General features: G+C 37.2%; 7 protein-coding genes, 1 long non-coding RNA gene and 1 other non-coding gene across 10 annotated transcripts; 6 read left to right on the top strand and 3 right to left on the bottom strand.

The window, feature by feature from the left end:
- Positions 1-13,623: 13,623 nt before the first annotated feature.
- LOC113296387 (cyclin-dependent kinase 9-like) lies at positions 13,624-21,497 on the bottom strand. The gene is made up of 9 exons (XM_026544698.1): positions 21,453-21,497; positions 20,453-20,524; positions 19,444-19,554; positions 19,256-19,345; positions 19,126-19,173; positions 14,982-15,056; positions 14,186-14,443; positions 13,859-14,013; positions 13,624-13,678 (listed from the first exon to the last, which is right to left on the bottom strand). The coding sequence occupies exons 1-9, from the start codon at positions 21,495-21,497 to the stop codon at positions 13,624-13,626; spliced, it is 909 nt and encodes a 302-aa protein (XP_026400483.1).
- Positions 21,498-47,399: 25,902 nt separating this feature from the next.
- LOC113300154 lies at positions 47,400-54,305 on the top strand. 2 transcript variants are annotated; one of them, XR_003335476.1, is made up of 17 exons: positions 47,400-47,580; positions 47,679-47,868; positions 47,959-48,105; positions 48,490-48,606; positions 48,716-48,800; positions 48,955-49,063; positions 49,173-49,240; positions 49,355-49,480; positions 49,563-50,698; positions 51,324-51,524; positions 51,633-51,693; positions 52,380-52,493; positions 52,707-52,820; positions 52,917-53,006; positions 53,309-53,382; positions 53,519-53,583; positions 53,905-54,305. XR_003335476.1 is itself a non-coding variant. In XM_026549348.1 (16 exons), exons 2-15 carry the CDS (start codon positions 47,741-47,743, stop codon positions 53,333-53,335), a joined length of 2,523 nt encoding a protein of 840 aa, XP_026405133.1. In that variant the 5' UTR covers positions 47,400-47,580; positions 47,679-47,740; the 3' UTR covers positions 53,336-53,382; positions 53,905-54,305. The 2 variants fall into 2 exon arrangements, 1 of the variants encoding a protein (XP_026405133.1); XM_026549348.1 differs by lacking the exon at positions 53,519-53,583.
- A 378-nt stretch (positions 54,306-54,683) lies between these two features.
- LOC113300153 (putative disease resistance protein RGA3) lies at positions 54,684-57,935 on the top strand. The gene is made up of 2 exons (XM_026549347.1): positions 54,684-57,466; positions 57,628-57,935. Exon 1 carries the CDS (start codon positions 54,740-54,742, stop codon positions 55,892-55,894), a length of 1,155 nt encoding a protein of 384 aa, XP_026405132.1. The 5' UTR covers positions 54,684-54,739; the 3' UTR covers positions 55,895-57,466; positions 57,628-57,935.
- Positions 56,500-57,408, top strand: LOC113296386 (erbin-like). The gene is made up of 2 exons (XM_026544697.1): positions 56,500-56,981; positions 57,201-57,408. Exons 1-2 carry the CDS (start codon positions 56,500-56,502, stop codon positions 57,406-57,408), a joined length of 690 nt encoding a protein of 229 aa, XP_026400482.1.
- Positions 57,936-57,958: 23 nt separating the features above from the next.
- On the bottom strand, positions 57,959-61,057 carry LOC113296385 (receptor-like protein 37). The gene has a single exon (XM_026544695.1). The coding sequence runs from the start codon at positions 61,055-61,057 to the stop codon at positions 57,959-57,961; it is 3,099 nt and encodes a 1,032-aa protein (XP_026400480.1).
- Positions 61,058-85,822: 24,765 nt separating this feature from the next.
- LOC113296384 (BTB/POZ and MATH domain-containing protein 3-like) lies at positions 85,823-88,766 on the top strand. Its single transcript, XM_026544694.1, has 4 exons — positions 85,823-85,848; positions 85,972-86,344; positions 86,470-86,746; positions 88,666-88,766. Exons 1-4 carry the CDS (start codon positions 85,823-85,825, stop codon positions 88,764-88,766), a joined length of 777 nt encoding a protein of 258 aa, XP_026400479.1.
- Positions 88,767-94,129: 5,363 nt separating this feature from the next.
- LOC113300152 lies at positions 94,130-95,576 on the top strand. The gene is made up of 3 exons (XR_003335475.1): positions 94,130-94,440; positions 94,527-94,646; positions 95,107-95,576. It is a non-coding gene; the product is annotated as an uncharacterized LOC113300152 (long non-coding RNA).
- A 5,766-nt stretch (positions 95,577-101,342) lies between these two features.
- Positions 101,343-101,451, bottom strand: LOC113300886. Its single transcript, XR_003335992.1, has one exon. It is a non-coding gene; the product is annotated as a small nucleolar RNA snoR100 (small nucleolar RNA).
- Positions 101,452-106,153: 4,702 nt separating this feature from the next.
- Positions 106,154-109,232, top strand: LOC113296383 (BTB/POZ and MATH domain-containing protein 3-like). Its single transcript, XM_026544693.1, has 7 exons — positions 106,154-106,295; positions 106,735-106,810; positions 106,995-107,092; positions 107,134-107,270; positions 107,402-107,678; positions 107,778-107,896; positions 109,101-109,232. Exons 1-7 carry the CDS (start codon positions 106,154-106,156, stop codon positions 109,230-109,232), a joined length of 981 nt encoding a protein of 326 aa, XP_026400478.1.
- The last annotated feature ends 34,947 nt before the right edge of the window (positions 109,233-144,179 follow it).

The raw sequence follows: 144,179 nt of genomic DNA, 5'->3' as shown, positions 1-144,179 counted from the left end.
AATACCTAGGAGTGACCTTCAAGAACGGACGAACCTCATCACATATTCATAGAGAACTACTAGATCGACTTCAAAGGAAAGCACATGGCTGGATCACAGAATGCGTTAATCAAGCTGGAAGAATGGTTCTGATCAACACCTCTCTAAACCCAACGGCAAATCATATCATGCAAACACAAATGTTGCCAGACTACGTGCACAAGAAGATAGACAGAATAACAAGGAACTTCTTCTGGGGCCACGACCAACAACAAAGGAAAATGCACCCAATTGGCTGGGATAAACTGTCAAGAACTGGAAAAGAAGGTGGTATTTGCATAAGAAAGAGCAAGGAACACAACCAGGCTTTACTACTCAAGAGAGTGTGGCATATGCATACAAACCAACATTCAATATGGAAGAAAATGTGTGATGACAAATATCTGCACAATGAACCCATATTAGAGTCAACTCAACAGGAGCGCACTTCATCAAACATCAGCCCTTACTGGAGAAGTTTATCTAACATGGTTTCTTTTTTGCAGTATAAGTGCTTTAAAATCATTGGCAATAGAAAAACCACCAAAATCAACAGCAACTGAATACCCAATCTCTCAATACCCATACACACAACTTTACCACCTGATACAACAGTTAGTGCCCTCATAAATGAGGATACAAACACCTGGAACCATCAACTCATCTACCTTTCATTCGATTTACTCACGACCCAAAAAATCATTAACATTCATCTACCAAACATCCCAACGGAAGATAGATACATTTGGCCGCATACAAAATCAGGAGGCTACACAGCAAAAACTGGATATGTTTCACTCATCAAGAACCATACCACGCCACCAACAACAACACACCCACCGAACATCAACATCACGACCAACCCCACCACCACAACCACCAACCCTGTGGATTTTCGGCTCATTTGGGAGCTGAATTGTCCACCGAAAATCAGGCTTTTCATCTGGAAAGTTGCACTAGAAGGATTACCAACCTTCGATAAACTCCACCATATCCATCTCACACCCACCAACATATGCCCAGTTTGCGCACTACATAAAGAAACCGAACAACATCTCCTCTTCGAATGTAATCAGGCAGTTGACCTATGCAACCTAATTATCACCCACCTACCAAGAAGCCCAAATCCACAAACAAATACAATACCCAACAAACCAAATAACATTGTCGAACTCCTAGCACAATTCATTCCGGCGTCAACAAAAACAATCTTCGGATTTACGATGCGGCATTTATGGCTCGCAAGGAACTCACTAGTCTACCAAAAGAAGAAACAAACGACAGTACAAATCAACACTATCGTTCAAACAATGGTCAAAGAATATCAATGGGCCAAAACACACCTGATTCCGATCTACCCAGGACAACAACCTCAAGAATCTAACAGTAAAAGATACAGGGAAGTAATAATCCAGGTAACATGGAAACCTCCACAACAACAATGGATAAAAATAAATACTGACGGAACAGCACGAGGAAATCCGGGACCGGCGGGAGCAGGTTGTATTGCAAGAACTCATACGGGACAAGTGATTATAGCAATGGCAACACCACTCGGCATCACAACAGCATTGGCAGCAGAAACATGGGGACTCCTACTAGCAGCAAAACAAGCAATAAGGCACCAATGGAAAAATATATGGTTTGAGGCAGATTCACAGGCTTTAGTACAAATAATAACAAACAGCAACACCATCTTCCCTTGGTACCTTACAGGAATTATTTAGGAAATTAAGCAACTAATAACGACCATCCCACATGTACAAATTACTCAGGCTTATCGTGAAGCAAACATGGCTGCGGACAAACTGGCGAACGATGCGGTCGACCAACAACAACAAAACTCAACTACATCAACAACAAGAATTTGGGACAACAACTGCCCATCTTTTATTTCAAATATTGTAATAGATGATAGGAATGGGGTAACACATAACCGCACTACACGTATCGCAATTTAATCCATTAATAAAAACCGCCGTTCAAAAAAAAAAGTGTACCGCGTGTGGTGGGGGTCTAGACACTGACACTTGAAAGCAAAATTAATGTTTAAGAGGTACCGGGAACGGGCGAGTGGCGATTATTGTCGGGGTCGTATTACATTTTCGGGGTGTTCTAGGCGAACTTGAATTTTGAGGCCTTTTTATGTGAAATGAAATCAACAATGAAGGCAAAGTTTTAGTTTGGGAGATAATTTTATACCATTAAAGCAGTAATTTTCATTTAGCTTGGCGGCCGAAGACCATCCATTTTTTTTCCTAGCCTTTTTAGGTTAGATTCCCGGTTGCAAACTTTCAATTTGGCCTAAATACTCACAAATCCACAACCAATACATAATTAGTGATACTTATATCTGTAACAAAATAATTTGTAATAACTATAATTGCCACAAGCGTATGTTACATTAATAAATGTGAAAAAATCATTTAGTAACACTTAAGACTGTTACATTTGACTTATAAACAAAACTTTTTCTTTTTGGGCCCTAGGCGGCCGCCTAGCTCGCCTGATTATTGTTGTACATAAAAACACGTTTTCCAGTTGTAATGGCCGAGCTTTAGCGGAGAAAAGGTCATTGATAGTGAGAAATGAGTCCCGGTCTTTATCTTCTCACAAGTTCGTGTTTTTATAACTTTTCACTCCAAATTTTTGTCTGAGGGAGAGCAAAAAATGATTCGAGGAGAGTGAAAACCGTATTCTACTCGTTAACTAGGGAGACTCATACATTGAGTGTTGACTCAGACAATAATACCCTTATCGACACACGTTCCCCTCACATGCTCATGAGTCATGAACGAAACATAACCGATATTACAAATTTTAGAAATCAGAACTCCTCCTTCCTTCAAACCCAAACCCTAATTTACGTTTGTGTCAGCCAAATCTATATATCGTACAAACCTAAACGTGAATTGGAAACAAGGTAAACAAGAAGTTTTTGATGCTTCCCTTCACAGAAATAGAGGTGAGCACAATTGCTCATTGTGTTTCAAATGATCACGAAGAGGAATTCCTTCACGTTTATACAAAAATAATGAAATGTTGATTTCACCGTGTTGTATTTGACGTGACTTAAAAACTAACGTCCCAAGGCATAATCACGTATGGCTATATTGGTGGTACACTGGTAATAAATGATCAAACAGTTATGTTGGTGGTGGTAAATGATCATAAAGTTAGTGTTAACTGTTAATCATATTATCTTCAAAACCTTCAAAATATGGATATTCATTACCTACTACCAATTTGGAGGAATTCAAATTTCAAGGGAGAAATGTTGAAATCTTGGTGATGTTGCAATAGAAGAGTTATAAACCACAGTTATTGTTTAATGGTGATTTTATTGTTTAATGGTGATTTTATTGCGATCATAAACATGTATAACTTTGATTTTATTTGCTTGGTTTTCCTTCTGATCAGACCTTGGCAATCAGATAGGTTGGCTTACTGGGTGCGTTTAGATGGAGGGATATTTTGGTCCTAACAAAAACAATATTTGACTCACTATACGAATCAGCCTGGTTAACGAGTCGACCACTATTTTTGTTCTCCTCGAATTCATTTTTGCTTTGCCTATAACAAAAATCTTTACTGAATTATCCGAAAATATTTTGCAGTGGTACATCGTTTTTAGACTAGCAGATTCGTCACAGCTGTGATGTCATCTAACCCACATATTAAACATAATAGTTAACTTAACAATGTGAAGCTTTGTTTTCTTTCAAGTTCCAATTTTTATTTGTTTGATTCATGGATGATCTTTTATCGATATCTAGTTGAAATTAAAGAAAAAAAAAAACAGTAATCGTTCAAGCTAGGGCTGGCAGCGGATAAATATCCGCCGGATATTGGCAGTACCGATAAGGTTAAGGATTATCGGATATCCGGCGGAAGCCAAAAATTCCATATCGATAAGGTTAAGGATAAGCTATCGGATATCGGAATTTTATCCGATAAAATCTTAGTTTCTGGGAACAGAAGTAAATGTTGAAATTTAACAGAGTTTTTGTTTCAAAATGTTCGGTAACTTCACTGTAACTGAAAGACAAACCACACAAACACTATTCCCATGCTCTCAGTCACATCACACATGAAAAACAAACTACAAACACCCAAACAGTCTGCAAACTAAAGTACAAAAAAATAAAAAACAATGTCTTCTTGTAACAGACTTAACAACAATGTCAACAGGCTAGTATGATCTTCCTTGGCTACCTGGTTGCATGTTGCACCATTGCATCAACTTTAGTTCATATCTGTATTCACAAACAATCACTTAGAAAGAAAAACATATAAACATGGTGATGCAGACTGATAACATTGCTTATATTCTAAAGTCCCTGTAACAAATGCTTTGAATTAGCTACTTTCAGAACTTGGTTAAATATATGGTTGAGTTCCTTTGTAACTTGCAGTGAAGGGTGCAAAGTACTTACACCAAGCATTCATTTGTAGAATCAGTGATATCTTATACTCCAAACCAAATAAGTGGAATTGCGGCATAGAAACCAAATTGCAGCATTAACAAAACCAAAATTGCAGCAAAAGAAAAATATAGACAAAGGAAAAAATATCATAGAGGGGAATGACTCAGGGATTCAAGCAGCATTAACAAAACCAGACGAAAGACGTAATGATATGAATGTAATCAATTGAGTCAGATGAGAAAGTGTTTTCATCAGACATTACATTAGCAAAATTAGAATGTTAGACTTGTGTGTCTTAATGTGAGCAAAATTATCTTCTAAATTTATTTCCTTGCAAGTTATCGGTGTTAAATGCAGTCATGCTTGGTTGTACTTTCTAGATTTAATCAAAGAAAAGCAAAGGAAAAGAAGTAAGGAAAAGAAAAGAAGATTTACCTGCATCAAAGAAGTATGGAAGCCAATCACTTAAGCATAACAATGCTTGGACTAAATCTGGAGCTAATGAAGTTCTGTGTTTTGTTAGAACCCTTCCACCATCGCTGAACATGGACTCTGATGCCACACTGGTCACTGGAACAAACAACACATCTGTTGTTATCTTTGCCAGAGTTGAGTACTTAGGGCCACTTAGATTCCACCAAACCAATATATCAAAGTTCAATTCATCCTGGGCTGACATGGTTGGAAGAATTGGTTCTTATAAGTACTTCTCTAACTCAGACTTTTGAACATCACATTCATCATTTTCCAACATAAAATCAGTATAATTTGGGTTAGTTGTGCCTGAGCTTCTTACATCCATGCGAGAGACAGAGTTGCTAAAGAAAGCAGGAGGTGAAGTGTTGTTTTAAGATTCATATGCATTGAAAATTCGGGTGAAGTCTATTTTTAATTTCTCATATTTATCTGCATAGTTATCTTCTCCATAAATCCTCTTATATGTGTACCTTGCCCATTTTGCCTTATACCCTGGATTTAAAACCACTTCAATGCTCATAATTAAATTATTACTTTCACTCCAATATGCATAAAACTTTTCTCTTTTTTTCAAACCCATTTCTTTGATATAGTCAAACTCACTATCTTCCCAATTTTTGATGCATTTGTTAATTTCATAAACCCCAATGTAATACAGATTTGCAGTTGGATACTTAATCCCTACAAACTGAGTTGAACATCATTAAAAACTTCTAAACATTTAAAAATTTATATTCCTTGTTCCCACTGCTGTCTAGATGGAAGAATATCGAAATCAGAATCAAACTCATTAAGTCTTTTCAAAACCCTCTTGAAGTGCAATGACATTCTTAAGCATCAGAAAAGTGGAATTCCATCTTGTGTCTACGTCTAAACTAACTGATTTTCCAGACAATCTACATTGTGCCAATGCTGTTTCAAATTTCTCTTTCCTAGCTTGTGAAGATTTTACATATTTAACACAATCTCTAATACCCTCTATAAACCCAGCATCTGCTTTCATGACATACAATATAATCAAATGCAGTATGTGGTTGCTACACCTCATGTGAAATATTTTTCCTCCAAGCAACAAACAATTCTTACCATCTATCCAACTAATAAGATTTATCATCATAACACCATTAGCTGGAGCATAATCAACAGTCAAAGCGAAAATTTTCCTATCTATGTTTCATTCCAAAGTGCAAGTTTTGATAAAATCTGAGAGAGCATCTCTTGTATGTGGTGATGGAACTATAATGTAAGCTAAGGTTTTGGCAGTCAAATTCCACTCATCATCTATAAAATGACATGTAACACAATAATAACCATCTTTAGTGTGTTTGGCAGTCCACATATCAGTTGTAAGACTACATTTGGAAGTCAAATTCTCTAATTGTAATTGCAATCATCTTTCATTTCAGCATAACACCTCAATACATCTGCTCTACATGGAATTTTAGCAGCAGGGTTCAAAGACTTAACAAACTCTATAAAGTAGAAATGCTCAACCATGTTAAGAGGGTAATCATGCTTAGCAATCATTTTATCAAGGCAATTCCTAATAACCATGGGATCATACTTCCAATTAAGTAATTTAACTTGGTTATTACCTCCTTTTTGAAGTGCAGTGGTAATCTTAATCCGTCCTGGCTTGTTTTCAGGCTTCTCGTGGCAGGTTTTTAGATGTTGAGACAAGCGGGTAGTTCCTTGTTCACTACAAGCAGGTATCAACCTTTTACAATGATGACATTCACCCATAAGGACAGCCTCTTCCTTATCTGGCTTCCCTTTTACAGGCATTACAGTAATTTTCCTAGTGAATTCATCCCATGTCGGTGACCTTGTTGTACGCAAGAAGGTGTTGTTGAAGAAATTGTTGAACATTCAACACTTTGATCTTCTTGTTCTGGTTATTCAGAATTTGGTTGACTGCTTGAAGTTCCAACTCTATTGGATGCTCTTGACTTTGAGACATTCTGAGAACAACATGAACCAAGTATTAGATGACCAAACAATCATACATACAAACTTAGCTTTCAAATTTGGATATAAAAAGACAGAACATATATGGAACATGAAAAGCAGAAAAGGAAAAACGTGCAAGTTTCAACACATGGCTCCACCTAATAGCACCCTTAAGAATGTGTTCAAAGCATCAACCTCATATTATGGTTCCATTTTGTAACATCAACTGCGAAAGTATCATCTTCTAATTCAATTTAATATGTGAAAATATGATTTTTCATCAGCGCACACAAATTTGTCAAAACACCACTACTTTAAGAAAACTATAAACTGAGATGATGAGAACATAAACTATAAAACATAATTGTTCAAAGCATGCTTTGTTTCTGTTTCTCTATATCTCAAACATTTCACCATGCTTTGTTTCAAGCAGCATACCCTACCAACTGACTAATCTAAAAATTCCAGGCTACAATCACTTAACTCAACAAATTGTCTACATACATCCTTCTAAACAGATATTCAAGCAACTATTACAAATTAACAGTAACACCCTAATTTCATTGTACAAAGAAATCAAGTACTCAAATTGATAAACCCATTTATCAAATTGTTAAATCTAACATGACCAACTTTCCCTTGCTTGCATCAAACATAAAACACAAATCTACATAATAGATTAATAATCATGTCAATTTCATGCTTCACAACAACAATCAAACACTAGGCAAGCTGCAATAGATTTGTGTAAAAAATGAAAACCTAATTTCGAAATTCTTAATTTCAGATTCTCAAACCCTAATTTTATAAACATCAACGATGAGTTGATTTTAACAAAAATAAACAAAGGGTTTAGTCATTTAGATTACATACTTGTTTTCTGAATGAAAAACTAATCTTCTCTGAGAATCTCTGACCAAAATCAAAACATCACCATCTATAGATCTAACTCACGAGTCATGATTCAATATTTCTCTTAGTCTTTGGATTCCAGTCAAACCCTCCTTTTGAATATATCGATCTCTATATACCTATCTCTTGATCAAACCCTCTCTATGACTCCATCATTTTCTTGATCTATCAATCTCTTTCTGTTAAGAATGAGAAAAAAAAATACAAAGAGACCAAAGACTCGAAGAGTAATTCTCGACATCTAATACTTGGGGGTTGGAAATTAAAATTACACCCCTAGGCTATAGGATGTCGGATATTAACCTAATGGAATGACCCTCATTCGATTCTTTCAGGGTTAAGAGGAAAAATCTGATAATATGACGGTTCTGAAATCCGATATCCGATATATCAGATTAAATCCTATAGGAAGTCGAATTTTCGGAAACGGATGTCGGATTTCGGAAGTATATTTCCAGCCCTAGTTCAAGCTAACCCATGACCCTTAAAATTCAAAAACAGGAAAATAAGACCCCCAAAGGAAGAAATATGACTAAAAAAATATCGCATGTGTCCCTGACTCCCTGAAATGATGACGTACACGATTGTATGATTAATGCAGTAAGAACAAATTTTGAAATGAACTAATAGTACGTTTGGATTGGTGACCAATCAACTGGACTCATGTTTACTGCTCAACAGCTTTTTGCTCGGGAAGCTTCCACTTTGAATATAAGGTATCTTACTTCTGAATGCGCATTAAAACACCCTCGAGTGATTCAGATAACTCACAATGTTGTTGCATTCAATATATCTACTTTAAGCCTCTGAAATAGTTTTATGTTTTATTGGTTATTGGTATGGCCAAAATCTTGTTATTTTTTGTGATCTTTTACATCTTGCTTTTAGACTTGTAAGTTCTAAGCAGGATATTTTTGTTAGACTGAAATCCGTGTAAGAGATTTGGCCTTTTGTTTTTCTATAATAAAATAACAAAAAATAACGATTTGGAGAACTCTGTGTTACAAAATTGGCTTGTGATCATCTCAGGGATCGTTGATGATTGATCATTGCTCTTGTTATGGCGGGGTATGGGTATTACTATAATGTAATTAGGAAGAGAATGACGATAAATGAAATTACCATCACATGGTTTGTGACTGTTTCATCATCGCCTAAAGTATATTCGTCTTCATCTTCATATACGAGTACTGGACTTCGGATTAAGAGATTCGGATTTACTTAACTTTTCAAGTGCTTTAAAACCTAGTTTGATTTATTATATCTAAGTACATATATCTATTAACATACTGTATATGACGGTCACACATCTGTTAGATCAAAAATGCTATAGAAGAATTTTTTTCCTTCAATACATATTAGAACTGATAAAGTATAACCAGAAGAAATATCGGTGTTACTAGTCCATTTGAATAATAAAGACTTGAGACAAAATTTTTGTAAAGCCTATTATTCTCAGATTCTATATAAGTTCCATTCCAACCCCACACCACTTGTATCATATTTAAAAGAAGCATCAATTTGGAAATGCACTATTGGCGATTGATGACATAAATGAACATTTTTTTTCTTGAACTTCTACCCATACGGTACTAGTTCACATCTAATTGGTAACTAATATCCCATTGGAGAAGTTGTTTCCTAAACTCATTTGCTAAGTCTATCATACTAGGTTAATCTTATCAAACAACATCCTATTATATTTCCGGATAAACCAAGTAAGGCAGGCATAAATTTGATTTTATATATTCGAAGGCTGAGAAAGCCAACGTTTGCCCCATCAAAAGAAGTTATTGGTACATGAAGGGCAAGAACCCCTAGATTGAACCAAATGTCTCGCGTAGTATGACATTCAATAAAACGTGGGTACTAGTTTCCGGCATTCCAGAATTAAAAAGAGAATAATGCACAACATACTTAGAAGGGAAAGCAACTATTTTAGCATTCAAAGGCAAAACATCAACAAATAGTTCCTAAACAATCAATTTTACTCTAGGAATGACTTACAATTTACTCTAATTTCTTGCAATTTACAGAATAGACTCCGGCTTGTGATGGTTTCCAGAAATGAGAGAATATGTGGACTTAGCGGTAAACAAACCAGACATAGTACCAATCAAGTGCAATGTGTTATCGCCATTTTTTTAGATGAACATAGATTGAATGTTGCGTATGGTTGATACCTGAAAAAGAACGATTTTTTGGGACCATGGTTCTTTTGGGGGACCATGGTTTTATTTTAGGTAAAGACATTAGAAGTAAATCTAGGTTACCCCTTATCTGGATATCTATATTAATACCTAAAGTACCCTCTTGATTAATTTTGGGTGATGATTAGTTAGTGTTAATAATAGTTAGTGTAATGATTAGTGAGATGATTTAGTTAAAGATAATTAGTGAGATAAAAAAATCAGATGGTTTTTTTTTTAAAAGAAGTAGAATTATTGAGAGAGTAAAGTTAGAGAAGATGAAGAAGGAAAACATGAAAAACGATGGATTTTACCAACCACAACCGGAGGAAGGGTATTTGGGTACCCAGGTGTGCTTCAAACTTAGATAATGTTGGTTGAATTGCTCCAAACTTTTACAAAAAATTAAACTTTTTATGTAGATTTGGGACAGTTCGGTTACCATATGTCAAGAACATGTAACCGAACACACCTGAAAGTGTAGTTCGGTTACGTTTTCCAAACACGCAGGTTACCGAACTCGCTCGTTAATGGAGGTTTTGGTCGTACAGTGTAATGTTCGGTTACCTAGGATAAAATGGTAGGTAACCGAACTTTGAACTTAACAATTTATTTGGGTACATCTTGTGTGTTCGGTTAGTTCGCAAACTTCAATGCAACCAAGTTCCCAACCGAACTGCAGGTTAAAAGTAACCTAGTGTTAGAAGTTTGGTTGGTTCGCAAACTTCAACATATTTTGCGAATCAACCGAACTGGGCTTATATATGCATATATGCAATTAGGCAAACATTCGGTTAGTACAAAATTTATTTCTTGGCGAATTAGGTAGAGTTTGGTTACGAAGTTTCAAAGGTAGAGTTCGGTTACAAAGAAAACTTAACATTTTTGCGAACCAACCGAACTTGTGGACTTCTCATTATTTTCGTAAACTAAAGTTGGGTGATATCTTTATTTTGCGAAGGAACCGATTTTATGGACTTCTGTTGTTCTAATACAAGGAGTTCGGTTAAAAGTATTTTTTGCGAATCAACCGAACTCTATTGGCTAAGTTCGGTTACTTTGTAGTTTTAAATTTTTTTGCGAAAAAACCGAACTCTATTGGTTAAATTCGGTTATTTTGGAACTCAAGATAGTGGCCACAACAACACAGTTCGGTTAGACTGGATTTATTTTTTTTTCGGTTCTAAGGGTGGAGTTCGGTTACTTTGTAGTTTTAAAAATTTTTGCTAAACAACCGAACAGAGAGTTCGGTGACTTAGTTTTAAATCCAATAGAACCGAGCTGTTTTTCGTTTTCTTCATTTTCAAGAAGTTCGGTTAGTAAACTAGGGTTTTTTGGAAAATCGGCCTAACCGAACATGGCTCTGTAACTCCTACTAAAACCCTATTTTGATGATTTATATTCGATTGAAGCAATAAAAATCAAATTAAAGTGAAAGGTTTGTTGGAAAATACCTCCGGAGTGGTCCCATGGCAAAATCAGGTTGCGGCTGGCGTCTTTTATACTCGATAAAACATGTAACAGAACTTAATTGTGATTGCATTGATGTTGTTACATTTCTTAAATAGGCGGTGGTGGTGGTAATCAGTGGTTGGTGGTGGTGATAATCGGAGGTGGTGGTGGTGGTAATCGGCGGTGGTGGACGGTGGTGGTGGGAGGAGGTGGTGGTTATATATATATAGGTGGTTATTAGGTTGGTTTTAAATTAAATTAGGTTAAGGATAGGTTAGTCATTTCAACGTTTTAGGACACCCCTTATCACTATAGGGAAGGTGGCCTAATAAAACCATGGTCCCCTCAAAAAAACCACGGTCTCTAAAAAATCATTCATGAAAAATAACTACCTATTATTAGATAGAGGGTATCCTAAAAGGGGGCCCAAGTCCATGAAGCCACGTATGAACTTGGGGACTAAGCCCAAATTCCAATGGAATTATCCATGGGAACCAAGGATGTTGAACGAATAAAGGAAACTAGTAAGGTTAATTAAAATACATGCGTGATAAGAGTCCAATTTTGTGCACACTCCTTTAAAGAGTGTGCACAAAACAAACTATTCTTATTGGTTGTCCTAACTATTTGTTAAATTGTTTTTGTATTTTAATTTCGGTCCGCGGGTTATAACCCCTCATCACAAAAACCCCATCTAAACAAAAGTGATACAAAAACCCCAAATATCATAAACTGCCTAAACTACCTTTCTAGTATTTAAATCACCCCAACAAAAACAAAAATCAACCCCACTTTTAAATATACTATCACCACCAACAACAACAAACCACCAGCAACAGCGCCACCGCCGACCACCACCGCCATCAACCACCACCGTCGTCACCCACCACCGCGGCCGCTGTCGTCAACCGTCGCCGCCGCCACCACTGCCGCCAACTACCATTGCGCCACCTTCGCCAACCACCACCGCCGACCACCGCCGCCAACCACCACCACCGACAACCGCCGCCGACCAGCACCGCCGACCATCGCCGCCAACCACACGACCCCGCCGACCACCACCGCGACCACCTCCGCCACCACCACCGCGACCACCTCCTCCGTCGCCCCCACCACCACCACGTCCCGCGACACCCCCCTTCCTCCGTCCACCCCTCTGACCACCACCCCCCCACCGTCTCCCCTCCTACCCCCCGCCTCCCTCCGACTACCCCCCACCACCACGCCACCGATACTGACATTTCATCACCACCGCTACCAGTCACACCACCGCCAACATCCGCCGAACCGCCACCAGCACCACGACCGCCCACCACCACCCAAAAAATTAGATGAAACCGATTTTGGTTTTATCATAAATACGATGAAACCGATTTTGGTTTCATCTTGGTTTCGTGAGAATTCACCTGCAAGAAGAATTATAAGAGGTATTATACATGTTCATGGATAGAAATACATCGTTGAAATACGATGAAACCGATTTTGGTTTCATCATAAATAAGATGAAACCATAATTGGTTTCATCACACTAACAGGTGCCATTTCAGTTCCTGCAACTTCATTTTCTCTCGGCAATAGCGGCATCTCCCTTCAGTTCAGGTGCAAATGTGCACTATTGCTCCATATCCTCTTCAATCCATTGCCACCAAAAAACCAACTTCTCTGTCTTCTAGGTGCAACATTCGCAACCGCAATCTTTCATTCTCTTCAGCACGAACTCATCAGCACAATCAGTTCTTACCTGCAACACCTTCATTACATTGCAGAGTCTTGCTGCGTTACAGCAGCTCGGTAACAACAATACTGCTTCCTTGATGCTCAGACACCAGCAAAAATTCCACCAGCATCATATTAGCTTCCCTGCCTTGCTCTTTTTTTTACAATTCCACCATCACACGACCTTGTTTTCTTATTTCATGGCTCAGTCTTGTACTCAAAATCTCAATTGTAAGCAACCCCAACACATCAACATCTTTATCTAGTTATCATGACCACAACCACATGTAACACGACTAGCTCAGTCACCACCAATGCTGCAACTGCACAATCCTGCACTAGAGCTAACACCACCTGTACCAGTCACTGCACATGCATCTACTCCCTTGTTGATCCTTCCGTTAATCAGCTGAACCCAAATCAAATCATCCATCTTGCATCTCATCTCAGAGAGCTCTTAACTCTTCCCATGTCCAGCTATTTCACTGAATTTCACTAATCTGTAGCTGAAACCCTCGTTTCTCCTTATACTCTGGCCTGAACAGTATGCGACAAAACCCCAATCACAGACCAATTCTGTAACTGCCATTATCACTGCTTATAACATAAGATTCTCTGCAAATTCAGCTCGACTTCTTGCACATTCTCTACAACAACAGCATATCACCAGCTTCATTCCTTCTCTACATTGCAGCAAAGCCAACTCATTCAGCTGACCTGCAATCACTGCCATCACCTGAACCTCTTTCCCTGCATTGCACTTCTGTTGCAACAACAACAACACTTCCTCTTATACTTTCCTGTAACTTCTGCTGCACTTCTTTACTGCCTTCTCCAGCAAATTCTGTCCTTCCTCGGCTTCCGAGATCAGCCTAAAACCACTTCCTGCAACCCTTTCATTTAAGCAACAACAACTGCTCCTATCATACTCCATTTCCTTCCATCTGCGAGTTGGTATTCAACACCACAGACCCAATCAACCACATCAGTAACCTGAACCCTTTGAGTCAAACACATAGCATATCAACAGAATAAACAACCAACACTCCATAGATCAACAGATTGCCCATAACTGGTGGATCCAAGCAAAAGTTCAGGAGGCCGATACCATAAACTAACAACTCGACTAGTTAATGGTTGAATGTGCCCGACACTAACAAAATTTTCCAGGCCAAAATAAGCTATCTTCAGAGCTTCATCATCACTAACAAGAAGGTTGGATCCCTTGATATCTATGTGCATTATACCTCTTGAGTGACAGTGTTCAAGGACAGATAGTAGTTTATGCATATAGCATTTAACCTACACAACATAAACAAATCAAACCCTTTAACATTGGTAATTCCCGAATACTAGAACACACATCCATAGTTCCATATATACGAACCTGTCATTCGCTGAACTTGATGTCAGGACAAGATGATAAACCAGCAATATCATGTTCCGTGTACTCAAAAACAAGATATACACTAGTTGACAGTCTAGAAGTAATTAGTCCCTCCAGTTTGCGGAGAATCATTACTTCCCGCGACATAAATCTCACACTTTCTGTCTCAAAGTTATCGAACCGAACTTTCTTTAAGGCAAGCATCCTCGCAGTTGCAAGCTCTCGTTCTCAGAAAACACTGTTGTATGTACCTTGTCCAATCTAAAGATACAGTCAGAAAATTGCAGTATTCAAATAATTGCAGCACATGAACAAATACAAAAATACCTTGTCGACGTACTAATCCACTTCAACATTCCGATGTATAACGACACAAATTAGACCAGAAATGAGCAATTCAAGAACAATAAAAAATCGTAGCAAAATAACAAATGAAAAAGAAAAAACCCTTACCTTTTTCAATTTCTCGAAACTTTCAGCACGAAGAGGAATCCAACCATGAATAGCTTCACGAGAAACAACACTAAGCTAAGAAGGCCAACCAGCAACAACTTGTTCACCAAACCCAACAAGTCTTCTGAGATTAACATCACCAATTTCTTGTTTGATTCTGCTCTTATCGACAGACCCAATTCCCTTCCTGTTCTTCGTTTTGAGATTCAAATCGAAACCCTGATTTCATTAATTTCTTCTACATCTCTGAGATTAACAGCAACAGGTCTTCTTAAACAGCACCAAACCCAACTCTCCATCTGTCTTTATCTGTATTCTTTAATCAAATGCAGCCATAGCTCAGCATCAGAACATAAACCCTAATTTCTTCATTGTTTCTCGATCTCAATAAATTCTAGCAACAGTTTTTTGCTGATTCTTCCTCTCTACGCTCTATGAACATCATCTCAAATCTTATTTCCTTCTCAATTTCTCAATCAGCGTCTCAATCCGGTCTCTCGGATTTAACAGCAGCGGCTGCTGCTTTCTCTTTCTTTTCTCAGTTTTTGGGAAATGAATGAACTAATGATTGAGAGAAAAGGTCTCTCGAATTCTTCATCTCTTGAATCAGCGCCGTTCTTCTCGTGGAGATCCACTATTGCTGTTGGTGATGAAGGTGGTGGGAGAAGGAGACGGAAGAAAGAAGAAATCAGAGAAGAAGAAGACGAAAAGATAAAAGGGTATATTTGGGTTTTTTTAAAATAAAAAAAGTTAAATTTGTTCATTATCATTTGACTTGGGGTTTTTGTCCCAGTTTTATTTGAAACGGTTTTTATTTGGTAGAAATAATATGATCGGTTTTTTCTTATCACTAGTTTATTCACTTAGGGGTTTGTCATTAATAAAATGAAATTCAAGAAAGGTAAATTAGATATATTTATCCTAAAATACAACGATTTTAAAACAAGTAACAAATAATCAGGGTACGTAGTTTGAATGATATCTTCTGCTCCCTTGATCCAATTATGGTCTTTTTGTTGATTCATGTACAGTTTAATATTGAAATCATTGAATCAATCCATGTTTCGGTCTAACACTGGAATCTCGCAAAAAAGATAATTAAATCAGTATAATTCATCTTCGGTCATCATGGTAGGTAGTTTGAATGAGATTTGTTTTCTCTAATCCGTTAAAACTTTTCTGCCTACTACTGAAATCTCAAATTTTTTCGTCTTAAATAATTTAATCAATCCGTCTCCAATTTTGTATTTTTGTATATCAACAACCCATCAATAAAGTTCTATATATTGAGAACCCATAATTAGATATAATATGATTTGATTCCAAAAATAACCTTTTAACTAATTAAAGAAATTAATTAATTTAAAAAAAGACAGTCAAATCTGATCCCTAAAAAAGCTCTTGTTAAATAACCCACTATTTTGAAAAAGGTTAAATAACCCACTATTTTGAAAAAGGTTAAATCTAATCCCTAAAAAACCTGGCTTGATTGGGGTATACCCAAACTAATTGGGATATATTCATTTTGTTCCCATTCAAAGTAGTGTGCTAAGGGGTGTCAAAAAGATGCTAAAATACCAAATCACCCTTACTATCTATACCTTGCCGACTGTGACCCAATTTTTTTTCAAAACTCAATCAAAACTCAATCGAAATGTGATGAATCAAAAATCCATCAAAAATCAAAAATCAAACGAAACCAAAAAAAAAAAAATTGTCTACGGGATTTGAGATTGGGTATGACCCAATCTCAAATCGCTTATACATTTATACGCGGTTTGAGATTGGGTATGAAATCATACCCAATCTCAAACCCTATATGATTCAAAAGACGGCAGGGTATTTGCTTGTCGAACTTGCCGACTAGTTTCAGTCGGCAGGGTGTTTTTTTGCGAACTTGCCGACTTTTCATCTCTGAAATTAGTATTTTACAGGGTCGACTTGGTATTCATCCTTGTACCTTGCAGACTATATTTCAGTCGGCAGGTTATGAAGTTAATACCTTGCCGACTTATCATGCATTTGCAACACCTTTCTCTGTATGTCAACAATCCTATAGTCGGCAAGGTATTTTTTGACGACCTTGCCGACAACAAGGTAGCCAGCATGGTAAAAAATCAATAAGATGCCGACTAGTGAAACATTTCGACAGCCTCCTGTGTGACAAAAATAATAGAGTCGGCATGTTCTTCATCCGTAGACCTTGTCGACCATAAGTTGTCGGCATGTTCTTCATCCGTAGACCTTGCCGGCCATAAGTTTCCGGCATGTTCTTCATCGTCGACCCTGCCGACTTTTCATAGTTTCAGAACTGAAATCGTTGATTTCTTCTTTAATTTTGAGTATGATTTCACACATCATCTTTGCAATCCCATTTTTAGAAGTGTTCGGGTAGTATGTTTTCATTTTCGTTGAAAAAATTCTCAAAAAAATTCTTTTCATCAAAAATCTTCCCACATGAATTCAATCAAAAATAAAATTTCATAACTTAAATTCATAAGTTTTAATCTACTCAATTAATCAGTCTAAACTCAATTAATTAAGCTAATAAGAATTTTTAGTGTTAATTAAACAAGGACATATTAGCCAATTAGAAAATACAAGGTTAAGGGGTGGCTTGGTTTTACTTCAAAATGACCATCTTTTGTCTTATTGGGTATACCCCAATTAATTTGGGTATACCCCAATCTCGCCGGGCTAAAAAAGCTCTACCTAAATAACTTAACTTACCTGAAATCACTCGCTTAAAAACCTTTCCCAAATTATTCTCTCGTCGAATTATTTTTCGGAAAAAAAATCACTTACCTAAAATAACTCCAATTAAGACTTTAATTATCACCCGAGAAAAAAGTCCGATTATCACTATATGAAACCGGTGAGAATTATATATTTCACAAATTAGTAAAAAAGTATAACTCAAGTTATCACCAAAATTGGTGAAAAATCTGATGAAAACTCAAGTTTTCACATGCGAGATTCATGATATTATAATTTTCATAGATTAGTAAAAGTTTCAATGGAAAAACCCCACTTATCACCGTAGGTCATATTTATAAAAATCATAATTATCACCGATTTATATTCAAGGTAGAACATAAAAAAAAAAAGAGAGATTTTAGATACCACGAAAATAGAAAACAGCTCCATGAATATGAATAACGAATTAAAAAGGTGTAATCTGAACAAATATTGTCATCTACTTCATAATTAGGAGTATCCGTAATCTAGTGTGGAAAAAAAAATCGGTGAGAATTGCAGGTTGTTCTAACTAGAGAAACGGACTCGTGAGAGAAAAAGAGAAACACGCATGAGAGAAGAAAAGTGATATCATGGAACTTTAAATTTCCATAATATGTTTAACTAATTAATTAACCGAAAGTTAATGGAGTAACTATAATTGGCGAGAAGTATGGTAGTAACTTCGTTGACTGGATTTTTTTCTTTTTTGTTTTTGAATGGGAAAAAAACGGCTTAGTCCAAAAACATGTCAAAAAGTACGAATTAGTCCATCTCGAATTAACTAGGTACAATTTAGTCCAAAAATTATTTAAAGTAAGGAAAATACATATATAACCTTTTTAATTTACAATTTAGTCCAAATATTTACAATTTAGTCCAAATGACTCATGATGATGTCAACAATTTTAAATAATATAAAAAAAAATAAAAAACAATTTATCTTTTGGACCGTTTATCCAAAATTCGTAAACTTTATATATTCGAAAAACTCTTTCCGAGAGCTACAAAAATAGTACTCATATGGCTATATAATTCTCATTTTTCACAAATCTTAGTTCACATTGGTGTACAAACTTGTACACATTCCGTACCATCCAAGAAATCCATCAACAAATCGACCGAAGTTGTTACAAAACACCATCGAATGTGGATCACTCGAGTTAACTATGAACTTCGCTTGCAAACTGTTTTTGGTGGTCACTATAATAACAACTTATAGAAGCTAGGTCTACGCAACTCCAAGCTAAACATTATTAACAACCTACAGAGATTTGCTCAACTGAAAAATATGTATCTACGCTACAAATTATTAGCACCGGCCGTTCCAAACTTATTATGCAGTAAAGAGAGTCGTATCCATTTTAACTTATCAGGCACAATTAATAAAGGAATAATGCACAAATACCTCAAGTCCTTCACTGTTCAGGTTTGGTTGCAGTTGATCCCTTGACATCTGAAAACCAATTGAAATAAAACTCTCATTTTAGTAGGCACATTGAAAACTAGACATGCTATAAAGGTGAACTGTTACTTACCATCAGATTCATCAATGTAGAAAATTGTGTCTCCAGTTCCAAAATTCTGTTCGTAGCCATTTCAAAATCTTCTTTGGTAGCTGCCAAAGCCTGTCTAAGGCATTTTCACTTTATAACTTCGCAACCTTACTGGGTGATGCGTCATCACCACAGAACTCTTTTGTCTTCACAGTAACAAGACAACAAACCCGACCCCGTTTTTCAGGTCCCAACACAGCAAAAACTGCATCTTTACGCCCAGATAAAACGACTCCTGATCCAGGTTGGCTTGCCTGCTTCTGGATATCCACCATTCGAGCCTACAGGTAGATCAGGGTCAAAATTAATACAAGTATGAATTGCAAATGAAATTTTTGTCATGATTCAATTGGAAAAAAAGAACGAATGATCAATCATCATAACAATATACGTATTGCTCAACTGCCACGGGATCCATCACTGCTTCCGATGGGTATGATGTTTTGCTTCTCTTTGAACGTGTCCCCTCAAATATGTCAAGTCATTCCGGAATTTTCCTAGTGTTACTTCCAACTGTAAAGAAAATATATATTGTATAAAAATCCAACATTTACACCACAAAACATGCACATATAGTGAGATAGCACAATATTGTGCAACTTTTGTACACACCTATAGAAAATACAACACATGTACAATCAGTTCTTTCCCTAATTTTTTGGTTTGTATACATGTATACATAAAATATAATCCTACTAGTTTACAACTATTTACACCTAAATAATCAACATTTGAACAACTATCCACACCTAAATAACATAATATGAGTGTACAACTATGTACATATTAGTGCTTTCCCTAATTTCTTAAACTTCAAACTGAATAACATGTGTACAACTACGTACGTACACCTAAATAATCAACATGTTTAAATGAAAATGAAAATGAAACCACCAAACAGGGAGAACTTAATTAGTTGAATCGGAACAACTAGACTGCTAAGGATAAAAGACAATTCTTCGGTATACAAAAACAACAAATGATGGGCATATGGTATGTGTATTTAAGACCAACAAGCTTTTAGCAATTCTTCAAGTATTTTTATGCAAACAAAATTAATGATGGGAATAAAGTATGTGTAATTAAGAATTACACGTTTCTTGTAAACCTTCATGTAGCTTCTGACATGAGCCAAGTTCTCTGGAACATACTCCAGCTCTTAAAATGTTCAAGAGAAACCTCTTTGTGGTAAAACTTCGGTGCCAAACTCAAATTAACGGCTGGAACTTTCTCTCCATTGATAAAAGGATCCTGAAACAAAGAGAACACAATTACAAATTATCAACAATACAGCTACAATCGAACAAAAATTAAGTACATGTAAAACAGAACAAGCACATATAGACAGAGAAAAACATATACAATAGGTGTACAATTATGTACACATTAAGAACCAATTAGTGTACAATTATGTACACCTTAGTTATTCACATGTGCACTAGTTTGTACACCCTAATTTAATGGGTTCCTATACTTAGCAACAACTAACAAAGACAATATCCATAGTCAGAAGGACAAATTTAACAAGTCCACAAATAGTGACCTATATAAAATCTCGTCTGCTGCCCTAGGTGCTAAATGAACGGTAATATGATTTAACCGAAATTTGCGACTACATGAAGGCATTGTAAAAATGGAAAGTTCACAGACACCACAACCATGGAAACTTCATTGAGAGCTAGTTAAATCCACATTTCGAAGCTTCTATTTTTTCTAGTTTCATCCAAGTTTTCTCCTTTCTTTTGTTTGCACAACTTATGACGAATCATCAATAGAAATATGCAGAAAGGCAAGATAGGCTTAATAAAATCTTAGATGGGAGATTGATAATACGTAAATTAAGTTAACTATTATACATGCGCACAAGGATGAGTCATGTGTAATAGCCTAGCAATCTGGACAAGTGTGCACAGTTGGAGATAATTAATATATTGTCTTTAAATAGTCTGATAAAGGTACACTATATAGTAGCATGATTTGTTTATCCAAGTGAAGAAACTCTTGAATTTGTGCATGAGAAAGATAGGCCTACAGGGAAAAACATATGTCGTTCCTTAACTTGCATGGCCTATTCAAACAAGAATACTACAGTTTCGCCAATAACTAGGTAATTTACATGAACACCAATTGTATAGCTCCAAACAGATACAGTAAGATGAAAAACAGGATATATATATACCTCGGTTCTTTTGACACGCATTATATTAGTGGAAGCAACATCCATTGTATTTTCTAGCTCAGCTCCGCTACCATGCCTCTGTCATAGTAACGACGATCATAGAGTCTGCATCTCCAGCGATTGGAAACTATATATACATTAAACTCAACAGGTGTACATTAAAATCAAGAAGGGGATCGAGTAGTATCTTTCAAACCTAGAAGTTTCAAAAATTCAGCACGTGCTTTAACTATATACACATCAAAATCAACACGTGTACATTTCTGTAGACGTTAAACAGCAGGTGTACATTTATGTACACGTTAACAATAGCAGGTGTACATTGGTGACCTCCAAAATTCTATTACCTAAAGATCATTTCTTTCAAATAAAAAAAAAATCCCCAGAAAGTTTTATAATTCATTCTGCTGTCTTAGCAGTTCTAAACTTTAGTCCTCCTTTAGTTTTCATATATTGCACCAGTTTGTACTCCTAGGCATGTATGCAGTATAAACTTATCAAGTCAATTTATTTCTCATGTGCACCAATTTGTACACCCTAGTTACTTATGAAAAAATAAGCTTATGGAGTCACTTTTTCACATGTGCGCCAGATTGTATCATTTCATCACTGCTAATCTTTTTCATTATCTCCTAATTATTGTTTGCATGCAAGTAGAAGTTTTAATATGTTTCAGATTTTCAATCCACATCTCCTAGTGTCTATACATATATGAGTATCAAATAGATAATTTCAATTTCACCGAATCTTCATAATCAACAATCATTTATTTTTGAGTAACATGAGAGACTTTAGACCAGAGAGTATACAGTATTTCAACCTAAAGCAACTGTTGATATGTAATATATGGACAGAAATGCATAAGCATCATAAAACATTGACATTGGACATTTGTTTATATATCAAACGAGGCATTGGACAGATAATCAAATGAGAATACTCGGACATTTCACACACTTCCTAATTAATTCATTGCTAAAGACAAGGAGCTTTAGACAGAATCCTAGATGATCAACACCCAAGCAATATGATATAAGATTTAAGTAGAGCAAGAAGCAAATGTTTCAAAAGAAAAAGAATTTTTTGGGTTTCACAAATTTAAATCTCTAAATGTGCCACAAAAAAAAGACAAGGGACTTTTCCTTAAGCTCCGGCTGAAGATGATACATCAATCACCAATGTTGTCATTATACTTGAAATCCTAAAATTTCAAGCCCTAGAATAGACCAAAGAACCCTACTTAGGGGGTTTAAAATCTAATCATCTATTTTTAATTGGTAGGTGTATTACATCAACAATCACTCAATTAGAATAATTAACACTGGTTATTTCAAATTTCCAATGAACAACATTTCTGTCAAGCAATGCTACTAATTTTCAAGAACCCTAAAAACTTCAAAGATTTATTTTTGAAACAATAGATTTAATTGTTATGATCGAAAATAAAAGATTGAAAAGCGATTTAACTTATCTTTTTAATATTTTTATTGATGAATCGTAAGATTCAATTGTTGTTAGTGATTTTATCGATCTCCCGCATCAATTTCAAGCCAATTCTTCAACAACAGATGTCGATGATGTATGGAATCAAGCTTGTGAGCCGAATCTTGAAGATGGAAATTGAATGAAGTTAGCTTCTCTATAAACTCGAATTTACGATTTTTTGAATTAAGCTCCGCTTGTTCATATTCATTCTCGGAATCAAATTTGCAGTAAGAGAAGAAGAATTGTGAAATGAAAGAACAAATTACGGCTTCAGTGTTTTATAGTAGGGTCATTTTTGAAAACTAAAAAAATTGATTTGGACTAAATTGTTAAGAAAAGGATTAACCCGTTGCAGATTTGGTAAATTAGGATCTACCCGTATAAGGCCTTAGGTGACAGGACTAAATAGTCTAAAGCCCAACAAAAATGGGACTAAACGTCAATTTCTACTTTTGAATATTTATGTTAACAATTCCTAACTAATTAAGGTTAAATCAGTCAATACTCAAACATTAAAAACTAAATCTAATCTAAACTATTGTTCTTAGCCATTGATCTTACATATTGGGCTACATATATATTCCATCTTAATGATGGGCTGATGGAAGAGAGATGAACCAAATCTGGGTTACTCAGAAATTTCCACTTTCAGGTAATGTTAAATATCTTGTTACTGTTTTTAAGATTTAAATAAAATTAAAAAAGAAAAAAATCGATTTATATTAATTAATTAACGGCTGGTTCAGAGGAGGCAATTGATAGGTGCCAAATATTGCATTATTTTCCTACCATTTTATTGGAACTTATCCCTTTTTGCATACCATAAATTCCCTTTTTGCAATGAATTTTGTATTTTACTCTCCTCAAGGATAAATATCTTTTATTAATTAATTTTGCATTTTTAGATACCAAATAAAGACTTGGATGAGTTGCGGAGCGAAAAGAGCAAAGACACGGGAGAAAGCCAACGGAAACTCTAGCGGAAAATAAGTGGAGATTGTGGTATGGAAGACTCAAGGATAAAAATGGGCTTAACAAGGAAGAATTTGTTCTTAAAGAAAAAGTGGGCTCATAATTGTCCAAGCCCAAACCCATTTCCCAAACTCAAACCCATTTCCATATCCTAAAACCCAAGCCCAAACCCGCTTCTCTCTTTAGCCGTCAGATTGGATCCATTCCATCATCCAACGGTCTCTTCATCAGAGTACATAGAACTCTGAAGTCCTTGTCTAACATCATAGCACCTAACCCCGATCTTCGCCGTCAATTTTGATTATCTCATCATCCAACGGTCGCTCCACATCCATTCCATCGCGTCGTTGGATCACTCCATCACCTTTTCATCCTACGCTTTTCATCGTCGATCATCAAATTTTGATACACCCGCTCAACACCCTAGCACCAAATATCTTCTCCCAAAACCATCGACTTCTTCTCTCCTTCTTCTCCTATTCTTCCCAAATTTCTCCTTCTTCCCCGACCAACAGACCTGCAACACCATTCTTCCCCTTCTTCTCGATCTTCACCATCACTACCTTCACCCGACAACACAGCAGACTAACCCTAAACCCTAGACTCTCTCTAGCTTAGTTTTAGCTTCTCGCAAAGACGCTACAACCAAGAAAGAGAGAACTAGGGTTTGTAGCAGAGGCGATGTAAGAGACAATTGGAGCAGGAGGAGTAGCAGAGAAGGAAGACAAGACATGGATCGAGGGGGAGACAACAAAAGCAGAGACGGGTGAGCTTTAATTTTAATTTTCAATGTAAACCCTAATTTGGGAATTTTGGGGGAAACTGTTATGAACCCTAATTTTGGGTATAAATAGAACATGGTATTGTGTGTGTGTGGGTATGCCTAGGTTAGACATAGCTCAACCCTAGAGGCCTGGAATAGCCAGTGCCCTCCACTGATAACTTTTGTTCAATCTTAAGTTCATTGAAAATTTCATTGCAATTGTTAACTATGTTTAGCATGTTTAAATTTGCTTGCTAAGGTTTCAATGAAACTCTAATCTGCTACTGTGCATTGCACTCTGATAGTATTGCTCTTGATTGTTAAAAATGCCCATGAAAGAATTAACCTAGTACATTAGCATTTTACTCTTACAATGTATGCCATGTATGCATTGTAGTTAGGCTCATACTATGTTGATAAAGCTACAACTCATGCTAAACTAGATTATCATTGATCCTTAGACTAGTTGTGCTTTACCTAGACAGTTAGTACTTTGGAGAAATGTTTTAGTTGTGATTAATCTTTCTAGTGGGGAAACACCTTAGATGTAGGGCAGACTAGAATCTCAACCCTTATCTGTTATAAGGACAAGAGTAGTGTAATCAGTTCAACGCAAAGTGTAGGTTAGAGGTGGATTTGATAACCTTAGTTCCCTCATTCTCACTGTTTACACCCTTAGTTCATTCATGCTCTTGTTTATTAAACATTGCACATTTCTTCCATTGTCTTATCTTTGTTCCTTTACACACTGCTTTGCACTGCTGTGCTTTTTGCTTTCAATCACTGCCCAAAATTCTCTGAAATCAGTTAAGAAAAAGCCTAGATTCAACTACACACACCAAGTCCCTGTGGACTTCCCCTTATTTTCACACTTGCTGATTTATATATTTTATACTTGCAGGTAGGTTAATTCATTGTAGTTTTAGGTTCAATCCTTTTGCTACCAAGTTTTTGGCGCCGCTGCCGGGGACTTGGCTGCTGTGTGGTTGAAGCTTTGTGTATCTTGCTTTGCTGTTTTCTGTTTTCCTTGCTGTTCATCTTAGTTTTTCTTTACTTACATCTTAGTTAACTTACTGTGCATTTAGTGTAAGCATATTTGCTGTTTTTCCTGTAAGTGCATTTTAGTTTCTCATCTGTAGCTGCACCTGCATCTCATATTCTTAGCTGCATAGTCTTGTAGTTTTGCATCACTTGCTGATAAAAATCCTTGAGTCTTCCTACAAGGAGAAGATGGTGCTCTGACAATCCTTGTTTTTCACTTACAGGTACCATTGGTGCTCTGTTGTGAGATGATTGAAGACTTTGAAGCTGCTGGGCTGGGCTTGTCACCAAGCTGTTGTTGCTGGTGAAGCTAGGACTGTTGGTGCTGCCCCTCTGCTGCTGGGTTTCTACTTCTCTTCTGTTAGGCTGTGCAATGTGAAACAAAAGAACTACCAAGCCTAACTGGGCTGCACAAGTTGGAGTGAAGATTGAACCAAGCCCAACTGGGCTTCAACAAAAGCTTAGGAAGATCCAAAGCCCAACTGGGCTTTTGCAACAAACACAAAGGGACCAAAGCCCAACTGGGCTTCCCTCCAAAAAAATAGGTAAGCCTAAACCCATTAAGAGAACCCAACTTGTGGGCTTCCATTTTCTGTTGGGTTTGTAATTTAATTTCTTGAGGGCTTGTAATCTCTATTACTTGTGGGCTTGTTTGTTTTTAAACATTTCTGTTTAGGCTTATAACTTTGACAATCTTTAAAATTTTCAAATTTTCAAAACCCAACAGCTGGGCTTCATAAATCAAACTGTTGGGCTTGGCTCAAGCTTCAAAAGTTAAAAAAATTTCAAACCAACTTCCAACCCAACAGTTGGGCCTGTTCAAAACTTCCTTTTGGGCAGCATAATTCTCCCACCAATGTGGGGTTGCTCCTAACAACAAAACCAAATTTTTCTCCCAACTCAAAACCAAATTCTTGTTCCACCAATGTGGGCTTGCTCCCAATTTTAAAACCAAAGTTTTTCTCCCAATATTAAAAACCAAATTTTTCTTTTTATCTCCCAATTAAAACCAAAAGTTTTCTCCCATTCAAAAACCAAAATTTTTCTCCCTCTTTTTAACCAAAAATCCCAAATAGGTTTTACCTTTAAAGCCTAAAAACCAAATTTTTGAAACCCATAACTGAAAAGTGTGGGCCTTATTTCTCTTTTTGAATTGTGTGATTGTTTGATAAACATAACATGTCTGGATTTTGGTCTGCCACTGGGAATAAATCTATTAGAGAAGCTTACGGGCAAGATTCACCTTATGAGCCTCCCACAGACCATGATGTCAATAATTATAGGGATTATTATTATGGACCTTCTGTAGGTCATGAACCTCAATATGCAAACCCTAATGACTATTCACACATGTATCATCCACCATTGAGTGAAAATGAACATCTAGACAATATCCAACTCACACATTCGTCACTTGTGAATCAGTTAGAGGCTCGGATCACTGCTTTAGAAATGCAAACACATGAGAAATCTGTAGCATCTAGTTCACATAGACGACCTGAAATCTATGCATGTACCTTATGTGGTGGTTTAGACCACCCTGATAAATATTGCTATATTTTGCATGATTATAGGCAATTTAGAGAATCCCATGAAAATCCAAATTATGAAATGCCCACAAATTGTGAGGCTGGTAGTCATTGGGACCATAATCAATCCTTTGAGGGTTGCGATCAATCTTTTATAAACCCTAATGACCATGCACACATGTACCGTTCACCACAATTTGAACATGAAGAATTTTGTACTCCCATGAATTTAGACTCCACCACAGAAGCTTTCAGACTCAGTGAGCAAAACTTTGCTAGATCTACATCACGAATTCAGGCATATTTAGATCAGATTTTGCTTCACCTACAAAAGGAGGAAAGTCATGAGGAAATGTATGTTGTCCCTAATGAAGTGTCTAGTCTCATTCATGTAAATGATGTTGAATATGAACCTAATTTAGAGGAACATGAATCGACTAATGACACCACCACTGTTAATGAGGACCAATATGCATGTTACCATGATGAAGATTATAAAGATTATGATGATAATGATGTTATGTTAGAAGAACATGAAAATATTTTGGAACCTTTTGGTTCAATAACATATGGCTTCTCGCCCTCGACCTTCATGAATGTTGTTTCTTCTAATACTCATAGCAAATCATATGATTTTGATATTGATATGGTACTTGTACAATTGTTCTTAGAAGATGAGCATGACATAGGAATAGTTGAATCTTCTGTAGACACTAATGTTAATATGCATGAAAACAAATTTGATGTGTCTGATTCCTTGCCCAAGTCACAAAATGTTATTTCTTCCGATGTTGATTTGAGTACTACGGACAATCATGATACCGATTTAGGTCTTGATGTTTTGTTCGATGAATGTGAGCATGATTTACCAATTTATGATTTAGGGGAAGTATGTGTTGGTACTATTGATCTTATCCATGAAAATAACTTAGAAGTACCAACTTTCTTACCTAAATCGCATATTGAGATTATTCCACCCAACCTAGATTTGGTTTGTAACAAAACTTTTAAACCAACTTTTCTGAAATATCCCAACCTAGGATTGGAACTGTGTGCCTCCCAAGTCCTTTTGGACTATTTTGCATCAAAATACAATTCTTTTAAGGAGCCACAATTGGAATACATTTCTTTGCCCATCTCGCAAAAAGTCCATTTTGAGTTAGACCTGGTGAATCCCGAACCCCCAAAATTGCTAGATTTTGTGCTTAAAAATAAATCTGTTGAAAAATTCAGGTTTAGGGGTGACTCATTCGGTTTTTCACTTTCACTCCCATTTAAGTCCAATTTTAGTGTTTTGAAACTGTATATATTTCAACATTTTGTCTTTTGGGTTGATCCTCAACTCTTTAGACTTTATGTATATAGTGAATTTTTTGTATATAATCCGGTAGGTAGTTTTTAGTGAAATTTTATGTTTCTTTATATTTTGCTACTCCATGGTGATCGCAGCTGAAATACGTTGGATTCTAACCATGAATAATGGAGTTCGTTTCTTTCTTTCGTCAAATCGGGTATTCTCTTTCCTTTCTCTCAAAACTCAACATGTTCTTCTGATATGTCCAAGTTATAAATATGTTTATCTTTAGAAACATTGAGGATAATGTTTAGTTTAGGTTTAGGGGTGAAAAGTAGATACCGTGATATCATGCTATAATTGAAAACAAAACTCCTCTCTCTTTTTGAAAAATAAAAAATCAAAATAAAAAATTAAAAAATTGAAAAAACATAAAAAGGGAGCTCATTTACCTTGAAATGTTGACTCTTGTGCATGTATGTAAACATAAGGATTCTTAGTCTAGATATTTAGGCACCCTGATTCTAGCACAATTCACATAGTGATAAGAAACTTGCACGCGCACGATCTATCAATACATGTATAGCCTCATCCTTGAGGTGTTCTATCGGAAGTCACGATTGCCAATCACTTTAGAATATTGAAAGAAACTTGACTAGCTTGTTCTTTGGTTGGTTGGGATAGAAGGTGGAGGATACATTAAGAAAGACAACCATCGAATTTAAATGGGTGCATCAAAAAGGGCTACCTCTTGCTAAGAGTCATGTAATTTTTTGTTTATGTATCAAAAGAGTTACCATGTTGTAAAAAAAAAAATCCAATTTTTCCAAAAAGAAAATAAAAAAAATAAATAAAAAAAAGAAAAAAAATGATGTATATATTCTGAAAAATCAAAAAAATCAAGTATTTATCAATTCCATTTTCTATTGTCCAAAAATAAAAGAGAGTAGTCAATGTAAATAAGAGTCATCTTTTATTGTTTTAGTGTAATAAGCAAGGAAGGGTGTATGCCATTGATGTACAACGCGAGTAATTGTGAAATACCTCCAACTCATTCACAATTCTCGTAAAGTCCGGACAGCTAGCTAGATTTCGACCTCGGTTCTTAGCCTGAGAAACTATCTCTTGGTGATTAGTAGTCATAACATCTGATCTTTCTTTACACATGTGTAGATACACTTTACACTCTTATCACATGTCTTTATTTGTTATCAGTGCTAGGATTGTGACTTTGATAGCTAAATTGACGTCTCCATTTTGCTGTGAGCTTAAACTGTCTTGCACATGTCACATTTGATGGAATCTGAGCTCATATTTTGGCCTAGAACTTTGTGGGTATGTTCTAAGCAAACCCTCGCGAGACTTCACTTGTCCACTAGGGACACTTAGTGGATCAAAAGGCTTATTGCATTCGCTAAATGCAATCGAGAAACCATCGACAGTGGTATAGGTAGGATTTCCTTAGTTTCTGTTTTACTTGAGGACAAGTAAAATTCAGGTTTAGGGGTATTTGATAGGTGCCAAATATTGCATTATTTTGCTACCATTTTATTGGAACTTATCCCTTTTTGCATACCATAAATTCCCTTTTTGCAATGAATTTGTATTTTACTCTCCTCAAGGATAAATATCTTTTATTAATTAATTTTGCATTTTTAGGTACCAAATAAAGACTTGGATGAGTTGCGGAGCGAAAAGAGCAAAGACACGGGAGAAAGCCGACGGAAACTCTAGCGGAAAATAAGTGGAGATTGTGGTATGGAAGACTCAAGGATAAAAATGGGCTTAACAAGGAAGAATTTGTTCTTAAAGAAGAAGTGGGCTCAGAATTGTCCAAGCCCAACCCATTTCCCAAACTCAAACCCATTTCCTTATCCTAAAATCCAAGCCCAAACCCGCTTCTCTCTTTAGCCGTCAGATTGGATCCATTCCATCATCCAACGGTCGCTTCATCAGAGTACATAGAACTCTGAAGTCCTTGTCTAACATCATAGCACCTAACCCCGATCTTCGCCGTCAATTTTGATTATCTCATCATCCAACGGTCGCTCCACATCCATTCCATCGCGTCGTTGGATCACTCCATCACCTTTTCATCCTACGCTTTTCATCGTCGATCATCAAATTTTGATACACCCGCTCAACACCCTAGCACCAAATATCTTCTCCCAAAACCATCGACTTCTTCTCTCCTTCTTCTCCTCTTCTTCCAAAATTTCTCCTTCTTCCCCGACCAACAGACCTGCAACACCATTCTTCCCCTTCTTCTCGAGCTTCACCATCACTACCTTCACCCGACAACACAGCAGACTAACCCTAAACCCTAGACTCTCTCTAGCTTAGTTTTAGCTTCTCGCAAAGACGCTACAACCAAGAAAGAGAGAACTAGGGTTTGTAGCAGAGGCGATGTAAGAGACAATTGGAGCAGGAGGAGTAGCAGAGAAGGAAGACAAGACATGGATCGAGGGGGAGACAACAAAAGCAGAGACGGGTGAGCTTTAATTTTAATTTTCAATGTAAACCCTAATTTGGGAATTTTGGGGGAAACTGTTAAGAACCCTAATTTTGGGTATAAATAGAACATGGTATTGTGTGTGTGTGGGTATGCCTGGGTTAGCCAGAGCTCAACCCTAGAGGCCTGGAGTAGCCAGTGCCCTCCACTGATAACTTTTGTTCAATCTTAAGTTCATTGTACATTTCCATTGCAATTGTTAACTATGTTTAGCATGTTTAAATTTGCTTGCTAAGGTTTCAATGAAACTCTAATCTGCTACTGTGCATTGCACTCTGATAGTATTGCTCTTGATTGTTAAAAATGCTCATGAAAAAATTAACCTAGTACATCAGCATTTTACTCTCACATTGTATGCCATGTATGCATTGTAGTTAGGCTCATACTATGTTGATAAAGCTACAACTCATGCTAAACTAGATTATCATTGATCCTTAGACTAGTTGTGCTTTACCTAGACAGTTAGTACTTTGGAGAAATGCTTTAGTTGTGATTAATCTTTCTAGTGGGGAAACACCTTAGATGTAGGGCAGACTAGAATCTCAACCCTTATCTGTTATAAGGACAAGAGTAGTGTAATCAGTTCAATGCAAAGTGTAGGTTAGAGGTGGATTTGATAACCTTGGTTCCCTCATTCTCACTGTTTACACCCTTAGTTCATTCATGCTCTTGTTTATTAAACATTGCACATTGCTTCCATTGTCTTATCTTTGCTCCTTTACACACTGCTTTGCACTGCTGTGCTTTTTGCTTTCAATCACTGCCCAAAATTCTCTGAAATCAGTTAAGCAAAAGCCTAAATTCAACTACACACACCAAGTCCCTGTGGACTTCCCCTTATTTGCACACTTGCTGCTTTAGATCCTGTATACTTGCAGGTAGGTTAATTCATTGTAGTTTTAGGTTCAATCCTTTTGCTACCAGCAATAAAATTGATTTGTTTTGTGGACACTCCTTGAGTGCGCACAAAATTGGACTCTGTGCAGTGGCGGAGCCAGATATTCAATATGAGGGAGATTAAAACAAAAATTTATAAAATGTGTGCACTAGGTGGTCTAAATTCTAAAAATAGGTGGACTAAATGTAAAATTTACAATGAAATTAAGGTTTTTTTTATAGTTTTGCAGATTTTAGGGGGCAAGAGCCAGGGTTAGTCAACCCTTGGCTCCGCTCCTGACTTTGTGTGATAATGTCATAGAAAGGAGGGATTTAGCGAAAGTCTACATAAAGTAGGAAATAATACCATGGAAAGGATCTCCTCTCACTTGGTTCTTTAAGAAAGGGTGTTGTACTTGTTGTGGCTAGTACAAGTAAGCCTAATATCAAATTACCCCTAAATCAGTTGGCGACCACAACGGGAGGAAGGAAGGAGGTTGTTCAAGACAAAGCCAAGCAACAGAATGTTGATAGTGCACCTCTGGCTAGACCGACCCTATAAGACATATAGAATGAGCCAGATGGCCATGTTCGACAACTACAGAAATTGAAAAGGCTCACGAAGGAGATGACAAAAGCAGAAAAAGGTACTATCAAGGAAGGGATGTCAGAAATGATTAGAGCGCGGATTTGGGAATGTCTCAACAGACGATCACGAGGTAGTCGAAACCACCTGAAATTAAAATTCTAGATACTTGAAATTACCTAGAAATTTAATCTCAGTGGTGTGAAATGCAGCCCAAGTCGTCTTAAGAAATTGAAATTCCATGCTCTTCTGCATAATAGTTTTCTTTTTCCTTGAGCGCTTGTAAAGAAGTGGAAAACTCTAACAAGATGGTTGGTCAAATATCCAAGTATCTTTCGGAAACAAAGTCCTATCACCACTGTTAAGCTGGATGATAGAGTTGCTATATTGATTAATTAGTATTTTGGTTCAAATGAATCAAATTACTATTTATATCCTTTAAGAATGACATCGACATCACTGTGATATAGTGGTAAAGTTATTATGTGATGATACCAGTGGCCAAAATTTGAACCCGTCCTTTTATCTATGAAAAAAATAAATTTGCTAACAAAAAGAAGGTTATTATTGGGGCGTCACATTCCAATAGAGGGGCTTCACTTGGATTCATAATGTCCAAAAAAGTAGTTATGGGATATCCTAACACATATACAAAATGTCTAGCTTACCCTTTAACTAAATTAAATTAAAAACCGTAGAAGTGATTTTACGTCCAGGTTAGGATTAATTCCAACCGTAAAATTTTATTTGCATGTAGTTTTACGTCTAGGTTTGGATTAGTTTCCAACCGTAAAAGCTCATTTTACGTCCAGATTTCTTTTAATTCCAACCGTAAAATCCGATTTTACGTCCAGTTTTCTTTTAATTCCAACCATAGAAGTGATTTCACGTCCAGGTTTAGTTGAATTCCAACCGTAATTTTCAATTTTACGTCTAGGTTTAGTTGAATTCCAACCGTAATTTTCAATTTTACGTCTAGGTTTAGTTTATTAAATTTTCCTTTCGTCAACCTAACCGTAAATTTCAATTTTACGTCCAGGTTCCTTTTAATTCTAACCGTAGAAATTGATTTTACGTTCAGGTTTTGATTGATTCCAACCGTAGAAATTGGTTTTACGTCCAGGTTTGGATTGATTCCAACCGTAGAAATTAATTATTATCTAATTAAATTAAATAAAATTAAAATTAACTAAAGGGTTATTCGGTCATTACAAAATTATTTGAGATAAGGGGTTTTTGATATTACTTCTGGATGACCCGTTTTTGTCCTATTAGGTGACGCCCCTCTAATAAAATGTGACGCCCCAATAATAGCTTTCAACAAAAAAAAGGAACTCCTGGACAATGATGCACCCTGTTGCATTCATAATTTTATCCGGTTGTAATGTGCCATATGTACTTGGCACAACAGGGTACTTTACATTCGAAGTGTCGACTGTAGCCCATATGTTTACCATAGTATTTACTGTTCACAGTAAAATTATCTTGATGTCAGTCTCGATTAACCGAAAATCGAAATATCCCCATTTGAATGGGTATATGCGGATATCCGAATAAACTAAAATTCAAAGATGCTTGATGATGCGGCGAACCTAAGTTTCACACGTTGCATTAGAATATAAATGAGACTAAAAGCCGTTTCTTCAGTCACCACTGTCCGTTGAACTGAAAAACTAGTAACAGTAATAATCAAATGATTTAGGAGAATTAGAGAAGATGTAGAGACAAGATGGAGAATATCTTATCAGAGAGAATAGCTATTCTGATACATAGGTTTCTTTATGTACAAATAAAGTGGAAATAAGATGGACCGCATATCCATGGGCCATAGGCCCTGTAACATCCCCTTGTGCGGTTCAATAACAAATTTTATACACAGTGCTTTGAACGTAGTTCTTCAAACGTCGTTCTCTCCTTGATGACTTGTGACGAAATCAATTGCCTTACAAAAACTTTGACAAGGAAAAACCCAGTGGGATAAAACCTTGGTACAACTCTTCACATGTAGTACTTCACATGTTGTCTCGTACTTTACATGTAGTTCATCACATGCAATACGATCTTCAAGGACCGACTAGTCTAAGTTAATTGTCTCGTTAAAACTTCGTCAGGAAAAGTCGAGAGGGACAAAACCTGAACTAAAGAAAAAGAGTATATTAAGCAATCTTAGAATATAGTTGGACTCGGATATGTTGCCTCATTAAAACCTTGACAAGGAAAACCCAGTGGGATAAAACCTTGACGAAGGGAAAAGAGTACAACATGACAGATGCAAGTAAAGGTGATCCGTTGCAGATGATCACTTTGCTCCGTTGAAGTTGACTAGTTGTTTCACAACTCTTAAGGATGAAAATCCTCGTGGGAAAGACAATAGCCTTAGCTGGGAAATTACATTCCCGGTGTTTGTTGTTGTCTCATTAAAAACCTTGCCGAGTAACAAAACCCTGTGGGAAAAAGTAACCTCGGCGAAGGAAAATAGTTTAACACACCATTAGATGCTCCCCCCGATGTCAGACAATTTTCATTAGTCTAATGCAGTCAAAAGAAGTTTATCACACTTTACTTTGGTGACTTGAATGTTTATAAGACCATGATGTTGATTCTGGAAGTTACGTTGCTTAACAGACTATCGTGTTTCATTTCTTTGATTCAGATATTTTCAATAATATCAACGCAATCTTTATGTCTTCAACGTTCAACATACTTGATGCTTTTTTTTAGTGATGTCTCGCTAAAAACCTTGTCGCGTAACAAAACCCTTTGGGAAAAAATATTCTCGATCGAAGGGAAAAAGAGTACAACACAGCTTCAATTTCGAAGTAAAATATGTCGACATCATATCCTTGGATCCTCCCCCTGATGTCGGCATCTCTCCCTGATTACTTTCATAGTTGTTCCAGACAGTTCCGTTAGTCATGTATTTTTCTAAACTGAATATTGGTAATGACTTAGAAAATAGTCTACCATATCTCCCCCTGATTACTTTTGTTGGAGAAGAGATTATTGTTCCTTCATAATCAACAACTTTTGGATTGCACTTTCATTAGCATTCTTTTTTATGTCTTTGTTGGGATAAAACATATTTATGTCAATGGTTATTTTTAAGTACATGATTACATTCACTATACCTTTCCAATGCCGTTGCGTTGGCGCGGAGCTATATCTAGCTAATAAGTTCCCTGAGGATGTAAAATTTAATCGAGTACATTATTATACTAAGTACAACAATGCGTCTATTGTACTTAGATATGGGAATTTCATCTCCTAACACATCTTCGTCATATTCCTTTGGACAAAATGGTTACTTACTTACATTTGAACCTCGACTAATCATGGGAGTGCTATCAGGATGCATGTCTTTGTTAAATTGCCTGACAACTTTAGACATATGCAAACTGGTGGAATAATATACCACAAGCTCAGTATTCAATCGAGCTTTCCCTAGATTTTTCATCTCAAACTCAGATTTTAAATATCTTTTAAGGTCTCTTATTACATCAAGAGTACACATCATGTCTGTACCATCAACATAAATAGCTACAATTCCAAATCAGGAAATTTCTTATGAATACGCAAGGAAAAATAACTAACTTGTCTATCCCTTCCAAATCAAATAGCCACTTAGACGGGTATACCACATCCGGCTGATTACTTGAATCTATAAGTGAGCGTACAATCTAACTGTAAATGCACTCTGTGGTTTAGAGTCATTTGATTTGGGATACAAAAGTCTATCAAGTACTTTTGTAAATATCTTTTGTCTCTTGATTCTTTCGATATACGTAACAACCACATACATATGTTGCATTTCAAGTCCTTTTGAAATTACCAAGCCAACTAAGTAGCGGAACTCTATAACGTTCATTACAAGAGAACAATTCCAGGGCTTTGTGAGAAACCTCGCGCCACAAGGCGAGTCTTTGTACTTTAAGACTACTTTCTTCTCATTATGCTTTATGACAAATTAATTATATATGTCCAATATGCTTTACACTTGGTTGGTTAGCACTACCACACTAAATACCCGTATATTTTCCAAAGAACTAAGTTCTACCTGGATTGTGTAGGCCAAATATGCTATTTATTTGAAATTAATCAAAATAAAGCATGGTTCGATCTCATTGTGCTCTACTTCTGGGGCAACTATTTATGGATTATATCATCACTGTGCACGCATGATCCTTCAATTGAGTCATGTGCATTCTCATAATCCGTCGGGATTTCATTGTTCTCTAGAATCATTTAAAACTTCGGAGCGTCCTCCAGTATTAATGAGATGATTTCATTAATGATACAAATTAGGTTGTGCCTTACTCATCTACTTCCTTTCTAGGTGAGCATTGATCGAACTTGGTGGTCTCTCCATCTTCCTTTATGGAGCCACGGCCTCAACTGCACTTCCACCATTGTTGTTGCAACACCTTAGTCTATGGTGTACCCCATACTGAGGATTTATAACTTTGCAGGAATATTTGCAGCTGGTATGTGTGATCTTGTCACTTTAGGGACATCAGTGTACATTCTGAAAATTGATTATTCTTTGTCACTTCACATTTACATTTGTGGAGTACAATAATCAATATGAGACACAGTGGGAACACACCACGAAAATTCATGTCGTTCCCTTAGAAAATACTTTTTTTTTATCTCCCCCTAACGACGGGAAGACTGTCTCATTAAAGTGATAACCTGCAAATCTAGCAGTAAGAGATCTCCTGCCAAAGGTTTTAAAATGTGAATAATTGTTGAGAGTAAATATCCAACACAATTACTTAATCATTTTCATGACCCATCATAGTACGTTGTGGACTCGTAATGTCACATATATAGTGCAACCAAAAATGCATAAGAACACAAATGTCAGGCTTAAATTCAGTTACCAACTGGTAAGCAGAAAAGGTTGACTAATATTGGGTTCTAAAACGAATTAAGTAAAGATGCGCGTAATATTGCATATCCCCAAAGCAATAAAAGGTAGGTTGGTACGCATAAACTATTCCTTAGACACCATTTGTAACCTTTGATGGTAGCCTCTGCGAGACCATTGGGTATAAGATGCTCTATATTGATCCTATTAAACATGCAATATTCATCAAGTCCATTTGATGTAAATTCTCTAGCATTAACAAGGGTGGTTAGCCTTTGCACTTTGCATTTTATAATATGTGCTAGGAGTTTTCAAACGCAAATGTCTTGGGAACTATAACTAGTCCAAAAATGTCAAAACATTCACCAGATCCATCATTCACTTTAATGGTCCGCATTATGCATGAATATTTTTCTAAATTTCACCTTGCTTTCTTTGTAATATGGAATTTTTACCATTTGCATCTTAGGATGTTCTCGATCCTGTTTTACTGAAGACTTTGTAAAAATTAGTGGTATGCTTTCTTACCTAAAAGCGTAATGGGAAGGGGGGTTGTGCATCTAGTAGTTTAGAGAACACTTATTGAGAGATATACCGTTACTTTGCATTCTGCCAATGTTTTTCCCATTGTCTTGTCCACTCAAACACAGTGATGTACGTATGATTCCTTTCAAAATGAAACATCATGTCACAACCAAAGTGCCTTTATGGTTATGTCAAAGCCGGTACGAGTCAGTTCCCAATATTTCATCGTCGGAATCAATATGGATTCAATAATCCAAATACTATAGTGATTTACATTTCACTAAATTGACTCATTAGTTTCTCTAAGATATATTTTCTTCCAAATATATTAGGGACTATAAAAAATGCAATCAATTACATTCTCATCATTGTGAGTTTCCATATGATATCCACTTGCATGGGTCTCTTTGGAATTTAACAAAGTGATTATCTCTCGGTACATGTAGAGATTTTGTGACGTCTTTGTTCTATCTTGAAAACAAATTTTGAGCAATGTTGCGATCGATGATCCAATCCTCGTAGTCACATTATAAGAAAATAGTTCAACAACTAGTTTAAATTCCTTAAGCTAGTGGAAGAAAAAAGAACTATGAGTTAGACACTTGGGTCTTGAGAGTTTTAACAAGTGGTGTGGCCTTATTACGTAATAAAAGTGGGATTCAACTCAAGTACCTTAGAGTGAACATATATTACGTGTCACCAAATATATCTCAAGTGATGTAGAGAACTTATGTCTCGTGTTTTCATTCCATAAGTGCAGACATTGGATCTCGTTCAACTCAATAAGATAGTCGATTGGCCCGACAAAGTTCTTGTTGGCATTAAAGTTGATGTGAAAATTGGTTGCTACTATGACCAGGTGCATTTCCAACTCTTTCATTTATGATAGAAGTTAGAATTACATTTTAGCTTCATCCCATGATATATATGTCCCTTTTCTCATGCTTTATATGAGTCATTACGTCTAACCCTTATTACTTCGTTTTTTTTTTTCATTTTCAATTTTGCTACATTTAGCGAGAAATTTCTTTATCTCAATAGGCCAAGAGAATCTCACTACACATGTCAACCAATTACTTTAGGTCGAGTAGAAAAGGTAGTTCTCTTGTTGTCATACTTATACATAAACAGTTTCGTTAATATCATTGATGAAGTAGAGAAATGGAAATTTTCTGACTCATATCACCTTTTGTGAGTTCTTCCACAAATGGAATACATGTGATTTTATTTGCAATGTATCTTTTATAAAAAAATACCGACACTTAATAGTCGAGCCAGTGGATTGCATCCCACGGAACATTTCAAATTTGGGAAGAGAATATCGAGTACATAACAATGGTGCTCAAGTACTTTTAAATCCCAAATAAATACATTGGAATTGAGTTGGTACAACCAATTAAACAAAAGACACCATTCAACTATAGCCAATATCATATTCTAGAGAATAAAAGAACACTAAAACCAAAGCTCTTAATGTTCAAGATAAACAGTCATAGTTTAAGTTGACCGTTTATATGATATGGACTTATCTTAAAAAAAAAAAAAAGTAAAAGTAGACATATTCTAAAAAAATAAAATAAGCCTGGCTAGTATTATTCAATGTAAAATCCCGCATTAGTTACATACCTCGGGTTCAGACTTTGGTTCCCCTGCACATTGACAAGACCGAAACAGCATTAACCACGCACGCCCCAAAACCAGCATGGAACAGGACCCAGCTGGAACAGGACCGAGTTGGAACGGCTGGAACAGGTTCGAGTTGGAACGGTTCCTCTTCCCCAGGTCGGAACATACGGGAACTTTTGCGATGGAACTTTCCCATCTCTTTTCCCAGATGATTCTAACCCACGCCCTATTATCACCCAAACATAACATGATCAAGTTATGTTTACTGTCGTATGTACAGAATAGTAATATTATTATAACATTCATTCAAATCAACTGTATAGGATGCATACGCATAAGTTAATTTTTGCCACAGATTTGACCAATTGATTATAGGAGCAAGTATCTAATTAATTTAGAACAGATCGGATTTAACCAATTGATTATAGGAGAAAATATCAAATTAATTTAGAACAGATCTTCAACAGACGTATCAAATTAACAGTAGAGATCGATGTATATGGAGATTTAATCGTAATCAGTAGGGGATTGGTGTATATGGAGATTCATGATTATTTTTGATATGCCAAAATCAAAATCAAAATAATAAAAAAAAATCAAAATACTTATCTGATTGATTTGATTCCGACGAAAATTTCTTAGCGGATTGATTTGATTCCAGCGAGAAAAATAAATAATATCAATCGATCCAATCTAGCTCTCTGGAATAGCATCATGCATGATAACGTGATTTAGGAGAATTAGAGAAGATGCAAAGACAAGATGGAGAATATCTTATTAGAGAGAATAGTTATTCTGATACATAGGTTTCTTTACGTACAAGTAAAGAGGAAACAAGATGGATCGCACATCCATGGGCCATAGGCCCTATAACATCAAATTAATTTTATTGGTTACTGAAATTTTATCAAGATGATGTTCGTTTATCTTAGGTGGAAAGTTGATATCACGGATTTAATGACCAAGGGACTCAAATGGTGATAGGCAATTCTCAAAGTAAATGTTGACGGCAATAAAAATACCAGTAAGGGTATCATCGTTTTTCATAATGTTTTTTAATTAACGAAAGAGTATTTTAGTATTTTCATCCAAGAAATAACCCTTAGCAGACACTATTGGATGAGGATAGTAATTCGTATTCCCCAATGATAAAAGTATCCTCCAATTGCGCGTTCTTTAATTTGACCATTGAACGCGCACTATTTTGGGTTGATGCTAAATTGCATTTGTTTATAATTTCTTATGCTTCTATATAAAATACGATAAATTCAAATAAAACTTGGATAGTATATATGTATTTTTCTATTATGATAAAACTGGAAAATTCAAATAAATTATTATTTAGTAGGACCTTTATCAATAAAAAACCTTTTATTTATTTATGGTGAAGTATTTATAATATTTTAGATATTATACTAGGGAAAAGATCCAATGACATGATTAGAATGACAATATCTTAACAATATCATGCTATTTTTCTTATAAAACCCAAATATAAATGAATTTGAAACAACTTTCTTTTTGCAACATGTTCATAATACAAAGCTCCACATTCTGGCTGAAAATGATCGAATTTCATGACGTATTAAACCACTATTTATCCTTTTGAAAACCAACTGTTACAATTAAATTTTTTAGATTGAAATAAAAGTAATATCAGAATAACCAAAAAATAGGAGAGTAATATAGTAAGGTGGAGACAAAATCTCTACTGTTACAGCGCGGTCAAGACTTTACTGCTCGGTAAAGACCCTGTGTCTCTGTCTCATGCTACAATTGCCACTTTGTCATACCCATAATAGCAAGCCACGTACTTATAAACCAGCCGTCTCTAGGTGTTTTATTAGGCTTTGTTTGAAACCATCTTTCTGTGTGTTATTAGGCTGTGTTTGATAGCAGGGAAAGGAAATGTGGTAATTGTTTCGGAAAATGGGTCATCTGTCCAAATATTTTTTAAACATGGTTCTAATGCACGAGTAAAAATTAGTATGGGTGAAATGGACACACAAAAAATAGCAAGAATGAAACTGGATTCATCCTTTCTTAAACTTAAAAAAGAGCGAGGATGAAACTGGATGCATCCTGATGTAAATTAAAATAAAAAAAAGTATTTGGAAATGGGTAGGATGAAACTGTTTATATTCTAACTATTTTTGCATTCTCGTCCATTTGAACAGTATCAAATTCTACATGTCTTTTTCACCCAGGAATTGTCGTTATTGGGTTAATCAACCAATTTTGTGTAATTGTTATCCATGAAATTAATATTCTTGGAAAGGCAAAGGAAAGACTTTCCATGAAATCAAGCTTAAAACATATTTTAGACTACATTTGTTTTGTAAACTAGGTCTCAACCCGTGCCGTAACGGCACAGACAAGGATATGTGTTTCAAATGTATCCATCAATTCATACATGTCGTAATTGTTTTAGAAGAATCGAACCGTCGATCCAGGTCTAGATGTTTTGAGGAGTTGGTTAATAAACATGTTCTTATCCTCGAATCTTTTAATATTGTGTATGTAAGTCATACAATCATTTGGGACAAATATAGTTAATCATTAGAGCAAATCCTATGGGCAGTAGAACATTATTACATTCACTACTTCAAAAAAATATCATCAAAGGTCATTTACCGAACTCGTAATAAAACTAAAAACACCTAAAATTACTTTGAAATCAATTAGATTAATCTTGCAAAATCTGTTAGCATTGGAATTTAATTTTTCTTTTTGATATAAATTGTTGGGTTCCCAATTTACATAGATTTGTGTTTATTCATTTTCCTAAAATTTATAATAATATTTAATTCTTGATCCATTTCTTTTCTTATCTCTTTACCTATTATCATGAACTATTTCTCAAGCATGCATAATTACACGAAGTTGGGGAGAAATGACAAAAACAGAAATCATGACAAAAAAAGGGGAATAAAGAGAGATGTGACAAACTGAATCGATTACAATTAATTCACGCGTAGCCTTGCATAATCCCATGAAGTAGGGAAAAAATAATGACAGAAACAGAAACCATGACAAAAAAAGGAAATAAAGAGAGATGTGAGAAACTAAACCGATTACAATTAATTCGCGTGTAGCCTTGTGTTTTGTAATTTTTTTTATAGGTTTCATTTTTCTTCCTGCCCCCTACCCGATAAATCTTAAAATCACAACATCTTTTTTTTTTTTGGAAAAATCTGGCCTTTGAAAATTATTTTAATTTTTAAAAATAATAAAAAAAGTAATTTGAAAACTAAAATCAAATTAAAACAAAACAAAGGAAAATTAACCAAGAGTGACTAAATAATTTACCTATCTTAGGACACATTTTCTCACCCTACTTCTTCCACCACCACATTATCGTCACCACTCCACCAGTCTCACCAATACCCACTACCATTATCCCCACCGCCGATCCACCACCACCACCCACCATCACAACCACCATTAGTGCTTAATTTACCCATCTTAGGACCCCTTTTCTCACCCTACTACCACTACTTCTTCTACCACCACATTATCGTCACCACTCCACCAGTCTCACCAATACCCACCACCGTTATCCCCACCACTTCCCACCATCACAATCGAATTTTATTTTAATACTAAAAACCGTGATTTATTCGATCGGATACTATAAATAACTGGGATCCCATCTGGGTGATCCAACTCTCATGATCATATTGTACTATATGATTTAGTATCCTCCTCAAAATATTTGTGTTTTGTCCTTACCAGTTGTGCTAAAAACAACCAACTACATCCATCAAAATAGAATGTTGCCGTTTTGTAAAGACACAAAACTATCATTGTCCACTACTATTCACTAATATCCACCACGCCCACTATTTTTTCCACCACCAGTAATGTTACCACCTCCACCATTCATAAATACCCGCCACTATTTCCACAACCCACTACTTCTTTCACTACCACCATTAAAAATTATTAATATAATTTTTAACTAGGGTCACTGTAGTACAGTGGTAAAGTCATTGCCTGATGATAACAGTTACCTGAGTTCGAAACTCGCCAGTACCAAATTCTTTGCCTATCAATATATATATATATATATATATATAGTTTTTAATAAACTTATTTATTAATAAAAATATGTATTTATTGGATTCATTAAATGAATATTTGTCATGAAAAATTAATTAATAATTCATCATGAGTAATTAAAGGCCAGTTTGGTATTGTTGTGAATTTTAGAAAAGCGCTTTTTTGTTGTGCTGTGATGTGTGTTGCTGTGCTGTGCTGTGGAAATAAATTGGCATGACGTTTGGTAAACTATAATTTAAAAAGTACTGTGTAATTAACTGGTAAACTGGCATTTGAAAGTGCTGGTGACGTAGTTAATGACGAAAATAGACATATTTCAAAAATTAGTTTTAAATAGAATTTTATTATAATAAGTTATATTTCTATATTTAATATATTTAATAAAAATATAAGTAATATTTATCTTATTATTTTATTTAATTATTTTTATTATTTAATAAAAAAAAGTTATGATTATGGTTTGCTTAGAAAATATTATTTATTTTAATATTGATTAAATATTTTATTATTTTAAATAATAATTTTTAATTATGATTATATTTATTATTTTATAAAAAAAATTAAAAAAATAGTAAAATAAAATAAAAGTTAGAAATATAATGTTAAATGTACAATGTTTGAGGGTAAAACTTGTCTTTATAATAAATTAACAAGGTTACAATAGAGAATCAATTAAATCGAATTATGTGGGTCCACAACTTCTGCTTTTCCAGCTTTTAAAAGCTACTCAAAGCAGGCCTAAAATGAAAGTGCTTCTCTCCAAAAGCACTTTGAAAAAAAATTACCAAACACAATTTTTGGCAAAAGTTTGTTATAAGTTTGTTACAAAGTGCTTTTGGTTGAAAAAAGCAATCCCAAACGGGACTTAATTAGACATTAATTAATAAAGTATTTATAATGGCTAATTGAAAAAACCACGGCCGTAGACTTATCCCTTCTAGACAAATCTCGACCGCTCTTTATCTAGCCCAACTTAGCCAAGCTTTGCTTTGTATTCTAGATGGGCTTATAATTCCACATAAACAACTTACGTTTTTTCGTAAATGGATTAATTCCATGGAAGTAGATTTATTATCAAAGATTGCAAATCATGTTATTTCCATCCATGGAATGAAATCATATTAGAAAATCCATGATTTGTTCATTTTGCTCCCATTATGGACTCGACAAACATAAAAAACGGATTGACAAACCAACAAATTTGCTGGTTTGTTGACTGCGGCCGGAAAGTACCCGCGCGTTTAATCTACCACCGCGCTGACGAGAATAATCCGTTGGCGGATGAAGTTTGACTGCTCCTATGTTTTCTCTCTCCGAAAACTCGGTTATTATTTTAGGTTTTATATTTTATTATTTGTTTTACTAGTTAGATAATCAGTGAGACCCAATCATTATTAGTTTATTAAGACGACCGACAAGAGGGCGCAATGGGTCCGAAGGGATGGAGTCAATTTTATGTCCACTTTTTTGTAAAATGAAACCTAACAAAAATGTGCAAACTGATAAAAAGATTGGATTTGGTGACCATGGTTAGTCTTTTTCACTAAACAAAATTATCCACCCTTTTAACCCAATTACTATAACTCTTTATGTATCCTATTTTTTAGGGGTATAATTGGCGAACAAACTAGAATATAACATATCTAAAAATCCTTGCCTTCAAATTTTACAAATTTTATTTCGTTGGAAATATTTTAAAGATTCTACGCAATACAAACAACAATATCAAATTTATAGTTTTTACAAAAAGTTCGAAGGTGTTTATCCTTTTAGGCACAATTTTCGAAAATTGAATGCATAGTCATTATGCAAACCACCACAAAGGATACATAACATGTTATGCAGTCATATTTTGGTTTATGCATCACCTAATTTTCCATTGCAACTAATAAAACGGTGTGCTCCCTCCGTTTTAGGAAAAGTGATACTTTTACTTTAGGGATAATTTTCGAAAATTGAACGTACCACCACCAAGGATGCATATTACTTTATGCACCCTTATATGGGATTATGCATCAACTAATTTTTCGTTTCAAGAAAAGTTATACTTTCAGTCCTCTTCAGAAAAAAGATGTACTTTCACCTTTTCAATTTCTTTCCGTTTCAGGAAAAGTGATACTTTCACTTTTTCAATTTGGCCTATTTTTAGGCAAAAATGAAACTGTGAAAATATTATTTCTCTTGAAACGGAGGTAGTATACGCCTACCGGCAGAAATTGTTATTTGTTTCGTTTTTCTTCGGTCGGCCCTCCCCACTGTGGAAGCGGTGTTCTAATATTAATAAAATCACTAATGGGACCCTAAAAAATAAGATTTGTTTTTCTTTTTTTCTGATTTCCCATAGTGCAAAAATGCGTTTATTCATCCACGTGGCTCAACAATTTTTTTTTTTTTTTTGTCGATTATCAAAGGAATTGCCCTAAGGAAATAGTACTATGGAAAGGGATTTAGGGAAGGTCTATATAACTAAGAAATGGTACTATGGAATGGATCTCCTCTCACTTAATTTTTTAAGAAAGGGTGTTGTACTTACTGTGACTAGGACAAGTAATTAAGCCTAATATCTCACTTAACATTTGTTGGAACTTCGAGAAGAGTATACCTTGAAACATAGCTTGCTAACTAATATCTAGGATGTTAACAGTTTCATCCTACCCATTTTCAAATATTTTTTCTTATTTTTAATTTATATCAGGATGCATCAACTAATTTTCCTTTGCAACTAATAAAACGATGTACTCCCTCCGTTTCAACTATAGAGCGAAAATATTTTTAATACTTTATGTAGCCATATTTTGGTTTATGCATCAACTAATTTTTCTTTGCAACTAATAAAACGATGTACTCCTTCTGTTTCAAGAAAAGCAATATTTTTATTTTAGGCACAATTCTTGAAAATTGAATGCATAGCTATTATGCAAACCACCACAAAGGACGCATAACACATCATGCAACCATATTTTGGTTTATGGATCGACCAATTTTTTGTTTTAGAAAAAGTCATACTTTCACATTCCGTTTCAGAAAAAATGATACGTTCACTCCGTTTCAGGAAAAGTGATATTTTCACTCCGTTTCGGCAAAAGTGATATTCTCGCTCTGTTTAGGAAAAAAATGATACTTTCGTTCTGTTTCGCGAAAAGTGATACTTTCGCTCCGTTCCAGAAAATGGGATACTCTGACTCCGTTCCAAAAAAAAAGGAAATATGATAATTGTTTTCCATGAAATCAATATTCTTGGAAAGGTAAGGAAATTTTTTCCATGAAATCACGTGTTTTTTTTTTAATGGGCTTATAATTCCACATAAACAAATTACATTTTTTTTTTTTTTGTAAGTGCATTAGTTTCATGGATATAAATTTATTATCATAGATCCGAAATCAAGTTATTTCCATGGAAAGATGATTAATTCCATGGAATGAATTCATATTAAATACGGCCTCTGTGACGAAAGAAATATTCGCAGTTTGTTTGAGTCAAAATCCTATTGGTTTCGAAGTTAGGCACACCTTTAACGAACCCAACTAGATGCACCATTTCCAAAACCAAATTGGGCAAGGACCAGACAAAACAAAAACCTGGCACAGTAGAACAGCAACATAACCCTAGAAAGTTTAGGGACTCCAAAACAAACACAGATTCATTTCACACCGTAGATCATAACCCCAATTAAGCTAAACCTGATTAATCAAATCTAAATTAAACTAAACTAACGTTCTGTTTAGCGGTAATCACAAAAATCCAACGGTCATGATGTAATAACAATATAATTTAGTGGAAAACAAAAGAAATTTCGCCTCAAAAAACTAAAAAAGAGAGAGAAGAAGAAAGATGAAGAAGAGAAAAGCAGGAGCCACAGAGTTTTGAAAAAAAATTAGGGCACACCAAGGAGAAATTAGGGTTCCTGATGAAGATGATGATGAGGAATTTGTGATGGATTGAATTTCATGATTCTTTATTTCAGATCTTTCTCTATGAATATCCAAAAGGTATTTTTTTGTGGATTTTTTTGTGAATTATTTTTTGGTGCTGATTTAGTGAATTATTGATTGAATTATGAGTTTGTATATGATTCTATGAATTTCAGGGTGGTTGATTTGTGATTTGGATTCATAAGTGTTTTTTTTTTGAGGAAAGAGGTGTAAAATTATGGAATTTTTTGGAAGGAACGAAATGATGAGATCTTCTTCAATTGATGATGAAAATGTTCCTTCAACCTCTTCAAAACAACCTGTTGAAATTCCTGCACAGATTCCTCGTTCGTCGTCGAGGCGAAGGTTTGTGATTTCTCTATCTCTTTGATTGGATTTATGTGTTTTGGATCCTTGGAAGGGAGCTTATTTGGTGATGTTTGTTTGTTTGGTTAGTGGTAAGAATGTGTTTGAATTGTTAGCGAGAAGGGAGATTTGTCCTCGATCGAAGCATACGTCGAAGAGGCTGTGGGGGGATACTCATGGGGATCGAAATGGGTTGAATTGGGAAGTGATGGATGCTAAACTTGGTTTAGTTTCATGGTAAATGATTTTTACAACATCCCTTTATCAAATTCGATGGTATCCTGTTGTTATAAACAGGAATTATGTTCTGAATTTGGATTTTATTGCGAACCTGTAGACTGAATTGCTTTTAACCGACCATCCGGGGAATGTTTATTGTTAAATTCTTTTGAAGTAGAACAAATTTGTTAAAGAATTTGGCTTTGTTTTACAGTTACAGAAATGAATTCGTGTAAGGACAGTTAGGATGATAATATGATATTAGTCTCAAATGAGTTGTCAGTCTGCCAGTCATGTAATTCTGCTTTCTAGGAAATTATAACGATGCCACTGATCTGTCGAAGGTAGCTATTATTCATTAGATAATTCAAACTTGAAAAGAGTACGGAATTGTTGTTCCAGGGTAGAAGCAGAATCTTTGAAACATATATCTGCCAAATATTGTCCTCTGGTACCTCCTCCAAGGTCGACCATAGCAGCAGCCTTTAGTCCTGATGGAAGAACACTTGCGTCTACACAGTAAGTCAATGATTTTATATTCTACTTTATGTAATCAGCTGATGGTATATTTTTACGACTCTATTGTCTTCTTCATGGGCTAAACATTCTGCTATTACTGTTGTAACAGTGGTGACCACACCGTCAAGATAATTGATTGTCAGACTGGGAACTGTTTGAAGGTGTTGTGTGGTCATCGAAGAACGCCATGGGTGGTAAGCATCATTCTCAGCAAGTTATATAAGACCAAAATTGGATACTTTTACCTGTCTAAAATTACCTTATGCTGAATAACATTGGGCAACATGCCCATGGTCTAACTTTTGAATCCATTGTTTTCTTAGCTCATGCTATAATGTATGTTTTCAGGTTAGGTTCCATCCAGTGTACCCAGAGATACTTGCAAGTGGAAGCTTGGACCATGAGGTCCGCCTATGGGACGCAAATACTGCAGAATGTTTAGGATCACGTGATTTTTGTAATTTTCGTCAATTCCTCTCTCTGTAAATAATGTAAATTATATCGTGGAATATCGTATGTCAAAATTCTTAGAGTGTGTGATTTATCTAACTTTTAACCCCATGCAGTGCGTCCTATTGCTTCTATAGCTTTCCACGCTCAAGGGGAGCTTCTGGCTGTAGCTTCAGGTCACAAGGTAAGATGTTTATATGGATTGGTTATTTTCTGCACCTCATTTTATAGTATATTCAATTCAACTTATACATTGCTGTGTCTTTCTGTACATTTGACATTTGAATTTCTGTTAAAGCTGTACATATGGCACTACAATAAAAGAGGGGAGGGATCGCAACCAATTGTTGTATTGAAGACCAGGCGGTCGCTTCGGGCTGTGCATTTTCACCCGCATGCTGCTCCATTTCTTTTAACTGCCGAGGTAACACAACTTGAATTGGGGTTTCATTAACTAGTTACCATTCCTATCTGTGTTTTAATGCAAGTTATTGGACAATTGGCAGGTCAATGATCTCGACTCTCCAGATTCTCCAATGACACTGGCAACATCTCCGGGTTACTTGCACTATCCTCCTCCTGCTGTATTTGTTGCAAACGTTCATTCTGGGGCCCGTGCACACACCGAAACTAATACGTCTTCTTTACCTTTTCCATTCATGTTCTGGCCCACAATTGCTACAGAGGAAGGAAGAACATCTTTGCAGCATGGGAATAGATCCGTTGGTTCTATTAATTTGCAGCAAATGTTTGACTCTTCTGCTTCTTTGCAGCCTCAACTAGATGTAAATATCGAGTCTCAGGATGACTATTTGGTATCTCCAATGGATGTATCTCCGATGATACCTTCAAGCTCATATAATGCACCAGAAGATTCGTCAAGCAATAATTTATCAAGCGAGATGGAAAATGCAGTGCTTGACTCTGCGATGGACGTTATGGAGACTACTGAAGGGCAGCCTATTGGTGGCACTCATCAAAATAATTCTCCCGTCATAGGTTCATCACATGGTATACAATCTAGGGAAAACATCGAAGTCACACCTGGAATCTATCTTTCAAACCTATCTGGTAATGCTGGCCTACAGATGCTTTTACGGAATGGTGAAATTGGGCAAATGCATCAGTTTTTTCCTTTTGGTGACCCCATGTTTTGGGAGTTACCTTTCCTACAAGGGTGGTTATTGGGCCAAAGCCAAGTTGGTTTACATCCAATGCTTTCTTTAAATGGTGCCCTCCATGAAAACTCAGCTGGATTTCTTCGTACTATTGCGTCTGACAACTTGGCACCTAATCTGGCTACACGTAACGTGGATCCATCAGTATTCACTGGTGTGAGTCATCCTCGAATAGGTGGACGATCGGGTCTACGTCATCGTTCGTCGCGTTCTCGTGCTGCGGCATTATCTGCGTCCGGAGAAGGTACCAGTTTTATTAATATTAGAAGCAACGGAAGTGATCCTCAACCAGTGGTTGGTAGGACTGAGTCTGAACTTGCGACATCACTGGCTGCCGCCGCCGCTGCTGCCGAGTTACCGTGCACTGTAAAACTTAGAATTTGGCCACATGACATCAAAGATCCTTGTGCATTGCTTGACGCAGGGAAATGTCGCTTAGTTATCCCACATGCTGTCCTTTGTAGGTATGTTTATTCTTTACTGTTTTTTTCTTAACCGTGATTGTGTTAACCTGTCATTTTATTTCCATGGGACTGCTGATTATTGAAGTATCCTTTGTTTCAAATCAACTTAAGTTTCTGGCATAGATAAACCTATTGTGAATTATCAAAATGTTAGGGAGAGAGATATTGCTAGGTCCCCTTCCATAACTAGGAATGCAGGCGCCGAACTTGTTAGAATTAAGAAGTCCATGCCCTGTTTCTAAGCACGCAGAGCAGTTGCTGGTTATGTTAAGTTCCAAAGCTAGTTAGTCCAGTTGGGAGAGTTGCTGGTTAAGTTAATAGATCTGTGCGAGCATCTTGACCAGGGAGGTAAAACAGGACAGTTAGGACTGAGCTCCTAATGAAGCAATTAAATGAGTCCCGAATTTCGTAATTAGGCTGTTTACTTTTCTTTTCTAGTTCTCTGTTTTCTTCTATGGAAGGAAAAAAAACGTAGTTTTTATTTTATTTGCTGATTGCTTGCTTATGAATCTGAAGGCCTCTACCTTCTTTTTTTTTTTTGTTGCTATTTCCTTTTTGTTATGATGAGGTAGGATCTCAGTCTATATTTAGCTGCATGTTGACATCTTTGTATCTACGGTGACAGTGAAATGGGTGCCCACTTTTCACCTTGTGGGAGGTTTTTAGCAGCATGTGTTGCATGTACGCTTCCTCACATGGAAGCTGACCCTGGATTGCAGTCGCACGTGAACCATGAAACCGGCGCCTCAACGTCCCCTACACGTCATCCAATTTCAGCTCATCAAGTTATGTACGAGCTTCGCATATATTCGCTCGAGGAAGCAACGTAATCTTCTTCTATGCTCTCTTATGATTGATCTTCACAGTTTGTTGTCAAATGTAGAAACCACTCCTTGTCTCCCTAACCATATGCTGTTGTTTTTTCGGTGTACAGCTTCGGTCTGGTGCTTGCATCACGGGCAATAAGAGCTGCTCATTGTTTGACTTCTATACAGGTTTTGTTCTTTCCAAAGACCTACTCAAGCAATTATATAGAGTATTCATAGTTATCAGCTACTAAATGTGCATAATCATTAATTAATTTTATTAACAAAGTATCCACCAAGAGACTATATATACCTACTACAGTCTTTGTGCCAAGATTTGGTAGAAAGTAATATATTGGCCAGTCTTGTATGGGTCCACAGAAATATGAAGTTTCCAAACAAAAAAAATGGTGTTTTTATGTTAAAATTTTATACATATTGCTGATTGGGAATATTTTGTTCGAAAAAACCCAACCAGAAAGAATGAAGTGGCGAACCATCCTTGTTCAGCTGATGAATACTATCAGGCAGTTACCACCGCAACTCCAGTGGAGATCGAAAACGAGGGCTCTGCCTGACAAACTATACCTCACAAGCCTAACAAATTTTTTTTTCATGGAAATTCCGAAATATATACCTGTTGTTCGATTGATTTTGCTGAACATATTAGAAGTATAATCTTGTCCATCGCTCAACTTTAGAAATTCTCATAGTACTTCGATTGATTAAATTGATATGTTTAGTATGCTCCTATAGTACTTTGATTGATAAAATTGACATTATGTTTAAGTATCTTATTCAAAGTCGTGAATTGAGACTCTTCCATACATCACACTACTTCATACTTATTACTTACGCAGTATTTATGGTTGCAGTTCTCCCCAACATCAGAACACATATTACTGGCATATGGTAGAAGGCATAGTTCACTTCTTAGAAGTCTTGTCATTGATGCAGATACAACGATGCCTATTTATACAATTTTAGAGGTGAACATTCTTATTCTCTTGTTTTATTTATTTTACATGTTTTGCTGACTAAAAGACTTTTGTAATTCTTGGGAAAAATTGCTTTTAAAGTTCTGCAGGCAACGGTAGATAACTTCTGAAAGCCATTTAGTTTTCTCAACTGTGAAATTACATTCATTGGTCGCTTTTTTCAGAGAATATTAGGCTTACTCACTATTATCTTTCATTAAATAGGTATATAGAGTATTGGACATGGAGCTTGTAAGAGTGCTTCCAAGTGCAGAAGATGAGGTTAATGTAGCATGCTTTCATCCTTTGGTTGGAGGAGGGCTTGTTTACGGAACAAAGGTGAAGATTTTTGGAAATCCAAGGCCTCAATTATTTTTGTTATTACTTTAATAAACTAACGTCTTGAATTGGCGAAATGGTGGTTGTACAATGTAGGAGGGGAAACTTAGGATCCTTCAATATGATGGTTCTTCGGGTACAAATTCTACAAGACCGAATTTTCTCCTTGAAGAGAACATGCTTGAGGTAGAGTGGAAGTTGTTTGTTATGTTCTGGTATTGTTTTAGTATTTGAAAAGTAGATTTTAGTACTATCTAAATCTAGATCTAAAAGTTAGTAGTTTCTAGGAACCTCACAAATTCACCCTTGAAAATGCGGAAATTTGGCCTATACTTGAATAATTTCTTCCTTTCATTTTTGACCTCCCAAATAAATAGAATTCTGTGCCTCACTATATTGACTGAAAAAATTTAGAAGGGTGAGAAATTAATTTATACTTCAGTAAGTACTGGAGATTAGTAAATTTATCTGTTTTTGCTGTTTTGTAGGTCCCGACGTACGCTTTAGAAGGCTAGACATTGGTGCCAACTTCTTTTTGGGAGGTCAATGCTCTTCTTGAAGGGTAGGCAACCATTTTATTCTCTGTAATGCTTATTGAAACTCTGCGATTATGTGATAATCATGTTTATGGCTATCACTCCATTGGCTATTTGAATACTCTGCTTAAGAAATTACAGCACTGCCATTGCCATTTACAGATTGCTGCAAAGCCATAATTTGAAATCCTGGCAACTAGAAAGCTTACCATTACAGCGTTGACAAGGCATGGATTTTAAATTTGCTCTGCTTCATTCTTTTGGCCAAAAGTTACAAAAAAAAAAAAGTTAATTTTGAAGGAGATGTATGCAGTATATCAAAATGTTTGTGTAATGTTTTGCCTAGCAAGTTTTGTCACTTAAAGCCAAATTTTCTCTTACGACATTTTGGTCCTATTTAAGAAGTGTTATCTGCTTTCTGCCATAGAAGCTTACTCTGTAATTTGTCGTCCAACGTTTGAGTTGCTTTTAATTTTAGTGTCGCATCGTATTTAACATATGGGTGAAATTACTGATCTTTAATGTTTTTCATCTTTGTCTTAATTCAGGAACACAGGGAATGCAGAATGAACAATTACCACTTGGCATACCCTAGAGTTAGGCGGGAATTCAAGAACAAGTACGCCATCACCCCTGCTCGTGTTGTTTCATTATTTACACTTTGTAAACTGTAACACAAAACATAATTAGTCGGTGTCAAATTTCCTCCGAAAGCAATGTACAATGTTCATTTCATCATTTTCGTTTTTATTTTATAATTTTAATTTGTTGTTGGTGTCAAAAGTGGGTCAGTGTTGTGGGGGTTAAAAATGTAGTCAAATATAGCAGCTTGAAAATTCAATTAGATCTGGGTTTGTTCCCATTTACATGTATCAAATGTAAAACATCGAATGAGAGCTGTGTTGTGTTCCAAGTTTGGTCAGTAAATATATATCCTCGGCTTTTACTATCCCTTTCTATTCGAATCAAAAGGATGAAGCCCCACATTTTGTCAAGGTAAAATGGAAAAAAGGGTTCAACCTACTATCATAATATGAACCATGAATGATTATAATCCCTGCAAGCAGTGAAGCAAGAATCTGTCTGATATTCTTCTACCCATCAAATTCAAAACATGCCCATTATAAGCCTTTCTTTTACAGATGTGTCCTTGTTCCTCAGAATGCCCAAGTCGGGGTAGGTGGTTGTCTATTATTGACTTTGAACAGAACCTTTGAATACCAACCAAGCTGACTCGTTATCTTCTTATCATTCAAGGATTTGATGGATAAGTCAATATTGAAATACTGTATTGAACATTTCTTGGTTACTCAGTTTCTTGCTAAGCTGTTCATCTAAGTTTGTTTGACTTTTCTGAGGTGCTACCTTCAGTTAGGAGTTCTCATGGCGGCCGAGATGATTCTTGTTACTGGTGCAACTGAAATCTTGAACAAGTTGGGTTATGTTATTGCTCAAGAGATTGGTTTGGCTTGGGGTGTCGAGGATGACCTTAAAAAGCTTCAAAGCACCTTGCAGATGATTGCAGAGGTAACAGATGACGCTGAGAAGAAGCAATTAAGCGATAGCTCAGTGAGACTTTGGCTGGAACGGCTTAAAGATGCAGCTTATGATGCTGATGATGTGTTGGATGAGTTCTCATATGAAGTTATGCGGCGGCGGGAAATAGGCAGATTGAAATTCAAGGTATGCGATCTTGTTTCATCTTCCAACCCACTTGCATTTCGCTTAAAGATGGCTCGTAAAGTCGCACATATCAATAAAATATTTGATGAAATTTGTAAAGAGAAGGATAGATTTCAGCTGCAGATGGTTAGTAGTAGTACTTCTTCTGGTCGCAGTAGTGGGCATAAAAACCGAGAAACTGTAGCCTTTGGGGAGGATTCAGAAATTGTTGGACGGAAAAATGATAAGTCAAAGATAGTGGAGTTGCTGATCGGCTCAATGGCATTAGGCGATACGAATCAAAAGGAAAAAATTTCTGTGGTACCCATAGTGGGTATGGGGGGAATTGGGAAGACTTCATTGGCTCAGTTGGTTTACAAAGATGCTTCAATAGTGAAACACTTCGAAACAAGAATCTGGGTCTGCATGTCGAATCATTTTGATTTCAATGAGATATTAGGAGGCATAATGGAATCAATGACTAGAACCAAGTGTGATTCAACCATTAGTTTGGATACGCTGGTAAACCTTGTTCAAGAAAGACTAACCGGAAGAAAATATTTGCTAGTACTTGATGATTTATGGAGTCAGAACATCGAGGAATGGATTACACTGAAGAGATGGTTGGCGGTTGGTGCTATGGGAAGTAAAGTTTTAGTCACAACTCGTATAAACCAAGTTGCATCGATTGTTCAAGGGATGATTCCTCCATACATATTACAGCAGATATCCACAGATGAATGCTGGTCTATTATCAAAGAAGAAGCATTAGCCCCTGGTGGGGCTTTAGAGACTCCTGGAATGACAGAAATAGGAAAAGAGATAGCTAGAAAGTGTTGCGGTTTGTCACGTGCGGCAAGATCTATTGGAGTCTGATGCACCCAAAAAGATGAAAAAGATTGGTTAGCTATCAGTAGAGATGAGGTTTGAGATATGCCAGAAAGTAAAAGCAAAATTTTGCAGATACTTAAATTGAGTTATGATCATTTACCTGCTCATCTGAAGCAGTGTTTCTCTTACTGCTCAATATTTCCGAAGGACTGGAAGATTGAAAAAGAAACTTTGATTAGATTATGGATGGCTGAAGGGTTCCTGCAGTCACCTTATGAACGAACAGATAAATCAATCGAAGATATTGGGAATGAGTATTTCAGCATTCTGTTGTCAAATTCTTTTTTCCAAGACATAGAGAAGGATGATTTTAATAGAGTTCAAACATGCAAAATGCATGGTCTTATACATGACCTTGCGCAAATTGTTGCTGGGAAATATGAATGCTCAACAGTGAAGGCCAATGAGACGATAAATGTTCTGAAAGTTCGTAGGTAATCATATGCTTCTGATGTAAGTACATTGATAATATTTTCAAAGACCTTGATTGGAGGAAAGAAATTGCGAACAGTTGTTACGATTTATGAGCCAGGTAAGATCTGGATATTGGTGGTTTCTTTACTGCTAGTAAAAACTTGCGTGTATTAGACATGAATGCTTTCAGAAACATGAAGTTAACAGCTTCTTCGATAAGCAAGTTGAGACATATAAGATACCTAAACCTCTCACATTGCGAACTCGGTAATGTCATAAATGATCTCAGTAGTCTATACAATTTACAGACGCTAGTATTATGTGGTAGTAAGTTTCAAGAGCTTCCTAGAAATATTGGGTCTTTGAAAAATATGAGGCATCTTAATATATCTTGTACGATGATAACAGCATTACCTGATTCTATCATTAGCCTCTGTAACTTAAAGACTCTGGACCTCTCTCAGTGCACTGAATTTCAAGCGTTCCCTAGAGGTATTGAAGCGTGGGAATATATTAGGTGCATTGACGTCTCAGGTACGAAGGTCAAAGAGTTACCTGACTGTATTTCATGTTACAAATATTTATCAAAGCTGAAGTTCACTTTGTCCAAGAACTTAGAAGCATTACCTAGAGATATTGGGAAATCGGAACTTGTCAGGTGCCTCGACATTGAAGGCACAAGTATCAAGGTATAACCTGAGTCTTTCCTTAACAGCTTCCGGCGGCACTTGGGCAGTTCCCGTTTCTTAAGATTTTGAAAACATGTAGTCACCAATTCTATTAAGAGACTGGATAACGAGTTTTAAAGAGTGGGTTGCTCCACCGCGAGACTTTTGCCTTGTCAGATGATCATGTAGCACTTGCTATAACTTGGCAGTACTAAGGAGTTGTCGAGCTTATCTTTGTTCTACAAGGTTTACTTCAAAATGGTAATCCTCTTGAAGCTTGAAGAATTGAAAGCTGCACAAATTTTCAAGGTTTTATGCAAGCTCAACTCTATAGAAGCAAAGGAGTTTGTTGCTTTCCCAGGTCCAGCTCCGACATTTCTGTCAGATTTTCTGTCAGCTCCGACAAGTTCAACGTGATGAAGATCAGACATGATGTGAACAGGTCTGTTGGAGTCACCAGCACGTACGGTATAAGGTCTCTCTTTTCACTTAAAGCTGTCTCTGTTTTCCCTCGAATATATTTTGTTTCTTTATAAATGTTTTACCACTTGAATCTCTCCATCTCTTCCCAACTCTGTTTGGATGATTCTCATTAATTTGGTAGATTACATTATCTTTGACATGTTTCTAATTCAGGAAAACAAGACGTGTGCAACTGGATACCATCTGCTGTTACCCTGGAGCTGAATCAGAATGAGAATCCTCAGTACCTGCTCAAAGTTCTCTCATGTACACTTCGAAACTAAAAGAACCTATTCGCTTGTTTCATTTTGAGTAGCAATATGCTGTTATCTTAGTTATAGAATTTGGTTTAGAATTGTGAAGTTGCATATGGTTCATGTTTGCTGTGCAATATGTTCTTTTATAGTTGTAGACTTATGTACTTGTTAGCCTTTCATAATGCATAAATGACATTTCCTACTCAGAAAAGTGTAAATGATCATACGACATTCAATTATCTCCTTGTTCAGGTACATCTTGTTAATTTATCAACAACATTATCGACAATTCTCCAGTATACAAACCACCATTTTTCTTTTCTACAAAGTAAAACCAAGAATAGACCCCAAAACCCTACTGCAACACCCAAAATGACAGAACCAAACAACAACAGTTTGTCCCTTGTAGCATCTTCATCTTCTACATTCAGATTAGTATTATCACCTGTAGGACCAATAGGGTCACCGTCGCAGTGCTTCTTCGTCGGGACACCACACAAATAATCGTTTCCAATGAAAGTTGAACCATCCGCTCCCAAGGTTTGGAAGTGAGCATCTGTGGGTATTCTGCCACTCAAATTATTGTAAGATAGGTTTAAATACCCAAGATAGCTCAAGGATACCAATTCCTTCGGGATCTCTCCAGACAGCTTATTGAAACTGAGATCCAATGACTCTAAACCGGTCATGTTTCCAACCTTCGCTGGTATCTTCCCTTGGAAATTATTATTTGACAAGTTAAGCATTGAAAGCCCTTGAAGTAGACCTATCTGTTCTGGGATATTTCCTTCGAGAATGTTGCTTGATAGATCGATTCCTGAACTGTAACCATGTAAGCGTTGAATGTACCGTGAGACCCCTTTGATCCCTATTAGCAGTTGAAGATCTGTAACAGACCAACCGCCACTAAAAAGTGCGTTTGTGTCATTAGGTCTACTTGTTAGCTTTGTCAGATTTCCAAGCTTGCCTTCAAGTGAACCAGATATATTGTTAAATGATAAATCTAAGATCTGTAGTTGATCCAAATTGCTAATACCTTTAGGAATAGATCCATTGAATGAGTTTCCCCTTAAAGAGAGAATCTGAAGATCTTGAAATGAGCCAATGAAAGTTGGTATATTGCCTTCAAATTTGTTGTCTCCTAAAGTAAGATATGTCAGTCTCTCAAGTTTTTGAATGAAGTTTGGGAAAGTACCTTTGAGAAGGTTATGGTGCAAAAGAAGATGCATTATATTTGTCTGTTCAAGCTCATTTGGAACGTATCCAGTGAGATTGTTTATGCCAAGGTGTAGAAAAGAGAGAGAGCTGCAATTTCCCAAACTGGAAGGTATACTTCCACTCAAGGTGTTATTGGAGAGATCAAGAGTTCGAATGCTAATTTCCATTTCCAAGGCTTTGTTCGAACAGAATGAGTGAGGAATCGGACCTGATAGTTGATTACTAGATAATGAAGCATAGCGAGCTTTAGAAAGCCTTTCTCCGACTTCAAATGGGATTTCACCAGTGAACTGATTTTGTGACAGATCGAAAACCATATTCATTTGAGAGGGAACAGGAAGTGCACCTTCTAGAAAGTTGCGCGCCAAATTAATGGACATGAATTGAGTATCATCAAAATGAAAAGCATGTGGTAAGGTTCCTTGGAGCTTGTTTCTTGAGAGATCTAAATTGCGAAGATATTTGTGTTTAAAGAGACAAGCTGGGATAGCTCCTATAAGATTGTTACCAGACAATTCCAGTGTATCAAGATTAGTAAATTTGCAGAAGAAAGCCGGGATCTCTCCTGTAATGTTGCATGACTGCAGCTTTAAACTCTCCATATGGTATTGAGATGGGAATGGTTGCTGAGCAATTTCTACAGTGATGCTATTATTGTTAAGGTTTAGTTCAGTCAGATTTAACTTACTGATCCACGAGTTCAATGAAACGATGCCCTCAACCGCGTTATCACTAATATCAAACACTCTGAGACTTTGAAGCTTGGTGATGCAACTTGGTATTGGTCCAGTTAATTTGTTACGGTCTAACTTGAATTGTTGAAGAGAACTAAGCTCGCAAATTGATTCGGGCATCAGTCCTTGCAGATTGTTTACTGACAATGACAGGTATTGTAACCTTTTCATATTGGATCCAAAAGAAGGAACATAACCAGTTACGTCGTTGTCAGAGAGGTCAAGATACTCCAATTTTGAAAGCGCAGAAATTGTTGTAGGTATCGATCCATCGATTGAACAATCTGATGCAAACAGACTAACCAACACCGGAGCATTCGATATGGAACTTGGAATCGATCCGTTTACACTAGTCAAAGAAATCAAAAGTGCTTGGAGTTTTGGCCATTGACGTTCAAACATCTCTGAAAGATTTACCTGGAGATATTCATTTCCTCTTACATCCAGCTGTTTAATCTGAGGAAGGTAAGGAATCGAGCCTTGCAAATTAAAGCAACCAGCTAGTTCAAGAACTGAAAGGGAAGTAAGACTAGCAATCTGAAGTGGTATTGAAGAATTGAGGTTTTCATTGAAATTCATTTTCAGAGTTGATAGACGAGAAAGATTATGGAACTCCTGGATTGGGAAAAGCGGACTAGAAATACTACAAGCAGATAAATGAAGTTCTTTGAGATCAGCAAGAAAAGATATTGGTTTAGCCCAATTCTTCGTCAGAGATGCCTCGGACAGATCAACACCACTTAATCTCAGTACCCTTAGATTGACTAACTCTCGAACCCAGTCTATGGATGGAGATTCTAGGGAAGCAAGGGGGGAAGAGCTATAACCTAAAGAGGTAGGATCATTATCTTGCACATGACTAGACACGTCGAGGTATCGTAGAGAAGATAGATTGGCAAATTGAGTAGTAATAGAGCCGGAAAACAGTGAGTAGGAGACATCAAGATGAAGGAGATTTTTGAATTTTGATAGCTGATATTGGATTTTTGAGTAGTCGAGATCATTGAATCCAAGATCAAGATACTCAAGGTGAGTTAGATACAAGAGTGAGGCGGAGATTGTACCTGAAAGTGAAGTATTTGGAGTCAGAGGATCAGCATTTTGGAGGTTAATTTCGAGCTCCACATTTCGTAGATCAACCGAAATGATATTTAATGAGTCCGTAGAACATTGAATTCCATACCAGTTGCAGCAGTTCCGATGACGGCCTACTTGCCATGTTGACAGACGATCCGAAAGGTCAGTTACAGAAGATTTGAAGTTCAACAAAGCAATTCTTTCACTGTCGATGCATCCATGACAGATTAGTAGGATTTGAGTACAGATAAAGAACAAAAACATAGAAGTACAAGAATACTGAATTGGTAATTGACTTCTCTTATTGAATGAATTCATGGCAGTAACTGAATGTTTCAACTGAGATCACAAAATTATGCCTTTTCTGATATCGTTTGGGTTTGGATTGCAGTGTATAAGACTAATGACTTGCATTCACGTTGGCTTCTATTGTATTGCTAGATATATAAGCATTATCCTTAAAATGTGACTTATATGTATTTTTCGATTGCCTATTTTTTGAAGAGCTGACTTTATGTTGGCAGTTACTAGGCGAAAACTACGAATGTTGTATGAGTGCAACCTTTGTCTGGTTACGGGTTTATACTCATTATCAGGGATTCAGGATGGTCAAAAACTGTCTCTGTTACCATTTTGAAGCCTGATAAGATACATTTCATGTACTCTACTGAATATATTGAATGATTAGTTAGAATAGAGATATGGTAATAGCAGGCAGCAGCCATATCTAAATAATATCTACGTTCTGGTGTTTGACAATGAATTGCTGGCTCCATATATTAGGTGAATGATAGCTACATGTCTTCCAATCGAATTTATTGCTGCATTATTATTCAACTACTTTTTTTGTCTATTTTTTCAACATTTTCAAGCTAATTGATAACATATATATATTTTTTAATATTATTTTTCTTCAACATTTTCAAGCTAATTTATAATATAATATATTTTCTTTTTCTTAAATAGATTCAGCAATGAATTTAAACATCTTTGACATGAGGATAATATATTTTTGTTGCAGGTTTCAGCGGAACTCATATCACTAAGAAGGATGCCGTGTTCTCCTAGAAGTTTCAACACCATGGATTTTCCCTCACGTCGACCTTCTTTTTCTTTGGTTTTGATCCCCACCTCCATGGTGTCAATAGATGGATCCGATGCATTTGAAGTTACATCGACCTTTTGTTCTCCTCCAACCCACCGGGAAGCCCCCAAATATTCTAAACATGATTGTATAATTTGTATGCATGTTCGAGTAATTCAAGAATCTGCAAATCAAAATGTTAGGGGAAGTAGAAGAATTTGCATTCACCTTGGTGCTGAGCAGAAAACTTTAGGCCAAAAAAAGAACATGCATGGTTGATAAATTAATAGGATGCTGAGACAGTCAGTAACTTGCACTTTCCTCTAGTAAAATTCAGACAAACATATTATATTTTGATTAAAGAGGCATGGAGCTAGTTACACAATATACTGGATTGACGCATAGACTAAACACAAATTTCGTCATACTTCGTATTCACATCAAATTTCTGGTAACGCTCCTATTGTATTTCGTCGTTCTTTTATTTGGAAAAACTCAATCCCTAAGGAGTAAACTTATTTTATCCAAAAACATATAACAAGGAAAGCTGCTCATGGTACGAACTATACGTTGTTTTCCAATTCCTATATATGGTTCTTGAATTATGTTCAATCTTACAGCAGTTTTTTATGGGTAATTCAGAAACTAGAATAGGAGACTAGTAAATTCGCTTTATTTAGGTATTTAAATTGCATTAATACAAAGTGGAAATTAAACCTTGTTAACCCTAACTGTACACAAGTACGTTGCTCCGATGTCACCGCAATTGAAGAAAGAAACCAATTTCAATGCATACTGAGATAAAGATAGAACTAGACATTAAAGTTAGTTGTTCGGCTTGGCAAATTTAACATCTTCTTATGAAGCATTTACTGCTCATTTTAGGGAGTACATACCCTGCTCACTAAAGTTTCTTCCAAAGTTGGGTTACTGTGGACTGCCTAGTGCTTAACTGACGTTTCTATATGGATTAATTTCAGGGGACGTGGGCGATATATGAAGAGCTCGGAGTTGGAGACGTCAAGTTACCTCAAGGATGATTGTCTTAGCATTCACTATACAATTGAAATAGTGCAAGCTCATTCTGTTATTCCTGCACCTCCATCAGATATGATTCAGAATCTCAAGGGTTTGATGGAATCCGAACTTGGTTTAGATGTTACGTTTCAGGTTGGAAATGAATATTTCAGAGACCATAAGTTGATTCTTGTTGTTCGATCTCCCGTATTTAGAGCTATGTTTTTTGAATTAGTGGGTAATCTAGACATGGATACAGTAGCCATTGAAGAGTTTGAGCCCTTTGCCTTCAAGGTAAGGCTTTTGACAATTCAGAATTTTGTTGTCATGCTCTAGTGTGAAAGGACAAATAGTCCCACATTGCTATAATCCGCTTAATTAACTTAAGTATAATATGGAAGGGTCGCTCCACTCATTGCCAATTGGTTTTGAGTTGAATGCCCGCAGACTTTAACATGGTGTCAGAGCTAAGCCCCAGGCCCAAACTTACGTACGCCGGGTGTAGGCCGAGTTACTGGCCGAAGTGTTTAACCGATTTTTTCACTTGTATACCCGGGGTGTAGACCAATGCCGATATTGGCCGAGGTGTTACCCCCTGATTTAGTCACTCACCTGTGTACACCTGTTACCGATGGACTGGTAACTCGTACGTAGGTCCACGTCTGAGGTCCAGTGACGGCCTTACACAGGAGGCGTGTGAAAATACAAATAGTCCCACATTGCTATAATCCGCTTAATTAACTTAAATATAATATGGAAGGGATTAGCTTAAATATAATATGCAAGGACCGCTCCACTCATTGCCATTTGGTTTTGAGTTGGATGCCCGTAGACTTTAATATATAGATTCAATTCTACAGTAACATCTATGTTTTACCTCTATGTATAAATTTACTAGTGCCGTGCCTTATAAATTTCAGCATTCTGTTGTCAAATTTCAGCATCCTGTTTTACCTCTGTGTATAAATTTCAGCATTCTGTTGTCAAATTCTTTTTTCCAATACATAGAGAAGGATGATTTTAATGGAGTTCAAACATGCAAAATGCATGGTCTTATACATTACGTGTTACAGGCCATGTTGTTATTTTTATACTCGGATGAACTTCCTGGAGCACGTGAACTTTCTAATTCAGATTCTCTTTGCACTTCAACTGCAATCATGCAACATCTATTAACTGCAGCAAGATCATTTTGATCTTGCTCGGTTGAGATCTATGTGTGAGGCAAAATTATGTGCAGAAATAACTGCAAATACAATCGCAACAACGCTGGCCCTAGCAGAACAACAGTAATGCCTGCAACTGAAAAGTGTATGTCTAAACATTGCAGCGAAACTCGAAAACTTTGGAGGTAAGTGTATTTCACGAGGAGTGCCAAGCGCATATGTTCAATTTCGGGTCGATCAAAAATATATTTTCTTATCCATTAATTTTTCTTACATGTAGAGTTTTTGAAGTCTGATGGGTTTGCATCTTTGGAGAAGAGTTGTCCCTCGTTATTGATTGATCTGTTGAAGACTAGTGCAGTGGTTGATAAAATCGTAGCCTAATACTTTGCAGGAAAGGAATTTCGGAAACAACAAGAAAGAACTGTTGTAAGAGAGTAAATATGACAAGGGAGAAAGCGCGCTTTATTACTTAGCAATAGGACTAACGTGTTTGGACAATACAGTGTACAAGAACTATGAACTACGTTTTGTCTGATGCATTAAATGCAAGTACTTATCAAATTATTCTTTTTGTTTGGTATGGTATATTTGAAATGAAAAATGGGTCTTAGAATATAGATCTATGCGTTTGACTTTGGATGTTCGACCACCTAGATAATATTGTTAGTTATTGAAGATTAATTAATTATTTCCTAAAGTTAGCCGTGGTTATTTAGGGAAGGGGTTTCCTAAACCGGTTAGAATTCTTGGTGGCCAAGTTTGTAACCTATATAAATAGGTAGTTAGGCCTTGCAGAATTTGTGCATTGTGCAGAATACGATTAAGAGATCGGTGAGAGATTTCTTGTATAGCTTTTAGGTCTAAAGCTAGGATTTCGTTGTGAGAGCATATTGGTGAGGAACAAGAGACAAGGTTATCGTCTCGGGTAATTGTTGCGGTGTAACCAAGGGTTTGCTGGGATTTACACGACGCTGTAATCGTTTTTCTTCATAGTGGATTTGAGTTGGTGCAAGTCAAAGTGGACGTAGACAATATATACAAGTTGTATGTATTGGTCGAACCACTATATATCTTGTATCTTGTGAGTTGATTTATCTTTCTCGTATTATTATAGTTGCTTGTGCTTGGTTTACTTATTATTCATCATAATATCTTAAGATCCGTTATTCCGCGGTTGTCAGTGATTCCCTAAGAAAATCCTGACAACTGGTATCAGAGCTCGGGTTAGAGCTTTAGGGTTTATCGTAGTATGATTGGAGTGGGAGTTATAGGTGATAATAACGAAAGTACGGTAGCTAGGGTTAAAGTTTTTAATGGGAAGAACTTTGCGTTTTGGAAGTCTCAGATGTAAGACTACCTATATGAGAAAGACATTGCTGATCCTTTGGGTGGAGTTGTGAAAAAGGGAGCACGCAAAGACGATGAATGGACAACTCTTGATCGCAAGTGTGTAGCAGTGATCCGTAGATATCTAACGGAGGAAGTCTACAATAACGTACAAGAGGAAACTAGTACGAAGGATCTTATGGATAAACTTGAAAAGTTGTATCAAAAGTCATCAGCCTCGGGGAAGATTATGTTGTGTGAACAATTATTTAATCTGAAGATGCAAGAAGGCGAAGCGATTTCAGCACATCTTGGGAAGTTTAAATCAATTATTTCTCATCTTTCAAAAGTTAGTATTACTTTTGATGATGAAGTTCAAGCTTTACGGTTGTTGTCTTCATTACCAAAGAGTTGGGAGACTGCAAGGACAACCGTAAGCAATTCTGCAGGGAGCGAGAAGTTGAAGCTTGATGATGTGCAACAAAGGTTAATTGCTGAAGAAGAGAGAAGAATAGAACAAGGTTATGTTTCTAGTTCTTCAAGCTCGACCTTAAGTATGCATGATGAAGATAGAGGAAGGAGTTCAAATAGGAACAACAACAACAAATCCAGATGGAAGTCTAGAGGGAAGTCTAGGGGGGATCTCAATCTCGACCTAGAGGTGTTGTTGAGTGTTGGGCGTGTAAGAAAGTAGGACACTTCAAGCGCGATTGTCCGGAAAACAAAGGTGCTAATAATGGTGGAAACAAAGGTAATCAAGAAGAGTTCAACGTAGTTGCAGCTGCGGAACTGGTGAAGGTTGTTGTTGATAACAAGAAGATGATTACGGAAGATTTTCTAATACTCCCTGAGGACAAGCAAGATGAGTCTTGGATTATAGACTCGGGAGCTTCTTTCCATGCAACGGGTGATAAGAGTATTATGATCTCTTAGAAACAAGGATACTATGGCCAAGTATTCTTGGGTGACGGTGAAGCGTGCGACATCATCGGTTTGGGTGATGGGATCTTGAAAGTCAATGGTTCGACATGGAAATGGAAGGATGTACGACACGTTCCAAATTTGAAGAAGAACTTGGTGTCTGTGGGCCAAGATTGTGATGATGACTGTGAAGTTGTGTTAACGAAACACAATTGGAAAGTAAAGAAAGGGGCTATGATATTAGCTCGTGGAGTTAGAGTCAATACTCTATACCGGACTTCAGATGGAACTACTTTAGCAGTGGCTAGTAGTGGTGAAGACACTAACTTATGGCATAGAAGATTAGGGCACATGAGCGAGAAGAACATGAAGATTCTATGTTCAGGAGGATATCTACCTAAGGTGAAGTTTGTTGATATGAGTTTTTGTGAAGACTGTGTTCTTGGAAAACAAAAACGGGTTAGTTTCAGCAGAGGAGGAAGAGACTTGAGAAGTGCAAAACTTGATTTGGTTCACACGGATGTATGGGGACCAATTGATGTTGCATCTCACAGCGGGCTCCAGTATTATGTCACCTTTATTGATGATCACTCAATGAAGGTGTGGCTTTACTTCATGAAGAATAAGTTCGAGGTGTAGGAAGTGTTTAAGAAGTGGAAAGCTTTGGTTGAAACAGAAATTGGTCTGAAGTTGAAGTGTCTAAGGTCATACAACGGTGGTGAGTATGAGAAGACAGAATTCTTACAGTTATGTGCTACAAATGGAATTCGTTTGGAGAGGACAGTTCCAAGGACACCACAGGAGAATGGAGTAGCAGAACATATGAATTGGACGTTTAATGCACGTGCAAGGTGCATGAGGTTGCAGCCTGGTTTTCCCGAGACCTTCTGGGCACATGCAACAAAGGCGGCTGCTTATCTAATTAACAGGACACCTAGTAGTCCATTAGATACGAAGATACCAGAGGAGGTTTGGACTGGAAAAAAGGTAAATCTTTCATATTTGAAAGTTTTTGGTTGTGTTGGTTATGTTCATCTTAGTCCCGGTGAGAGGTCTAAGATAGGTGCTCAAGCAAAGAAGTGTATATTCCTTGGTTATGGAATTGACGCTTTTGGGTATAAACTTTCGGACTATGAGGGTCACAAATTTATTAGAAGTAGAGATATCACTTTAATGAGAATGAGATGTATAAGGGCAGGAATACATCACAAGTTGAAGATGTCAGGTCAAGCAACGTCGATAAAGAGTTGTATATCGATATTGATGATGTTTCTGGAAGAAGTGTGGAACAATAAGAGCATGATGTTGCTGATGGCATAGAAGTACAAGTTGAAGAGACCTCTACTGCAGTGGGAGTTATTCCTACAGTTTCACAAGAAGTACGGAGATCGTCAAGAACTCCTAAACCAAACCCAAGGTATGCTTTGAATTATCTATTACTTACAGATGGAGGCGAACTTGAAGATATTAAGGAAGCACTAGCGGCTGATGATTCAGGAAAGTGGAAACTTGCTATGAAGGATGAGATAAATTCACTTGATGAGAATGACACTTGGGTGTTAGTAAAATTACCAAGAGGTAAGAAGGCGTTGCATAACAAGTGGGTTTATCGGATGAAATCTGAAGCAAATGGAGAGATTCGCTACAAGGAGAGGTTGGTTGTGAAAGGTTTCCAGCAAAAACCTGGTGTTGATTATAACGAGATATTTTCTCCAGTTGTGAAGATGACTACTATTCGAGTAGTGTTCAGTCTAGTAGCTTCTTAAGATCTCTACCTTGAACAGTTGGATGTAAAGACAGTTTTTCTTCATGGTGACCTATATGAAGAAATTTACTGAAGCATCCAGAAGGATTCATAGTAAAAGGAAAGGAAGAGATGGCGTGCAAGCTAAAGAAGAGTTTGTATGGTTTAAAACAAGCCCCGAGACAGTGGTACAAGAAGTTTGATAACTTCATGCATAGAAGTGGTTACTCACGGTGTAATGCAGATCATTTTTGTTTCTTCAAAAGGAATGATTCTGACTATATGATATTACTACTGTATGTGGATGATATGTTGGTTGTCGGAACATCTCTACAAGAAGTTGAGAATTTGAAGAAACAATTAGCAAGTGATTTTGATATGAAAGATCTTGGTGAAGCAAAGCAGATTCTTGGTATGAGGATCATAAGAGATAGAGCTAAGGGTGTACTTATGCTTAGTCAGGCTGAATATATTGAACGAGTGTTGAAAAGGTTCAATATGGAGAATGCTAAACCAGTTAGTTCTCCACTTGGAATTCAAATTCGTCGTTCAAGTATGCAGTGTACGAAGACAGATGAAGAAAAGGAGTGCATGTCTAATGTACCATATTCTTCGGCTATTGGGAGTCTAATGTATGCTATGGTGTGCCCGAGACCGGATATTGCACATGTAGTGGGAGTAGTGAGTAGACATGCAAGCAACCCAGGAAAACAACATTGGGAAGCTGTGAAGTGGATTCTCAGGTATTTGAGAGGTAACACAAATGTACCATTGTGCTATGGAAAAGGTGGTTCTATTTTGAGGGGTTATGTGGATGCAGACTTCGCAGGTGATGTAGATAAAAGGCGAAGTACGACCGGTATGTTTATACTATGGGGTCAGCTGCAGTGAGTTGGAACTCAAGGTTACAGAAGTTGGTGACATTGTCTACTACGGAATCGGAGTACGTAGCGGTGACGGAAGCGAGCAAGGAGATGATTTGGTTACAAGGATTATTAGCTGAGTTGGGAAAGGAACAAGGAGATAATGTTATGTTTAGCGACAGTCAAAGTGTTATACATTTAGCCAAGAACTCAGCCTATCATGCTAGGACAAAGCATATAGATATCCGTTATCATTTCATTCGGGATCTTCTATAAGAAGGAGAGTTGAAGCTCGAGAAGATTCTTGGTTCGAAGAATCCGATGGATATGTTTACCAAGGGAGTTACATCAGACAAGCTAAATCTCTGCAAGGCTTTAGTTGGTCTCTCATAATGAGGATCTGGGAGGGGAGCCGCACTAACAAGGAAGATGTTTTAGCACCGTCAATCCAAAGTTGAAGAATGGAAGACAGTCAATAAGTCTTCAAAGTGGGAGATTGTTAGTTATTGAAGACTAATTAATTATTTCCTAAAATTAGCCGTGGTTATTTAGGGAAGGGATTTCCTAAACCGGTTAATATTCTTGGTGGCCAAGTTTGTAACCTATATAAATAGGTAGTTAGGCCTTGTAGAATTTGTACATTGTGTAGAAAACGATTAAGAGATCGGTGAGAGATTTCTTGTATAGCTTTTAGGTCTAAAGCTAGGGTTTCGTTGTAAGATCATATTGGTGAGGAACAAGAGACAAGGTTATCGTCTCGGGTAATTGTTGCGGTGTAACCAAGGGTTTGCTGGGATTCACACGACGCTGTAATCGTTTTTCTTCATAGTGTATTTGAGTTGGTGCGGCTCAAAGTGGACGTAGACAATATATACAAGTTGTATGTATTGGCCGAACCACTATAAATCTTGTATCTTGTGAGTTGATTTATCTTTCTCGTTTTAATATAGTTGCTTGTGCTTGGTTTACTTATTATTCATCAAAATATCTCAAGATCCGTTATTCCGCGGTTGTCAGTGATTCCCTAAGAAAATCCTGACAAATATTATTATCATTAAGTTTAATTTACCATCAAGCTCTTACTTATGTTTGATTAAGATACAAATACTTTCTTGTTGTCTATCTTGATGGGTTTGTTAGTCTTGAAAACTGTCTTGATAGAAAGAAAATAAGATTCCTCGCATGCTTGAAATATTAGCAAAAGCGATATAGATTTGGCATAATTCTTTAATATATAGTAGAATTTAGACAGGTAAAGGTTTGATAATTAATGCCTTTAAAAGATGCATTTTTGGAAAATTTATCTTGCTTGATATGTAAGATGATGGGCATATGCAGCAAAAATGCCAGGATTTTTTAAGTCTGTTCAAGAGTTGTTCCCAAGAGTATATACTGAAAGGATATCATCAGCGGAACTATCTGGATTATTGGAAAATAAAGCCGGAAAACTAAGAGGAGGCATAAAGATGGAGACTTTTGAATTTTGAAAGATGATATTAGATTTTTGAGTACTCGAGATCAAAATATTCAAGGTGAGTTAGATGGAATAGTGAAGCAGAGATCATACTACTGAGTGAAGTATTTGGAGGCGAAGGACCAGAACTTTGGAGGTTAATTTCGAGCTCTGCATTTCAACGATCAACTGAAGTGGCATATAACGAGTCTGCAGAACGTTGGATTCCGTCGCAGTTGCAGCAGTTCCTGTGACGGCCTACGTTCCATGTTCACAGACGATCGGAAGGGTGGATGCATCCATTACAGATTACAACGATTTGAGTAACGAGTAAGAACAAAATCAGAGAAGTATATTTTTTTTTGCTCGGCAAAGAAGGGAAATTTATGAAAAGAATGAAATAATACAAAACCCACTAACCAAGGAGGCTAGGACAACAAACTGAAACCCCCAACTGAAAAAGAAAGATTCCAAAAAAGAAGAAAAACAACCCAGACATCCTATGTTAATGAGGATGTAAAAAAAAATTAGACCATCCTACAATTACATTCGTTGTATTGATACCCTTAAAGCAATCCAGGCCTCTAGACCAGTTGAAGGCATCTATTTTTATATCTCTAATGACATCTTGCAGCTTGAACGTCTTTTCGGAGAAGGCAATGGTGTTACGAGCTTTCCATAATCCCCAAGGGATGGATGCCGGAAGTATTTTCCACAGTTGTTTTCCTTGGGCGGATAGAGGAGGATTCTTCCATCCCATGATAACCTCCTTGACAGTACGAAGTATAGGACTGCTACCTCCAACAAAGTTCATGAAGTAGTTCTAAACTCTAATAGCCGATGTACATTGCAGAAGGAGGTGGTCTTCAGTTTCTTCGGTCAGACCACATAGATAACACAAATTTTGTGAATCTAAAGCACATTTTCTACGGTGCAGGTTGCTTAAGGTTGGCAACCTATTCAAACAAACTTTCCAGAGAAAGAAACCAACACGATGTGGCCATGCTCTAGACCACACCTTAGAACTAGGAAAAGGAATGATAGGATCAATACCTTGAGAGTAGTTGTTATAAATCGTTTTAACTGAACATGTACCCTTCTTGTCGCCGATCCAAATAAGCTGATCATCCATGTCAGGAATGAGCACAATGGAATCCAACAAAGGTATAACGATACAAAGTTCCGCAATTTCTGTATCATACAAACGTCTTCTGTGACTAAGACCCAAATTCCATTTAAAACCATCAACATCATTTTGAAAAGCAGCCATAATAGAGATATTTTTGGAACTAGATAAGCTATAGTTGAGAAAATGTTTCTCCAAAGACTGACTCCACACTTCTCCTTAGGTTGATGCGTTCTCTAACCTAGATCAGCAATTTCATGCTTGTCCTTAACAACCCGAGACCAGAGAGCTTCTGATTCATTGCCAAGCCTCCACCACCACTTCTGAAGAAGAGAGCAATTCAAATGCTTTAAACTTCTGATACCCAAACCTCCAACTTTTAAGGATTTACAAACGTTTCTCCACCCTACCTAATGGTGCTTCTTAGACGTAGCAGATTCATCCCATAAAAAATCTCTAATTACCTTTTCAATAGCTTTTATCACTTTAGAAGGAGCCATGAAAAGAGAGAAATAGTAAATGGGAATGCTTTGTAGAACACTTTTAATTAGAGAAAGCTTACCAGCTCGTGAAAGAGTTTTACACTTACATGAAGCCAATCTTGCCTTATATATTTCCACAATCCTATCCCATTTAGAAGCAGAATTTGATTTGTCTCCCAAAGGCATGCCAAGATACTGAGTTGGAAAACAGTCACACGAACATCCCATAATGTCATCCATACCTTCAATGTCCTGAACATTACCAACATTACTATTGGAACCAAAGCAAAATGTACTTCAAATTCCTGACTTGCTCAACATTATCATCCAAAAAAACTAACGTATCGTCAGAGAAGTATAAGAATACTGAATTGGATTGACACTTCTGTTATTGAATAAATTCACGGCTAACCGACTGTCTTAACTGAGATAACAAGATTATGCTTTGTCTGATATTTTTTGGGTTTGAATATTGTGTTGTATATATATAGACTAGTGACTTACATTCATGTTGACTTCTATTATATTACTAGATATATTATACTGCATTAACCTTGAATTGGGACTAGCTATAATATGTATTTTTTGGTTGTCTATTTTATACTGCATTAACCTTGAATTGGGACTAGTTATAATATGTATTTTGTGGTTGTCTATTGTTTTGGAGAGCAGACTTTAGGTTCATACTCATTATTCATTAACAGGATAGTCAAATATTCTGTGTGTTACCATTTAAAAGCCTGATAGATATATTTCACAGCACTCTACTGGATATATAAAATGATTAGTTAGAGTAGAGAAATGGTAATAGCCCTGATAATATCTACATTCTGGTGTTTGACATGTCTTGGAATCGAATTTATTGCTGCATTATTTTTCAACTGTTTTTTTTTTTGTCTATTTTCTCAACATTTTCTAACTAATTTTTATATATATATATTCCTTTTTTGTAAATAAATTCAAGAATGAATTAAAACATCATTTTTGACACCATGGATTTTCCCTAAGAAGGATGTCGTGTTTTCTTAGAAGTTTCAACACCATGGATTTTCCCTGACCTTATGACGCAGGCTAGTTCATCAATAGATGGATCTGGAAACCGGTTAATTCAAGAATCTGCAAATCAAAATGTTAGGGAAACTAGAAGAATTTGCAGTCACTTGGTGATGAGCAGAAAACCTTAGGCAAAAAATCATGCATGGTTGATAAATTAATAAGATGCTGATAATGGCAATTGCAAGATGAAACTTAGCTTATATAAAGACAACTTTCTTTATTGATGTTTAAAAATCTCTCAAAACTAAACACAAGCTCTAATCTTGCTCATATGATCAACCACAACTTTGGTGATCATATATATATAGAACTATGAATTCCTTTTCCTAGTCCTATTACCTTATTACATGTCTTTCCTTTTCTTAGAACTAGATGACTTCTAATTCCCTTAGGATTACATCAATTTCCTAATCTTGTCCTAACCAGCTTGTTAGTGACTTCTATGTTGAAGTTTAACCAACATTCTCCCCGTTAAGCTTCAACCTTACCCGTGACATATCTTGTACTCCAATCAGTTGTCTCATTTCTTCAAACTTGATCCGAGCTAATTCCTTTGTCAATATATCTGCTTTCTGCTCAGTTCCAGGTATGTGTTCTACGTTAATGACCTCCTTCTCGATGCATTCTCGTATAAAATATTACCTTTTGTGAATGTGTTTCGTCTTCCCATGAAACACTGGATTTTTAGTGAGTGTAATTGCAGACTTATTATCAATCTTGATGAGAACTTTTTCAGGTTCTCTTCCTTTGATTTCACCCAACAGTTCTTGAAGCCATATTGATTGTTTAGCTGCTTCTGTTATTAAGAGATGAATTGTCTCTAGTCTAGCAACTGGCGCGAAAACTTCATCAAAGTCTATACCTGATTCTTGAACGTATCCCTTAGCTACAGGTCTTGCCTTATATTTGTTGACAGTACCATCATCATTCCGTTTTATTTTGAAGATCCACTTAAGACCAATCACTTTTACCCTGACTAAGATTTTATTTTGAAGATCCACCAAATTCCATTCATGTGATTCAAATAATAATTCCATGCAATTATAGCTCAAACATAAAAATATAGACTCTTATTCTTTGCCAATATAGATTCTCAAAATATTAGTTATAAATCGTAAGCATGGAACATCAAACATTTAAGCAAGCATGACCCATCAAATAAAATGATAACTAATTAATTCAAACCATAAATAAATTAAAAACAAGTGCAAAAGTCATAAAAAAATTATTAAAATTACCACATGCGTGAAATAGGACTCCATCCGTCGTCCCAGTGTTGGGATTTAGCTTCTCATATTAATCACTTGCTCAAAATACATGTTTGTTGCTCAAAAGTTGATTAAAAGGATAAAAATGAGTAAAAAAGTGAATGTACGACCCACATAAGGCGTCACAAAAAGAACGATAAGAGACAGGTGCTGCTGATGTTGAGACTTCCCTGCGACCCTCCAGTGTGCGTCTTAGACACTGTTGATTAACGACTGTCTACGCAAGTCTGTTCTTCGTGTTCTTGGTATTCTTCATCATCATCAGCAGCAGCAGAAACAGAGTTTGATCAACTCGTGATTTCTTGCTCCTGAGCTATCCTCTCGACCTCCAACTCTCGACACCCATTCTCTGTGATACCAGAAATCTATTTATACTCCTCAGCCTCATTTAATCATGCCATAACTCAAGATAATTCTCTCTTTACTCGGATTAAAGAGAAAATATTTTTTGGATATTTTCTTCCTTTAATTAGCTCTCCACGCGCTGAAATGATGTATAAACACTCCAAACATGATCTTACACGCTGTAGAACTGATTCAACACTCTCCAAACACATGAGTACACGTCTAAATTTGATGTGATCGTGTGATATTCATTTCTTGAACGTGCTTCCTGATTTCTTGATTGCGATGATTCCAGCCAATTATGATCGATCCTAACACCCAAAATGTCTTCCTCTATCCATATCACAAATACCCATTGAAAATCAGAGGTTTAATCGAACTCTAACCCCTCCAAAAATCGATCAACCCAACTGCCAGTGAGAAGAAATATTTTCCCGCCTTTTTCCAAAATTTGAATTATGAGAAGAAAAGTGTCCTTCCCCTAATCCTGTACGTGTGTCCCTTTAGCAATTGGGGTGGAAATAGTAATTTTGGGGTGGAAATATTAATTTTTCTGGGTTCCTCCGGTACATTTCTGGGACGCTTCCGGTGCATTTCTGAGGTGCCTCCGGTACATTCTCTTGGGGTGTAAAACACTATTTTTCGAGCTCATTTCGCCGCAAAGGCTTATTTCTCTAAAAACATCTACAAAAACACAAAATAACACAATAAGTACTTAATCGAGTCTAACAATACAGAATATTGAGAACAAAATAGACACATAAATGCGTCTATCAAATACCCCCAAACTTATTATTTGCTAGTCCTCGAGCAAAACTAATAAAAAAATAAATAAAACCGAGTTAATCTCGGGAGGGTTTACCAGAGGTGTGCCCACAAAACCATTACTCCAGACCCTAGCTTATCTATGCAGAACCTTGGAAGGCACTAAAGAATCTCCTTGGTTGGCATACTTATTGACTATAGGAGGAAGTACCCTGATGCGAAATTCCAATTGCTGTACACTAGTTTGCACTCAAGCATACTAAAATTCATATAAAGTGACAGAGCTCTACTCAGATAGTTGCACTATGAACATCATATTTGGAGTCAAACTACTCATATGGATAGAAAAAGGAGATTGAAATAGAAAAATGTAGATGGTTTTGATGTTAACCAAATGATCGATGTTTCACATATCTGTCTGAATGCCACTTCCAGAATGAACCTATCCTAATGGACTGAGATACTGGTCTGACTAATATCAACACAACTGGCATATACAAGGGAACCAGTGGTCAATAAATTAAATATAGATCAACAAACTGGCAAATACAAGGGAACCAGCAGTTGACTACACATAACAATAACCATTTTTTTTTACTTAACGGCATGAATAGATCTTTTTGATCCAAGCGCATGCTTCTTGTCAGCAGATTAAACGATAGTTCCCACGGGTCCTGCACTTGCTTAGGCGACGGAAACAGGGAGAACACACGCATATTTCTATCCAAGTGTTAATACTTATTCCGATTGGTCTAACTGGTCCGGTCTTTTTTTTTTAGTAACTCAGTCACTCTAATTCATCCTAGTAGTGGTAACAACTTGAATCGTGTGCCCCACCTAATCACTTAGAGAAACATAGTTTAAAATGAAAAAATAAAATAAAGAAATGAAAAGGACTCAACGAGATATGGTGCAACTATCATGTTATTTCTAACACATGAGCTCTGTGCTTTTATGAATAGACTCTATAGATGTTTCCATCTAATCAGATTGGTTCCTCAACTCCTATAACCAAGATGTTCCCATCCACTTAGATTGGTTAGTTCAAACCTTAATAGGCATAAATTTCTAGGCTTTGGAGTTTACTAATTGCAACTAAAAAGTTTCTCACATACCCCCAAACTTAAATTTAACATTGTCCTCAATGTTCTAAAGATGAGACTAAAAGCATGAACAAGGAGAAACTGTTACCATTTGAAGCGAAAGAGTTAAGGAAAGATATTACCGTGTTGCATGAGCATGGGATACCTCCCAAGAAGTTCTAAGTTTAAAGTCTTCAGCCAGACTTAGGAAAGGATTAGTCAACTCGAACCATAAAGTAACAGTCGAAATAACTAAGGGTCTTCAAAACTAAAAAGAGCTGACCAAAGGAAACTGCAATGAACAAAGAAAGTGAACAAGACTAGCATGCCCTTACTTAGTTTCCTGATTAAGAAATTTATATCTAATTGTGGTTCAGGTTCAGGTTCTACGAAAGGGTCTAAATAGAAAATTTTCATTGGCTGCGTTTCTTCATAGGTGGGATCCGAATCATTAGGTCCTAGAGTCTGGAAAAACTCAAATATGATCTTAGAAGCGCACAATAATAACCTAAATAACTGAGGATCCTCTAAGTCAATAAGATTTGACTTACATAATTGACCACAATGAGAGTAGTGGTCATTCTTAAGCAAATGTGTCGATTTTAATTTCCTAAAGCATTTAAGTTTAGTCTCACAACTTAATATTCGACACATTTGGAATATAAACGTTCCCACAGTTGGAAGAAAACTATTTGGTGGGAAAACAAAGTCAATCTGGGGATCATAGCCTGGGCAAACCACATCAACCAGAGGATGGGTTTCTAACGACTGAACTTCTTCCTGGACATCATTAGGTTCGGGAAAACGAGTATGAAGGTAATCTTGTAAAATTGTCGAGGCAGAGATATCAAGTCCTAAGTGAAGGGACTTTCTTAGAGTTAAAGGTAAGGCACTAGGAAGGTGATAATCACCCCCAAACTTAGAGTTTTGGGTATATCTAGATAGACTAGCTACAATTTCCCTAATTTCTAGGTCATCAAATTCTTGGAAATGGTCAATTGATTCTTCTAAGTCAGGTTCATCATCACTCATCTCTACGAGTTCATCTTCTTCGTCTAAGACTATTGTTTCTAAATCGCTAGACTCTAAAACATTATTCTCAGAATAAACTCGTTCCTCTAAATCATTATCAGCTTTGTAAACAGGAAATACTACATCGTCTAAAACGAGGGTATCTCTAGTCAAATCCTCGTCCTTTTGAATAGGTGAATAATTATTAAAATTATTTGGATTTGAACTAGAAATAATATTATCATTGTAAAGCTCAATTGGAGTAACCATTTCCTGATCACTATTCCTACATAAGTATGATTCTCCATCAACACTATCCTCATCATAATAACATGAAAAAGATCGAACCTCATCAAAACAAGTAGCGCTACCAATTCTAACCTTGTCATCTTGATTATAACTATCCTCATTTTTAAGGGTATTATTGGAAACACTATATTGGAAAGTAATATTATTTCGAGCAAGTATTTCGTTCGTCTCAGCCATCAGCTTGAGGGATTCCTCTATAGAAAGTTCACTCATTATTGTAGTTCTTTCGTCTAGAATTATACTATTCATCTCAGCTAAATTACGCGTCGACTCAGCTAACTCCCTGAGGGACTCTTCTAAAGGAGGAATAGGAACAGATGGATCATAAAAAGGACTACTTTTCAATAGTTAGATTGTATCCTATAGAGACGAAGAACTAGTACTATAATCTTCTTGCTCGTAAGACTGATGCATGTGTGGATAGTAATTGGGCTCACCAGGGTATGACCCATATCCTTCCAAATGATGGCGTTCCCAACCACTATTCCCAACATGGTCATAGAAAGGATGATGTCCATATTCAAATTCAGGTCGACAATCATTGTATTGGCTTCTATCATACCAGTTCGAAATTCTTAATTGCAAGGGAATTCTACACAATCAAAAACAAGGCTGACTCGACCAAATCAAATCTATAAAATCTAGCAAACAACAAGCATGATGGCTCCACTTAGATTGTTTCTAGACCAGCTTCTAATCCTTCGAAAGGGAATTCGTTACAATTTAAGCAAACCCCTCAGGAATCAATCCGAGTCAAAGTAAGTTGAATTGAGGCAAGGGAAGCTCAGTGGAGATTTGATACCCAAGGCCTCACCGCTATCACAAGGCGGCGCAGTCACACATTCAACTCACAGAAACCATCATGAACTTCGAAGTATGCTAAAAAGAGTAACCAATATTTTTCGAAAGATTTTCCTACCAAGCTCGTTACCCTATCGGTCTCGTTCTAATCAAATTTTAAGCTTGGGTTAGCGTTAGGTTTCGTTTTCCTAAGGCGGGCAAGAAGGGAGCGGTGATGAAATCCGAACCCTTATCTTGTATTGGCCAGGCCTTGCCCTTTACTAGGAATTTAAAAACAGTCCAAATTCGTCCTCAATCAATGAATCACCTTAAGGAATACAGTAACTCGCTTACAGGAGATTCGCGAGTGTTTCGATGGACTTACCTCCCGTACCAGACGGGGGATGAACCGTTGAAGTCAACTCGGGCCACGACTCCTATGTCATGTACGAACCCGAGGGGCCGAGACAATATTGTAATCGTCGTCCTTCCTTGCAAACAATTTTATATTTAATGTACCCTTCCTTAGGGTTTAAAAAAATAAAAATAATAATTGTCCAAGTCCAAAGTCCAAATAAAGTGCAAAAGAAAAGAAAAAAAAAATAATTACAAAAAACGGAAGTTCTCTAAAAATAAAATAAAATAAATTCTCTCTTTTTTTTTTCCTCTCTTTTTTCTATATTTTTTTGCTTTGTCTTTTTTCCTTCTCTTTTAGATTTAAGCTTTGATTCCAAGGTCTTTAGTATCAAACTTCAAACCTGTAATACAAAGACACAACCAAAGAGACGTAAAAAGAACAAATGGAATAATAAAAAATAATAAAAACCTAAAAATTCTACCTAAGCACAAATCCGCGTCGGCGGCGCCAAAATTTTGAGATTTTTGATTGTGATTGTTGTAGTAAATAGGATTCGAACTCAAATATTTGTGAAGATTAAATTTAAAGGTTTAATAAAATTATATACAAAAAAAAATATTAACAATGGTGAGAGGTACTGGGACTAAGAATTTCACCAAATTCCATTCATGTGATTCAAATAATAATTCCATGCAATTATAGCTCAAACATTAAAAATATAGACTCTTATTCTTTGCCAATATAGATTCTCAAAATATTAGTTATAAATCGTAAGCATGGAACATCAAACATTTAAGCAAGCATGACCTATCAAATAAAATGATAACTAATTAATTCGAACCATAAATCAATTAAAAACAAGTGCAAAAGTCATAAAAAGAATTATTAAAATTATCACATGCGTGAAATAGGGCTCCATCCGTCGTCCCAGTGTTGGGATTTAGCTTCTCATATTAATCACTTGCTCAAAATACATGTTTGTTGCTCAAAAGTTGATTAAAATGATAAAAATGAGTAAAACAGTGAATGCACGACCCACATAAGGCGTCACAAAAAGAACGATAAGAGACAGGTGCTGCTGATGTTGAGACTGCCCTGCGACCCTCCAGTGTGAGTCTTAGACACTGTTTATTAACGACTGTCTACGCAACTCTGTTCTTCGTGTTCTTGGTGTTCTTCATCAGCAGCAGCAGCAGAAACAGAGTTTGATCAACTCGTGATTTCTTGCTCCTGAGCTATCCTCTCGACCTCCAACTCTCGACACCCATTCTTTGTGATACCAGAAATCTATTTATACTCCTCAGCCTCATTTAATCACGCCATAACTCAAGATAATCTCTCTTTACTCGGCTTAAAGAGAAAATATTTTTTGGATATTTTCTTCTTTTAATTAGCTCTCCACGCGCTGAAATGATGTATAAACACTCCAAACATGATCTTACACGCTGTAGAATTGATTCAACACTCTCCAAACACATGAGTACACGTCTAAATTTGATGTGATCGTGTGATATTCATTTCTTGAACGTGCTTCCTGATTTCTTGATTGCGATGATTCCAGCCAATTATGATAGATCCTAACACCCAAAATGTCTTCCTCTATCCATATCACAAATACCCATTGAAAATCAGAGGTTTAATCGAACTCTAACTCCTCCAAAAATCGATCGACCCAACTGCCATTGAGAAGAAATATTTTCCCTCCTTTTTCCAAAATTTGAATTATGAGAAGAAAAGTGTCCTCCCCCTAATCCTGTACGGGTGTCCCTTTAGCAATTGGGGTGGAAATAGTAATTTTGGGGTGGAAATATTAATTTTTCTGGGTTCCTCCGGTACATTTCTGGGACGCTTCCGGTGCATTTCTGAGGTGCCTCCGGTACATTATCCTGGGGTGGAAAACACTACTTTTCGAGCTCATTTCGCCGCAAAGGCTTATTTCTCTAAAAATATCTACAAAAACACAAAATAACACAATAAGTACTTAATCGAGTCTAACAATACAGAATATTGAGAACAAAATATACACATAAATGCGTCTATCATACCCCACCTGGCTTATCAACTAGAAACCAAGTCTTGTTTCTGTTGATTGAAATAATTTTTTCTCTACATGCTTGTGTCCATTTAGTCGAGACCTTTGCTTCCTGAAAATTCCTTGGTTCATCATTAACAGAAAGTAGCATAATCTCACATTCTTCTGCAGCTTGAAGAACATAATCCTCCAGATACTGTGGCTTTTGTATCTGTCTTGTTGATTTTCGCAGTGGAATGAGTTGAGTTATTTCATCGATCTCTTCTTCTTCTTCTTCTTCTTCTACTTCTTCGTTATTCTCAGTGGTTTCATTATTCTCTTCTTCTTCTTGATTAACATCATTGTTTCCATTGGTATTGATGATTATGGGTCCTTCGCCTTCATCAATTACTTGACCCCATCTCATGTGAAACATTCCTGGATCCCTACTTGGTCCATCATTAGTTTCTTTCCTGTTCCAGTTTGCTTTTTCATCGAATACCACATCTCGACTCACTATCACTCTTTTCGTTGTTGGATTGAATAATCTGTAAGCTTTGGATCCAGGCTCAATTCCTAGATTCACAAGAGTCTGAGATCGATCATCCAGTTTCTTAAGAGTTGCAGAATCAACTTTTGCGTATGCTTTGCAACCAAACACTCTTAAATGATCTATGTTTGGTTTTCTCTTTCGCAAAATTTCATATAGAGTCATGTCTTTCAGAGCTTTCGTAGGTATCCTGTTTATTAGGTATGTGGAGTGTCGTACAACTTCTCCCTATAGATAATTAGGTACCTGCATAGCCTTTAAAGAACTTCTTGTCATCTCCATTAGAGTCCTGTTTCTCCTCTCCACCACTCTGTTTTGTTGTGGTGTATATGGTGTTGTGAGTTGCCTTTTGATTCCATTTGACTCACAGAACTTGTTGAACACTAAGGAAGTGAACTCTCCTCCTCTATCAGTTCTAAGCATTTTGACCTCCTCTTTTAAATCTTTTTCTATCAGATTTCTGAAATCTTTGAATCTGTCAAATGCTTCACTCTTTTCTTTCATAAGAATAGACCACATATATCTTGGGAAGTCATCTATAATAACAAATATGTATTTGTTATTTGCAAGGGTTTGTGGTGTAATAGGAACACATAAATCAGCATGAAGAAGCTCTAATGGCTTTGAGGCTCTGAATGTTGTTACTTTTGGAGAACCTTGACGCGTTTGTTTCCCAACTAAACATGATTCACAGATCTTTGCTTCATCATTTATCTGTGGTAGTCCTCTAACCATCTTGTTCTGAGACATTGCCTTTAAGGTTCTGAAACTTATGTGTCCGAACCTTGCGTGCCACTTCCATGTCTGATCTTCCAGTCTCATATTCAGACACAATGGCCTTCCAATCATGAGACTTATCTTGTAGAGTCTATTCTGTGAGCGTGAGACTCTAACTAAGAGTCTTCCACTTGGGTCATGAACTGTTAGATAATCTTGTCGCATTCTAACATCACATCCAACTTCTGTAGCTTGTCCTAAACTTAAAATGTTGCTTTGTAAGTTTGGGATGAAGTAGATGTTTGTGACAAGCTTTTGTTCTCCGGTCTTGCTCTGAAATAGAATTGATCATTTCCCTTCAATTTCTACAGAGGATCCATCCCCAAACTTCACTTGTCCTTTGATTTTCTCATTGAGTTCAGAAAAGTGTGTCTCTTACCAGTCATGTGATTGCTGGCTCCATTATCTAAATACCAGATTCCTTCTTCTCCATCCTTTGATTCGTAGTTCTTTGGTATTAGTTTCCCTTCATTTAAGAATACAACTTCGTGCATGAAAAGAGATGTATCTGCTTCCCTTGTTTCATTCTTGTTTGTTTCTTCCATCTTTTGTATTCTTTCAGGGCATACAGAGGAGAAGTGTCCTGGTTTATCACATCTGTAACAAATAATGTTTGATCTATCCTTATTTTCTTTCCCTTGGTTTTGATTATTCTGACTTGTTGTTTTATCTTGTGAGTTAAACCTTCCTCCCCTTCCTCGGCCTCTGTTTCCTCCACCACCTCTTCCACGACCTCTTCCTCTTTTCGCAGAGTTTTGTTGGTAAGAGTTTGTGTACAAGAGTTTTCCTTGAGTTTCTCCATTGTTTTCTTCATCAAGGATTCTTTCTTCATATGCTTTCAATCTTCCAATTATATCTTCATAGCTAGTCTTCTTTAAATCTAAGACTTGTTCGAGAGAAGCTATGATATGCATATACTTGGATCTTGTAAACTATTGAGAAACTTCTTTACCAGTTTATCTTCATCAATGGATTGTCCAAGTGACGCAACTTTTGAGGCTATCTCTGATAGCTTTCCTGCAAAGCTATCAATAGTATCAGTGTCTTTCATCTTCATTCTTTCAAATTCAGACATTAAGGTTTGCAGACGGGCTTCTTTAACTCGATCAGCTCCGAGATTACGTGCCTTTATTGCATCCCAAATTTTCTTTGAAGTTTCCTGTTCACCAACTTGTAGAACAAGACATTCTGGTATTGCTTGAAAGAGTAATCCAATGGCAACATTGTTTTTGTCTGGGTCCAATGTACCAGGATCAGTTGTTTCCCAAACTTTGTAGATTTTCATCAGTACCTTCATTCTCATGGCCCATACTGTGTAGTTTGTGGCGTTGAGGATTGGAACTTGTATTGATGGTGGCGTGAACTGTTTTGCACCCACAATGGTGGTTTCGTTTTCCATGGCTCAGAAACAAGCTCTGATACCAATTAATGGCAACTGCAAGATGAAACTTAGCTTATATAAAGACAACTCTCTCTATTGATGTTTAGAAAATCTCTCAAAACTAAACACAAGCTCTAATCTTGCTCATATGATCAACCACAACTTTGGTGATCATATATATATATAACTATGAATTCCTTTTCCTAGTCCTATTACCTTATTACATGTCTTTTCTTTTCTTAGAACTAGATGACTTCTAATTCCCTTAGGATTACATCAATTTCCTAATCTTGTCCTAACCAGCTTGTTAGTGACTTCTATGTTTAAGTTTAACCAACAGCTGAGCCATTCAATAATTCTTGCACTTAATTTCCTCTAGGAAAGTTTAGACAAAGACATATATTGTATTCTGTTGATAAAGGCATGGAGCTAGACTAATTAAACCCATATATCGTAATCGTACAGTGGACGCGTAGCCTAAACACAAATTTCCTCATTCTAATACACCACTTTAAGTCAGTATTAGCGGTACCGAAAGTCCATATAACTTATTTATTTTCTATTTTGAACTTTTATTCTACTTTTTAGGAATAGAATAAAACTGGGTACCAAAATACAAATATCTTTTAGGAATTCTAAAGCAGGGATGTTGTGTCAGGCGCCAAGCCGTTCGCCTCGCCTACGGTTCACAATTTTGCGCCTTCCCAGGGAACTAGAGTTTGCGCCTTACCAGGGAACTAGAATTTGTTAGGGATTGGAGAAGTTGTTTTTTTAAAATAAAAAAGGAGGAGGAGGTCTAAGACTCACTCTTAGAATATTGAACTCTCTCTGTAAATCTCCTCCCTCTTTTTACTATCTTTTCTTTGTTTCACTCTTATGGGCGTTCTAAGTCGGTTTAGAAAACTAAGATCACTTCGTCCCCTCCAAAAACGCCGAGAGTAATTTCAAAGTCTAATACTGATCACGAGATATCGCCGTCAGAGTCGCAGTTGATTTATGAGACTGTGAAAGGTTCTAATGAGTTTAAGATAAAAAGATATTCTCTATCAAAGGGAATCGGAGTTGGTAAATCCAAGATTAGTGGCAGATTCACAGTTGGTGGTCATGACTGGGTTATAGTTTTTTATCCAGACGGCTGTACTCAATCTTGCGAGGAGTACGTATCCTTGTTCCTTAAGTTAGTAAGCCCTAATAAAGAAGTTGGGGCATTGTATGAATTTAAATTACTGGACCAAACTGGAAATGGGATTCATAGTCTTGGTATCGGTCCTAAATCTCCAATAACGTTTAACAAGAAAAGCCACTCATGGTATTTATACACTGTTTTACAATTCCTATATATGGTTCGTTTTGAATCCTTTAGCTGTACTTTATTTATGGGTAATTCAACAAATTGGCTCTGCTTGATGCAACTCACTCATAAAAATAATTAGCGTTATTTATTTTTTTGTTTAGGAACCGATCAATGACAGTTAATTGTATTAGATCTGAGTACATATTGATTGCGCTGAACTCTTTCTGATTAGCTTATATATAAGCTATACAATAATACAGACACTTGTGTCGGCGTCATGTCGCGTGCAGTATTTTGGAAAACTAGAAAATAAGAACACGGTACAGACTGTTTTTCTGCATAATGTATATTTTAACAGCTTCTATCAAGGTCTGTTAAAGTCTGCGGGCATCCAACTCAAAACCAATTGGCAATGAGTGAAACGGCCCTTCCATATTATATTTTAAGTTCATAATGCGGAAACTAGGGATGTGGGACTATTTGTCCTTTCACACCCTCCCTCACGTGTAAGGCCAGTCAATCGGCCTAACACATGGACCTATGCACGTGTGGGTCTTGGGTGTGCAGGTGACATCGATCACGGTCCACCCCACGTACAGGTCATACGAGTGATCAGTCATTCGGTCACGGGTGTACATGTGCCCACTCGGGTCACGACGGCTACTAATTCGGCCTACACCCCGCGTATGGGACCTAGCTCTGATACCATGTTAAAGTCTGCGGGCATCCAACTCGAAACCAATTGGCAATGAATGGAACGGCCCTTCCATGTTATATTTTAAGTTCATTATGCGGAAACTAGGGATGTGGGACTATTTGTCCTTTCACAAGGTCCCTAAGCATTTTCTGCCCCATTTTTGGGTCTTATTGTAACAACCATAATTTGAAACCTTCTGATTGAATTAGTAGAGATGGATGAGAATCAAACAGATATTCCGCAATCCCTACATCTTATTTTTTAATTTATATACTCCCCAATTCGTTGATACATATTCGTATAAAATCTTCTGTTGAGGGCTGCCTAGTCAATAAAAGACGTGTCTATACGCATTAATTTCAGGTGGCGTGAGAAGTATATGAAGAGGTCAGAGTTGGAGACGTCATGTTATCTCAAGGATGATTGTCTAAGCATTCACTGTACGGTTGAAGTAGTACTGCAAGCTCGTGTTGAAACAACGCAAACTAGTGTTGAAGAGGGGAAACATTATGTTATTCCTGTACCTCCATTAGATATGATTCAGAATATCAAGGGTTTGCTAGAATCTAAAATTGGTTTTGATGTTAAGTTTCAGGTTGGCAATGAATCCTTCAGAGCCCATAAGTTGATTCTTGCAGCTCGATCTTCGGTATTCAGAGCTATGTTTTTTGGATCAGTGGGTAATCCAGATATGGAAACAGTAACCATTGAAGAGTTTGATCCATTTGCCTTTAAGGTAAGGCTATCGACAATTCATTATTTCGTTGTCATGCATTAGATTCAAAGATACAGTAGCATCTATGTTTTGTATAAATGTACCAGTGCAGCTACGTACCTTATAAATTGTATGATGTGTTGCAGGCCATGTTGTTATTTTTGTACTCAGATGAACTTCCTGAGACACATGAACTTTCTGATTTAGATTCTCTTTGTACTTCAACTGCACTCATGCAACATTTATTAGCTGCCGCACATCGCTTTGATCTTGCTCGTTTAAAACTCATGTGCGAGGCAAAATTATGTGAAGAAATAACTACAGATACTGTGGCAACAACATTGACCCTAGCAGAACAACACCAATGCCTGCAACTGAAAACTGTCTGCCTAAACTTTACAACTAAACCCGAAAACTTTGGAGGTGAGTGTTATATTTCACATGGAGTACCAACTAATGTACCTCCGTTAAGTTTCAGGTAAAACATTATTTTCTTACCCATTAAATGTTTTACGTGTAGATGTTATGAAGTCCGATGGGTTTGCATATTTGGAGAAGAGTTGTCTCTCATTGTTGATTGATCTGCTGAAGACAAGTGTAGCGGTAGAAGAAAATGTAGCTAATACTTAGCCGGAAAGGAATGTCGAAAACAACAACTGTGAGAGTAACTTTGTCTTCCTGCAACACCAACGTCTATCTCGAAGGGCTAGTTTATGATTGTTCTAGCTTTGTTTTAAATGATTTTTTGGTGTGTTTAAGATTTGTTGCCATGACTATATATTAGAAGGGCATCCGGAAACTGCAAGGTAATACCCGCCTCCAAAAGGATGTCAGACTATTTCAACATTTGCTTGTAGAATTCTTTCTTCTAAGACATTTATTTATTATTATTTTTTTTAACGGTAAAGATATTTTAGTTAGCAATTCGTCAGTTCGGTTCGGTGGAATTCAACGCTGATTTGACTCGCTCAGAGTTTGACTCTGACTCAACGATTAATATGCCTTTACAAAAAATGTTGAGAATGAACGGATTCGAACCTGAATCTCCTTGTATCCCGGAATGTACACCAAACCACTTTGCCAAGAGCAGGTTCTTGTTAAATGTTTTTCCCTCCTCGTAAGTGATAAACCATAAATGTAGACAAATTAATCATTTATAGTTATATATACTTATTAATTTATTATATATGTCTGCCGAATTTTATATCCCGAACTCATATCTCGAAAACAAATGATACATGTATGTATATCGTTCCGTACTATTGCCGTACCACGAACTGAAGACTAGATAGTTATCGAATTTGATTTTTACAAATCCGAATAATACGCGTACGTTTGCCTTTCTGTACGTATGCCGAATCCCGAATTGCTAACTGGGGTACATAGTACTCCCCACAGAATGGAACGAGAACTCTAAGAGCAACTGCAGTGGTGCGATCAAAACCAAAGATCAAAGATCAAAAAAAAGATCAAATTTTGGGTTTAGTCCGTGTTGTCACGTAACGGTCCCGATTAAAATTTGGTCGCGCGTAATTTAAATCTCCGCCCCAAAAAAATTTCATCGGGCGTATCTCAAATGTCCGCCCAATCAATCACCAGGCGTACTTTAAATTTACGCCTGTCAACAGGCGTACTTTAAGTTTACGCCTCATTTTTTTTTTTTTTTTTTAATTTGAATTTTCATCGGGCGTAATTTAAATCTCCGCCCGTTAACGCGCGTACTTTAAATTTACGCCCAGCAACAAGCGTACTTTAAATTTACGCCCGACTATATTAGGATTTGGTATTTGGTCGCGACCAAATATGGTCTGGAATTTGATCTTTAGCTGGGATTTGATCTTTACTCCGTCCCACTGCGTCACGATCTCATCCCAAATTTTTGGTTATACTCGCCCACTGTGGATGCTCTTAGATACCAATCACAATAACAATTGTGAAAAGCCCAGTACATAGTACTTCAGCACATAGAACTCATTACCAGTGCAGCTACGTACCTTATAAATGGTATGATGTGTTGCAGGCCATGTTTTTATTCTTGTACTCAGATGAACTTTCCCGAGACACATGAACTTTCTGATTCAGATTCTTTTAGTACTTCAACTACACTCATGCAACATCTGTTAGCTGCACCAGATCGCTTTGATCTTGCTCGATTAAAACTCATGTGTGAGGCAAAATTATCAGAAGAAATAACCGCAGATACAAAACGGTCTGTCTAAACTTTGCATCTAAACACCAAAATTTGGGAGGTGATTGTTATATTTCAGCGGGAGTTCCAAGTGTGTCTATTTAGTTTCTGGTCAAAAAATTATTTTCTTACCCATTGAATGTTTTACTTGTAGAGGTTATGAAGTCTGATGGGTTTGCATATTTGGAGAAGAGTTGTCCTTCATTATTGATTGATTTTCTGAAGACTTGTTCGGTAGATGAAAGTGTAGCCTAATGCTTTGTAGGATAGGAATGCCAAAAAAAAAAAAAAACTACGACAACAGATGTGAGAGTAACTTTGTGTAACACCGACGCCTACCACAAAGGGCTAGTTTATGGTTGTGTAAACTTTGTTTTAAAGTGGTTTTTTGATCTGTTATGGCCTATGATAACACTAGTAGAGGTATTTGATTAATTTAAATCGAAAAAGGGTTATAAAATTTTGATCTCTGATTTTCGACCACCTCGGTAGTATTACTAGGAATCAAGCGTGCTTAGCTTCTTGCTGTAATTGCCACCTGCTGGATGCCTTGTATAACTAACTCAGGCCGACCCAGCTAAAAATTGATGACCTGATAAAATTCATGTTAAGCTGCCAACAAAGTTGTCGGATATTCTCGGAGTTGTTTTCAAAAGATAATCAGTGGTATAGTATATTGTAGTATGTAGGGCTGCACATGGTTCGGTTTTCATCGGTTTTTTGAAAAAATTAAACCGAAACCGAACTACTCGGTTTCCAATAATGAAAACCAATGAAACCATTTGGGTAGTTCGGTTTTTCTCGGTTCGGTTCCAACTCGGTTTTGTATAAAACCATTCGGTTTTTGGTTAACCACTGAAATTTTTTATATCTGTCAGTCTCACAAAAATGACAGGCAAATTTTTCTGAACCTGTCACTCAAGTTTCAAATACATCAAATGTTCCAACTTCCAATACATATTGATAGAAACATTAAATTTTAAAGAGTCTAGTTTCTCCTTAATAACAAAAATGAAAAAACATCAAAAAATCATAATCATAAGTTCATAACTGACTACACATCATAAGTTCATTCCTAAAAGGGTCGACAGGAAATAGTTTGTTACAGTGAATACACTTTGCATGTGTAGAAATTGGGTATTCCACAGGAGGTTGTAATGGTAACCTGCACATACACAAACTCGAGTTAAATATGAATTTCTCAATCATGATCAGTGCAATGGTACATAATGTAACTAAGAACATCAAGATTAGCAACCGCTATGGTAGAGAAGCACTAAACAATAAGCATTCGTTTAGCTGGAATTGAGGATGATCCTTTTACTGGAATATGCATTTCTAATTTTAATGTTGCATTATCACCTCAACCAATGAAACTACAATGGAATTGTACTGATATGAAGAAGTTACAAGTAAAGTAAGCCCTGAACATTCATAACAGTTGACTAAGATGATCTACCTTCAAAGGCAATGGCATGAGTTTAAGCTATTTTGGCGTAAAGGAGAGTACTCACATTATTGACAGTTCATTGTTTCTACTTGGCTATTCATATGCTTAAACAAATCTAAGTTTTATTCTAAAAAAATATCAACTGCTAATAAAACTACAAACTAGAGAAACTTACCGCTAACCCGTTAAATCATTTATAATCAACTTCACGATAACAAAGTTGAATCTTCTTCTTCTTCATCATCATCTATGTCAATGCGGATGAACTTAGAAGTTGCAAGAGAACCTAAAAATTCTGCAAGAAATTACATCAATAAGTGACAAACAGTGAGTACAGAAAATAACAAATCAGAATTTTACAAAAGTGAGTAGAGAAAATACCTGAAACATCTTCAGCATCATCAGTTCCTAAGGTGTTTGGATCAAGATCAACCGGTGTCTGTAACCAGCTTTGCGTGCAAATCAACGCCTCAACAGTCTTAGGCAGCAGTGAACTTCGATATGAATCAATAACTCGCCTTCCAGTACTAAAGGCAGATTCTGAGGCAACAGAAGAGACTGGTATGGCTAGTATATCTCTCGCCATATGTGATAATACAGGATACCTTGTACTATTAGTCCTCCACCAACCTAAAATTTCAAACTGAACACCGCTAGGGCTAATTCTTGGTTCACGTTTCTCCTCTAAATATAACTCCAACTCAGTTTTCCCCTCAACATTGTCATCCTCCTCATCTTCTCTTGCTCTCTCTGCTATTAGACTAGCATATGCAGAATCTTCATCATCAGTAACCCCAGAAGATTGAGTAACATTATTACAATCACCTGTGGCACCAGAAATGTTTTCATCATTTGCATAGAGACACTTGTACTCTTCGAAAAGTTCTTGAAAATCAGTTTTCACATAAGTCGATAAGTGTTTACGTAATGACGGACCCGTGATATCTAAAGTATCAAGAATAAAATTTAAACCTTTCATCTTCTCACGTGGATCAAGCAAAACAGCAATGAACATGAGTAGGGCTGCACAAAACCGAACCATAACCGAAACCGAAACCGAAAACCGAAATTTTTTAACCGAACCGAACCATAACCATATTCCTGTGGTTCATTTATGGTTGTCAGTTTCAGATAACCGACAGTATCGGTTTCGGTTTAGGTTTTGAAATAAAACCGAACCAATAACCAATTGGTTAACCGATTAATAGTGACCGTAGGATTAAATGATTTTAGGCCGTTGATGGGGATATTTAACCCTAATAAGTAATAACTTACATCGCTCTTCTCTTCTTTCATAGATATCATATTATCAGAAAGCTTTCCCACAGACAGTTCCACTTCCAACTTCACTCGACTCGACTGATTTTTGGCAGCTGTGCTTATGATTTGTAGAGGAAATTGGTTCAGGAAGCTCTTTCTCGTGATTCTTCTGGTGCTGTTCAATCCAACTTCTCTTTGATTACTCCTACTTCTGGTGTCTTTCAGGTTTGATTTCTTTTTGAAACTTTGTAGATCTCTGCAAGTAGTTTGGTTGTGAATCTTGTGATTGTTGTCATGTTCATATTTATGTGATTGTTGTCATGTTTATGATTTTAATTATGATATCAGGGTTTGTAAAATTGAAAAAAATTGGGGATTTCAAATGTAAAATTGGTCATTTAGGTTGATTTACATAAATTAGGGAAGGTAAATCAGAATACATAAATTAGGGTTTGTCAATTATTCTTAAATATATGTGAAATTGAATTATAAAATGAGTAATTAGTGATGGGTTTGTTCTTAATTTAAGAATAGAGAATTGTATAGGGTTTCATTTTAATTTCTTCTTAAGTTAGGGTTTTTGTGAATTGAATCAGAAAGTTGATTAGTAATGGGTAGAAAGAATCAGAAAGTTGATTAGTAATGGGTAGAAAGAATAAGTCTCCATGTGAAAATGACTATTTTTGTGCCTAATATACGGTTAATTTAGAAGAATGCAGAGAGTTAGAATTATTTTAAGATTTGTAATTCTTAACATTTTTGTAATCACCCCATACAACCAAAAATTGGGGTTTTGCTTAAATGTATGGTTTAAATTAAATGTATGGTTTATCACATTGCAGACTTGCCTTTTGACAATGCGAGGAGGATCCAGTTCAACACCTACTGCCTCTGTTTCTTCTAATAAGCGGCCACCTCGACCTCCACCTAATGCAAGTTCAGATGGAGGTGCAAATTCAGCTGGAGGTGCAAGTGCTGCTAAAGATGCTAGTGTTGCTGGAGATGCTAGTGCAGATGGAGATGCAACTGAAGCTGTCATAAAAGTGACAGAAACACATAGCAATAAGCGTAAAACCCCTGAAGATGCAACTGAAGATGACACAGAAGTGAGTCAAGTGACAGAACCAAAGGGAAAGAAACGTTCTGATGTGTGGAACCACTTTGATATGGACCCCAAGCCTTCGAAATATGCAAAATGTCGCCACTGTAAGACAAAGATTGCAGCTCAGGGTACCAAGTATGGGACAGGTGGTATGAATAATCATTTGAAGATATGTAAAAAGAAGCCCAAGGAGGAAAAAGGACAGCAAACGCTTGATTTTCAACCGGCTAGGCTAGGAGGAGAAGGAAAATTGGTTGCAGCAACTTTTAATCAAGATGCATGTACAAAGGCAGTGATTTTATTTGTGATTTTAGATGAGCAGCCGTTTAGAGTGGTTGAAGGAGAAGGGTTCAAGGAACTTTGTAGGGTACTTGAATCCAGATTCAAGATCCCTTCTCGTATGACCATTTCGCGGGGTGTGTTAAATTTGTATGAAGCTGAAAAGGAGAAGATGAAGAACTACTTCAAGGAAAACAATGTGAGAGTTTGTCTCACCACTGACACATGGACCTCAAATGCCCAAAATAAAAGCTACATGGTTGTAACTGCGCATTTTATTGATAAAGATTGGAAGCTGCACAAACTGGTAATCAACTTTTTCCAAATTTTAGGTCATTCAGGTGAGGTAATTGGGAAGATGTTAGAGGAATGTTTGTTAGATTGGGAACTTCCTGGGGTTTTTACTATTACTCTTGACAATGTTAGTGCTAATGATTTAGCTATTGATTATCTAAGGGAGGATGGTCATTTAAAGGAGCAAGTGATTAGTTCAAAAGGTGTACTGAATACTAAGTTTATGCAAGTTAGATGTGCTGCTCATGTGCTTGCACTTGTTGTGAATGCTGGCTTGGGAGAGTATCACATGGCTATTAAGAGAGTAAGGGCAGTGGTGAAGCATGTGATGAGTTCTCCTGCTAGGTTGAGTAAGTTTATGGATTGTGCTAAACAAGAAAAGATAGATTGCAAAAAAGGTTTAGTTTTAGATGTGGATACAAGATGGAATTCCACTTACATGATGTTGGAAGCTGCTTGTAGATATCAGAAAGCTTTTGAAAGGCTAGCACGGGAAGATAAGGCTTTCAAAAAGAAGTTTTGTTTCAACGAAAGATCCATCCCTCCTGTATTTTCTACTTCTACCGGTGCTAGTAATGATGTTGACATGGAAGAAGCTTCTACTATTGCTCATAACAAAGGCAAGAAGAAGGCCCCTCCTCCGCCTCCTATACATGCTCCATATATGGAAGATTGGGCCAATGCAAGATCATTTGGAAAATTTTTAAAGGTATTCTTTGATTTGACTGTCAAGTTTTCTTACTGTACTCGTGTTACTTCGCATGAGTTCTTGTTTAACGTAAGTGTCATTCATAGAACAATGAACACATGGGTAAAAAGTTCAGATCCATTTCTCTCTGGTATGGGCACTAAAATGCTAGACAAGTTTAATAAGTATTGGGGAGAATATGAGAAAATGAACACTCTCATGTTCATTGCTGTTTTGCTTGATCCACGTGAGAAGATGAAAGGTTTAAATTTTATTCTTGATACTTTAGATATCACGGGTCCGTCATTACGTAAACACTTATCGACTTATGTGAAAACTGATTTTCAAGAACTTTTCGAAGAGTACAAGTGTCTCTATGCAAATGATGAAAACATTTCTGGTGCCACAGGTGATTGTAATAATGTTACTCAATCTTCTGGGGTTACTGATGATGAAGATTCTGCATATGCTAGTCTAATAGCAGAGAGAGCAAGAGAAGATGAGGAGGATGACAATGTTGAGGGGAAAACTGAGTTGGAGGAGTTATATTTAGAGGAGAAACGTGAACCAAGAATTAGCCCTAGCGGTGTTCAGTTTGAAATTTTAGGTTGGTGGAGGACTAATAGTACAAGGTATCCTGTATTATCACATATGGCGAGAGATATACTAGCCATACCAGTCTCTTCTGTTGCCTCAGAATCTGCCTTTAGTACTGGAAGGCGAGTTATTGATTCATATCGAAGTTCACTGCTGCCTAAGACTGTTGAGGCGTTGATTTGCACGCAAAGCTGGTTACAGACACCGGTTGATCTTGATCCAAACACCTTAGGAACTGATGATGCTGAAGATGTTTCAGGTATTTTCTCTACTCACTTTTGTAAAATTCTGATTTGTTATTTTCTGTACTCACTGTTTGTCACTTATTGATGTAATTTCTTGCAGAATTTTTAGGTTCTCTTGCAACTTCTAAGTTCATCCGCATTGACATAGATGATGATGAAGAAGAAGAAGATTCAACTTTGTTATCGTGAAGTTGATTATAAATGATTTAACGGGTTAGCGGTAAGTTTCTCTAGTTTGTAGTTTTATTAGCAGTTGATATTTTTTTAGAATAAAACTTAGATTTGTTTAAGCATATGAATAGCCAAGTAGAAACAATGAACTGTCAATAATGTGAGTACTCTCCTTTACGCCAAAATAGCTTAAACTCATGCCATTGCCTTTGAAGGTAGATCATCTTAGTCAACTGTTATGAATGTTCAGGGCTTACTTTACTTGTAACTTCTTCATATCAGTACAATTCCATTGTAGTTTCATTGGTTGAGGTGATAATGCAACATTAAAATTAGAAATGCATATTCCAGTAAAAGGATCATCCTCAATTCCAGCTAAACGAATGCTTATTGTTTAGTGCTTCTCTACCATAGCGGTTGCTAATCTTGATGTTCTTAGTTACATTATGTACCATTGCACTGATCATGATTGAGAAATTCATATTTAACTCGAGTTTGTGTATGTGCAGGTTACCATTACAACCTCCTGTGGAATACCCAATTTCTACACATGCAAAGTGTATTCACTGTAACAAACTATTTCCTGTCGACCCTTTTAGGAATGAACTTATGATGTGTAGTCAGTTATGAACTTATGATTATGATTTTTTGATGTTTTTTCATTTTTGTTATTAAGGAGAAACTAGACTCTTTAAAATTTAATGTTTCTATCAATATGTATTGGAAGTTGGAACATTTGATGTATTTGAAACTTGAGTGACAGGTTCAGAAAAATTTGCCTGTCATTTTTGTGAGACTGACAGATATAAAAAATTTCAGTGGTTAACCAAAAACCGAATGGTTTTATACAAAACCGAGTTGGAACCGAACCGAGAAAAACCGAACTACCCAAATGGTTTCATTGGTTTTCATTATTGGAAACCGAGTAGTTCGGTTTCGGTTTAATTTTTTCAAAAAACCGATGAAAACCGAACCATGTGCAGCCCTAAACATGAGAGTGTTCATTTTCTCATATTCTCCCCAATACTTATTAAACTTGTCTAGCATTTTAGTGCCCATACCAGAGAGAAATGGATCTGAACTTTTTACCCATGTGTTCATTGTTCTATGAATGACACTTACGTTAAACAAGAACTCATGCGAAGTAACACGAGTACAGTAAGAAAACTTGACAGTCAAATCAAAGAATACCTTTAAAAATTTTCCAAATGATCTTGCATTGGCCCAATCTTCCATATATGGAGCATGTATAGGAGGCGGAGGAGGGGCCTTCTTCTTGCCTTTGTTATGAGCAATAGTAGAAGCTTCTTCCATGTCAACATCATTACTAGCACCGGTAGAAGTAGAAAATACAGGAGGGATGGATCTTTCGTTGAAACAAAACTTCTTTTTGAAAGCCTTATCTTCCCGTGCTAGCCTTTCAAAAGCTTTCTGATATCTACAAGCAGCTTCCAACATCATGTAAGTGGAATTCCATCTTGTATCCACATCTAAAACTAAACCTTTTTTGCAATCTATCTTTTCTTGTTTAGCACAATCCATAAACTTACTCAACCTAGCAGGAGAACTCATCACATGCTTCACCACTGCCCTTACTCTCTTAATAGCCATGTGATACTCTCCCAAGCCAGCATTCACAACAAGTGCAAGCACATGAGCAGCACATCTAACTTGCATAAACTTAGTATTCAGTACACCTTTTGAACTAATCACTTGCTCCTTTAAATGACCATCCTCCCTTAGATAATCAATAGCTAAATCATTAGCACTAACATTGTCAAGAGTAATAGTAAAAACCCCAGGAAGTTCCCAATCTAACAAACATTCCTCTAACATCTTCCCAATTACCTCACCTGAATGACCTAAAATTTGGAAAAAGTTGATTACCAGTTTGTGCAGCTTCCAATCTTTATCAATAAAATGCGCAGTTACAACCATGTAGCTTTTATTTTGGGCATTTGAGGTCCATGTGTCAGTGGTGAGACAAACTCTCACATTGTTTTCCTTGAAGTAGTTCTTCATCTTCTCCTTTTCAGCTTCATACAAATTTAACACACCCCGCGAAATGGTCATACGAGAAGGGATCTTGAATCTGGATTCAAGTACCCTACAAAGTTCCTTGAACCCTTCTCCTTCAACCACTCTAAACGGCTGCTCATCTAAAATCACAAATAAAATCACTGCCTTTGTACATGCATCTTGATTAAAAGTTGCTGCAACCAATTTTCCTTCTCCTCCTAGCCTAGCCGGTTGAAAATCAAGCGTTTGCTGTCCTTTTTCCTCCTTGGGCTTCTTTTTACATATCTTCAAATGATTATTCATACCACCTGTCCCATACTTGGTACCCTGAGCTGCAATCTTTGTCTTACAGTGGCGACATTTTGCATATTTCGAAGGCTTGGGGTCCATATCAAAGTGGTTCCACACATCAGAACGTTTCTTTCCCTTTGGTTCTGTCACTTGACTCACTTCTGTGTCATCTTCAGTTGCATCTTCAGGGGTTTTACGCTTATTGCTATGTGTTTCTGTCACTTTTATGACAGCTTCAGTTGCATCTCCATCTGCACTAGCATCTCCAGCAACACTAGCATCTTTAGCAGCACTTGCACCTCCAGCTGAATTTGCACCTCCATCTGAACTTGCATTAGGTGGAGGTCGAGGTGGCCGCTTATTAGAAGAAACAGAGGCAGTAGGTGTTGAACTGGATCCTCCTCGCATTGTCAAAAGGCAAGTCTGCAATGTGATAAACCATACATTTAATTTAAACCATACATTTAAGCAAAACCCCAATTTTTGGTTGTATGGGGTGATTACAAAAATGTTAAGAATTACAAATCTTAAAATAATTCTAACTCTCTGCATTCTTCTAAATTAACCGTATATTAGGCACAAAAATAGTCATTTTCACATGGAGACTTATTCTTTCTACCCATTACTAATCAACTTTCTGATTCTTTCTACCCATTACTAATCAACTTTCTGATTCAATTCACAAAAACCCTAACTTAAGAAGAAATTAAAATGAAACCCTATACAATTCTCTATTCTTAAATTAAGAACAAACCCATCACTAATTACTCATTTTATAATTCAATTTCACATATATTTAAGAATAATTGACAAACCCTAATTTATGTATTCTGATTTACCTTCCCTAATTTATGTAAATCAACCTAAATGACCAATTTTACATTTGAAATCCCCAATTTTTTTCAATTTTACAAACCCTGATATCATAATTAAAATCATAAACATGACAACAATCACATAAATATGAACATGACAACAATCACAAGATTCACAACCAAACTACTTGCAGAGATCTACAAAGTTTCAAAAAGAAATCAAACCTGAAAGACACCAGAAGTAGGAGTAATCAAAGAGAAGTTGGATTGAACAGCACCAGAAGAATCACGAGAAAGAGCTTCCTGAACCAATTTCCTCTACAAATCATAAGCACAGCTGCCAAAAATCAGTCGAGTCGAGTGAAGTTGGAAGTGGAACTGTCTGTGGGAAAGCTTTCTGATAATATGATATCTATGAAAGAAGAGAAGAGCGATGTAAGTTATTACTTATTAGGGTTAAATATCCCCATCAACGGCCTAAAATCATTTAATCCTACGGTCACTATTAATCGGTTAACCAATTGGTTATTGGTTCGGTTTTATTTCAAAACCTAAACCGAAACCGATACTGTCGGTTATCTGAAACTGACAACCATAAATGAACCACAGGAATATGGTTATGGTTCGGTTCGGTTAAAAAATTTCGGTTTCGGTTTCGGTTATGGTTCGGTTTTGTGCAGCCCTAGTAGTATGTATAGTATGGTTGATGACAGTAATGGCACTCCTAAAGCAAATGGTTTTTGTCTTTTGTTCTGTTAGACTGGTAAAATAGTAGTCTCTTAGTATTATTAATAAGATTTAAACTGGCAAGGGGATTTCTGGTTTGAAAATGCCGTAAGAAATATATTTTATCTTGCTTGATCATGGGTGATAAATTAATATGCTGAGACACTTGCACTTAATTTCCTCTAGGAATGTTTAGACAAGCATATTGTGTTTTGATGGCATAGAATAAATACAAATTTCGTCATTCTAATTCACCACTTTAACTCAGCAAAGTACATGTAACTAGAATTTCGTCATTGTTTTTGTTTTTGATATTTTATACCATTGATTAGAATGAGACTGGGCACCCAAGTACAGACATCCTTTAGGATTAGAATTACTTAGATTTTAAAGCAGGGAAGTAGAATTTGGTTAGGAATCGAAGAATTTGTATTTCCTATAAAAGGAGCAGCTCATCAATTAATTGTTCATTGTAGTCTTGAATATTGAATTTTCTCTGTGTATCTCCTCCCTCTTTTTAACATCTTTTCTTCGTTTCACGCTTATGGGCATTCTAAGTCAGTTTAAAAAACTAAAAATCACGTCACCCCCTCCAAAAGGCCGACAGTGATTTCAAAGTCTAATACTAATCACGAGATATCGTCGTCAGAGTCGCAGTTGATTTATGAGACAGTGAAAGGTTCTCATGAGTTTAAGATAAAAAGATATTCTCTATTAAAGGGAATGGGAGTTGGTAAATCCATGAAAAGTGGCAGAATCACCGTTGGTGGTCATGATTGGGTTATAGTTTTTTATCCACGCGGCCATTTTAAATCTGACAAGGAGTACGTATCCGTGTTCTTTAGGCTAGTAAGCCATGCTACAAAAGAAAAAGTTAGGGCAATGTATGAATTTAAATTACTTGACCAAACCGGGAAAGGAATTCACAGTCTTCCTGGCTGTTTAGAATCTCCAAAAATGTTCGGCTCATGGTACGTAACTCTTCTCCAAATTTCTTCGTAATTCGTTGATACATATTGATAAAAAACACTTATGCGCGTATAAATTTCAGGGGACTTCCGAAGTATATGAAGAGGTCGGAGTTGGAGAAGTCAATTTATCTCAAGGATGATTGTCTTAGCCAATGTAGTTAATATCGGACATCGGTTTATCTCGGTCAGGACCGATACACTGGTACGACTTTATATCGGGGATATTATCGTTCAAATATCCGTATAATATAGGTTCCAAATTTATAGACTATAATTTTATAGATACCATCAATTTTATCAAAAACACAAGAGTAACTTCAATAACTTTAAAGTTTACTACATAAACAAGATCAAACTAGAAATAGGAGAATAACAACTTTAAAGTTTACTAGGTAAAATGGTAATTAAACAAGTACAAAGTTCAAACTAGAAACAAAAGAGTAACTTCAACAACTTTAAAGTTTACTACCTTAAATGGTAATTAAACAAGGATATTACAATCTTATTCAAAATCATACGAGCCACTCTAGATATCATCATCTTCAGGAACTCCATTAGCTCCATCAAGTAGTCCATAATCAGTTTCTAACATCAATTAATCAGTATCATATCCATCATACTCAGAGTCGGTTGGGTAAGTAGACTTACTTCGAGAGCTACATGCACTTATAATACCAACTGGTCTACTTTCTTCACCAAGAATATCTTGCAAATCGTCCAAAGTTCCGTCAAGAATATCTTGAAATATCCCCGATATATCGGCCGATATGGCCGATATTGACTACATTGGACGATATTATCGCCAAAATATCGTATCGCCGATATAATGCTTATCCTACCGCTCCAAGGCCGATATCCGAAATATCCCCGATATATCGGCCGTATCGGCCGATATTGACTACATTGGTCTTAGCATTCATTGTACAATTGAAATACTGTGTGGGAGTAGAAAATATAACAGACACGTGTCCAAAGATTAGAGTGGGAGCACTAGTCCAGAAGGGGCTATAAATGACGAATGAAATCTGTTATAAAACATGGTTTATCACGATTTTTATCTGTTATTCGAACCGTTATTTATTTAGTGTGACTCTTTATAAATGACAAACAGAGAATGTTATTAAATATGATGAATAAAATTTATGACTTAAAATCACATACAAAATCTGTTATTAAATATCACGGTGTAAAATACAATAACAGTCAATGTACATCACTAAAAAAGCACGGTTATTATATGTTAAATACAATAACGGTTAATATCCGTCATAAGTAAGGTGTATTCATAAAATTAAACATACAAATTAAAACTTGAGCGTTATGTCACTGATCCAGATTTTGGGAATCAGATTTTGTGAATCTGAAATCATTCAGATTCAGATTTAGTGTATCTGAATCTTGTTTTGGTTCAACTGAAACATAAAACAAAATGGAAGCTCAAATGGAAACGGTTAAAAACTTAAAAATTAAATTTCTATTAATTACCCAAAGTAACATTCAAGAAAATTTACTATCAGAATACAAATGGCAGGTTAAATTCTATTTATAACTGAATTCAATCTACTGCCAACTTCCCACTCTAATTTATTACTCGCTCTCCTACAAGAGTCACATAATCTTTTGGTCACTTAATCGTCTCAGCTTTTCCAAGTACTCCATCATCTTTATTGCATAACATCGCACTTGCGTCAATGATTTCTTCAGTCATACAGTCATAATCATCATCATTTGGTGGCTTTGCTCTATCAACATATATGCAGTAGCAAGAAATTGAGTTTAGAAACCCAGCAGCCATTCCGCGTATGTATACCTTTCAATCAGCACCAAGCTAACATCAATTAATCCAATCTATTAAACCATACAAGGTGCATGTTCATACAGATCAGTAATATGAGTTTATCATGATTCAAAAACTTAAGCGAAAAATGAGGGTACGTTTCCACACCTGCAAAATCAGAGCCAGTAGCATCAGAGCAAGCAGACATTAGTACCTAAATTGGATTTCTGCACACAATACCATGCTTCCTCATTGTTTTTCTGGAGCATCAGCTTAATTGTGTACACACCTCTAACTATACACACAATTTGCAAACATACATCCAGTCCAATCATACACACATAGACAGATGTGAAAACATAACAATCAAGTTACAAAAACATGACAATAGAGGACATTTGCAAATATATGAATACACACCTATGAACAACAAGGCCACCAAGAAGCTTATATCTTAGAGATTCAGCTTGAGCAGTTAGCACATAAACCTCTGATATTAGATCACCATACTTGATGTATGTATTACCTGTGAATCTAGGCCAGGAACTTCAAAGAAGGCATCATGGAGTACCTGTAAGTAATAACAAAAAATCGGATAGTTAATCACTAAACTTAGCCTATAAAAGTGCAGAGCGATTGAACTATCTTCCTAACAATTCTTAATGTCTGTGCATAAACTATCACATACGTTCTACAACTACAGCAGTAAAAACTACCAATGATATGCAATTACCAGAGTTATGAGGAGAATTACAGAGCAGAACTATCCATAACATCAAACCCCACGAAAAGGTCATCTATAATGTATCATTGATGGGGCACATTAAGATGATAACAATACTCAAAGCTAAAATATGAGGAAGTAATGACCTCAGTGCTAGTAAAGAACATTTATGAAAAATACCATTAGAAAGCAAACTTCTGCATCTCACCAAGCATATAATGAAGAAAACCCACCATGTTTGAAGATACTAGTGAAGGCAGGTTGGAAATACAAAACGCGTCTTTCAATAAATATACTAGTTACTTGGAATCCATAAGATAATATTCAAATATATTAGATGCTAATCATATTTCACATGCCTAGAAAATGAGAACCTCAATTAATTAACTAGAACAGAAACATGTTCAAGTTGCTATCATTAAAGGAAAAAGTAGTTTACCAAAAATAAATATAAAAAAAATAATTAAGATGCATTTTTCTTTAACATACTTCACATGAAGCAGTATATTCCCATACAAGTGGCAATTTCGTGAATGACTGAGGTGCCAAAGTGCAGGTACAGTGATGCTGAGGCAAAAGGAGAGCTAAAGAGCATACATGCACTATCAAAAGAAAGTAGCTTTACTAAATGACTCAGTTTAACACATTGACACCCATTTTCGACATTCACACAACAGTTCCCATGTTTAGTTACATAAGCCGAACCATACAAAATAACAGTTCCCATGTTCAGTTACATAAGCAACAACATGGGAAACTGAACTCATAATTTGCAACCACGTGTGGCGAGCTTAATCAATCCAATGTACAACAAGCACATTAGTAAGCTACAAAAACACCAATAAAATGAGCAAATGCTAGCAAAGGTCCAGTTATATATTTGGGTAAAGACGGGAGATCCTCCAACATCAGAAGAACAACCAACTCGACAACAAGATGGTATCACTTGGACTTTGCCAACATAAAAGACCATGCCTTACACATGGCAAGCTGATCATCCAACTCAAATTAGAACCTATTTCAAACTCAGTTTTAAACTAGGTGGTGGCATAGTTAATGTCAATTGGCTGAATCACATATTCTTGGAAATAACTTGAGGGAGCAAAAAATGGATATACGCTTACTCTAATTAATTAATAAGAATATATGGCTCACATATAATTGGTAAGCAGAAATGAGCTTACCATACATCCAATCCGTAAAATTGGAGCACATGATAATTCCCACTTACGATTCTCTCCAAGTTGAGCATCTCATAAAGCATGTCGATCAAATGCTGAAAAAAAAAAAATATCTCAGCACAAAACATCCAAAGAGAGCTAAAGAACCGCCACAAATATGAAATATGGACATGCAAATGCTGGAGAATACATAATATTGTACGGAGTTCAGCTAGGGAAAGTCCAAGTGGTTTAAGAAAGAAGTTGAAATTGAACAACAGAGTAATGTCTCAATTTCTTACAGCAAACTAAGAATTAAGTCAAAAAAAAAACAACCCAGACCCTAAAACATGATAATAATAAACAAAACCCAGAAGTACTAATCAAACAAAAAACCTCAAAACAAAATCAAATTCAATAAACAACCTCTGTGAAGTACAGAAATTGAAACTTTAGTGTCTCTTGCCAAGTATAATTAGATGAAGATGACTCCTCTAGTAGTTGATTGAAGAAGAAAAACGAAACCCTGAGGTCCATGAAAAAGAATAATCATTGGAAAATTACTACTAACAAACCTCTGTAATAAATCAGAGCTTATAGGAAAAAATAAACTAGCATAATTAGGGATTACTCGTTTATGAAGCACCTTCAATTACCAACAAAAATCTGTAAACATCAAAATTAGGGCTGCACAACGGGTAGGGTGGGTAGGATATGGCCTATATCCGTCACCCTACCCGTTTACTGGCGGTTAAGATTTTTACCCTCCACCCTACCCGCCATTAAACGGGTAAGATCCTACCCAACCCATTCTCTGGCGGGTCGGGTAGGGTAGGGTGGCGGGTATAACCGTTTAGTACCACCAACACAACCTCTAATTCCAGTTCATCAGCAACTGCACCACCTCTTCATACCCTGTAGTTTCTCAACTGACACAAATTCATAGATTCCTTCATTCCAGTTACAATTCAATTCCATTCATCTGCACCAAACAAACTTCCTCACTGCAGTCTGGCATTCAATTACTGCAGACCCCAAAGCAACAAAATCTGTAGCAAACCTAGGTAATACTCAGCTCAACCACTACAGCTCAGCATAGCTCTGTGAGTTTCTCAGTATCAGAATATCTCCATTCCATTTCAGAAGTCACACTCAACACCCCAGGCCCTTTGCATTCCAGTCAAAAATGCCTTATCTACCACCTGATCTGACTGCCATAAGACATCACCTCCTGCAACAATATTTTCCCACCTTCTTCAACACATACACACTGCATTTCTTCCTTGTCTGCAATTCCATTGACACCATATTACTGCTACTGCAGCTTCTTGCAGCTCTATCTCTACCCCTTCTCGGATTCAAATCCAACCATCTAACCATGGTAGCAACACAGCTCCAGCACCATGTCCCATCTCAACCAGTTTGCAGCTTCACATCGACAACAACCTTACAAGACTAATATCACTTCCTGTAGCTAAAACCATCTTGATCAGTACCAACACCAGCTGGTTCATTCATCTCTATCACTCAATTCCATATCAAATTCACCACCATATGCACCACCTACTGCTCTGCAGCTCATAGTCACTGCAGTGCAATCAACCCTGTAAAACTTAGTTTAAAAACACCACGAAGTCATCAAACACTAGTTTTAACACGCCAAGAATTACTAGATTCGGAGGTAACAACAACAACATCAATAAATAGATTTCAGTTTTTGGGGAGTTAAAATCCATCAAATACTTCAAACAAAAGGAAAATTTGCAAAATCTTTACAGATTCAAGCAATAACAGCAAAATCAAATCATGCAATGATAATAAAAAAATAAAAAAAAAGTAAAAAAAAACTGGGTTTATACCTGGTGAAGTCTTCTTCTTGTACTTTCAGCTATATCGAGTATGAGATGAGGGTTTGCTTCAATTTCAGGAGAATAATGAACTGTATCTAGGGTTACAAAAATTAGGGGATGTTAAAGGATTATGGTTCTAATTCTGAGATGGGGTTTGATTCAAAGATGCAGTTATGATTAGGTTTTGAAATCGATGATGAGAGGTGTTTGCGTATGAATATGAATAAGTAAACTAAACTTTGATGAGAGTTTGGTTTTAGGAACAAATAACCTAAATCTAGGATTACAAAAGAGGGGTTTTCTGTTAGATCGGATACATGGGTTTTAATTTGGAGAAGAGGTTGGGATTAGTCTTTGATTGTGATAGCAGAGGTTGGATCTGTGGGATTTTCTCGAGAATGAAGAGAAGAAGCAGAACGAGTTTGTGGTGAATGGTTCGATTTGGGGTTGAGTTCTCTGAAGAAAGATGAACAAAGGTCTTTATATTCTACCCCTGATATCTTTAAAAACAACGAAAAAATGTGGAGGAGAAAAAAACATTAGAAGGGTTATTTTGTCTTCTAAATATAAGGCGGGTAAGCGGGTAGGGTAGGATAATTTCGAGCTTTACCCGTCACCCTACCCATTTAACGGCGGGTAAGAAATCTTTTAACCGTCACCCTACACGCCAAATAATGGGTAGGATAGGATACGGTTAAAACATTGGCGGATAGGGTAGGATTGGCGGGTATGGGTAGGGTATGTGCACCCCTAATCAAAACCCATTCTCAGATGAAAAAGATAACGAGATTATATTTCTTTTCCTCCAAAAGCTACAACAGATTCAGCTTCTTCTACCAAAATTTTCATTATGTAAAACGAAAAAACAAAGATTAGTAAGAAATCATTACATGATATTGAGAATAAATCTACAGAGTCAATCCAAATCAATCTCACGAAACCTAAAAAAGCACCCAACAACTGAGATTCTCTGCCTAAATCTTTGTTTTCAAACATCAAATTGGTTATAATTTAAAAAAACTATAATCAGATTCAAAGGAAAATAGAAAGAGATTTCACCTTAATCTCGGAAAGGGGAATAAAGAAAAAACCTAATTCTTTGAAGATGAGGAGAGGAATCTGTCCAATGAAGAAAAACCCTCATCTCATAATTGAATCCATGACCGAACCTGTAACAAAAGCTAGGGTTTTGGATCTGGAGAGGAAAAGAACAAAACGGAAAAATGAAAAGGAGAGTCGGGGTCGATATAAGAATGATTGTTTCGGATTCCTTTGATGGTCCATTTTCCACTAGTGCCACAAAACAACACCGTGTTTGTGTTTGTGTTTGTTGTCAGACCAAACTAGTGAAAAGATTTATGGCAAGTAAGCCGGCGGCTAACCATTTTCAGACTTGTAAAAGTATGGCATTATGTTTGTCTAGCCATTTTCTGGGCGCATAATAGAAGACTAGTGGTGGGGTATAAAAACTAAAAATATTTATCAGATATATTCCGTCATATAATGGCTCATCGTTAAATCACGCTCGTGGTAAATTGCCACATTTGAAAATGACATTTTCTTTATGTGAAAAGACGGACCCTACTATTTTCATGTTATATGACGCAATTTGTGTGTAAAACCTTATTCACGTAATTAATATGTTATTTAAAAACGTCATTTACAGCCCATTCTGGACTAGTGGAGTAGCTTAGTTGGATACATCCATGTATAGGAATTATTACCTCTTTGCTAGTTCTTATCCTACCTAGTCAGCCCCTATGGGCAGTATGGTAACTTGATGTGTATCCCTATACTTTATAAGGGAAAGAGAGTGATGTTTTTAGGGATCTTTCTTCTTCTTCCGACAACCGAGAGCTCAACAAGAACTCTAATCCTTTGTAATGGAGTTTGTATGTAACACTTTCGATCATAGTGAAACCCATGGATGTAGGCTTCATTAATGGCCGAACCACGTAAAAACCCTTGTGTTCATGTTTACTTTGATGCACTTCTTCTCTTATTTGTTAGTAGATCTTAATCGTAGGTGTTAGATTTCATTGGGTGTGGTTGTTATATTTTTAGCAACTACATACTTCAAGAAGCTCGTGTTGAAACAGTGAAAGAGGGAAAACATTATGTTATTCCTGTACCTCCGTCAGATATGGTTCAAAATCTTAAAGGTTTGTTGGAATCTGAAACTGGTTCCGACGTTACGTTTCAGGCAATGAATCCTTCAGAGCCCATAAGTCGATTCTTGCAGCTCGATCTCCCATATTTAGAGCTATGTTTTTTGGATTAGTTGGTAATCCAAACATGGAAACAGTAGCCATTGATGAGTTTGATCCCTTTTCCTTTAAGGTAAGGCTTTTGACAATTCATTACTTTGTCGTCGTGCATTAGATTCAAAAATACAGTAGCATCCGTGTTTTAGCTTTATGCATAATTTAACCAGTGCTGTTACTTTAATAAAGTTATGTGATGTGTCGCAGGCCATGTTGTTATTTTTATACTCAGATGAACTTCCCGAGGTACCTGAACTTTCTGACTCAGATTCACTTTGCACTTCAACGACAATCCTGCAACATATGTTAGCTGCAGCAGATCGCTTTCGTCTTGCTCGTTTAAGAGTCATGTATGAGGCAAAATTATGTGAAGAAATAAATTCAAATACGGTGGCGACCACTCTGGCCCTAGCAGAACAACACCAATGTCTGCAACTGAAAACTGCGTGTCTAGACTTCGCAGCTAAACCCAAAAATTTGGGAGGTAGGTGTTATATTTCACAGTGAGTACCGAGTGTGCCTGTTTAGTTATATTTTACTGAACAAATATTATTTTCTTACTCATTGAATGTTTTACGTGCAGAGGTTACAAAATCTGATGGGTTTTCATATTTGGAGAAGTGTTGTCCCTCCCTATTGATTGATCTGCTGAAGACTAGTGCAGCGGTAGATAAAAGTGTAGTCTATTACTTTGCAGGAAAGGCATGTCAAAAACAACAACATCTACCTCCGAGGGATAGTTTTATGGTTGTTCTATCTTGAAGGAAAAGAGATATATTGAAAAATTATCTTGATAATTAAACTGGTAATTAGACGAAGAGTTGCAGGTTTGACGTAATCTTGAGACTTTAGATTGGTATGGGGTTCTCTGGTAAAAAAGAAAGAACAAATAACTAACTATTTAAAAAGATCTAATGTTAGATAATCGAGTCTACAAAATTGAAAAGGTGGCAGGTGAATGTTATATTAGAGGAAAGAAAATCAATAATCAACCAAGTAACTTAAAACACTATAGCTTAAAGTCTCGTCTTTCATAAACTTAACCAAAGCTTCCTCTGGACCAGCTTTCGAAGGCTTTCCGAAGATCTGGACAATCACATTTCTTCGAGAAACATTCATACGATGCCAAAAATATACGGAAAATGGGTTATTTGTCCAAATATTTTTAAATCACGGTTCAAATGGACGAGTAAAAAATAGTTTGGGTGACATGGTCAAAAAAAAATACCAGTTTCATCCTAGCTTAAATTTAAAAAATAGCAAGGATGAAACTGGATACATCCTGTGTAAATTAAAAATAAGAAAAAATATTTGAAAATGGGCACGATGAAACTGGTTACATCCTGCTTATTTTTACATTTTTGTCCATTTAAACAGTATTAAAATCTAACTGTCTATTTCACCCAGGAATTGTTGATTTTGGTCTTTTTAACCAATTTTGTGAAAAATATACTCTGTTGATCTTTTGGAGTAAGTTGTAATATTTCCCTCTCAATATTTTCTTCCACCACTTTTGGATCAAATGATTTAAGTTCTCCTCAGCGAGAGTAGTCATTGACCAGTGGCTGAAACCATGTCAGTAATAATCGCTGTCGAGTTTCCTTCGGCGGAAGGATTTCCCCTTTCCCTATGCTAACAAACAATCACGTTCTTATGCAGCTAACGTGATGACGAGAGTAATTCCATCTCACATATTTTATGTGCAGTTTTGCCAGCTCTTGTTGGTTAGCCCACATCAATGCAAACCCCTCGGCCGCTTTCCTATCTGCCAGAATGTCGAGTAACCATAAAAGGTTGTCGGCTTCTAAAATTATTTCGTCGTTCACGCCAACGTATGTTACAGCTTGCTTAAACAGTTTCAGCAATGAATTTAAACATCTTTGACATGTAAACTTCTGATCTTTAGGACTGTGGTCTTCCTAAAGATTTTTATGTAAAGTCGAAGGGGTTAAGTGGACATCCTATTCAAGTATCTAGTGGTCAATTTGCTGCATTGGAGGGTGAATTAGAGAGGAAAGGACTTCTGTTTGATTTATGAGAAGATATTATGCGACTTAAATTTGAAACCTGTTTTGAGGCATACTAAAATTTTTTGAGGCATACTAAATAATGCCAAAATAGGGTCACCAAATAAAAAATAACATCACCCCTTATCCATCCTTTTTGATAATGGCACAACTACCTTTACATAATTGGCGTTAAGGATTATGATTAGATTTGATTAGCTAGGAATTTTAAGGATTGATTAAAAATTATATTATTAGTGGTGAATTAGTAGATAAATCAAATTTATGTGAGAGAGTTGGGATTCTTGAGAGGAAGAAGAAGAAGTGAAAAAAAACTTGGGTTTTGAATTTTGAGATTTTAATGATTAGAAGTGACCAAAATGTGTGATTCAAATCATAGGTAGACTTCTATACGAGGTTTAATTTCTTTTTATAAGTTGAATCTGTCAAAAAATTTAACTTTTAAAACCCAGATCTACTGACCAGATGAACAGTTCGCCTGATAACCTTTCAGCCGAACCTTAGTTTTTTGAAAATATACCTAGGTTCGGCAGACAAGTTATCAGCCGAACCTAAGTATATTTTCAAAAAAGTGAGGTTCGGCTGAAAAGTTATCAGCCGAACCTAGGTATATTTTCAAAAAAACTGAGGTTCGGCTGGAAGTTATATGCCGAACCTAAGTATATTTTAAAAAAAACTGAGGTTCGGCTGGAAAGTTATATGCCGAACCTAGGTATATTTTCAAAAAACTGAGGTTCGGCTGAAAAGTTATCAGCCGAACTTCACTCTGTAACTGACGGATTTTGGTTCGACTGATTCGAACAAAATCTAGCAAAGTCGCATTAGCCGAAAATAGTGTTTTTCTAAATCATACGCTAGGTTCGGCTCAAAATTGATACTCCAAGATTAGCCGGACTGATCTTCTGAAAACCCTAATTTCATCTTTGAAATCATATTCTATCGATCAAACAAAATAAAATCAATCAAAAACAAGATGGGTTTGTTACACATACATTCTAAAATATAAGAGCAATTGAAATTTGGATTTCGCACTCCAACATCGCTCACTTCGATTCGTGTTTGCTTTGCTTGATCAATTTCTTGATTGAATTTGAGTCCAAGATGTTTAAGCTTAAAGTTTAGTTTGATTTTTGATTTTAGGTTTTTGATGATAAGGGCACTCTAATAATTTAAATTGTTTAAGGAGGTAATTGCAGTACCTTTAGACACCCCTTATAAACCCACCCTAGATAGTATAATGAATGAGTATGCCTCAAAAAAAGGTTTCAAATTTAGAACCATCAGAGTTTGAATCGCTGGGCTTACGGTTAGGCTTAGAAAATGGGTCATCTTTTATTAACAACCCAGCTATTCCTATCGAAGTGGTTTTATCTGGTGGTGTTAGTATGGCTTTGGACGGTGCTCCAGTAGTTGTAAGGGTGCCTAAAGTAATTAACCCCTTTTCTGCTGAAGAAATTGAGCCAGTCGAAGAAGAACTTGGTAGAGATAAATCAGGGATTGATTTGTTTCAGTAAAAACATCAATTGGAGAGTAAGAGGAAAATTGAAGATTCATAAGGTCGTCAATCATACAAGATTCAAACAAAAAAAGGTTTCTGAAGTTTCTGCTCCATGGAATGGCCGGTGATGGGATGCCCGCGATAGACGAAGGGATGACTAAGAAGAACGAATTTCGTGATTTTCATGAAGAGAAAGAAGATGAGAAACGAAGATTGGAAGCTGAGGCAATCGTGGAAGATCACATGGATGCTCCTATGGTGGATTTCTTTGTTTCGGGTAAGAATTCTATTCAGGAAAATCTTGGTTCTAGGGTTTTTTGTTCACAATATTTTGGTGATGTTTGGTTGGATAGTAGGCATTGTGCATCAAACCCATTATCCGCTCAACTTGAATCTTATATAAAAAATAATGTTACAAATGAAATTGTTCAATTTTAATTGGAAGTGTTCTGTGGAGGAGGAGAAATCAGTTTCAAAGAAGGGAGGTGAATGTTTCAATGGATTTTAACATAATCAGTTACAATATTAGAGGGTTGGGGACTGAAGGTAGAGATACTGCAATTGGCTCAGTGGTGAAGATTGAAAAGGCAGCTGTGATTTTTATTCAAGAAACAAAAATGGAGAACATGACTGATTCTATAGTCAGAAGTATTTGGGGTTCAGGGATGCATCAATGGACTGCAGTTAATTCGATTGGCGCTTCCAGGGGAATGTTAACAGTATGGGATGATTCCATATTTAATTGCGTGGAGGTTTTTTCACAAATGCATTGTCTTTCCATCAGAGGGACAAGAATTTGTGATGGTTTTGATTGTGTTCCTACGAATGTATATGGTCCAACGGGTGATGCAGATAGAACTAGAATTTGGTCTGAATTAGATGAGGTGAGATTAAAGTGGCCTGACTTACCTTGGTGTATAGGTGGAGATTTCAATGTTTTTAGAGTCGCGTCGGAAAAAAATACTCCCAGTGATTCAGATTTGAATATGAGGAGGTTTGATTGTTTCTTGCGAAGACATGAGCTCTGCGATTTGCCGTTGAATGGAGGGTTGTTTACTTGGTCAAATGTGCAGACTTCTCCCGTGTTATGCAGGTTGGACAGATTTGTTGTTAGTGGTGAGTGGGAGGATAAATTCCCTTTGATGGCGCAGTGTGTTCTTACAAGGACAGTGTCGGATCACTCGCCTTTGTCTCTAAGAAGTGGTGGTATTGTTTTTGGCCCTTTTCCGTTTAAGGTTGAAATTTTCTGGTTTGAGCATTCTTGTTTCAAAGAATTGATGTTTTTCTGGTGGAATAGTATGTGTTTTGGGGGATCTCCGAGTTTTATATTCGCTAAGAAGTTGCAGATGCTGAAGCCTAATTTTAAGAGTTGGAGCAAAGAGGTCTTTGGAAATTTGGATAAGAAGTTGAGAGAACTGGAAGTTTTGATCGATATTATTGACAAAAGAGAAGAAGTAGCTACTCCAATTTCAGAAGTTGAGTTTATAGAAAGGGCTAGTCTTCGTCGATTGTATAATGAAGTGTTACTGCTAATTACGAAGAGGTGGAAATCTAGGGCTAAAACTCAATGGCTTGTGGACGGAGAAAGGAATTCAAAGATCTTTCACAAAATTACAAACGACCACCGAAGAAGAAATGCGATTTTTAAGTTAAAGATCGAGGAGGAGGAGGTTGTGTGTCAAGATCATATTAAGAAAGAAGTCATTGAATTCTATGAAAAACTTTACTCTAGAGATCAGGCGGAGTTTGTCCAGTTGGATGAGTTCAATTTTTCTAGCATTTCTGAGATTGAGAACATATGGATTGAAAGAGAAATTTCAGAGGATGAGATTCTTCCTACTATTAGCTCTTTCAAGTTGAATAAGTCCCCAGGACCCGACAAATTTCCTATTGAATTTTATAGAGCATCATGGGATGTTATCAAGGAAGACTTCATGAAGGTTGTGGACGAGTTTAACGAGAAAGGGGGTGTTGACTGGCGGTTAAATTGTACTTTTCTTTCTTTGATTCCAAGAAAAATGCAGCAATTGAGTTGAAGGACTTTCGGCCTATTAGTTTGGTAAGTACCATTTACAAAATTTTATCTAAAGTTCTTGCAAATAGATTAAAAGTGGTAATGCCAAATCTGATATCCCAATCTCAAGGAGCTTTTCTATCGGAAAGACAAATTTTGGATGGTATATATTTATTGCTAACGAACTTATTGGTTCAAGAAAAAGAGAAGGAAAAGAAGGAATTGTGTGCAAGTTGGATATGGAAAAAGCTTATGATCATGTTCTTTGGGGGGATGTCGACGGTGTTCTTAGGAAGATGAGGTTTGGTTGGAAATGGAGAAGATGGGTTCGTTATTGCATCTCTACAGCAAGGTTCTCGGTGATTATAAATGGAGCAGCGAAAGGATTTTTCAAGGCATCTAGGGGGTTGCGGCAAGGAGACCCTCTCTCACCGTTTTTATTCTTATTGGTGGCTGAAGTGTTTAACAAACTTATGACCAATGCAAAGGCAGTAGGTTTTCTGAAAGGTTTTTATGTCGGAAAAAATGGTATGGAAATATCACATCTTCAATTTTCGGATGATGCAATTGTTTTTTTAGACGCGAATGTAGAAGAGGTGCAGAAACTTATGGAGGTTCTAGAGGACTTTAAAGTTAAAACGGGTCTGAAAGTTAATCTCTCCAAGAGTTCCATGGTGAGTATAGAAGTTCCGCAAGAGCAGATTCAAGTGTGTGAAACTTTAGCAAGGTGCACACTTGCTGAGTTTCCTATGTCTTATCTTGGAATTCCAATTGGGGCTTCCACAAGGTTAAAATCAGTTTGGAATGTGATAATTGAGAAAATTACACTCAGACTAGCGCCGTGGAAGAGGAGGTACCTATCGAAATCCGGAAGACTGGTGCTCATCAACAGCACTTTAGCGGCCATCCCTTTGTATTATTTATTTCTTTTTCAGATTCCGGCTTCAGTGGTAAAGAAGTTAGAGAGACTTATGCACAACTTTCTTTGGGGAGATATTATAGAAAAGAAAAGATTACATTGGAGGTCTTGGAAAAAAGTTAATATTCCGAAAAGTGAAGGCGAAGTTTTGTTAACCAAATGGTTGTGGAGATACGGAGAAGAGAAGGCTAGTCTATGGAGGAAATTGATTTATGAGAAATTTGGTGGTGTTGAAGAAGCTTGGTTTCCTAAAGATTCAAAGATAACATATGGGTGGGGGTTTTGGCTAGGTATTCTCAATCATTCTTACATCCTTAGAAACGGGTCAAACATTTCGTTAGGAAGAGGTAATAAAACTAAATTTTGGGAGGATGTTTGGTGTCACGAAAAAACTCTTAAAGAGTTGTTCCCAAAGTTATGGAAAGTGAGTAGGAAGAAAGAAGCTTTAGTTGAAGAGGTGAATAATGGAAATATAGAAATGCCGTGTTGGAACATAGATCCTTGTAGAAGACTTAAAGATCAGGAAATTCAAGAGGTGATGGAATTCTCTAGAATTTTAGACAATCAAGGGATTCTTGCAGAAAGCGATAAACGCAAATGGACTTCCAACTCGCAAGGTACGTTCTCGGTTAGTTCTTGTTATACTTGGCTTATGCATGATCAGGGACGAACCACACCAACTAAATTTCCATCTGATTACATATGGAATAAAACAATTCCTACAAAAGTTAGTTTTCTGGTTTGGGCAACAGCTCATAGAGTTGTACCAACTCTTTCCATGTTATCGAGAAGAAGAATGGCAGTGGTGATTTGCAATAACAACGAGGAGTCAGTGGAACACCTTTTCCTCCATTGTCCTTTCGTATGGCAGATTTGGGAACACTTTCTTCATCAGTTAGGCATCGCTTGGGTTCATCCGACGTCCGTTCTCGAGTTCTTATGGAAGTGGAAATTGAAGGTATCTATCAAACCTCTTGTCTTTTTGAGATATTGTTTGCCGTTTGCTATGTGGTGGGTTGTGTGGTTGGAAAGGAATGATATTGTGATTGCTAAGAAACAAGTTAGAAAGCCTTTAAACTCTCTTATTATAGAAATCAAAGTGTGCTTCTTAGTTGGTCGATTAATATCGATTCTTTTAAAAATATCAAGTTGGATGATTTTGTATTTGATTGGGAAAGGTTGTTTAGAGAGTAATTTGTTGTAAGCTCTCTAAGCACCTTGCTCAATTCTTCTTGTATCTTTGAGGGTGCTATCTTGGCACCCTTTCTTATTTATTTGAACTTTGCCTTTTTCAAAAAAAAAACATCTTTGACATGAGGAATATATATATTTGCTGCATGTTTCAGCGGAACTTACATCCCTATGAAGTCTGTCGTATGCGCTTAGAAGTTTCAACACCATGGATTTTCCCTCACGTGGACCTTCATTTCCGTGCGTATTAAGAACCACTCCCATGATGTGGGCAATTTTGTCAATAGAGGGTCGAACCGATCCATCCGAAGCTTCATTAACCTTTTTCCCTTCGTTTTCTTTGACCTTTTCTTTTTCTTTTTTGCCTGTTCCATTTACCTTTTCCTCATTCTCTTCTCCAAGACACTGGCCCAAGTATTCTAAACATGAATGTATGCATGTCTGGAAACCGAGAAATTCAAGAACCTGCAAATCAAAATGTAAGAGGAAGTAGAAGAATTTGCATTGACTTGGTGTTGAGTAGAAACGTTAGATGAATTGCTTAATAAATTAAGAGGATATTGAGACAGTAGGTAAGCCTTGCACTTACCTCTAGCAAACTCTAGATGAACATATATTTTTATTTTCATGTAAATTGCATGCTGTATGGACACTATAATCAAAACGCATAAAGAAAGCAATAAACATAGAATCATAATACTCACATTCAACAACTGAGACTTGAACCCTAATGCTCCTCCAGCCAAAGGATTCGGATTCACCAAAAACGGGCGAACTAAAGATGCGATAACAACCACGCAATCCATAACTAAAGAGTACTTAAACTTGGTGAAATTCTTGTATCGTACAAAACCAATAAATAAAGAAAGAAACGTAATCAGACCAAGAGTGGGTTTTGATTGATAGAATCCTAACAATGACAAGATAGGTTTCATCGCATATTTTACTACTGGGAATTCGGAAAGTAAATTTAATCGGCTTAAGAATGGCATGATGTATAGTAATACTAGAATACATATCTCTGCAGCTGGAATTCCTGGAGTATTTTCTGAACTACCCGTACTCTCACATGATGATGTTGCCATACAGATTGTACTACTCTTTGGTGTAGTTGTTGTTGAAGATGTGAAAGGGTTGTTGTGTAGGGTTTTATGTGAAAGAAATTGGAGTTTATGTTTCTGGACGGTGATTAACAGGGTTTTAGGGGAAGATAAAGAAGCCCTGAGAGGTGATGTGAGATTGGCATGGACGTACGTTGCTGGTGATGACAACATGGGTTTGGATTTTCCGAAGGTTAGCTGTTGATGGATTTCAGCAAGCCGAACACAAGAAGAAGTAGCCATAACGCTTGCTTTGCAGCCCTAATTTTTTCTATGGTCTTGTGTACTAGGAAAGATGATATTCTTGGAAAATATAATAGGGAAAAATTATCAAGGCACCCACTACAAAACTACCTAAACACATATCGGTTGCAAGATGCGGTGAAACTGTTTGACCGGATAGTGGGTAAGGGCACTCAAGACACAACTGGATGTTATCAGTTGCATCTGTTAATCGCTGGGTACTAGCAAAAATCGTTAGTTGGATGTATAGCTATTCTCGAGTATGAAACAAAATGGGTTGAAACCCATAACAGTTACTTATAATAAACTATTTGAGGGACTATACCTGGATGAAAGAATCAAGATTGCCAAGAATTTGTTTAATGAGATGGAAACTTTTGGTCTATCTCCAAATACTGTCAGATAAAGTACCATGTTGGATGCGTACTTCAAAAATGGAAGAATGGACGAGGCAAGAGAATATCCAAAATCCGTGGAGGGTATACATCAGGCTTAAAGGGGCACCATTTATTGAATGAAAAAGAAAAACTCATTGCTCAACAACAAGTGCCACTAGGTAACGGAGTGATCTTTAGCTGAGGTTGAGTGCATATCATACGATTGGACGAAACAGAAAATTCAGGTGAGACTAGTGTACTTCTCAAAAGTTACACGCTGGTGATAACTTTAAGAGCCACTATTTTCTGTTACTCCAAAAGAAATTGTTAACAAAAACATTAGGATTCCATTTTTTTTGGATTTTTCGGCTTTTCTAAGAGCAAAGCAAATCAATAACCAACTAATTGAAAAATTATCTAAAACATACTTTGCACCAGCCTTGAAAGGCTTTCCGAAGATCTGGACATCTATGACTGTCCTTCAAGAAACATATATTTATACCATGCCAACAAGAAACTCTGTTGACCTTGTGGGGTAAGATCTTTAATACTGCCCTCGCGATATTTTCTTCCCCGGATTTTGGATCATTTGGTTTAAGTTTTCTTAAGCAAGGTAATCAGAAACCAGTGGCTGATACCATGTATGTAATAACATCTGTCAGAAGGATTTCCTCGTTGTTGTTGTTGTTGTTTTTTTTTTTTTTTTTTTTTGATCGGTAAATAATTTGATGCTAGTGAATTTCGAACTCAGATCACTGGTATCATCACCCAATGACTTTACCACTGTACTACAGTGGCACCGGCTGATTTCCTCATTTTCTATACGAGCAAAAAAATCGTGTCACTATGCAGCTAACAAGATGGAGAGAAGGAGACCGGAAGTTCGTGCAACTTCGTTAGCGTTAGTTGGTTAGCCAACATCAATGCAAACTTAATTCTCAGCCGCTTGTACCTATCTTCCAGAAGCATATATGTCTGTCTACATCTTTATTTACACGACCATAAATTAAGACGTCATAGTGACCTTTCTTAAATAGATTCAGCAATGCTTTTGAATAGGTTTGACATGACGATAATATAATTTAGCTGCATGTTTCGGCGTTACCGAAGTACAAGTAACTTATTTAATTTTAATTTATGAAATTTATACCTTTTAGGATTAGAATGAGACTGGGTACCAAAGTACAGATATCTTTTAGGATTAGAATTACTTAACTAGATTTTTAATAAAGAAGGGAACTAGAATTTTGTTAGGAATTGGAAGTTGTATATTTCCTATAAAAGGAGAAGGTGTGGTGATCAATTAATTGTACTCTTGAATACTGAATTTTCTCTGTATATCTCCTGCATCTTTTAATCATCTTTTCTTCGTTTCACGCTTATGGGCATTCTAAGTCAGTTTAATAGTCTAAAGATCACGTCGACACCTCTAAAAAGCCCAAGAGTTATTCCAAATTCTGACACTACTAATCAGGAGATGCCGTCTTCAACGTCTGCGTCACAGTCGATTTATGAGACTGTGAAAGGTTCTCATGAGTAGGGCTGCACAACGGGTAGGGTGGGTAGGATATGGCCTATACCCGTCACCCTATCCGTTTACTGGCGGTTAAGAAAATTTTTACCCGCCATCCTACCCGCCATTAAACGGGTAAGATCCTACCCAATCCATTCTCTGGCGGGTCGGGTAGGGTAGGGTGGCGGGTATAACCGTTTACTACCACCAACACAACCTCCAATTCCAGTTCATCATCAACTGCACCACCTCTTCATACCCTGTAGTTTCTCAACTGACACAAATTCATAGATTCCTTCATTCCAGTTACAATTCAATTCCATTCATCTGCACCAACAAACTTCCTCACTGCAGTCTGGCATTCAATTACCACAGACCCCAAAGCAACAAAAATGTAGCAAACCTAGGTAATACTCAGGTCAACCACTACAGCTCAGCATAGCTCTGTGAGTTTCTCAGCATCAGAATATCTCCATTCCATTTCAGCAGTCACACTCAACACCCCAGGCCCTTGCATTCCAGTCAACAATGCCTTATCTACCACCTGATATGACTGCCATAAGACATAACCTCCTGCAACAACATTTTCCCACCTTCTTCAACACATACACACGCATTTCTTCCTTGTCTGCAATTCCATTGACACCATATTACTGCTACTGCAGCTTCTTGCAGCTCTATCTCTACCCTTCTCGGATTCAAATCCAGCCATCTAACCATGGTAGCAACACAGCTCCAGCACCATCATCTCAACCAGTTTGCAGCTTCACATCGACAACAACCTTACAGGACTAATATCACTTCCTGTAGCTAAAACCATCTTGATCAGTACCAACACCAGCTGGTTCATTCATCTCTATCACTCAATTCCATATCAAATTCACCACCATATGCACCACCTACTGCTCTGCAGCTCATAGTCACTGCAGTGCAATCAACCCTGTAAATCCTAGTTTAAAAACACCACGAATTCATCAAACACTAGTTTTAACACGCCAAGAATTACTAGATTCGGAGGTAACAACAACAACATCAATAAATCGATTTCAGTTTTTGGGGATTTTAAATTCAAGAAACCATGGAGATATAAATAGAACCGAAGCTGAAATCAAATAAAATCCATGCTTTATGACTCCATCAAATACATCAAACAAAAGGAAATTTGCAAAATCTTTACAGATTCAAGCAATAACAACAAAATAAATCATGCAATGATAAAAAAAAATAAAAAAAAAGTAAAAAAAAATGGGTTTATACCTGGTGAAGTCTTCTTCTTGTACTTTCAGCTATATCGAGTATGAGATGAGGGTTTGCTTCAATTTCAGGAGAATAATGAACTGTATCTAGGGTTACAAAAATTAGGGGATGTTAAAGGATTATGGTTCTAATTCTGAGATGGGGTTTGATTCAAAGATGCAGTTATGATTAGGTTTTGAAATCGATGATGAGAGGTGTTTGCGTATGAATATGAATAAGTAAACTAAACTTTGGTGAGAGTTTAGTTTACAAAAGAGGGGTTTTCTGTTAGATCAGATACATGGGTTTAATTTGGAGAAGAGGTTGGATTAGTCTTTGATTGTGATAGCAGAGGTTGGATCTGTGGGATTTTCTCGAGAATGAAGAGAAGAAGAACGAGTTTGTGGTGAATGGTTCGATTTGGGGTTGAGTTCTCTGAATAAAGATGAACAAAAGGGTCTTTATATTTTACCCCTGATATCTTAAAAACAACGAAAAAATGTGCAGGAGAAAAAAACATTAGAAGGGTTATTTTGTCTTCTAAATATAAGGCGGTAAGCGGGTAGGGTAGGATAATTTCGAGCTTTACCCGTCACCCTACCCATTTAACGGCGGGTAAGAAATCTTTTAACCGTCACCCTACCGGCAAAATAATGGGTAGGATAGGATACCGTTAAAACATTGGCGGATAAGGTAGGATTGGCGGGTATGGGTAGGGTATGTGCACCCCTACTCATGAGTAGGGATGCAACGGGTAGGGTGGGTAGGATATGGCCTATACCCGTCACCCTACCCGTTTACTGGCGGTTAAGAAAATTTTACCCGCTACCCTACCCACCATTAAACGGGTAAGATCCTACCCAACCCATTCTATGGCGGGTCGGGTAGGGTAGGGTGGCGGCTATAACCGTTTACAACCACCAACACAACCTCCAATTCCAGTTCATCAGCAACTGCACCATCTCTTCATACCCCGTAGTTTCTTAACTGACACAAATTCATAGATTTCTTCATTCCAGTTACAATTCAATTCCATTCATCTGCACCAAACAAACTTCCTCACTGCAGTCTGGCATTCAATTACCACAGACCCCAAAGCCAAAAATCTGTAGAAAACCTAGGTAATACTCATCTCAACCACTACAACTCAACATAGCTCTGTGAGTTCTCAGCATCAGAATATCTCCATTCCATTTCAGCAGTCACACTCAACACCCTAGGCCCTTTGCATTCCAGTCAACAATGCCTTATCTACCACCTGATATGACTGCCATAAGACATAACCTCCTGCAACAACATTTTCCCACCTTCTTCAACACATACACACTGCATTTCTTCCTTGTCTGCAATTCCGTTGACACCATATTACTGCTACTGCAGCTTCTTGCATCTCTATCTCTACCCCTTCTCGGATTCAAATCCAGCCATCTAACCATGGTAGCAACACAGCTCCAGCACCATGTCCCATCTCAACCAGTTTGCAGCTTCACATCGACAACAACCTTACAAGACTAATATCACTTCCTGTAGCTAAAACCATCTTGATCAGTACCAACACCAGCTGGTTCATTCATCTCTATCACTCAATTCCATATCAAATTCACCACCATATGCACCACCTACTGCTCTGCAGCTCATAGTCACTGCAGTGCAATCAACCCTGTAAATCCTAGTTTAAAAACACCACGAATTCATCAAACACTAGTTTTAACACGCCAAGAATTACTAGATTCGGAGGTAACAACAACAACATCAATAAATCGATTTCAGTTTTTTTGGGGATTTTGAATTCAAGAAACCATGGAGATATAAAATAGAACCGAAGCTGAAATCAAATAAAATCCATGCTTTATGACTCCATCAAATACATCAAACAAAAGGAAAATTTGCAAAATCTTTACAGATTCAAGCAATAACAGCAAAATAAAATCATGCAATGATAATAAAAAAATAAAAAAAAGTAAAAAAAATTGGGTTTATACCTGGTGAAGTCTTCTTCTTGTACTTTCAGCTATATCGAGTATGAGATGAGGGTTTGCTTCAATTTCAGGAGAATAATGAACTGTATCTAGGGTTACAAAAATTAGGGGATGTTAAAGGATTATGGTTCTAATTCTGAGATGGGTTTGATTCAAAGATGCAGATATGGCCTATACCCGTCACCCTATCCGTTTACTGGCGGTTAAGAAAATTTTTACCCGCCATCCTACCCGCCATTAAACGGGTAAGATCCTACCCAATCCATTCTCTGGCGGGTCGGGTAGGGTAGGGTGGCGGGTATAACCGTTTACTACCACCAACACAACCTCCAATTCCAGTTCATCATCAACTGCACCACCTCTTCATACCCTGTAGTTTCTCAACTGACACAAATTCATAGATTCCTTCATTCCAGTTACAATTCAATTCCATTCATCTGCACCAAACAAACTTCCTCACTGCAGTCTGGCATTCAATTACCACAGACCCCAAAGCAACAAAATATGTAGCAAACCTAGGTAATACTCAGGTCAACCACTACAGCTCAGCATAGCTCTGTGAGTTTCTCAGCATCAGAATATCTCCATTCCATTTCAGCAGTCACACTCAACACCCCAGGCCCTTTGCATTCCAGTCAACAATGCCTTATCTACCACCTGATATGACTGCCATAAGACATAACCTCCTGCAACAACATTTTCCCACCTTCTTCAACACATACACACTGCATTTCTTCCTTGTCTGCAATTCCATTGACACCATATTACTGCTACTGCAGCTTCTTGCAGCTCTATCTCTACCCCTTCTCGGATTCAAATCCAGCCATCTAACCATGGTAGCAACACAGCTCCAGCACCATCATCTCAACCAGTTTGCAGCTTCACATCGACAACAACCTTACAGGACTAATATCACTTCCTGTAGCTAAAACCATCTTGATCAGTACCAACACCAGCTGGTTCATTCATCTCTATCACTCAATTCCATATCAAATTCACCACCATATGCACCACCTACTGCTCTGCAGCTCATAGTCACTGCAGTGCAATCAACCCTGTAAATCCTAGTTTAAAAACACCACGAATTCATCAAACACTAGTTTTAACACGCCAAGAATTACTAGATTCGGAGGTAACAACAACAACATCAATAAATCGATTTCAGTTTTTGGGGATTTTAAATTCAAGAAACCATGGAGATATAAAATAGAACCGAAGCTGAAATCAAATAAAATCCATGCTTTATGACTCCATCAAATACATCAAACAAAAGGAAAATTTGCAAAATCTTTACAGATTCAAGCAATAACAACAAAATAAAATCATGCAATGATAATAAAAAAATAAAAAAAAAGTAAAAAAAAATTGGGTTTATACCTGGTGAAGTCTTCTTCTTGTACTTTCAGCTATATCGAGTATGAGATGAGGGTTTGCTTCAATTTCAGGAGAATAATGAACTGTATCTAGGGTTACAAAAATTAGGGGATGTTAAAGGATTATGGTTCTAATTCTGAGATGGGGTTTGATTCAAAGATGCAGTTATGATTAGGTTTTGAAATCGATGATGAGAGGTGTTTGCGTATGAATATGAATAAGTAAACTAAACTTTGGTGAGAGTTTAGTTTACAAAAGAGGGGTTTTCTGTTAGATCAGATACATGGGTTTTAATTTGGAGAAGAGGTTGGGATTAGTCTTTGATTGTGATAGCAGAGGTTGGATCTGTGGGATTTTCTCGAGAATGAAGAGAAGAAGCAGAACGAGTTTGTGGTGAATGGTTCGATTTGGGGTTGAGTTCTCTGAATAAAGATGAACAAAAGGGTCTTTATATTTTACCCCTGATATCTTAAAAAACAACGAAAAAATGTGCAGGAGAAAAAAACATTAGAAGGGTTATTTTGTCTTCTAAATATAAGGCGGGTAAGCGGGTAGGGTAGGATAATTTCGAGCTTTACCCGTCACCCTACCCATTTAACGGCGGGTAAGAAATCTTTTAACCGTCACCCTACCGGCAAAATAATGGGTAGGATAGGATACCGTTAAAACATTGGCGGATAAGGTAGGATTGGCGGGTATGGGTAGGGTATGTGCACCCCTACTCATGAGTAGGGATGCACAACGGGTAGGGTGGGTAGGATATGGCCTATACCCGTCACCCTACCCGTTTACTGGCGGTTAAGAAAATTTTTACCCGCTACCCTACCCACCATTAAACGGGTAAGATCCTACCCAACCCATTCTATGGCGGGTCGGGTAGGGTAGGGTGGCGGCTATAACCGTTTACAACCACCAACACAACCTCCAATTCCAGTTCATCAGCAACTGCACCATCTCTTCATACCCCGTAGTTTCTTAACTGACACAAATTCATAGATTTCTTCATTCCAGTTACAATTCAATTCCATTCATCTGCACCAAACAAACTTCCTCACTGCAGTCTGGCATTCAATTACCACAGACCCCAAAGCCAAAAAATCTGTAGAAAACCTAGGTAATACTCATCTCAACCACTACAACTCAACATAGCTCTGTGAGTTTCTCAGCATCAGAATATCTCCATTCCATTTCAGCAGTCACACTCAACACCCTAGGCCCTTTGCATTCCAGTCAACAATGCCTTATCTACCACCTGATATGACTGCCATAAGACATAACCTCCTGCAACAACATTTTCCCACCTTCTTCAACACATACACACTGCATTTCTTCCTTGTCTGCAATTCCGTTGACACCATATTACTGCTACTGCAGCTTCTTGCATCTCTATCTCTACCCCTTCTCGGATTCAAATCCAGCCATCTAACCATGGTAGCAACACAGCTCCAGCACCATGTCCCATCTCAACCAGTTTGCAGCTTCACATCGACAACAACCTTACAAGACTAATATCACTTCCTGTAGCTAAAACCATCTTGATCAGTACCAACACCAGCTGGTTCATTCATCTCTATCACTCAATTCCATATCAAATTCACCACCATATGCACCACCTACTGCTCTGCAGCTCATAGTCACTGCAGTGCAATCAACCCTGTAAATCCTAGTTTAAAAACACCACGAATTCATCAAACACTAGTTTTAACACGCCAAGAATTACTAGATTCGGAGGTAACAACAACAACATCAATAAATCGATTTCAGTTTTTTGGGGATTTTGAATTCAAGAAACCATGGAGATATAAAATAGAACCGAAGCTGAAATCAAATAAAATCCATGCTTTATGACTCCATCAAATACATCAAACAAAAGGAAAATTTGCAAAATCTTTACAGATTCAAGCAATAACAGCAAAATAAAATCATGCAATGATAATAAAAAAATAAAAAAAAGTAAAAAAAAATTGGGTTTATACCTGGTGAAGTCTTCTTCTTGTACTTTCAGCTATATCGAGTATGAGATGAGGGTTTGCTTCAATTTCAGGAGAATAATGAACTGTATCTAGGGTTACAAAAATTAGGGGATGTTAAAGGATTATGGTTCTAATTCTGAGATGGGGTTTGATTCAAAGATGCAGATATGGCCTATACCCGTCACCCTATCCGTTTACTGGCGGTTAAGAAAATTTTTACCCGCCACCCTACCCGCCATTAAACGGGTAAGATCCTACCCAATCCATTCTCTGGCGGGTCGGGTAGGGTAGGGTGGCGGGTATAACCGTTTACTACCACCAACACAACCTCCAATTCCAGTTCATCATCAACTGCACCACCTCTTCATACCCTGTAGTTTCTCAACTGACACAAATTCATAGATTCCTTCATTCCAGTTACAATTCAATTCCATTCATCTGCACCAAACAAACTTCCTCACTGCAGTCTGGCATTCAATTACCACAGACCCCAAAGCAACAAAATCTGTAGCAAACCTAGGTAATACTCAGGTCAACCACTACAGCTCAGCATAGCTCTGTGAGTTTCTCAGCATCAGAATATCTCCATTCCATTTCAGCAGTCACACTCAACACCCCAGGCCCTTTGCATTCCAGTCAACAATGCCTTATCTACCACCTGATATGACTGCCATAAGACATAACCTCCTGCAACAACATTTTCCCACCTTCTTCAACACATACACACTGCATTTCTTCCTTGTCTGCAATTCCATTGACACCATATTACTGCTACTGCAGCTTCTTGCAGCTCTATCTCTACCCCTTCTCGGATTCAAATCCAGCCATCTAACCATGGTAGCAACACAGCTCCAGCACCATCATCTCAACCAGTTTGCAGCTTCACATCGACAACAACCTTACAGGACTAATATCACTTCCTGTAGCTAAAACCATCTTGATCAGTACCAACACCAGCTGGTTCATTCATCTCTATCACTCAATTCCATATCAAATTCACCACCATATGCACCACCTACTGCTCTGCAGCTCATAGTCACTGCAGTGCAATCAACCCTGTAAATCCTAGTTTAAAAACACCACGAATTCATCAAACACTAGTTTTAACACGCCAAGAATTACTAGATTCGGAGGTAACAACAACAACATCAATAAATCGATTTCAGTTTTTGGGGATTTTGAATTCAAGAAACCATGGAGATATAAAATAGAACCGAAGCTGAAATCAAATAAAATCCATGCTTTATGACTCCATCAAATACATCAAACAAAAGGAAAATTTGCAAAATCTTTACAGATTCAAGCAATAACAGCAAAATAAAATCATGCAATGATAATAAAAAAATAAAAAAAAAGTAAAAAAAAATTGGGTTTATACCTGGTGAAGTCTTCTTCTTGTACTTTCAGCTATATCGAGTATGAGATGAGGGTTTGCTTCAATTTCAGGAGAATAATGAACTATATCTAGGGTTACAAAAATTAGGGGATGTTAAAGGATTATGGTTCTAATTCTGAGATGGGGTTTGATTCAAAGATGCAGTTATGATTAGGTTTTGAAATCGATGATGAGAGGTGTTTGCGTATGAATATGAATAAGTAAACTAAACTTTGGTGAGAGTTTAGTTTACAAAAGAGGGGTTTTCTGTTAGATCAGATACATGGGTTTTAATTTGGAGAAGAGGTTGGGATTAGTCTTTGATTGTGATAGCAGAGGTTGGATCTGTGGGATTTTCTCGAGAATGAAGAGAAGAAGCAGAACGAGTTTGTGGTGAATGGTTCGATTTGGGGTTGAGTTCTCTGAATAAAGATGAACAAAAGGGTCTTTATATTTTACCCCTGATATCTTAAAAAACAACGAAAAAATGTGCAGGAGAAAAAAACATTAGAAGGGTTATTTTGTCTTCTAAATATAAGGCGGGTAAGCGGGTAGGGTAGGATAATTTCGAGCTTTACCCGTCACCCTACCCATTTAACGGCGGGTAAGAAATCTTTTAACCGTCACCCTACCCGCAAAATAATGGGTAGGATAGGATACCGTTAAAACATTGGCGGATAAGGTAGGATTGGCGGGTATGGGTAGGGTATGTGCACCCCTACTCATGAGTAGGGATGCACAACGGGTAGGGTGGGTAGGATATGGCCTATACCCGTCACCCTACCCGTTTACTGGCGGTTAAGAAAATTTTTACCCGCTACCCTACCCACCATTAAACGGGTAAGATCCTACCCAACCCATTCTATGGCGGGTCGGGTAGGGTAGGGTGGCGGCTATAACCGTTTACAACCACCAACACAACCTCCAATTCCAGTTCATCAGCAACTGCACCATCTCTTCATACCCCGTAGTTTCTTAACTGACACAAATTCATAGATTTCTTCATTCCAGTTACAATTCAATTCCATTCATCTGCACCAAACAAACTTCCTCACTGCAGTCTGGCATTCAATTACCACAGACCCCAAAGCCAAAAAATCTGTAGAAAACCTAGGTAATACTCATCTCAACCACTACAACTCAACATAGCTCTGTGAGTTTCTCAGCATCAGAATATCTCCATTCCATTTCAGCAGTCACACTCAACACCCTAGGCCCTTTGCATTCCAGTCAACAATGCCTTATCTACCACCTGATATGACTGCCATAAGACATAACCTCCTGCAACAACATTTTCCCACCTTCTTCAACACATACACACTGCATTTCTTCCTTGTCTGCAATTCCGTTGACACCATATTACTGCTACTGCAGCTTCTTGCATCTCTATCTCTACCCCTTCTCGGATTCAAATCCAGCCATCTAACCATGGTAGCAACACAGCTCCAGCACCATGTCCCATCTCAACCAGTTTGCAGCTTCACATCGACAACAACCTTACAAGACTAATATCACTTCCTGTAGCTAAAACCATCTTGATCAGTACCAACACCAGCTGGTTCATTCATCTCTATCACTCAATTCCATATCAAATTCACCACCATATGCACCACCTACTGCTCTGCAGCTCATAGTCACTGCAGTGCAATCAACCCTGTAAATCCTAGTTTAAAAACACCACGAATTCATCAAACACTAGTTTTAACATGCCAAGAATTACTAGATTCGGAGGTAACAACAACAACATCAATAAATCGATTTCAGTTTTTTGGGGATTTTGAATTCAAGAAACCATGGAGATATAAAATAGAACCGAAGCTGAAATCAAATAAAATCCATGCTTTATGACTCCATCAAATACATCAAACAAAAGGAAAATTTGCAAAATCTTTACAGATTCAAGCAATAACAGCAAAATAAAATCATGCAATGATAATAAAAAAATAAAAAAAAGTAAAAAAAAATTGGGTTTATACCTGGTGAAGTCTTCTTCTTGTACTTTCAGCTATATCGAGTATGAGATGAGGGTTTGCTTCAATTTCAGGAGAATAATGAACTGTATCTAGGGTTACAAAAATTAGGGGATGTTAAAGGATTATGGTTCTAATTCTGAGATGGGGTTTGATTCAAAGATGCAGTTATGATTAGGTTTTGAAATCGATGATGAGAGGTGTTTGCGTATGAATATGAATAAGTAAACTAAACTTTGGTGAGAGTTTAGTTTACAAAAGAGGGGTTTTCTGTTAGATCGGATACATGGGTTTTAATTTGGAGAATAGGTTGGGATTAGTCTTTGATTGTGATAGCAGAGGTTGGATCTGTGGGATTTTCTCGAGAATGAAGAGAAGAAGCAGAACGAGTTTGTGGTGAATGGTTCGATTTGGGGTTGAGTTCTCTGAAGAAAGATGAACAAAAGGGTCTTTATATTTTACCCCTGATATCTTAAAAACAACGAAAAAATGTGCAGGAGAAAAAAACATTAGAAGGGTTATTTTGTCTTCTAAATATAAGGCGGGTAAGCGGGTAGGGTAGGATAATTTCGAGCTTTACCCGTCACCCTACCCATTTAACGGCGGGTAAGAAATCTTTTAACCGTCACCCTACCCGCAAAATAATGGGTAGGATAGGATACCGTTAAAACATTGGCGGATAAGGTAGGATTGGCGGGTATGGGTAGGGTATGTGCACCCCTACTCATGAGTAGGGATGCACAACGGGTAGGGTGGGTAGGATATGGCCTATACCCGTCACCCTACCCGTTTACTGGCGGTTAAGAAAAATTTTACCCGCTACCCTACCCACCATTAAACGGGTAAGATCCTACCCAACCCATTCTATGGCGGGTCGGGTAAGGTAGGGTGGCGGCTATAACCGTTTACAACCACCAACACAACCTCCAATTCCAGTTCATCAGCAACTGCACCATCTCTTCATACCCCGTAGTTTCTTAACTGACACAAATTCATAGATTTCTTCATTCCAGTTACAATTCAATTCCATTCATCTGCACCAAACAAACTTCCTCACTGCAGTCTGGCATTCAATTACCACAGACCCCAAAGCAACAAAATCTGTAGAAAACCTAGGTAATACTCATCTCAACCACTACAGCTCAGCATAGCTCTGTGAGTTTCTCAGCATCAGAATATCTTCATTCCATTTCAGCAGTCACACTCAACACCCCAGGCCCTTTGCATTCCAGTCAACAATGCCTTATCTACCACCTGATATGACTGCCATAAGACATAACCTCCTGCAACAACATTTTCCCACCTTCTTCAACACATACACACTGCATTTCTTCCTTGTCTGCAATTCCGTTGACACCATATTACTGCTACTGCAGCTTCTTGCATCTCTATCTCTACCCCTTCTCAGATTCAAATCCAGCCATCTAACCATGGTAGCAACACAGCTCCAGCACCATGTCCCATCTCAACCAGTTTGCAGCTTCACATCGACAACAACCTTACAAGACTAATATCACTTCCTGTAGCTAAAACCATCTTGATCAGTACCAACACCAGCTGGTTCATTCATCTCTATCACTCAATTCCATATCAAATTCACCACCAATGCACCACCTATGCTCTGCAGCTCATAGTCACTGCAGTGCAATCAACCCTGTAAATCCTGTTTAAAAACACCACGAATTCATCACACTAGTTTTAACACGCCAAGAATTACTAGATTCGGAGGTAACAACAACAACATCAATAAATCGATTTCAGTTTTTTGGGGATTTTGAATTCAAGAAACCATGGAGATATAAAATAGAACCGAAGCTGAAATCAAATAAAATCCATGCTTTATGACTCCATCAAATACATCAAACAAAAGGAAAATTTGCAAAATCTTTACAGATTCAAGCAATAACAGCAAAATAAAATCATGCAATGATAAAAAAAATAAAAAAAGTAAAAAAAAATGGGTTTATACCTGGTGAAGTCTTCTTCTTGTACTTTCAGCTATATCGAGTATGAGATGAGGGTTTGCTTCAATTTCAGGAGAATAATGAACTGTATCTAGGGTTACAAAAATTAAGGGATGTTAAAGGATTATGGTTCTAATTCTGAGATGGGGTTTGATTCAAAGATGCAGATATGGCCTATACCCGTCACCCTATCCGTTTACTGGCGGTTAAGAAAATTTTTACCCGCCACCCTACCCGCATTAAACGGGTAAGATCCTACCCAATCCATTCTCTGGCGGGTCGGGTAGGTAGGGTGGCGGGTATAACCGTTTACTACCACCAACACAACCTCCAATTCCAGTTCATCATCAACTGCACCACCTCTCATACCCTGTAGTTCTCAACTGACACAATTCATAGATTCCTTCATTCCAGTTACAATTCAATTCCATTCATCTGCCCAAAACAAACTTCCTCACTGCAGTCTGGCATTCTACCACAGACCCCAAAGCAACAAAATCTGTAGCAAACCTAGGTAATACTCAGGTCAACCACTACGCTCAGCATAGCTCTGTGAGTTTCTCAGCATCAGATATCTCCATTCCATTTCAGCAGTCACACTCAACACCCCAGGCCCTTTGCATTCCAGTCAACAATGCCTTATCTACCACCTGATATGACTGCCATAAGACATAACCTCCTGCAACAACATTTTCCCACCTTCTTCAACACATACACACTGCATTTCTTCCTTGTCTGCATTCCATTGACACCATATTACTGCTACTGCAGCTTCTTGCAGCTCTATCTTACCCCTTCTCGGATTCAAATCCAGCCATCTAACCATGGTAGCAACACAGCTCCAGCACCATCATCTCAACCAGTTTGCAGCTTCACATCGACAACAACCTTACAGGACTAATATCACTTCCTGTAGCTAAAACCATCTTGATCAGTACCAACACCAGTGGTTCATTCATCTCTATCACTCAATTCCATATCAAATTCACCACCATATGCACCACCTACTGCTCTGCAGCTCATAGTCACTGCAGTGCAATCAACCCTGTAAATCCTAGTTAAAAACACCACGAATTCATCAAACACTAGTTTTAACACCCGCCTTAAGAGATTCGGAGGTAACAACAACAACATCAATAAATCGATTTCAGTTTTTGGGGATTTTGAATTCAAGAAACCATGGAGATATAAAATAGAACGAAGCTGAAATCAAATAAAATCCATGCTTTATGACTCCATCAAATACATCAAACAAAAGGAAATTTGCAAAATCTTTACAGATTCAAGCAATAACAGCAAAATAAAATCATGCAATGATAATAAAAAAATAAAAAAAAGTAAAAAAAAATTGGGTTTATACCTGGTGAAGTCTTCTCTTGTACTTTCAGCTATATCGAGTATGAGATGAGGGTTTGCTTCAATTTCAGGAGAATAATGAACTATCTAGGGTTACAAAATTAGGGGATGTTAAAGGATTATGGTTCTAATTCTGAGATGGGGTTTGATTCAAAGATGCAGTTATGATTAGGTTTTGAAATCGATGATGAGAGGTGTTTGCGTATGAATATGAATAAGTAAACTAAACTTTGGTGAGGTTTAGTTTACAAAGAGGGGTTTTCTGTTAGATCAGATACATGGGTTTTAATTTGGAGAAGAGGTTGGGATTAGTCTTGATTGTGATAGCAGAGTGTTGGATCTGTGGGATTTTCTCGAGAATGAAGAGAAGAAGCAGAACGAGTTGTGGTGAATGGTTCGATTGGGGTTGAGTTCTCTGAATAAAGATGAACAAAAGGGTCTTTATATTTTACCCCTGATATCTTAAAAAACAACGAAAAAATGTGCAGGAGAAAAAAACATTAGAAGGGTTATTTTGTCTTTAAATATAAGGCGGGTAAGCGGGTAGGGTAGGATAATTTCGAGCTTTACCCGTCACCCTACCCATTTAACGGCGGTAAGAAATCTTTTAACCGTCACCTACCGCAAATAATGGGTAGGATAGGATACCGTTAAAACATTGGCGGATAAGGTAGGATTGGCGGGTATGGGTAGGGTATGTGCACCCCTACTCATGAGTAGGGCCACAACGGGTAGGGTGGGTGTAGGATATGGCCTATACCCGTCACCCTACCCGTTTACTGGCGGTTAAGAAAATTTTACCCGCTACCCTACCCACCATTAAACGGGTAAGATCCTACCCAACCCATTCTATGGCGGGTCGGGTAGGGTAGGGTGGCGGTATAACCGTTTACAACCACCAACACAACCTCCAATTCCAGTTCATCAGCAACTGCACCCTCTTCATACCCGTAGTTTCTAACTGACACAAATTCATAGATTTCTTCATTCCAGTTACAATTCCATTCATTCATCTGCACCAAACAAACTTCCTCACTGCAGTCTGGCATTCAATTACCACAGACCCCAAAGCCAAAAATCTGTAGAAAACCTAGGTAATACTCATCTCAACCACTACAACTCAGCATAGCTCTGTGAGTTCTCAGCATCAGAATATCTCCATTCCATTTTCAGTCACACTCAACACCCAGGCCTTTGCATTCAGTCAACAATGCCTTATCTACCACCTGATATGACTGCCATAAGACAACCTCCTGCAACAACATTTTCCCACCTTTTCACACATACACACTGCATTTCTTCCTTGTCTGCAATTCCGTTGACACCATATTACTGCTACTGCAGCTTCTTGCATCTCTATCTCTACCCCTTCTCGGATTCAAATCCAGCCATCTAACCATGGTAGCAACACAGCTCCAGCACCATGTCCCATCTCAACCAGTTTGCAGCTTCACATCGACAACAACCTTACAAGACTAATATCACTTCCTGTAGCTAAAACCATCTTGATCAGTACCAACACCAGCTGGTTCATTCATCTCTATCACTCAATTCCATATCAAATTCACCACCATATGCACCACCTACTGCTCTGCAGCTCATAGTCACTGCAGTGCAATCAACCCTGTAAACCTAGTTTAAAAACACCACGAAGTCATCAAACACTAGTTTTAACAGCCAAGAATTACTAGATTCGGAGGTAACAACAACAACATCAATAAATCGATTTCAGTTTTTGGGGATTTTGAATTCAAGAAACCATGGAGATATAAAATAGAACCGAAGCTGAAATCAAATAAAATCCATGCTTTATGACTCCATCAATACATCAAACAAAAGGAAAATTTGCAAAATCTTTACAGATTCAAGCAATAACAGCAAAATAAAATCATGCAATGATAATAAAAAATAAAAAAAAAAAAAAAATTGGGTTTATACCTGGTGAAGTCTTCTTCTTGTACTTTCAGCTATATCGAGTATGAGATGAGGGTTTGCTTCAATTTCAGGAGAATAATGAACTGTATCTAGGGTTACAAAAATTAGGGGATGTTAAAGGATTATGGTTCTAATTCTGAGATGGGGTTTGATTCAAAGATGCAGTTATGATTAGGTTTTGAAATCGATGATGAGAGGTGTTTGCGTATGAATATGAATAAGTAAACTAAACTTTGGTTTTAGGCCTAAATTAGTTACAAAAGAGGGGTTTTCTGTTAGATCGGATACATGGGTTTTAATTTGGAGAAGAGGTTGGGATTAGTCTTTGATTGTGATAGCGAGGTTGGATCTGTGGATTTTCTCGAGAATGAAGAGAAGAAGCAGAACGAGTTTGTGGTGAATGGTTCGATTTGGGGTTGAGTTCTCTGAAGAAAGAACAAAAGGGTTTTATATTTTACCCCTGATATCTTTAAAAACAACGAAAAAATGTGCAGGGAAAAAAACATTAGAAGGGTTATTTTGTCTTCTAAATATAAGGCGGGTAAGCGGGTAGGGTAGGATAATTTCGAGCTTTACCCGTCACCCTACCCATTTAACGGCGGGTAAGAATCTTTTAACCGTCACCCTACCCGCCAAATAATGGGTAGGATAGGATACGTTAAAACATTGGCGGATAGGTAGGATTGGCGGGTATGGGTAGGGTATGTGCACCCTACTCATGAGTAGGGCTGCACAACGGGTAGGGTGGGTAGGATATGGCCTATACCCGTCACCCTACCCGTTTACTGGCGGTTAAGAAAATTTTTACCCCTACCCACCCCCATTAAACGGGTAAGATCCTACCCAACCCATTCTATGGCGGGTCGGGTAGGGTAGGGTGGCGGTATAACCGTTTACTACCACCAACACAACCTCCAATTCCAGTTCATCAGCAACTGCACCACCTCTTCATACCCGTAGTTTCTAACTGACAAATTCATAGATTCCTTCATTCCAGTTACAATTCAATTCCATCATCTGCACCAAACAAACTTCCTCACTGCAGTCTGGCATTCAATTACCACAGACCCCAAAGCAACAAAATCTGTAGAAAACCTAGGTAATACTCATCTCAACCACTACAGCTCAGCATAGCTCTGTGAGTTTCTCAGCATCAGAATATCTCATTCCATTTCAGCAGTCACACTCAACACCCCAGGCCCTTTGCATTCCAGTCAACAATGCCTTATCTACCACCTGATCTGACTGCCATAAGACATAACCTCCTGCAACACATTTTCCCACCTTCTTCAACACATACACACTGCATTCTTCCTTGTCTGCAATTCCGTTGACACCATATTACTGCTACTGCAGCTTCTTGCATCTCTATCTCTACCCCTTCTCAGATTCAAATCCAGCCATCTAACCATGGTAGCAACACAGCTCCAGCACCATGTCCCATCTCAACCAGTTTGCAGCTTCACATCGACAACAACCTTACAAGACTAATATCACTTCCTGTAGCTAAAACCATCTTGATCAGTACCAACACCAGCTGGTTCATTCATCTCTATCACTCAATTCCATATCAAATTCACCACCATATGCACCACCTACTGCTCTGCAGCTCATAGTCACTGCAGTGCATCAACCCTGTAAACCTAGTTTAAAAACACCACGAAGTCATCAAACACTAGTTTTAACACGCCAAGAATTACTAGATTCGGAGGTAACAACACAACATCAATAAATCGATTTCAGTTTTTGGGAGTTTGAATTCAAGAAACCATGGAGATATAAAATAGAACCGAAGCTGAAATCAAATAAAATCCATGCTTTATGACTCCATCAATACATCAAAAAAAGGAAAATTTGCAAAATCTTTACGATTCAAGCAATAACAGCAAAATAAAATCATGCAATGATAATAAAAAAATAAAAAAAAAAGTAAAAAAAAATTGGGTTTATACCTGGTGAAGTCTTCTTCTTGTACTTTCAGCTATATCGAGTATGAGATGAGGGTTTGCTTCAATTTCAGGAGAATAATGAACTGTATCTAGGGTTACAAAATTAGGGGATGTTAAAGGATTATGGTTCTAATTCTGAGATGGGGTTTGATTCAAAGATGCAGTTATGATTAGGTTTTGAAATCGATGATGAGAGGTGTTTGCGTATGAATATGAATAAGTAAACTAAACTTTGATGAGAGTTTGGTTTTAGGAACAAATAACCTAAATCTAGGGTTACAAAAGAGGGGTTTTCTGTTAGATCGGATACATGGGTTTAATTTGGAGAAGAGGTTGGGATTAGTCTTGATTGTGATAGGCAGAGGTTGGATCTGTGGGATTTTCTCGAGAATGAAGAAGAAGCAGAACGAGTTTGTGGTGAATGGTTCGATTTGGGGTTGAGTTCTCTGAAGAAAAGATGAACAAAAGGGTCTTTATATTTTACCCCTGATATCTTTAAAAACAACGAAAAAATGTGCAGGAGAAAAAACATTAGAAGGGTTATTTTGTCTTCTAAATATAAGGCGGGTAAGCGGGTAGGGTAGGATAATTTCGAGCTTTACCCGTCACCCTACCCATTTAACGGCGGGTAAGAAATCTTTTAACCGTCACCCTACCCGCCAAATAATGGGTAGGATAGGATACGGTTAAAACATTGGCGGATAGGGTAGGATTGGCGGGTATGGGTAGGGTATGTGCACCCTACTCATGAGTAGGGCTGCACAACGGGTAGGGTGGGTAGGATATGGCTATACCCGTCACCTACCCGTTTACTGGCGGTTAAGAAAATTTTTACCCGCCCCTACCCTACCCGCCAATTGGGTAGATCCTACCCATTTTGGCGGGTAGGGTGGCGGGTAAACCGTTTACTACCAAACACAACCTCCAATTCCAGTTCATCAGCAACTGCACCACCTCTTCATACCCTGTAGTTTCTCAACTGACACAAATTCATAGATTCCTTCATTCCAGTTACAATTCAATTCCATTCATCTGCACCAAACAAACTTCCTCACTGTCTGGCATTCAATTACCACAGACCCCAAAGCAACAAAATCTGTAGCAACCTAGGTAATACTCATCTCAACCACTACAGCTCAGCATAGCTCTGTGAGTTTCTCAGCATCAGAATATCTCCATTCCATTTCAGCAGTCACACTCACCCCAGGCCCTTTGCATTCCAGTCAACAATGCCTTATCTACCACCTGATCTGACTGCCATAAGACATCACCTCCTGCAACAACATTTTCCCACCTTCTTCAACCATACACACTGCATTTCTTCCTTGTCTGCAATTCCGTTGACACCATATTACTGCTACTGCAGCTTCTTGCAGCTCTATCTCTACCCCTTCTCGGATTCAAATCCAGCCATCTAACCATGGTAGCAACACAGCTCCAGCACCATGTCCCATCTCAACCAGTTTGCAGCTTCACATCGACAACAACCTTACAAGACTAATATCACTTCCTGTAGCTAAAACCATCTTGATCAGTACCAACACCAGCTGGTTCATTCATCTCTATCACTCAATTCCATATCAAATTCACCACCATATGCACCACCTACTGCTCTGCAGCTCATAGTCACTGCAGTGCAGTCAACCCTGTAAAACCTAGTTTAAAAACACCACGAAGTCATCAAACACTAGTTTTAACACGCCAAGAATTACAAATTCGGAGGTAACAACAACAACATCAATAAATCGATTTCAGTTTTTGGGGAGTTTGAATTCAAGAAACCATGGAGATATAAAATAGAACCGAAGCTGAAATCAAATAAAATCCATGCTTTATGACTCCATCAAATACATCAAAAAAGGAAAATTTGCAAAATCTTTACGGATTCAAGCAATAACAGCAAATAAAATCATGCAATGATAATAAAAAAATAAAAAAAAAAAGTAAAAAAAAATTGGGTTTATACCTGGTGAAGTCTTCTTCTTGTACTTTCAGCTATATCGAGTATGAGATGAGGGTTGCTTCAATTTCAGGAGAATAATGAACTGTATCTAGGGTTACAAAATTAGGGGATGTTAAAGGATTTGGTTCTAATTCTGAGATGGGTTTGATTCAAAGATGCAGTTATGATTAGTTTTGAAATCGATGATGAGAGGTGTTTGCGTATGAATATGAATAAGTAAACTAAACTTTGATGAGAGTTTGGTTTTAGGAACAAATAACCTAAATCTATGGTTACAAAAGAGGGGTTTTCTGTTAGATCAGATACATGGGTTTTAATTTGGAGAAGAGGTTGGGATTAGTCTTTGATTGTGATAGCAGAGGTTGGATCTGTGGGATTTTCTCGAGAATGAAGATAAGAAGCAGAACGAGTTTTTGGTGAATGGTTCGATTTGGGGTTGAGTTCTCTGAAGAAAGATGAACAAAAGGGTCTTTATATTTTACCCCTAATATCTTTAAAAACAACGAAAATATGTGCAGGAGAAAAAAACATTAGAAGGGTTATTTTGTCTTCTAAATATAAGGCGGGTAAGCGGGTAGGGTAGGATAATTTCGAGCTTTACCCGTCACCCTGCCCATTTAACGGCGGGTAAGAAATCTTTTAACCGTCACCCTACCCGCCAAATAATGGGTAGGATAGGATACGGTTAAAACATTGGGGGATAGGGTAGGATTGGCGGGTATGGGTAGGGTATGTGCACCCCTACTCATGAGTAGGGCTGCACAACGGGTAGGGTGGGTAGGATATGGCTTATACCCGTCACCCTACCCGTTTACTGGCGGTTAAGAAAATTTTTACCCGCCACCCTACCCTACCCGACCCACCAGAGAATGGGTTGGGTAGGATCTTACCCGTTTAATGACGGGTAGGGTGGCGGGTATAACCGTTTACTACCACAAACACAACCTCCAATTCCAGTTCATCAGCAACTGCACCACCTCTTCATACCCTGTAGTTTCTTAACTGACACAAATTCATAGATTCCTTCATTCCAGTTACAATTCAATTCCATTCATCTGCACCAAACAAACTTCCTCACTGCTGTCTGGCATTCAATTACCACAGACCCCAAAGCAACAAAATCTGTAAAACCTAGGTAATACTCATCTCAACCACTACAGCTCAGCATAGCTCTGTGAGTTTCTCAGCATCAGAATATCTCCATTCCATTTCAGCAGTCACACTCAACACCCCAGGCCCTTTGCATTCCAGTCAACAATGCCTTATCTACCACCTGATCTGACTGCCATAAGACATCACCTCCTGCAACAACATTTTCCCACCTTCTTCAACACATACACACTGCTTTCTTCCTTGTCTGCAATTCCGTTGACACATATTACTGCTACTGCAGCTTCTTGCAGCTCTATCTCTACCCCTTCTCGGATTCAAATCCAGCCATCTAACCATGGTAGCAACACAGCTCCAGCACCATGTCCCATCTCAACCAGTTTGCAGCTTCACATCGACAACAACCTTACAAGACTAATATCACTTCCTGTAGCTAAAACCATCTTGATCAGTACCAACACCAGCTGGTTCATTCATCTCTATCACTCAATTCCATATCAAATTCACCACCATATGCACCACCTACTGCTCTGCAGCTCATAGTCACTGCAGTGCAATCAACCCTGTAAAACCTAGTTTAAAAACACCACGAAGTCATCAAACACTAGTTTTAACACGCCAAGAATTACTAGATTCGGAGGTAACAACAACAACATCAATAAATCGATTTCAGTTTTTGGGGAGTTTGAATTCAAGAAACCATGGAGATATAAAATAAACAGAAGAAGCTGAAATCAAATAAAATCCATGCTTTATGACTCCATCAATACATCAAACAAAAGGAAAATTTGCAAAATCTTTACGGATTCAAGCAATAAACAAAATAAAATCATGCAATGATAATAAAAAAATAAAAAAAAAAGTAAAAAAAATTGGGTTTATACCTGGTGAAGTTCTTCTTGTACTTTCAGCTATATCGAGTATGAGATGAGGGTTTGCTTCAATTTCAGGAGAATAATGAACTGTATCTAGGGTTACAAAAATTAGGGGATGTTAAAGGATTATGGTTCTAATTCTGAGATGGGTTTTGATTCAAAGATGCAGTTATGATTAGGTTTTGAAATCGATGATGAGAGGTGTTTGCGTATGAATATGAATAAGTAAACTAAACTTTGATGAGAGTTTGGTTTTAGGAACAAATAACCTAAATCTAGGGTTACAAAAGAGGGGTTTTCTGTTAGATCGGATACATGGGTTTTAATTTGGAGAAGAGGTTGGGATTAGTCTTTGATTGTGATAGCAGAGGTTGGATCTGTGGGATTTTCTCGAGAATGAAGAGAAGAAGCAGAACGAGTTTGTGGTGAATGGTTCGATTTGGGGTTGAGTTCTCTGAAGAAAGATGAACAAAAGGGTCTTTATATTTTACCCCTGATATCTTTAAAAACAACGAAAAAATGTGCAGGAGAAAAAAACATTAGAAGGGTTATTTTGTCTTCTAAATATAAGGCGGGTAAGCGGGTAGGGTAGGATAATTTCGAGCTTTACCCGTCACCCTACCCATTTAACGGCGGGTAAGAAATCTTTTAACCGTCACCCTACCCCCAAATAATGGGTAGGATAGGATACGGTTAAAACATTGGCGGATAGGGTAGGATTGGCGGGTATGGGTAGGGTATGTGCACCCTACTCATGAGTAGGGCTGCACAACGGGTAGGGTGGGTAGGATATGGCCTATACCCGTCACCCTACCCGTTTACTGGCGGTTAAGAAAATTTTTACCCGCCACCCTACCCGTCATTAAACGGGTAAGATCCTACCCAACCCATTCTCTGGCGGGTCGGGTAGGGTAGGGTGGCGGGTATAACCGTTTACTACCACCAACACAACCTCCAATTCCAGTTCATCAGCAACTGCACCACCTCTTCATACCCTGTAGTTTCTCAACTGACACAAATTCATAGATTCCTTCATTCCAGTTACAATTCAATTCCATTCATCTGCACCAAACAAACTTCCTCACTGCAGTCTGGCATTCAATTACCACAGACCCCAAAGCAACAAAATTTGTAGCAAACTTAGGTAATACTCATCTCAACCACTACAGCTCAGCATAGCTCTTTGGGTTTCTCATCATCAGAATATCTCCATTCCATTTCAGCAGTCACACTCAACACCCCAGGCCCTTTGCATTCATGTCAACAATGCCTTATCTACCACCTGATCTGACTGCCATAAGACATCACCTCCTGCAACAACATTTTCCCACCTTCTTCAACACATAGATACTGCATTTCTTCCTTGTCTGCAATTCCGTTGACACCATATTACTGCTACTGCAGCTTCTTGCATCTCTATCTCTACCCCTTCTCGGATTCAAATCCAGCCATCTAACCATGGTAGCAACACAGCTCCAGCACCATGTCCCATCTCAACCAATTTGCAGCTTCACATTGACAACAACCTTACAAGACTAATATCACTTCCTGTAGCTAAAACCATCTTGATCAGTACCAACACCAGCTGCTTCATTCATCTTTATCACTCAATTCCATATCAAATTCACCACCATATGCACCACCTACTGCTCTGCAGCTCATAGTCACTGCAGTGCAATCAACCCTGTAAACCTAGTTTAAAAACACCACGAAGTCATCAAACACTAGTTTTAACACGCCAAGAATTACTAGATTCGGATGGTAACAACAACAACATCAATAAATCGATTTCAGTTTTTGGGGAGTTTGAATTCAAGAAACCATGGAGATAAAATAAAAGAAGAAGCTGAAATCAAATAAAATCCATGCTTTATGACTCCATCAAATACATCAAACAAAAGGAAAATTTGCAAAATCTTTACGGATTCAAGCAATAACAGCAAAATAAAATCATGCAATGATAATAAAAATAAAAATAAAAATAAAAAATTGGGTTTATACCTGGTGAAGTCTTCTTCTTCTGTACTTTCAGCTATATCGAGTATGAGATGAGGGTTTGCTTCAATTTTAGGAGAGAATGAACTGTATCTAGGGTTACAAAAATTAGGGGATGTTAAAGGCTTATGGTTCTAATTCTGAGATGGGTTTGATTCAAAGATGCAGTTATGATTAGGTTTGAAATCGATGATGAGAGGTGTTTGCGTATGAATATGAATAAGTAAACTAAACTTTGATGAGAGTTTGGTTTTAGGAACAAATAACCTAAATCTAGGGTTACAAAAGAGGGGTTTTCTGTTAGATCGGATACATGGGTTTTAATTTGGAGAAGAGGTTGGGATTAGTCTTTGATTGTGATAGCAGAGGTTGGATCTGTGGGATTTTTCGAGAATGAAAGAAGAAGCAGAACGAGTTTGTGGTGAATGGTTCGATTTGGGTTGAGTTCTCTGAAGAAAGATGAACAAAGGGTCTTTATATTTTACCCCTGATATCTTTAAAAACAACGAAAAAATGTGCAGGAGAAAAAAACATTAGAAGGGTTATTTTCTTCTAAATATAAGGCGGGTAAGCGGGTAGGGTAGGATAATTTCGAGCTTTACCCGTCACCCTGCCCATTTAACGGCGGGTAAGAAATCTTTTAACCGTCACCCTACCCGCCAAATAATGGGTAGGATAGGATACGGTTAAAACATTGGCGGATAGGGTAGGATTGGCGGGTATGGGTAGGGTATGTGCACCCTACTCATGAGTAGGGATGCACAACGGGTAGGGTGGGTAGGATATGGCCTATACCCGTCACCCTACCCGTTTACTGGCGGTTAAGAAAATTTTACCCGCCACCCTACCCGTCATTAAACGGGTAAGATCCTACCCAACCCATTCTATGGCGGTCGGGTAGGGTAGGGTGGGGGTATAACCGTTTACTACCACCAACACAACCTCCAATTCCAGTTCATCAGCAACTGCACCACCTCTTCATACCCTGTAGTTTCTCAACTGACACAAATTCATAGATTTCCTTCATTCCAGTTACAATTCAATTCCATTCATCTGCACCAAACAAACTTCCTCACTGCAGTCTGGCATTCAATTACCACAGACCCCAAAGCAACAAAATCTGTAGAAAACCTAGGTAATCTCACTCAATCACTACAACACACAGCTCAGCATAGCTCTGTGAGTTTCTCAGCATCAGAATATCTCCATTCCATTTCAGCAGTCACACTCAACACCCCAGGCCCTTTGCATTCCAGTCAACAATGCCTTATCTACCACCTGATCTGACTGCCATAAGACATCACCTCCTGCAACAACATTTTCCCACCTTCTTCAACACATACACACTGCATTTCTTCCTTGTCTGCAATTCCGTTGAACCATATTACTGCTACTGCAGCTTCTTGCATCTCTATCTCTACCCCTTCTCGGATTCAAATCCAGCCATCTAACCATGGTAGCAACACAGCCAGCACCATGTCCCATCTCAACCAGTTTGCAGCTTCACATCGACAACAACCTTACAAGACTAATATCACTTCTGTAGCTAAAACCATCTTGATCAGTACCAACACCAGCTGGTTCATTCATCTCTATCACTCAATTCCATATCAAATTCACCACCATATGCACCACCTACTGCTCTGCAGCTCATAGTCACTGCAGTGCAATCAACCCTGTAAATCCTAGTTTAAAAACACCACGAATTCATCAACACTAGTTTTAACACGCCAAGAATTACTAGATTCGGAGGTAACAACAACAACATATAAATCGATTTCAGTTTTTGGGGATTTTGAATTCAAGAAACCATGGAGATATAAAATAGAACCGAAGCTGAAATCAAATAAAATCCATGCTTTATGACTCCATCAAATACATCAAACAAAAGGAAAATTTGCAAAATTTACAGATTCAAGCAATAACAGCAAAATAAAATCATGCAATGATAATAAAAAAATAAAAAAAAGTAAAAAAAAATTGGGTTTATACCTGGTGAAGTCTTCTTCTTGTACTTTCAGCTATATCGAGTATGAGATGAGGGTTTGCTTCAATTTCAGGAGAATAATGAACTGTATCTAGGGTTACAAAAATTAGGGGATGTTAAAGGATTATGGTTCTAATTCTGAGATGGGGTTTGATTCAAAGATGCAGTTATGATTAGGTTTTGAAATCGATGATGAGAGGTGTTTGCGTATGAATATGAATAAGTAAACTAAACTTTGGTGAGAGTTTAGTTTACAAAAGAGGGGTTTTCTGTTAGATCGGATACATGGGTTTTAATTTGGAGAATAGGTTGGGATTAGTCTTTGATTGTGATAGCAGAGGTTGGATCTGTGGGATTTTCTCGAGAATGAAGAGAAGAAGCAGAACGAGTTTGTGGTGAATGGTTCGATTTGGGGTTGAGTTCTCTGAAGAAAGATGAACAAAAGGGTCTTTATATTTTACCCCTGATATCTTTAAAAACAACGAAAAAATGTGCAGGAGAAAAAAACATTAGAAGGGTTATTTTGTCTTCTAAATATAAGGCGGGTAAGCGGGTAGGGTAGGATAATTTCGAGCTTTACCCGTCACCCTACCCATTTAACGGCGGGTAAGAAATCTTTTAACCGTCACCCTACCCGCCAAATAATGGGTATGATAGGATACGGTTAAAACATTGGCGGATAGGGTAGGACTGGCGGGTATGGGTAGGGTATGTGCACCCCTACTCACGAGTAGGGCTGCACAACGGGTAGGGTGGGTAGGATATGGCCTATACCCGTCACCCTACCCGTTTACTGGCGGTTAAGAAAATTTTTACCCGCCACCCTACCCGTCATTAAACGGGTAATATCCTACCCAACCCATTCTCTGGCGGGTCGGGTAGGGTAGGGTGGAGGGTATAACCGTTTACTACCACCAACACAACCTCCAATTCCAGTTCATCAGCAACTGCACCACCTCTTCATACCCTGTAGTTTCTCAACTGACACAAATTCATAGATTCCTTCATTCCAGTTACAATTCAATTCCATTCATCTGCACCAAACAAACTTCCTCACTGCAG

This window comes from Papaver somniferum, chromosome 7 (assembly GCF_003573695.1).
Source record: "Papaver somniferum cultivar HN1 chromosome 7, ASM357369v1, whole genome shotgun sequence".
Lineage (NCBI taxonomy): Eukaryota > Viridiplantae > Streptophyta > Magnoliopsida > Ranunculales > Papaveraceae > Papaver > Papaver somniferum.
This window is presented reverse-complemented; position numbering and strand designations above follow the sequence as displayed.

What these genes read in the sequence shown, in the direction of transcription:
- LOC113296387 (XM_026544698.1), bottom strand. Translation starts at nt 21,497, where the DNA reads ATGGATGTTGCTTCCACTAATATAATGCGTGTCAAAAGAACCGAG. An exon ending in TGAACAGTGAAGGACTTGAG is followed by an intron (nt 15,057 to 19,125) that starts GTATTTGTGCAT and finishes TGGCCTTCTTAG; the next exon opens with CTTAGTGTTGTTTCTCGTGA. An exon ending in AATCTGTTGATCTATGGAGT is followed by an intron (nt 14,014 to 14,185) that starts GTTGGTTGTTTA and finishes AAGTGGTTTTAG; the next exon opens with GCTGATCTCGGAAGCCGAGG.
- LOC113300154 (XM_026549348.1), top strand. Translation starts at nt 47,741, where the DNA reads ATGGAATTTTTTGGAAGGAACGAAATGATGAGATCTTCTTCAATTGAT. An exon ending in AAACTTGGTTTAGTTTCATG is followed by an intron (nt 48,106 to 48,489) that starts GTAAATGATTTT and finishes TTGTTGTTCCAG; the next exon opens with GGTAGAAGCAGAATCTTTGA. An exon ending in TATTCGCTCGAGGAAGCAAC is followed by an intron (nt 51,525 to 51,632) that starts GTAATCTTCTTC and finishes TTCGGTGTACAG; the next exon opens with CTTCGGTCTGGTGCTTGCAT.
- LOC113300153 (XM_026549347.1), top strand. Translation starts at nt 54,740, where the DNA reads ATGGCGGCCGAGATGATTCTTGTTACTGGTGCAACTGAAATCTTGAAC.
- LOC113296386 (XM_026544697.1), top strand. Translation starts at nt 56,500, where the DNA reads ATGAATGCTTTCAGAAACATGAAGTTAACAGCTTCTTCGATAAGCAAG. An exon ending in GGGAAATCGGAACTTGTCAG is followed by an intron (nt 56,982 to 57,200) that starts GTGCCTCGACAT and finishes ATAACTTGGCAG; the next exon opens with TACTAAGGAGTTGTCGAGCT.
- LOC113296385 (XM_026544695.1), bottom strand. Translation starts at nt 61,057, where the DNA reads ATGAATTCATTCAATAAGAGAAGTCAATTACCAATTCAGTATTCTTGT.
- LOC113296384 (XM_026544694.1), top strand. Translation starts at nt 85,823, where the DNA reads ATGGATGAGAATCAAACAGATATTCC. An exon ending in GAGAATCAAACAGATATTCC is followed by an intron (nt 85,849 to 85,971) that starts GCAATCCCTACA and finishes CATTAATTTCAG; the next exon opens with GTGGCGTGAGAAGTATATGA. An exon ending in TTGATCCATTTGCCTTTAAG is followed by an intron (nt 86,345 to 86,469) that starts GTAAGGCTATCG and finishes GATGTGTTGCAG; the next exon opens with GCCATGTTGTTATTTTTGTA.
- LOC113296383 (XM_026544693.1), top strand. Translation starts at nt 106,154, where the DNA reads ATGAAAAGGAGAGTCGGGGTCGATATAAGAATGATTGTTTCGGATTCC. An exon ending in AGTGAAAAGATTTATGGCAA is followed by an intron (nt 106,296 to 106,734) that starts GTAAGCCGGCGG and finishes ATACTTTATAAG; the next exon opens with GGAAAGAGAGTGATGTTTTT. An exon ending in AACAAGAACTCTAATCCTTT is followed by an intron (nt 106,811 to 106,994) that starts GTAATGGAGTTT and finishes TTATATTTTTAG; the next exon opens with CAACTACATACTTCAAGAAG.